Here is a 144,179-nt window from a genome sequence, read left to right on the forward strand (position 1 = left end):
GGGCAATTACCGGCCCATTCATCTGGTAATGGGCCGGTTATTGCCCAATCGCGGGAGGCGGTGCCGGTAGGGAGCATGGCGGTAGCCATGCCCGCCATACAGGCACGGCTCCCGCCATGCTCGTAATGATGCCCATTGTATTTGGAGGGAGGGGCGGGTGGCAGGCTGATTCACATCTTGTAGGATGAGCGTATTAACTGACTTATTGGAGAAAGTGTGCCTCTTGGGCTTGAGGGTGCCAGAAGCCCACAGTTATATTAGGCAGGTATTGCCTGAGGTCTGAGAGGCATAGAGGCCAGTTCAGGTAGAAGACAGGAGAAAGGGCTGACGCACCATGGTTTGCCAATGCCAAAGGAGGAGTAGGGGAGGAGGATTAGGATATGATATGATAGGTTATTTATAACGCGCTTAATACACAGAGGTTTCTAAGCATGGACCCGGGGATTGAACCTGTGTTGCTCCGTGTCGTCTTGCTTCCAAGGTGAGCACGTTGCCCCTGAGCTATCCTCCCGAGATTAGGAGGAGAGGGAACAGGCAGGATCTCTGCCGGGAGTCATGCTGGTGCAGATAGCCGTTGTGCCGAGAGTGTTGGAAGGAGCAGGTAAGGTCTGCGGGGAGGGCATGGAGCACCTAGCTGCCTTCATGGAGGATGAGGAGGAGGAGAAGAAGAAGGATAAAGTAGCTGTGAATACCCTGCGAGATTTGCTGGATAACCAGTGGTCGAGGTGAGCGGGAGCGGGTGGGAGCGGCGCTCCTCTACTTTTTTAAATTAAGTTTTACAGCTCCTATATTTTTATTTTTAAAAGAAACCGTTCCGGAACGGTTTCGATTTAAAATAACAGTGTAGGAAGAAGCTGAAAACTTGCACTTTCAGTGTACTGCACTGAACATTCCCTTAAACACGAGGCATATGTGTTTGGGGGTTTGTATTGTGTGTGGGAGAGGGCAGGGCAATGGGGTTTGTGAGGAGCGGGGCAGGCTAGCAGGGAACATAGTTCCACTACTTCATTTCTTACACTTCGACCACTGATAATGACATAACCCCCCTTGGACTTGGAGAGGTGGTGGAGTTAACTCAAAAGGTACAGGGTGCAAAAAAGCAGAGGGAGAGTGCAACACCCTGGAGAGGGACGAGGATGGGGTGTGGGTGCTAGAGATAAAATAGCAACAGGTGGGGAAGTAGAGGTGATTCCCAACAGATGACTCAATAGCAGGAAGATACTGGGAACTCCGCATATTCGACTGCCCTTGGGGAGTTTGGGGGGACAAGACAGGAACAGAAGTCCCTTGTGCAGTTTTAGGGGCAACAGGAGACATCCAGACCAATGAAAGTGTTCCTCATCATCCATTTCTGTCCTCCCTAAGATCCTCCCCTTTTATTTAGGGTTGCCTTCCTGGCAATCAAACAGTCCTTTCCTGGCTTCTGTTTGGTCAGTCTTATTGGTTACTGCACTGGTCAGCCTGTTTTCGATGCTCCTCAAGTACCTGAAATATTGCCTGCCACCACCTCCCCTAATGAACTGTATCATCGTGATTGGGTCAGGTGTCAGAATCCTTCAGCACTGTTGGACCCCAGTGTACTGTCACTTAATGACCTCTCGGCCCTGCCGTGCCATTAATATACACTTTGCACCTTTGGCACTACATCCTGGAGCCATTTTGTCATCAAGAACCTAATATGAAAACATGCACACATACCTTTCTATGTTACACAATTGGAGAACACAAGAGGTAACATCCTTGTGGAATTCATAATGTAGAGGAGTGCTTAGAAGCACTATATACTTTATATGGTTCGTTCTTCTACTGATTTGTCTCAGTAAAGAAACATAAAGTCCACATGTATACGATCACATGAACATATAACAATTAAAATCTCCACGTAGCATTAGAATTGTGTTAGGAAAATAGGATTACACTTCACCTTTCATGATCAAACACTTAATTTATGTTACAGTACAAATCCCAAATACTCGGATTTAAATAGAGCAAACATGTTTTCTAGCAGTCTCAGTGGGACAAGTTTACTCAAATGTCTATCCCTGACCCCCCAAGCTCTTTGTAAGGATTGGCTTGATGCCCATAACATAGATTTAATTTCGGTTGCAAAAACAAATGTAGTGACTGTCGAGCAGTGCTAGTACTTACGTTTCTATAGATCAGCAATAACCGATTTCTTTGTAGCTTTGAATGGTTTGTGGTTTAGTTATAATGGTTGAATCATTCAAAGACCAGTGGTGAACGTTTAAGTTTAATTTTGCATCTAACTCTAGAACATAAGTAACCCATGGGAGGTGTGTTGCCCCCTTTTGTGCAAACACATCTTCACGCACTCTCTGGATGAGTAATAGGCGGATGTCAGTCCATATGTTGCACCAATACAGGCTTGATTTTTGCTTCATACACCACACCCTCAATCCACAGTTCTAAATGTAGTGGTAATGACGAGGTACTCTTAGATAATGCAAGCATTCATTTTCAAATGCTCACCTCCTTTATCTCGAGATCTTTAAGATAAGTAGAACCCCAGGTCTCTGCTCCACACAGAGCAGAGGAGTTTGCACAAACTCTCAAGACCTACAGAGGTTGGGAAGTTGCGTTGCCTCCGTATGTTTTGGGGAAAGTTACTACAGCCCCTCCTTGCCTCACATATGCAAGTGTGGACTTATTTACTCACTTGTCCCCTGAGCCTTTTCCGGCCATTCTCACTTCAAATAATCATAATATTCTATTCTCCCTACTTTACACTCATTTAAAAAGAAGGGTGGTGTAGTCAATTTCCTTTTTGACCAAAGTAGGAATTCGTTTTTTGAAAGTTTATTTCTTTAATGATGCGTGCAAATGAGTTTGAAGCGTTTGCGGAGCCTGTCTGGGTTTTAGTGATCATGACTGTATCATCGGCAAATAGGAGTACACCTGTTTTTCTACCAGCTAGTAAGGCAGCGTCCATCTCAAGTCGTCCTATTATGATTGAAGAGGAAACACAAAGTCCACAACCAATAATGGGAATTTTCTTTGAACTGATTTATATATCATATTGTTAAAAGTCGCCCATAAACTACTAACACCACTTCATGGTTTGATGTTTATTATTGAGACACAAATACGTGAATAAGCACATTCGTGCTATAGAACCTGCTTTGTTTCTTTGTCACATTTTGTCATGTATTGGTATATATATGTTTTTTTTAGATAAAGGGACCGATGGTGCCCAATTTTTCTTATGTACTGTGGAATAAATTTCTATATATGTTCAGAATCCCGACCTTTTTTCATCTCTTGATATTTGTTTGACATAGGATGAAAGTTTGCATTCACCAATTGTGATGTTGAATCTCCAACCGAAAGTGTGACATTAATAGATAGCTCGCTGTGGACTTTTTGTTTTCTCTTACTGTTCTGACGACCTCTCCCAACGAGCCCCTAACAAAAAAGAGGACCCATTTTGCTCTTTAAGTATTTCCCTGTCCTATTATGATTGCCAACTTGTTAATATTAAAAAGCGTTGGAGGAAGGACGCAGCCCTATCTAACTTCTCTGTTTGTGTGGAAATGTTCTGGCAGTTCCCCTCCTAGTCCAAAAAGGACCTGCACACAGATTTCAGAGTACAGGTTTATGATAGCTGCCCACACATTCAATGGAACTCCTGTTTCTAAACAGCAAAATCCAGAGCTGTTCTCTAAGGACCAAATCATAAGCCTTACGTACATGTACAAAAACAGCAAAAAGATGTTGGCTTTGTAGTCTTGTATACTTCTGAAACAGGAGATTTTTTTTTTTTTTTTAAAGCGCTCACACAGCCCGTGGGCTTCAAGGCGCTGTTACAGGAATATGTCTCTTAGTTGCGTATCTATAATGCACTTAATACCCGGAGGTTTCTAAACGTGGACCCGGGGATCGAACCTGTGTTGCTTCGTGTCAACGCAGGCACCTTGCCGCTGAGGTATCCTCCCGGGACAGGAGATGTAACCTAAATACCTGACCTACGGTGCTAAAACTAATAATAACAAATTGATTTCCAACAAATTAATGTACACTGAAGATATTGAATCACTATTTTTAAGGATTATACGCATTATTTAGCGTATCCCCAGAGTGTGCAGGGGACGGGAGGACTCCAATCTTGGGTCCTCTTCTTTGTTCCTGTCTATTATAGGGTTTGTGTGCCAAAACCCTCTTTTCCTCCCCCGCACCTCATAAAATATTAAAAATAACACCCCCCTGGTGTTTTTCCTTAACATGATACCCTGAAAATATCCCTTTAAATAGGTGTGCTCCTACTTCCTTCCTTCTAAAACTAATAATATCCTTTATATTTTACAGGACGGACCATAGTGCCCAGTAGTACTATTCATGGTGCACTTTAAAGAGCTATAGCATCAAGAAGTGTATATTTGCTCACTCATGATACTGGCTTTAGAACAGAAAGCCTTAGGCCTACAAACTAGATTTGCTTTTGCTCCGCAAGAGATTGGCCCTCATTCCGAGTTTGGCGGTAGTCATGGCGCTATTTGCACCATGACTACCACCAATAATGGGACTGTGTCTGGTCCCGTTCATTGGAGATTTACCGGTCCAGTCCGACCTTGGTGGGACCGGTAAGTCCCCATTGTTAAAGCCATTCCCCATTCCCATTTCAGCCCCCATAGGGCTCAATGGGAAGGGGGAAGGCGCTAATAATGGTACCGCAAATTGCGGTACCGTTATTAGCTCTGAAGTCCCTTAACGGGCCCCGTCGATAGCGCCTGGTAAAACCAGGCGTTAAGGAAGGGACCCCGCTAAGGGACCTCTGAATAGGGCGCAAAGGGATTATCGGCACCGGTGTCCTTAACGGTGCCCAGTATTCCTTTGTGCCCCACCTCGTAATGAGGCCCATTGTTCTCAATTTCCAAAGGAGCACAACCTTAAGCAAAAGGAGCATCATCCAAACGTTAGCAGGGAATCACACCAATGCACACATAGTATCTACCAAATAATTCTTTATGGTTAACGTCGGAGATGGGGCACGTGAATAAAACATGCGGCCAAGCAAAATAGAGCATGTAGAAGATTAAGCCTGACCATTAGGGTAAATAATATATTGTTTATTTGAGAAAAAGGCAACTATATAAACATCTTGCTGAAAGATGGATAGCCAAAATAAGCATTTTTGCATATGAAAGATAGTTGTTTAAAATAATTAATTGAGATTGTTTTCTTTAGAACAGAGAAAGTTGGCAAGAGGGCAACATTTACAGAAACTCAAACTATCCCATATACCTCACACGATGAAGAAATATAAACAACTAGCAAAAAGTACGCGTTCTCCCAACGGGTTCTGTGGACAGACAATGACAACACTCTCATCAATTGTTGAACATCAATGATCCTGTAGGTCGCTGTTTCGATTAACTTCTCGCTTCATGTGCCTTGCACTCTGAAGTAAACTGCACTCAGAATGGGTGTGTATGGCTAGCTGACAAACCCTGGAGCAGACGTTGGAGGAAGGTGAGAGTTGGTGTGCTGCTGCACACTGGGAACTACTGTGTCCTCTCGAACACCCGTGGCCTCACGCTGGTGTGGTGCAGTTCGTTGTGGTGCATTGCAGTGCAAATGTTCCACAAACCGAGTTGAGGACCGGTCCTTTTATAACCTCATTGATGTATCGTTGTTTTCAGGCAACTGTCTCATGTGTGAAGGAGCTGAAATCCAGGGAAAGGGGTCGGGTGTCCAAATGTTATGTAGCCAGTCATGTTCAGAGGGTCCTAACAGGTAAGTATGCAAAATATGGTGCAGATTGGTTAAACGGCGTTGAACTGCGTAAGGAACAATTCTTTGCCAAGCCACAAATCCACAAAAAAGGGAGATTTGTGCTGGAATCCGGGGAAATGGTGGTGTGTGCAAATGTCATGTAGCCAGTAATGTCCAGAGGGTCCTAACAGGTAAGTATACAACATTTGGTTCAGATTGGTGAAACGGTGGGGAATTGGATAAGGAACAACGCTTTACGCCACAAACCCACACACAACTTTTGACTTTTATATATATAGATAGATAAATTAGTAGTGGAAGGGGATATTCCAAATGGAGGATTTAAAAGCCCCCAGACACAGACAGACACACAAATACACACACACACACACACACACAAACACACACACACACACACCTACACACACATTGACACAGAGAGCAGGGAATACAGATGCAGGTGGATTAGTCAAATGCTTCAAGCTACAGATGCAAGGGCAGGGATCCAGAACACAGCATTCCTATAAACAAGGAGGTGTGAGCGGTTATGCTGCTGGGCAGCTTAGATGAGCAATGAAAGACAGAAACCCACAAATCCATAGCATAATGTGTGAGAGGTTACATACATTGCGCACTCTTAAAACATGCAAAACTGAACACAGATGACAGCAACTTGCAGAGCGACTTTGCCATTGATGGTGGTAGTTAGCTGAACTATCCCGCTTATCGGGCACAAGCCTTTTTTAGATGATCAAGCTTATTTTATTTTCTGCTTTACAACTTTAACACACTGTGATTTCAAGAGACATAAGGCTAAAAAATAGAATACACACACAAGCCATTGCCTGAAGTCATACAACTGGTTTGTCAAAGTGACAGATGTCTTCTTTTAGAGTTGTAGATGAAATGAAGGTTAATTTTTAAATTGAACAATTCTACACCTATTTACATGTAAAAATGATTAAGTAAGGAAGTGGAGAGAAACATGCAGAACTTGTAGGTATTTTAGATTTTCTGAATTAAACTTAAAACGATATAGTGAGTGCTGGATGAGAATTTGCTGACTATATTTATTAACACTTCCTCTGCTGAACTGGGCCCTTTTCTCTCCTCCATCGCACTCTCCACCTGCGGCGTCCCACAGGGCTCTATCCTCTTGCAGTGGCTCTTCAACATCTACCTTGCCCCTCTAGCCCATTTGATCTCCACCTTCTCTCCTCACTTCCAGTGGTATGCGGACAGCACGCAGCTCTCCTTCAAGCTTCCCTTCACTGCCTCCTCTTTTTCTTCTCTCATTCCTGACTGTCTTACTGCTATTCAGACATGGTGTGCTGCTAAGGATCTCTGCCTTACTGCCAGTAAGACTGAGATCCTTCTCATTGAGACCCCAGCTCCATCCTTCCGTCCTACTCTCTGGCCGCCCTCCATGGGCCCCCTCCCCTCACTCTCTTGTGAGGCTAAAAACCTTTGTGTCATCTTCGACTCCTCTTTCTCCTTACATCACAGACCTCGCCAAGCAGGCCCACTTTCAGCTGCACCTCTTCAGAGGCAGTCTCCCTTTCCTCACCTTCCCCCAAAATCTCAATGTCTCCAGATCTCTGGTCCTCTCTAGGCTGGCTTCTAGCCTCTTCCTCAATCTGCATAAATCCTCCCTTCGCCCCCTTCAACTAATCCAGAATAGATCTGCAAAATGTATCCTTGGGCCCAAGCTCAGGGGTGGTACCTCCCCAGTCCTAAAATCTCTCCACTGGCTCCCGGTTACTATGAGGATCAAGTTCAAGACCCTCTGCATCATCCACAAGGCTTTCTGCAGCCAGTGACCCCGCTACGTCCAACTCTCTCTCGCTAAATCCCTCCCTGCTAAAGCCCAACTCTTCTAGCTCCAACCCTGCAGGTCAGATGCTTTTCCAAGCAGAGAGTGGGGTGTGGGGGGGGGGTAGATTTCTCTCTTCTGAAGAAGCCTCCCTCTGGAATTGCCTCCCTGCCCCTCTCAGACTTGCACCGGATCTCCTCCTCAAGACCCTCCTTTTCTCTTCTTCCTTCCCTCTGCTCCTCCCCTGCTAATGTCCCCCTCTGCCGCATTTGACTGACTATCTGGTTCTTTCTGATTTATACAGGGCACCGGGCACTCCTCGCCCCCAGTCTTTCCCAGCACCTCAGTCTACCCTTCCCCCCGACCTGCACTTGCCCTAGTGGGCTCCATACCCCTGCACTAGCCTAACCAGGCCTGCACTCCTACTGAGCCCATACAACCCTGTTCTCGCACTTATCCTGTGGACTTTCATTCCCCTGTATTCTCTGCATTTCCCTCACACTTGTCCACCTGGCCTCCCCTTAGTTCTCACGTAGCCCAAGGGCCCTCTTCCTCCCCTTCCTCCTCCCCCTCAGCACTTGCACGCTCTCCACTCCGACCTGCACTTCCTTTTCCTCCTCAGCATTAGAGCATTCCGCTCTGACTGGCACTCCACTACCTACACACTCCCCTGCACTTCTTGTTACTACACTTGCATGATCGGAATGACACAAGGCCTAGTAGAACCGTTTTTATTATTCTTCATCCCTGCCTCCCCCGACCCCCTTTTGCCATGTTGCGCCTTGAAACATCATTTGCTGTATAGGCGCTTTATAAATACCCAATACATAAATAAATGCATAAATAAAAGACATGTTCATAGGTCCAGGGAAATTAGTGCACAGCTGGCTACAATGACATGGTACATTTGAGTCGCCTTAAAGAAACAGGGGAACATGAAGGTCTGTAATATACAATGCATTGCTAAACACATTGAGGCACAGAGGGACTCACAAGAAAATTGTCAAAACTGCAATGCAGCCAGGGGCGACTGCAAGGGCAAGATAGCTGCTTTGCCTCTTGTTGCAGAATAGGACAATGACCCTGATAACCTAAGGCCGACACTGAGAACCCTGGTGGCAGTCAGCACAATTCTGCATTGTGGACGGTATCAAAGACAGACATTACTTGAAAGTAATTTACTTTGAATTGATTACTTCGATTCACTTCAAAATATATATATGTAGTTGTGGGTTAAGGGGTCAAAAGGGGGTGGGGAGGGCTTTGGGGTAAGGGTGGTAATGAAGGGGAAGCTGAAGCATGTCCAACTGTCCAATTCTTTGTGAAATGTGGAACCCCTCCAAATTCGTATAAAGAAAATTCGAAGTACGGTTTTTAAGTATTCACTTGGAAGTAAACTACAGCAAAGTCATTCTTTTTGGTGCAATAACATGGAACCGTGCTGGACTAGGCCAGCAACAAGGATGTGCATAAAAGGTACATGACTCTTAACCAAGTCAGGTCTCCGATAGGGGCATGGGTCTCCTTTTGACATTCTCTCTTCTGCTATTGACCTCCAACTTAACCTCTTGTCACTAGCTTGTCTCTTTCTCCTTGTCCTCCCCTCCTCCCGCGTTCTAACCCTTCTCCACACCTTTAACTCCTCCCAGGTATCTCTCTTCTCTTCCACCTGCTCTGTGCTCCCTTTCCTCTCCTCCTCCTCCTCTCTACTCTCTCTCCTCTTCGCCGCACACTAACCTGCTCCTGATGTGCTTTCTTGCACCTAACTTCCATGTATACCTTTTGCTATACTTCCACTTTATATCTCAGTGGACTTGGGATCGGGTCATACCATTTCCTGAGTGTGATATGAACGTGTTCTATGATTGGGTAGATCTACAGATTCTCCAGCTGACGTGGATGGGCTACGAGCTGGGGGTAAATGCGCTGGGAATTTGCCAATTTTCGGTGCAATTACAGCACGATAATACCACCGACGGTAATCGTGCCGAAAATTCCCCATTGGGTCCAATAGAGAATGGGGAATTCCCAATGGGTCAATTGGGGAATTCCCCAATGGGCCCAATGGGGAATTACTGTTCCGCCAAACCCGTGATCCAGCACTAACACCAGCGCTATTAGCCCTGGCAGTATCCCGCTGGTAATACCACCGGGATCACGCCCAGCTCGTGATGAGGCCCTTAATCTTTTTCATAGTGTACTCACAATAATTCGTATGCTTCTCATGTGGGAAATGTTGCAAGTAGACCTACTGATTTTTCCTTTTGGTCTAATCATTTTTGCCTGAATGTTTTTGCTTGAAATGTCCCCAAAAAATGTAGATGGGAGTTGAGGTTTGGCAACATTGGTGCAGTGAGAGGTGTGTAGGGGCATTGCAGGAGCTGTCCCCTGTTTTCTAAAAAATAATTCGAGCAAAGCAATTCGAAAAAAAAAGAATCGAGCAACAAAAATTCTCAATAGACATGTAGCCGTACAGGTTTTTAATTTAGTAAGACTGGACATACACACAAGGCTACGGATGGGTTGTAGAGCCCATTGGACCTACCATATAACTATAATTTCTATTGTGAAACGGTTTACATAAAACCTTACACAAATAAGGAAAATAAGAAGAAAGAAAAAGAACAACAACTTTGCATTCTAAAACAAATCCAAGAAAAGGAGAACACATACAATTAAAAAAACGTGAAATCATACAGTTAACGATAAGGCATCATTTAAAAAGCGACCAACGGCAATAATTAAAGACACGTTTTCGCCCCACCTTAGTGTTGTCATAACAGTTTCTTTGAATAGTCAGAATAAAAACTGTCCAATTCTTTGTGAAATGTGGAACGTCTAACGTTAACAAGTTGACATTCTAGCACTCCTTTGGGGATTGCATCAATTAGCAGGTGGTGGTCCATAATCCCTAGGGTCATCGCAGCCCCACCCCTTATCCACAACCATGGAACTTCATAACATGCCCCTACTTTCTGCAGAGCAACCGCTTGAGCCACCAAAGGGTGTTAGCTTAGGTCATCAACATTGGTCTGGGGGAGCCCCTGTCAATGTAAAAATGCTGGGTGTAAGGGTGTAGAGTCAGAAACCACAGCATAATACCTGGACTGGTTTCCTCACCATGGTCATGATCTGTGACTAGTTGGAAGAGCCTATTTAATGGCCAGAGACTCCAATTCAATTGCGGCCTCAGTTCTTGCTTGATGAAATAACTTCTGGCCATGTATAGAATGGGGTTTTCACTTCCCACTATTTCCCGTGTGAGAGCTGCACTTAACCCTACCCAAACAAAACTAAATCTGAAGGACAAAGAGCTAGTAGAGGTCTGGCACAATGAGATGTGGATAGCATAATGTACGCTTCGATTCCCCAAAGGTCTCATGTCTTTGACTTCTCCGCCATAGTTGATTAGGTTGCTATGCTTTCAGCTGGCTGGTCAGGAAAGCAGCGGTACATGAGAACCTAGGAATCAGCCTCTGGTAGACAGCGGAGGCTCCTTCCTGTTGGTGGGTAGTGGAAGCTTCTGCATGGCCTCGACTTTTTCTTCTATGCATGAGCAAGTTATTTTCCACCTGAAAGCCAAAATACTCAATGGGAGCATTAGTGGGTTGGCTCTTAATTCCACCTTCCGTAAAGACTAGATTACAAGGTGCAGTGTCTGATGTTTTCTCTCTAGGGGCCTCATTTCGACCCTGGCGGTATGGGGTTAACGGCACCGGTAGCGCTGCCGGCACCGTTAACCCCCTACCACCTCATTACGACGTCTGCTCGTGGGGTCCCACTAAGGACGCCTGGTAAAACGAGGCATCCTTATCGGGTCCCGCGAGCAGGCCAGGATGCTATTAACAGGCCCATCATTAACGGGCCCGTTGTTAGCATCCTCCCCATTCCCATTGAGCCCTATGGAGGCTAAAATGGTAATGGGGATGTACCGGGTCCGGGTTCCCTGAATGAGGAAATACATGCCCTCCAAGGTCGGAATGGCCCGGTATTTCCCCATTCAAGGAAACCGGACCCGAGTTTGGGGGTGGCCATGGCATGGCTACCTCCAAACTCGTAATGAGGCCCTAGGTATTACTATGGAATACAATATCACTCAGATATGCTCTTGCATAGTCCTGGTGAAGTCATATGACTAGATCCATTGCCATTGGAAGGTAGCTGGTGCACCATTCTTTCCAAATGGGAGCACCATCATTTGAAAATAAATATTGTCCTTACACCAGGGTGTCCTCACAATTATTGAGCGCAGCCAGCACAGCTGTTCCCACAGTGGCAAATATTGACCTTACTTGCCACAGGCAGCCGTAGTGTTCATATAGTGTATATATTTATGCTAAGTTGGAACACCGGAAATGACCTCCATATGAAGTCTGTGAGCTCGGTGTACAGCCACACCTGGGTTTATGGAGTGGGCAAGACTGGGGGTGTGCTCTCAACCTGTATCACTGAGTATGCCCAGGCACTGTACCAGAGGTAATTTAGAAATGTTTTCAGACAGTAATCTCCAGCATTCATTTGTGTCTGCATTTTCATTGTGTTTTATTGCTCTTACATATCACGGTGTATGCGCTGACTGTCTTTTTGCAAGCAGAAATGTGCCATAAGCGATGGCATTGCTCTTAAAAACAACAGTATTTCGAAAATACATCCATTTGAAATGCATTAAGGTACCTCATTGAGTTGAGCTCCAGCTGCAGAGATATCTGTGTATTCTGCAGGTGAAAGGGTCTGTGCTCTCGTTCTAATCTTATATTATGACTATAACACGTGTTGTTAAAGCCCCTTGTGACACATTGAATATCTGAGTGGAATGCGATTGGTGACAAAAAGTGAAGCCTGCAGACATCAGGTGCCCATTGTAAAGTCTGCTTTGCAGCAGCTGGAGGAGACAGACAAAAATGATGTCAGGAAAATGGTGCATGTGTGTGTTGTGTGCCTCTGTACACATGTGCATATGTGTGCATGAGCATGTGTGGGTAGAATCGTATTGTATGCAACTGGAATAATGAAACAGCTATACGTATTTAACACAGTGGGTTAATGCACTTGCTGCAAAGATCTGAGATTCACAGGTTTGAATCTTGGCAAGGATGAGTCTTTTTTGTGTCATTTAAAGCACTAGCTTCATTGCATTTGGAACCCTTGCACTGGTAAAAGTAACACTAAAATTGTTACTTGTGGTGGATGTGTCCCTGTAATTGTTCTGTGAACCTTCAAAATCATTCAGATGAACCCATCTTTTCTAGATGATCTCGGGGCCTTACCACCAGTGCGTGCTGCCTGCTCCTGGCTTCAATGGGGGGAAAAAGACACAGTCACAGAAAAATGAGTCTCCCACTTGGGTTCAATACAAAATATTTGTGCAATCCTTAGGTTTGAAGTAATATTTCAGACACTATAAAACAACGAGGTGGATTAAACAAATTAATTATATTATTGGGAAGGGGGCTCTGATTAAACCACTCTGGCCTAAAAGGGTACAAAGTCAGCTCAAAAGATGTACTGGCCCTGTCACATACATCCACCCCTTCTCTTAAGTTCTCTTCTTCTTTCAATTTCCATACTGCAAAATACTAGAACTATATATGCCAAATTGCCTTGAAAAAGCCAGAATGTAGAAACCTCTGGCCATGGAGTTGGCACATTAAGCAGAATTGGATAGTTAACAAGTCACTCATTTACTGACACACCCGAATTTCTATGACATAAAATGCAAATGACCCAATGTGCTTTTGAGATAAGCCTATAAAGGAAACCACTGCTGAATACAACAAACGTAAAAAGCAACTGATTTGTTTTATTTATGATACCCTTGAGAAGCGCTTATAATGGAAGAACTTGCTTTCAAACTGTTTATTAAGGCTTAGGTTGGGGGCTTTCCCTTAGGTGAGCTGCTCTCTGTACTTACCGAAAGGCAATACACATTTACAACAATCTAAAGTGTTTTGGTGAAGCCACTGTGAGAAGCTTGTGTTCGCGTAGCCATTGTAACACTGATTTAACATGTTCTTCATGCTTGAGAGGATCCTTAGAGAATATCAAAATATCGTCCAAGTAGACGATGACGAAAAGAAATAACATATCCGAAAACACCCGGTCCATGAAGCATTGGAAGATTGCCGGAGCATAAGAGAGTCCAAAGGGCATGACCAAGTATTCGTAATGACCAAAGGGTGTTCTGAAGGCTGTCTTCCATTCGTCACCTTCTCTAATACGAATCAAGTGATAAGCACCCCTAAGATCCAATTTGGTGAATATTACGGCTCCTCTTACGGCTTCCAGGATATCCGAGATCAAGGGTAATGGATAACGATCCTTAAGGGTGCACTGATTAAGACCTCAATAATCAAGACAAGGTCTGAGTTCCTTGGTGTCTTTTTTAGGAACAAAAAATAATGAAGCTTCAGCCGGAGACTTAGATGGGCGTATGGTGCCATTTTTAGGTTAGTATCTAGGTATTCACGAAGGGCCTTTTTCTCTGGTTCAGACAGGATGAACATCCTTCCAAAGGGAATCACGGCTGAAGGTTCAGTTTCAATAGCACAGTCCTCAGGCCTATGGGTTGGCAGGGCTTGGACAATAGCAGAAGAGAACACATCAGCGTATTCCTGGTAGGTTTTAGGAACCTGGATGATGTTGGAGACCATAAGAGGATCTTGCTGAGCTGTTGAATGTTCTTCTGATGTTGTCGGTGAAGGATCCCGGAGCAGACAATGGGACATGCAAAATTCGGACCCTAGGAACAGGGAACCAGCTGTCCAATTGATGTATGGGTTGTGTTTTTGTAGCCAGGGCATTCCCAAAACCATTGGGTAATGGGCAGATTTTATGATGTCAAACTTTATCCTTTCTAGTGATGGTTTATAGCAAGCTCAATTTCTTTAGTCTGAAGGGTTATGGGTCCAGAAGAAAGAGGTCTTCCATCAATTGCTTCTACAGGTTGCTAGACGTTCCGGGATACATAAGGAATATGGTGTTTAAGGACCCATTCCAGATCTATGAATATTCCCATGGACCCACAGTCCACTAGTGCCAGAATGGGGTAGGATTCCTTCTTAGATGACGATAGAAAAGCCTGTAAGACTACCAGGGAGTTTTGTCCAAGAGAGTTCAAGGATGGTATAGATGTGGAGCCTGCATCTCTCTCCCGAAACTGAGCTCCATCTAGGATCAGGAGCTGGCGTTTCCCGAACGCCGTGGAAGGGGCTAAGGGACATTCTCTGACTAAATGCTTGTCCGAGGCACAGTACATGCATAAGCCAGTATGGATCCTTCTCAGCCTTTCTTGGGGGGATAGGGGTCCACGGAAGGCCCCTGGCTGCATGGGTTTGGGTTCATTTGTAGGAGCAGGAGAATCTTTGGATTTTGAAGGGCTCACAAGAGGATTTTTTTGGATGGTTGACTTGGTTTTCCTTTTCTCTGCCTTTCTTTCCTGGATTCGGAAATCAATTTGTAGAGCAAGATCCATAAGTGCCCGGTAAGAACTAGGACGTGCTACCCTAACTAATTCATCCTTAACATCTTCATTTAGCCCTCTTTGAAAGAGGGTGAAGCAAGCTTCAGAAGGCCAACCTGCTTCTTTAGCCAATTGCTTGAATCGAGTTATGTAGGTGAGCATGTCCTGAGAGCCTTGCTGGAAATCGAGTAAACGTTCTTGAGCACTAAAGACCTGATCTGAGCGGTGAAACATAGTTTTTAGTGCTTCAATGAATCCATCATAATCATCCAAAAGAGAATCTCCGGTGTTTACTAATGGTGTGGCCCAGGCTAAGGCGTTCCGTGAGAGGTGAGAAATAATAAAACCCACTTTAGCCCTGGGGGTGTAAAAATAATAAGGTTTAAAGGTAAAGTGGACCAAACAAGAATCCAGGAATCCTCAGAGAGTTTTTGCACAGCCATCATATTTGTCAACAATGCCGCCCAATAGCACGCTGTCCTTTGAGGCAGAGTCGCGCGAGAGTACCAATTGTTTCAGCGCGGCGTTCTCCGCTTTCAAGTTCTGTACTTCGGTCGATAGTTCTTGCATGCCACGCATAAGATCCTGGATGGCCGCCTCCATGTCTGTATCGACTTCGGTGACATTCAAAAAGATACGGCATAGAATTCCTATCTGAACATTTGGTAGAGGCGGTTTGGCTAGTGCTCTTCTAAGCAAAGACAGATCATCCCAAAGGCAGTAGCACCTGTTGGCCAAATGCATTAATATTTGTCCCTTCTAAGTTACCAGTGGTGCTGTCATTCAATCTGCCAAACAACAGAGCCCTAAAGGAAGCATAGCAAGCAGTTGCTAATGGGAGACGATATATATGTACCAACCTAAACCTTTCTCACTGTGTTGTAGAAGGTGAGAACATACCCAAAAATTGGTTGTGTTTAGTATCGCATGAGTATCATTCATTATTCTTATGAGGGTGCTATTTAGATACCCGTCTCTGTGGTGCTCAAGATCAAGGGGACGAAGTGAGTAGGAGTGCACATGAAAAGGAGACATGGTAGTGGAGCTGACCGTAGGTAATAGTGAGCTAAGGGGGTGGAGCTCTCCAGAAACCATAACACAGGTATTAATATGAGCACAATACATGCCACAATAGTTACAATTACACATTTGTCCCTAGTTGACCATAATCTTTGGACCTGGTCAAGCCAGTGGCAATACATTCCATGTCCTCGCTCTTACATGCCCCAAACAGAGGCATAGGGCCTCATTACAACCATGGCGATCCGGGAACGATGGTACCAGTAAGCATGCCAGTACTGTAGTTCCCGGACCGCCATACTATGTGCTCTGCTTGCAGTGCCGATTCACCCACCAGGTTTTTCCTGGCGGGTGTAACGGCATCCGCAAGCAGAGCACATCAGATGCACCGGCACAACTCTGAATGTGCCGGTGCATCCGACGTCCCCATCCCCATTCAGCCCTATGGGGCAGAATGGGGATCAGGACGCCCTTGATTCCGGCACCCGCAAATGGGCAATTACCGGGTCCGCCGAGCTCAGCATGACCCGGTTCTTGCACATTCGCGGGTGACAGAAAAAAAGCAACTTCGGCGGCAGCCGTGCCGTTTTTAACGGCATGGCTACCGCCAGAGTTATAATGAGACCCATAGTCTTTCAGTGTCCGTTAAGAAGCCACACTGATACAGGCTCTATAAGTTCATCTGTGGGTGGCACCTGACCACGTGGCCAATCTTGCTTGTAGTCTTCCTTTCCCTTCCCGCCTCTACCCTGGGTGTCTTTGGGGGAGCGGGGGTTATGGAGGGAATGTTGTTGGTTTCCTGTTACAAAAATACTCTTTCCTAGCTATTTCCGTGGTCAAAGCTTATATTTGGATACTCTGGGCACAGAGTGATCCATGAACAAGGGGTCAGTATCCGGAGGAAGTGAAACATCTGGCTGCTCAGGATCAGTGTATTTGGCATCACTTAAAGGCACGCACTTGGGGACATACTCGTGTTCAGAATCTCCTACCTCCTCCTTTACCCATCTGTCATAGAGCAAAGGCAAGGGCACTCATTTTAGGTGTACAGAATGGATGCAGTGTTTCTTCCCATTCACTCAAACAGCCATTTGAGTGGCCAGTAGTACCAGATAGGGTCCTTTCCAGCAAGCTGCCTAATTGGATTTTCGCTTGAAGTCCTTAATTAACATATAATCCCCAGGTCGAATGCGGTGACCAGGGCCCACGTATTTATTGGGCAGTGTTGCACGAACCTGTTGGTGACTCAAATGCAAATTTTGAGTCAACTGGTCACAATAATCAACCAGTAAGGGGTATTCACCGTCGGACAGTTTCTTCGTTCTGAGTGCGTTGCATACATTACCAGGTCTCCCCATCACTATCTCATAGGGAGAAAGGCCTGTTTTTGCTTGTGTTTTTGTTCTCATGGACAACAGAGCTAGGGGTGGGTCATCGGGCCATTTCAGTTTACTGTGGGCACACACCTTCGCTAGCTTATTCTTAAGTATTCCATTGTGAAGTTCCACCAACCCCCCCAATTGGGGGTGTAAGGCAGAGTAGAATTTCTTTTTGATCTATAACCCATCACACACAGTATTGTGGCAATTAAATTAGGCCCGTTGTCAGACCAGATTACTCTGGGTAGCCCAAATCTAGGGAAGTACCCTTTGATCATAGGTTTGGCAGTCGACATAGCAGTATTATCTTTCAGAGGGAAGTCCTCGACCCATTTGCTAAATGCACATATTACTAATAGCACATATTTGTAGTTTTGGCATCATTCCATTTCAATGAAATCAAAATGTATTACTTCGAATGGCATGAATGTGGTCCAAAACTACCCTTTGGTGCTCACGTTCCCTTCCCAATGTTTTGCTGCAGACAGATCTACAGTTCTGAACTACTTGTTCCACAATTTTGGGGATGTTGTAATTTCTCCATACTGGGTCTAAGTGTTTACAAATGCCTTTTACACTAATGGGAGCCAGCCCATGTGCCATAGAAACTACAGCTAGTACATAAGCGTTGTTGTCATGATCAACCCAACATACTTCATCATCCAGTCCTGCTGGTCCAGAACCCCACTGTTTAATTTCCTCTGCTGTGGCCTCGGCCTGGATTTCTTTCACACTGCTAATGCATCATCCATCATCCAACTTTCAGAGACCCACCTGGCAGGTCCTAATACGTACATTCCTGATTGTGAATCTGTGGCAGTTTGTTTTGCTATTCTGTAAGCAAATGCATTCCCTTTCTCAATATCATCAGTAATTCTCTGTTGTACTACACATTTCATTATGGCCAGTTGTTAGGAAAAGCCAATGATGACAATAGTTGCACTATCAAGGGACCGCATAGAATCTTAGTGCCATAGGATGTTAAAAATCCCCTCTCAGCCCATAGTCTCCCAAAGTTGTGAGCTACTACAAAGGTGTACTGCCTGTCAGTATAAATATTCACTTTGAGCCCCTGGGATATCTCACAAGCTCGAGTTAAAGCGATTATTTCTGCATCCTGGGAAGAATTGTGGGGAATTCTCCTGCTTCCAACAATAGTGTCTAAGGTGGTGATTGCATAGGCAGCGGTAGAAGTGCTGTCTGGAAGTTTAAAACAAGAAATATCACAAAATATTAGCCCATCCGGGGATGGTAAAGGTGTGTCACACAAATCAATCCTTCCTTTTGTCTCTTACTCAGTGACATTGAGACAATCCTGATTGTTGTCATTAGTACAGTCCTCGTCTAGAGGAGATAAAAGTTCGGCCAGAGTCAAAGAATTGTTTCTCTTAATTTTGATGTGGGGTGCAAATAGAATGAGCTTGTATCTCGTTAGCCAGGCAGATGTGAGATGCTGAGTTTGCGTTCTATTAAGTAGTACACCTACTGAGTGAGGCACCTTCACGGTTAAGGAGTGACCCAAAACCATACCATTACTTTGTTTTACTGAGGTGGCAGCAGCAGCCGCAGCCTTGCGACATTTTGGCAAAGCACACGCAACAGGGTCCAACTTTTAGAAAAAATAGCCACATGGCCTGTTTTTTCCCCCATGTTCCTGTGTCAAAACAGCCAAAGCACAACCATCTCTTTCATGCACAAAGAACACAAATTCCTTAGCGTAATTTGGTGTGCCCAATACCTGTGGGGAACATAAAGCAGTTTTTAGCAGATCAACAGTGTCTTGACAAACTATATCCCAAGGTAAAGGTAGAGCTACATCTTTCTTTGTTGGTGCTAACAAAGACGTAATAAAAGGGAAACATATGGAATCAATTGCCTGCAATAGGAAGCCATCCAAATAAAAGCCTGAACCTCTTGCTGAGTGTTTGGTACCACCATGTCAGAGATAGTTTGTACCCTATCAGGTGTCAGGCGCCTTCCCTCCTTCGACTGAATGTAACCTAAATAGGCGACCTCCTGTTAACAATACTGGAATTTCTTTAACAATGCCTTATGCCTGTTGTCAGCTAGATATTTCAACAACAATATGGTGCCCTCCTTACAAGCGCTCTCTGAATCTGCAGCCATAAGCAAGTCATCTATGTATTGTATTAGCATGCAAGAGGAAGGTAGTTCAAGCGCATCTAGTTGTTCCTTGAGGGCCCTACTGTAAATGCTGGGGCTTTCTGTGTACCCCTGCGGCATTCTGGTTAAAGTAAAGGAACACCCCTCCCACCCCCCCAAGGGTAAAGGCAAACAAATATTTGCTATCCGGTGTATGAGTATGCTAAAAAAAATGCATTTTTCAGGTCTATTACCAAAAATGGGTAGCCTGTGCAGGGATCATGGTTAGAATGACAGTGATGTCAGGAACAATGGGAAACTGGGGCGAAACAACCTTATTAATAGCTCTCAAATCAATAAAACGGTAAGGTAATGTATTGTCCCCTTTCTTGTAAACAGGCAAAATCGGGCTATTACATGTGCTACCAGAAATTTCCTCTATCATACCCTGATGTACGAGGTCAGAGACAATACTTTTAAGTACTTGCTCTCCATCAACTGAAACTTTATATTGGGGAATGCAAGGCAATGTTGCACCAGTTTTTAAAACTATGCGCACTGGTTTGAAATCTAAAATTCCAACATCATAGTCATTAATTGCCCACAGATGTGTAGGTACTTGGTGCAGCTCACTGGGTAAAGACAAAGCCATAAATTGAGAGGTGGAATTCCGCTGTGGAGAAATGGTCAAGTAAATTCTGTCCGGAGAGCAGTAAATTACTGCGTGTAATTTTTTAAATAGGTTCAGCATCAACAGATTTCCACTGCAGTTGGGACACGAGTCAGTGAAAGGCTCTGGAAAAATGGCCAACGGTAGGGAGACCGGGCTTACCACCATTGTACCAGCGAACACTACTGATACATTCTGTTGCCCTGACAGGGTGATGTCTGGAACCTTTAAGTGGTCAATATAGCATTTATGAGCTCCTGTGTCCACTAGAAAGGTGTGCGCCATATCCCCAATTTTCATTTTTACGTAGGGTCCTTTCTGGTCTACGGGGATAGGGGTGGGTTCCAGATCCAGCTTCGGGCTGCCCTAGTGAAATAAAATATCGTCGGATGTGTAAGCATCAGAAAAGTATGTGGATAGTGCTGTCGAAAAATGTTTGTGCGCCTAGTATTCTGTTGCCCATCTTGATTGCCTGCATTATTGTCATGTTGCTTGTTCTGGGAGAACTGACTTCTGTTTGGCCCCTGCATGCCATTGTTACGTGCTCTCCACCTTCTATCGGACATCCAATTTGCTTTCTTCAGGAAGATTGGACACTGTGCCCTCCAATGGGCATCTTGTTTACAATAGGTACATTGGTTCACCTTCACAGTTCCCATGTGTGGGGTGAACTGTCTTCTGGGTTGGGCGTTCCCTCCTCTAGGTCCCCTTACTATTTGCTGCAAAAGCACCCTAGTCTTTAAATCAATGTTTTTCTTTTCAATCTTTTCCTTCTCACTGTTCACTCTATTCTCATAATACCGGGCCAAACATAGAATTTTGGAGGGTGTCTTAGTTGGCCAGGTACTCTCAGAAGCTGTTATTTGACACTGAATGTCGGGCAAAAGTCCACATACAAATGTATCAACATATAATCTCTTTCCTGATTCAGTGGCCACTATAGTCAGCAAATACTTGTTCAAATTTGTTAAAATATTCTGTTGCCCCTTCTGTTCTCCCCTGCACGCAGGTAGTCAATTTATCCTAGACAATCCTCTTCTCTGGTACTGGGGTTTTTAGATTGGTCATGATACGGTTGGGTAATTGTAAAACCGATTGGGGTGGTTTTTCGCCCTCCTCTAGGTCAGCATCTGCTCGCACTAGGGAAGCCCATGTATAGCCAAAGGTTGTGTCATCATTGACAGTTCTCATCTGTTTCTATAAATCTGGTGGTATTACAACAGAAAAGATCTATGTCTCCCAGGGTGAACACACAAGAATTTAAAAATGGCTGTATTTCTGGGTAAAACCCAGTGTTTTGTTTTTTCAAATACTGCTGATGGTTTGCTTGGAGTATTTATTTCTATCCTAGAAAAGGGGACATAGAAAAATTGTGCAAGATGATGAGCCTCTGTAATTCTGCCTTGGTTGTGGTCATTTGGATGGTCTGGATGGGGTTCCCTTTTACGGGGCACTAATGTCAGGGGTATTTCTCTCATAGGCAATTGTGAAGCGAGATCTTCGAATCCTTTATTTAACAGCAATGCCAAGTCAAGGGACTGGGAAGGTGGTGAAGTATCCTCAACAAATGAGCATTTATATATCTGCTTAACATCTGCTGCACAGCACAATTTTCTCTTAAGGAATTCGCTTTGTAAGTATTCAGCCATAATTTGTCACCTTTTTCTGAATGAACAGGGAATATTAGGTGAAAGTGTCATGGATCTCTATAGTGGAGATAGTATGGGGAGAAAGAGTCCTCAACTCTCATTCCACCTACTGTTTTCTTGCCTCTGGTCGCTGAGTCATCTGCCTCTATGGGCAACACGCTGGATTTGGGAAGGTTAATTTTCAGGCCCGAGAACTTGCCTGTCATGGGTATCAGGCAGGTAGTTGGGGCAAGCTGGGTGGAGGCTTGGCAGGCCTGGTATAGGCACACACAGAACCCATAGCAAATACTTCCTTTAATCCCTTCCTAGTGTTTGTAGCAACTTCCTGGTTACCACTTCCTGCTGCCATATAGGAAGTGCATGATGTTTCATGAGCTCTCTGGTGTTTGGGTGTGGCTGGCTATATAAGCCACACCCAAGATTCTTCCAGCACTTCGTGTAGCTTACTGTGAGCTGTTTCATCAACACACTTGCCGTGCTCTGGATCAGCCAGCATCTGCCTATCTGCTCCAGATCATCCTGTTTCTGCTTGCCTGCTCTGGATCATCCTGCTTCTGCTCACCTGCTCCGGATCATCCTACTTCTGCTTACCCACTCCGGATCATTCAGCTTCAGCTTACCTGGTTCTTACTCCACGCCGCAGCTATCACCAGTTAAGAGGGGACTTCTACACCGGCACCTGTAAGAACAAAGAAGAACAGCGTTAACATGTGCACATCAGTAACGCTGCGCATACTCACCGAATCTTCCCACGACGGTGCAATCCAGGTTAGTTGCACGAGCGCACAAGCCCCTGTCAGAAAGAAGAGACATTATTCATTGCGCTCGCTCCAATAACGTGGACACTTATTTCACTGCGCTCTCTCTCTCTCTCTCGCTCTATGTAGTGCGAAACCACCAAGTCTCCCGTAGCGCTGAACCCAGACTCGAGGCGCTAATACCACATAATTTCACCTGCAAGAGAAAGGGAGAGACATTACCAGGCACGCTCGAATTGAAGGCGGTGCGCAAACCTACCAGCAGCTAGCTTCTACACACAACGCTACCCACCCACAAAAATACCGGCAAACAAAGACAATATGGACAATTTTGGACACTCAACATTCTCTGCAAAACTTTCACTTGTTGGAAGGACTTTCTAGCCAGTGAAAAAACTGTCACCTTGAACTCTCGTCCTCGCTGAGAAGGCATAAAACAGCGTTTGGCATCTGAACTCAGCCTACAGACATTGGCACCAATCACATGAGTGAATCGCACCCCTGCAAATGCAGGATGGAGTGCACACCCTACTAAAGATCAAGGTAAGCCCACAGGGGGACATCTGAGCACACAGTAAAGAGAAGGGAAGGGCCCAGGGGAATCGGGTGAATTCAGGTCTGAGTGTACACCTTGTATTTGACAGGTATTCCTCTGGGTGAAACAGGGGAAGTGAAGACTCGGGGTCAATGGAGGCTTGTCCATCGCTCCTGCAAAGACACAGGTGATTGTGACAGAACACGAAGCCTTCCTCAATACCTCTGCCCGAGCAATGGAAACCTCTGAGGTAGACCAGCTTTCCCTATTGTTAGGTGAACTACGGGCCGAGGTGCATGCAGCCCGCTCTGAGACAAATGCCTTACGGCGCGAACTGGTAGTCAACAGGGAAAACAGACGACTTGGCAAGACAGCTGTTACAGACCCAAGCTGGTCTAGCATCCCTGTGGAGTTCCTCAGGGGCAGCCTACCGTGGCACCTGAAGCCACACCCGTTCAGGTATTGCTTCCAGGCAACATCCCTTTAGCACCCCTGGAACGCTTCTCTGGGGATCCCAAGAAATTTGGAGCGTTCATGAATCGATGCCGGCTACACTTCATATGCAAACCAGAAACTTTTCTGAACGACCAAGCTAAAGTAGCTTTCTTCCTCTCCTATTTAGGAGGGCACGCAGTGGACTGGTCTGTCCCGTTAGTGCTTAGGGATTTAGGGACAACCCTTTACTGAGAAATTACCCAGGTTTTCAGCGTGAACTGGAAAACTATTTGCCCATCGGGCTTGAGGTCAGGCCCTGGATGATGAGCTACTCTCTCTGCGACAGGGTGGTCAGGATCTTATCTCATATGTAGCCACATTCAATCGCTTAATAGCTGAATCAGGTTGGCCAGAGGAGAAACAAATAACGTTATTTTATCGAGGACTGAGAGGAGAATTAAAAGATGTCTTGGCGCAAGTAGTTAATCCTCCCGAAGATTGCAGTGAATACATCGACCTAAAAATTGCAACTAGACTACCGGTTCCATGATCGCAAGGCCGACCGAACCAGATCAGAGCATAGACCAGTGTATGTCCGACCAAAGGAAGCGTCCCATCGACAGGCTTCTGAAACACACTCAGAGCCCATGCAATTGGGTATTCTCAGGGGACCACCCACCAAGGCAGAGAGAGAACGCAGGCGTCAGGAAAAACTTTGCTTATATTGCGGCCAATCTGGTCACTTCCTCCGGAACTGCACGGTTAAACCCCCACGAAAGACAATGGGGGTACCAGAGAACACAGCGGAAGACACAAGTGCGGTAGCAGAAAACTTCAACGCCCGGCAGATGTAGAGGTCGGTCTGTCGAGTCAGGAACAGAGCACTCAGATCTCACATTTCAGTATTCCTGTCGTTTTGGTAGACCCTTCACAGCCCACCCGAATACATGCCCTCAAGGCTTTCATAGACAGTAGGGCTATTGGAAACTACCTGGACATAAACAACGCAAAGACTTTGGGATTGGTATTCCACCGTAAGGACACCGTAGAAAGCATGACAGCTGTGGATGGCACACAACACCTTTCGGGACCAGCAACACAGTGTACTTCCACCATCACCTTAATCTGCCAAGATGGCCACAGGTAAAGTATTAGATTCGACCTTATCGCTGCACCCCAATTCAAGCTGATTCTTGGGATATCGTGGCTAGAGATGGACAACCCAAAGATAGATTGGCGAGCTTGAACCTTACTCTTTTCCACGGAATGCACCTCTTGTTACGACCACAAAGGGATCGAAGGAAGCCCATTGTTAGCTTCACAGGAAAAGATAACAGGTTTACGCTTGGTGGGCACTTTACCAGAGGAATACCAGGAGTTCCAGGATGTGTTCGCAAAGGAGCAAGCTAATACACAACCACCACATCGAGTGTACGACTGCCAGATTAACCTGCAACCAGAGGCACAAGTACCATGCAGCCGCAGTTCTGCATTAACCGAGGAAGAAAACGCTCATCTACGGACCTACTTGGATCAATACATGGCCATTGGCTTCATTAGACCATCTAAGTCACCAGCCGCCTCCCCACTCTTCTTCGTACCGAAGAAATAGGGGGACTTAAGAACGTGTATTGATTACTGGGCCCTAAATCAGGTCACCATAAAAAATAAGTACCAGTTACCTCTGATACCAGTACTCATAGATCAGGTGAGACAAGCGAAGATTTTCACCAAACTAGACTTACGCAGCGCATATCACCTGGTACGCATGAAGAAAGGGGACGAGTGGAAGACTGCGTTCCGTAGCCGCTATGGCTTGTATGAATACCATGTCATGTCCTTTGGGCTTTGCAATGCCCAGGCTGCGTTCCAGCATTTTATGAATGATGTGTTACGGGAACTCCTCGATGTCTGCACAGTCTACATCAATGACATTCTGATCTACTCCACCAATCCCCAAGAACACGTAACTCACGTGTGAGCTGTACTCCGCAAACTGTGTGAAAACCAACTGTACGCAAAGCTAGAAAAATGCTCCTTCCACGTCACCGAGGTGGAGCTTCTGGGATATGTACTGACACCGCAGGGGATCAAGATGGACAATAGAAAAGTGGAGGCAATCCTCACTTGGTCCTTATCCACGTCTGTAAATGGAGTACAGAGTTTCCTAGGGTTTGCAAACTTTTATCAACGCTTCAGACCGGGATTCTCACATATTGTACATCCAAAAACGTCCTTGCTGTGCAAACACCGAAAGTTCGAATGGACACCAGTGGCGGAAGAAGCTTTCTGAGCTCTCAAGGAAAAAGTCACCTCAGCCCCGATACTGCAACACCCACAGACCGATTTACCGTACATCGGGAAGATGGATGCTTAAAGCATTGCCATGGGGACCATATTATCTCAACAAAATCCTGAAACCGGATGCCTTCATCTCATTGCCTTTTGGTCAAGGACATTTTCCCCAGTAGAATTAAACTATGCGATTTCTGAGAAAGAACTCCTAGCAATCAAAAGCGTACTGTGTGAATGGCGACATTACTTACTAGGAGCAAAACACACCATCACAATAATAACAGATCATCAGAGCTTGCAATACTTATGCTCAGCAAAAGCTCAGTCATCTAGGCAGCTCCGTTGGGCCCTATCCTTAATGGAATACGACTTTGTAATCACCTACTGACCCGGAGTTAAGATCGGGAAAGCGGATGCGTTATTCCGCATTGGCATAGGAGAGGAAGTCTTCAATGCCCCTAACCCGGTGGAGATCATACCCAGCCATAAAGTTCTCAGCCTCTGCATCGGCCCATCTCTGTTAAATACACTGCAGGAAGCAATGAAAGAAAATAGGTCTGAAGAAGACCTACTGGCTTGGGACACGAAGGGAGATGAGTTCACCATTCAAGACAAACTACCATACTACCAAAAACGCCTCTACATTCCAACTAAGGATATGCAACAAGTTCTCATATCAGACTACCATTACTCGCTGTTAGAAGCCCACCCGGTTATAGCCAAAACCATGAAGAAAGTGAGCAAATCTTATTGGTGGCCGACTTGGCGAGAGGATATTGCCACCTACATATGCACCTGTGAGGTATGTGCACAATACAAAACATCCAGGCAAAAACCAGCCGGCCTCCTTCAGCCAATCACAATTCCGCCAGCGCCCTGGCGCACAGTATCAATGGACTTCGTCACTGAACTACCTCCTAACTCAGATTATAATACCATCCTCGTAGTAGTGGACCTCGTCTCCAAAATGGCCCATTTCATAGCTCTAAAAGGTATTTCCTCAGCTCAGACCCTGGTGCAGGTTTTGCTAGACCGAATCGTCAAGTTACATGGATTCCCTACCGTAATCGTTTCTGACAGAGGCAGCCAATTTGTATCTTGTTTTTGGAAAAGATGTTGTGCCCTGGCAAGAGTAGAAGTCTGTCTGTCTTCTAGTCACCACCCTCAAACGGACAGCCAAACCGAGCGCACGAACCAGACCATGGAACAGTATTTGCGCTGTCTATTACACCAAACAAGCCAAAGCTGGACAGAAATTCTATGGATGGCAGAGTATGCCTACAACAACTCAACACATTCATCAACCCAAGCAACACCCTTCTTTACTATATATGGTGGAAACCCCAGAACGTCGGTCTACGATCCGCCAGAAAACATTGAAATGCCTGCAGTAAAGAATCTACATGCCAGCATCATGAAAGCAGCCAGAGAAGTCAGCAGGAACCTACAACAAGCCAAAGAAACACAGAAACGAAACACTGATCGCCATCGATGAAAAGCCCCAGATTATGAAGTGAGAGACTCGGTCTGGCTGGCAACTAGACACATTGCTTTAAAGGGTCCCAAAAAATGTCAGCCTAGATACATCGGCCTGTATACAATTGAAAAAGTAATTAATTCAGCAGCCATGAGACTGGCGTTACCTCAACATATGCATATACATCCCGTATTTCATGTGTCACTATTAAAACCAGCACATCCAGGAACCCGAACTTCCACACCTCCCGCACCCATATAAGTGGGTGAAGAAGCACCAGAGTATGAGGTCAAGAACATATTAGATTCCAAACAAGTACGAAAGACCCAGTATTATTTGATTGACTGAAAGGGGTAAGGACCCCAGGAAAGATCATGGGAACCCAGCACACACATGCATGCCCCCTGATTGGTGTGCGGAAATTCCATCGGGACCATCCTGAGAAACCAAAGCCCTCATACACACCATTGGGAGGGGTCTTGAGGGGGAAGACTGTCATGGGTATCAGGCAGGTAGTTGGGGCAAGCTAGGTGGAGGCTTGGCAAGCCTGGCATAGGCACACACAGAACCCATAGCAAATCCTTCCTTTAATCCCTTCCTAGTGTTTGTAGCAACTTCCTGGTTACCACTTCCTGTTGCCAAACAGGAAGTGCATGATGATTCATGAGCTCTCTAGTGTTTGGGTGTGGCTGGCTATATAAGCCACACCCAAGATTCTTCCACTGCTTCGTGCTGCTTACTGTGAGCTGTTTTAGCAACACACTTGCCGTGCTCTAGATCAGCCAGCATCTGCTTATCTGCTCCAGATCCCCTGTTTCGGTTTATCTGCTTCGGATCATCCTGCTTCTGCTCACCTGCTCCGGATCATTCAGCTTCAGCTTACCTGGTTCTTACTCCACGCCGCAGCTATCTCCAGTCAAGAGGAGATTTCTACTCCAGCACCTGTAAGAACAAAGAAGAACAGCGTTAATACGCGCACATCAGTAATGCTGCGCATACTCACCGAATCTTCCTGCGGCGCTGCAATCCAGGTTAGTTCCATGAGCGCACAAACCCCTGTAAGAAAGAAGAGGCATTATTCATTGCGCTCGCTCCAATAACGTGGACACTTATTTCACTGCGTTCTCTCTCTCTACGTGGTGCAAAACCACCAAGTCTCCCGTAGCGCTGAACCCGGACTCAAGGCACTAATACCACATAATTTCTCCTGCAAGGGAAAGGGAGAGATATTACCAGGCGCGCTCAAATTGAAGGCGCTGCGCAAACCTACCAGCAGCTAGCTTCTACACACAACACTACTCACCCACAAAAATATCGGCAAACAAAGACAATACGGATAATTTTGGACACTCAACATTCTCTGCGCAACTTTCACTTGTGGGAAGGACTCTCTAGCCAGTGAAGAAACTGGAACCTTGAACTCTCGGCCTCGCTGTGAAGGCATAAAACAGCGTTTGGCATCTGAACTCAGCCTACAGACATTGGCACCAATCACATGAGTGAATCGCGCCCCTGCAAATGCAGGATGGAGTGCACACCCTACTAAAGATCAAGGTAAGCCCACAGGGGGACGTCACAGCACACAGTAAAGAGAAGGGAAGGGCCCAGGGGAATCGGGTGAATTCAGGTCTGAGTGTACACTTTGTATTTGACAGGTATTCCACTGGGTGAAACAGGGGAAGTGAAGACTCGGGTCAAGGGAGGCTCGTCCATTGCTCCTGCAGAGACACAGGTGAGTGTGACACTGCCAAAGGACTCTATCAGGCTTAAGAGCTTGGGGAGGGATCCTGCAAGGTTTGTCAAATAACAGAGGATATCATCGGCAAACAAAGAGAGCTTAAAGTCTATGGGCCTCATTACACGTTAGGCGGTAGGGCTTTACCGGTACCGGTAAGGGCACTGGTACCGGTAAACCCCTACCGCCTTACTATGGGTTCCCTTTGCGGGATCCGACTTTAACGGCTGGTTTTACCAGCCGTTAAAGTAGGGGGCCGCAAAGGGACCTCGGAGCTAATTACGGTACCGCAATTTGCGGTACCGTAATTAGCACCTTCCCCATTCCCATTATGCCCTATGGGGCTCTACCGACAAATTGGCCCTATGGTGAGGAGCAGAGCGTAGAGACTACTTCGTCTCTACACCCTGGTGTCCAATCTTTACCCCCTAGTGGCCAATCTATACAAACAGTTTGAAACAAACTCACCTGATTCAAATCAAAAATCAATCCCCCATCAAGCGAACCCCATCGTGGCTGGTGGTCTTCTAACAAAGCAAAAACTCAATCACAGTTTACGGTTTGGGACTTTCGCTGTGATTAACTCTGGCTGAAGAGATGGACATGGATCCATGAGTAGCAGCTATGAGAAACTCTGTCTTAGAATAGCAGTGGCCCCCGGTACTCACTGGTCCCAGTGTCCGTTTACTCTGTCCCTGAAAAGCGACGGATCATCTTCGGAAGAGCCCCACCTCCCTGGCGCCAATTTTGAAGCCAAAATCTGGCACTGCAAGCAAGGTAAGAAGAGACCAACAGTCACAAGTCAAATATTAACAACAGTTTATTCGCTTCAAGCGGACCCAGGTTGATCTAGGACTGTGAACAGCCATAAGAAGAAGTGAGCAATTGACATTGTGGTTTGCTCGCATTATATACAGTTCTGGTCTGCTGAGATTGTCAATTTATAGACAGTTATGGCTTCCTGGAACGTATACATTTTCTGCGAAAAACATACATTTCTCATCAGTGTCATGTTTGCACAAGTTAACCTTTCACAAAGTTCAAGCTGTTCCCAGCACAAGGAGGCGTTCTCGTGCAACTAAAGTGTGTTTTGCCTGATTTAAGGTTGCTGTGCATCTGTGGCTCAGTGGTTTATTTAGAATACCCCCTTCCTGGAATGTACAGAGCGTCTCATGCTTTTGTTAATTATTGGTACATATATTTTCAGGCCTGTGCAATTAGTTTTGGGAGAGGAGAGACGGGAAGGCATATATTATCTCTTATCTTACTTGCACTGGGCTGTTCAAGGTCTGGCGCCTGCACAAACACTGAGCTAATATTCCTTGAAAAACATGTTTTTCTGAAGAGCTCAGCAACTTCCATGCTGCTGTTGGGACGAACTCCCAGGTTGGTCCGAGGGCAACTAGGAGTTTGCGGACCCAGAACTCATGGATGGCCCAACACCTTCCCTTCCAAAAGAGGAACTCAGGCCCAGACAGACAGCAAGTTCAAACTACGGTTTATTACAGCCAAAACCAAGAGGGATTAGTACAAGGATAGATGAGAATCCTGGAACGTCTTGGTGCTCCTGGCTCGCAGGCCAATTTTGTCCCTTCCTGATGTTACCATCAGCTCCCATCGGGTGATCTGTAATCATTTGGCATTCATGTATGTCTGTATTCCTGGTATCAGTGATGCGAAGAACATTTGTGTTCTGCTGAACAGCCTGTGCTCTGCTGGGGTCTCATCCAGTGCTGCTTCTGATTTGCCTGAGAAGTAATTCCCCCTCTTTTCACTCTTCTCACTCGAGCCGCCTTCTCTGCTTCCCTTGTCTCAGTTGATGGTGCTGTCTCAACTGACCTCTTCCTTCGTCTGCTATTCTACATCTTTGGGAATGCCTCGAGCTTCACATCCTTCTTGGGTACCACCAATGAAGGCATGTTGGTGTGTACCAGGGAGCATACCCCTCCCTAATCAGGTGGCAGTTTTTCATACGCTTTTGATCCACACGCCCAGCAGTGATGCATTAGTACTGCTGTTCCTACGTTCATTCCTGGAAGTTGTTCAATCGCCTTGCATCCTACGTTTTCACCAACTTCGGCATCACCATTGTTCTGGTAGCACTGGGCTGGTGTCTTCAGGGGAATTATTGGCATCGGTCCAGTTTCGGACTCTACCCATGTCAGTGGGTAAGCGCTTGTATCCCATTCCTTCAGAAATTTGTCATTTTCTTCCTGCACCTTGTTCACTGCTGATTGTGCCAGTGTCAGTGCTTTACTTCCCACTAATCCATCTTCCTAGCCATCATTAGTGTATACTCGTCTGTAGATCAAAATCTGTGGTCTTTCCCAGCAACCAGGATCTTCTCCTATCTCCTTCACTCAAGTTCAGGGACATGATAATTCCTTCAGTGTGATAGCTTTTGTCTCTGCATTCTCAGGTCTGACAGGTCTGTCAGTGATGTACTGCAGTCTTTCATGTAGCTGCCAATAGTGTTTCATCATGTCTAGTGTCTTTATGTAATTATCTTTATAAGGGAAAGTCCCTTTGGGCATCCATCTCAATGTTGCTGTCATCACGAGATACATCAGGCACTGTGCTCTTGCTGTGGGTATTTCAGTTGCAATTAACATTTGAGTAGCACTCTTGTTCTAGAGGATTAAGGAGCAAAAAGAATAGCTCTTCCCGGCCCACTTTGAGCATGTGCTTGTACCATGTTATTTGTGACCTGTGCTTTGTCTGTGAGATACATGTCAACTCCCTTCATGTCTGCATCAACACTGCGCTTATCTCTCCTTGCCTTATCAGCAGTGTCTTCTCTTCCACCTGACATGGTCGCCCTTTCTGCAAGGGTCATGGTAATGTTAGTAGAGGGTTCAGCAGTAGCACTCATAGCACTATAAAGCAACCAGAACACAATTGCTAGCATACCACTGGGAATCAATAAACCCACCATGATGATAATATTCTTTATTGACTCTGTCATACCCACTTACGCTGCTGGATCCTGGCAGCTGATGAGATGATAAAGTTGCCTGCATGAAAATTGCCAAAGAAAGGCGTTATTTTGTTTGTACTCGTCAGTACCCTCAATCTCTGTGAACTAAAAAGTCACTGAAGGCAAAGACAAAGACCTCCTCCCAAACTTGTCTTATTGAGGGATCTCTTAGTGTGGGCAGAACGGGGTACACGGTGTTCAAGTTGTGGGTATGCCTGGGCCAGATATTTTATGAATGCAAGGAAATACACTGTAGGGGATCGGGCTCGGAATCTTCTGGGTCTCCTTATGTAATGCACAAACTGGCTGGAGAACGTTTCAGGGTTATCAATGGAAGGTAACATCAGGAGAACAGCATATACAACCCTCGCTACATACACATAGACCTGCGTGTGAGAAAAGGAAAATAACAAACAAACAATGTTTTATTACTTTCTCGTGGACCTGCGTATGCAGAAAGGAGAACAACAGAAAGTATTTTTTTCTTTTAGCTGTCTATTTGGACCAGTATGCCAGTTGCAACTTCTGCTACTTGGGATAGTCAACCCATTGGGTGTCCTGCCCTCTCTAACTCTGTGGGATCCGCTTGTGCTTTTTGCTCATCGAGATCATGAATATTGGCCCTGTCGGTTACTGTTGCTTCATTGCCAGATGCGGCCACTGCTTTGTAGGGCTTGATGGTTCCAAAAAGTATTTCCTTTGAGCCTTACTGCTCGATCGTCACGCCCTCAACAACGTGAGGGCTTGTGAAGCGTGGCACGTTCCAGTCGTGAGGAAATTACAGAGGAGCACAAGGTCTCCCACCTTTACTGAGTGTTCGAGTTTGTTATTAGAGTCTGCATTATCGGAGTCACTCTCTTCGTTGTCTTCAAGCCCGCCCTGGATCCATTCTATCTGGCGAGAGTTAAAAGAAGCACTAGAAACCAAGGAAGTAATATATTGAAACATGTCTTACCCTAACACATCTGCACTGCTGTCCTAATCCTTCAAAGCCCTAGTGGGAGGAGCCAGGAGGAGATGCATGTGCCGTCCTGTCACCACCTCGTGGGGTGTTAAATGGTGGTCGGACCGTGGCTTGTTAAACAGGCTTGTTAAACAGTGAAGCCAGTTTTTCTGGTGCTCTGCTGAGTTTTGGCAATGCACTCCTTTAGGAGTTCATTCAAGCGTTCACACATTCCATTTGCTTGTGGGTGGTACGCACAGGCAAATTAGTGCTTGATGCCTCGCAGGGTTGTGTTGTGCTGAAACAGTTAATTGGTGAAGTGAGGCCCATTGTCAGACTGCATGACATCACATATGCCCCATCTTGGGAAAACTTCCATTACCAGAAATGTTGTTGCTCTGAGGGCATCGGCATGGGAGCATGGCCCAGCCTCTATCCATCTGGAGAATGGGCAAACCACCACTACCACGCAGCAGTATCCTTCACAGATTTGGATCATGTCCACGTAGTCCATGTGAAGATGCAGAAATGGGCCTACCGATCTTGGTATGGATCCTCTCACAACTCTCAAGGTATGCCCTGCGGTGAACTGCTGACAAGTCAAGCAGTTACTTATGAAATCAGCTACATGTTCATTTGGTGCCTTCCTGCTTGCCGCTCTTTTTCACCACTTAGCAAGCCCGCCCACCTGGTACCTTCCTGCTTCCCACTCTTTTTCAGGCAGATGGGAAGCAGGTGCAAGTGGATCTAGGTCACCTGACCTAAGCCCTGCCCACCTGGTGCCTTCCTGCCTGCCACTCTTTTTCACCACTTAGCAAGCCCCGCCCACCTGGTGCCTTCCTGCTTCCCACTCTTTTTCACCACTTAGCAAGCCATGCCCACCTGGTGCCTTCCTGCTTGCCGCTCTGTTTCCCTACTTAAGGAGCCCTCCAGCTTCTTTTCCTTTGCTGATGGGGAGCAGGTGCAAGTGGATCTAGGTCACCTGGCCTAACCCCCACCCACCTGGTACCTTCCTGCCTGTTGCTCTTTTTCACCACTTAGCAAGCCCCGCCCACCAGGTGCCTTCCTTCACCATCACTGTCTTGTGGCCAATGCTGGATTTCACTACTATGGACTTCATTCATCCACGGTGTGTCACTCTTTCTCAACTCTCATGCTGGACTTCCTTTGCATCTTGTACTCATGGTGGCCCTGAATCATGCTGTTCCCATCTTCATCTTGTATCCTGGCTTGCAACATTATGTGTTACTACTGACTTCTGCAATTTTATTCGCTCTCCACTCTTGCTTCTCCACTCTTTTTGACAGCTTACTCACTTTTCTCTCCTCCCTTCCCTTCTCCCTTTTCCTATCTCCTATCCTTACTTTCTTCTAGGCATTTACTCTATCAGAATTGTCCCTGGACCTAATATGATAGCAACCTCGTCTGTTTCCTCCACCCTCCCATTACTGTTTTTTTCCTCCACACCATCCCTCCAGCACTATCTGAAATGTTATCAGGCCTAGTATGATAGTCGCTTGTTTTGTTCCTCCCCTCTCTTTCTGCACCCCTCTCCCTCACCTTTTGTTTTTCTTCGGCTCTACCAGAAATGTCGTCAGGCCTAGTACGGTAGTCGCCTGTCTGTTTCCATTTCCTTCCCACTCTCCCCCTCCCTTCCTTATCAATGTCTTAGCTCTTGCACTATCTGAAATGTCGTCAGGCCGAGTACGATAGTTAATTTCACATCCTTACTGTTCATGGCCTGTAAGAATGTGGTTGTATTTTCCATTTTTCCCCTTCTTGCGTTGAAGTGCTTTGAAACACATTGTGTATAGGCGCTATATAAATAAACAATCATATCATATCATATCATTTAAATTTGGGCAAAACCACATTTCTCCAATGCGTGTAACAATGACTTCCTTCCCTGTGTGCGTTGGATGATGCAATTGTGCTAATGCTGTTTTCAGTAATGCCAGTGGCATGACCACCTTTCCTGTGTTGTTCTGCCGCCATAAGGCATCTGCTGGAGACATGGAACATCCTCTTTTTACCCATACCTCTTTTTCCTCCTGTGGTGCAGCGCCCTGAAATTCAATTATCTGTGTCTGTGGTAGAGCATTGTACCCTTGCTTCAATACCATGTTCCTCACCCCTCCTTGGGCCCTTGGTCTCTCTTCCAATTCCCACAGTTTCCCAAAATACGCTGCGCACTTTGCTTCATAGTATCATAGTCTGCTGCTTCATTCCCTCTTGAGAAAGGATCTTCCCCACTTGTATGGGCCTGACATTTCACGATTGCCAGCTACCTTGCGTATGCAATTACTTCAATCAATTTGCCTAACAAGAGCGTTTGCTGCACTGGTGTCCCATCTGCCCTTCTGAACACCCTCCTATGCCATCGCACCAGTCCTGAATGTAATGTTGATGTCACATAAGCACTGTCAGAATAAATCATCACACACTTCTCTACGCTGTGTTCTAGTGCTAAAATTAGAGCTACTAGTTCTGCTGCTTGTGCTGTATAATGGGATGGTAATCGTGCACTTACAACTACCTCACTTGTCCCGCCCTTCTTCAGTCTTACCACGGCAGTTCCTGTCCTCCTGATCCCATCAGTCTGGTCAATTGTCAATGAACCATCAATATACAGTAAGTCTCCCCCCTCAAGTGAGTCCTCCTCCACCTTGCGTGTCTCCGAACATCTCTATGTTATTTGTACAGTCATGTGAATAGTCTCCTGGTTGGTGGACATCTGCCAAAAATAGTCCTGGGTTAACTGTCCTGCCACTTACTTATCTTCAGTCCTGGTTTTGATAGTATTACCTTGTATCCTGATGCTCGCTGTGTGGTAAGTGTGCTCTTTGGCTTGTGTAGGATTGCAGCCAATGATTGTTTGCATGGGTATTGCCCTCTGATCACTGGGTCAATCTGTCCACTGTAGTAAGCAATTGACTTATGGCCCATGCTTGTCTTCTGGGTCAGTACCACTTTCATCACTACACCGTCTGTGTGTGAAAACAGGAAGAACTCCTTTTTGTAGTCTGGGGTCCCTAACACAGGAGATGTACGTATTGCTTGCTTCAGTTCCTCAAATGTGTCAATCATTTCTGTGGTTCATGTCAGTGTTTTTGTTCCCTTCTGGGCCTCCTTCAGTGCGGTCAACAGTGGCCTTGTGTATATGCTGTAGTCAAAAACCCATGCACTGATGTAATTGCACAACCCCAAGAATCGTTGCATCTCCCTCACTGTTTTGGGCTGAGGTGTGTTCTATATTGTCTCTGCTCTCTTTGGGGCAATGTGCCTGCCATCCTTAGATATCATATGTCGAATGTAAAGCACCTCCTTCTGACAGTACTGTTATTTGGTTTTGTCTACCTTGTACCCCTTGTCTGCTAGCACTGTCAGAATGTGCACTGAATCCCTTCTGCACTCATCCTCTGTCTCACTGCAAATCAAGATGTGGTCAACATACTGTAACACTGTGCTTTCTATGTCTATGCTGCCTAGATCCATCTGGATCACTCTGTTAAAGATAGATGGTGACTCGCAGTACCCCTGTGGCAAACAAGTGTGTTTCCACATCTGGTTGTGGTACATAAAACTGGTCAAGTCCTGCGAGTCTGGGTGTAGAGGTACTGAAAAGAATGCATTCTTTAGATCAATAACCGTGAAGCACATGGCTTCTGCTGGAATGCCACACAAAATTGTCACTGGATTTGCTGCTACTGGATACTCTGCTCCTACAATGTCATTCAAAGGTGTTAAATCCTGGATAAAATAGCATGACCCCCAGTTGGCCTTGCACATGGAGCACACTGCTGTGTTGCATGAATATTATGATGGTACCAGTATGCCTCTCTCAATGTGGGCATTGATTGTTTCATAGATGCCCTCATCTGCCTCTTTGGTTAGGGGATACTGTTTTACTCTTGTCAAAATTGCTCCTGGTTTCAATTTGATCTTTACTCCCCCTATGCTCTTTATGCACCCCATGTCATAAGGACTTGTGGTCCATAAACTGGCCGGTACCTTGGCATGTCCTCCTCCCAGAATGTGGGTGGCGCCTCAAGCGCCATCGCCATTCTCTGTGGCACCTCTCTGTAATGAATCTGTAACCAGAATGTTACACTCATTTCAAACATCATCAGCAGTTCCAGTCTTTCTTCTCTAAAAGGTTCTTCATCTGTCACTGTGGTGAGCCTGTACCCTTCTGCGCCTGGGATAATTGCTATCCATAAGATTCCAGAGTGATCTGTTGCATGCACTGCAATTCAATCTTCTCTAGCCAGCACTGCCTCAATGTTGATGGACACTATCGTTCCCTATTGTTCATCTGAGGGTGTCTCTGACCTCAATAGATACTCGTTTGGTACTTGCCATACCTTTCCTGTAATGCCTGGTATCCATGCAATGGCAATGCCTGTCCCATACTGAAACATCTCAGGGTCCACTGGCACCCCCCTCTGTACTGTGCGTCCTCAATATGCCTGAACGATCTGTCTCACATTCAACATGTGTATGCCTGGTGTTGAGCATATCATGCCTTTGGCTGTGATCAAACTGGTCATGTTTTGTCTGCTCGTGATGTCTTGTCGCAATATGTTAACAGATGTCTGTCGAGAGTAAGGTAAAGCTAGTGATAAGTCATGATCTCCTACAGATATGGAGATGTTAAATGAAAGGAACCACTTCCCGAGCCCTAGAGAATCCTTGCGTGTTCATGGCATCGCCAGACAACGTAAATGTTCCTTCCTTAATGCATGACCTAGTCCTCCCAGTGTCAACAAGAAAGGAAAAGGTTTTCTCACCTATTCCACCACAATGCAAGGTTTCTCCGCAGGGTTGGGTGTGATCGACAGAATGGGACACATCAAGTTTGTCTGTTGGCTGTCCTATTGAGGGTACATAGATAGCCTGTTCCCTGTAAAGGGGTTGTTCCCCACCATGGTAACCCCTCCCACTTGGCTGGCACTGTTGCCACTGTGTCCATGGCATCTTGTGTGTTGTCATCCTGTAGTTGTGCTAGCTGCTGTGTTGCTCCCGTTATCTGCAGTGATTGCAAGTATCATGGCAATGGTGCTGCCATTTGTGGTGCCTGCGTCTGTACCTGTGTATGTGCTGGTGTCTGTGTTTGTGCTTCTGACATTTGCTGGTAGGAGCCTTGCATCTGTCCTTGTTGCTCCTTGCCCTGAGCATAATAATCTTCCTGCCCCCCCTTGTTAATTCTGCTGCCCCTGAGCTCCCCAATTCTGTTGTGATCCTCTAAATCGGCACGCTCTAGAAATAAGTCCTAGAGACCTGCAGCTCCAGCACTGTGGTGGTTCCCTCCACTGTCCTGGGAAGCCCCCTGACATATCCCCTCTCCATAGCCCCAAAACCCACCTTGGTTGTGGTGCATCTGTGGCCTGAAGCCACGCCCCCTTTGAAATCCTCCCCTTTCTCGGAATCCCTACTGTGGGCCGCCCCACCCATGTATCCTCCTCCCATAGGCGGTGGAAACTGCTGTGGTTGTTGGTACTGCTGCTGAGGTGTTGGCCCTTGTGGGGTGGAGCTGGTTATGACCGCCCCTTCCATTGCGTACTTTGATCTCTTCCTTTGCACTAGCTTGGCCTCATCTGCCTTTCTCTCTTCCGCTTTTTGCTTAACCTTTTCCTGCCATAGTCACAAGTGGTGCACTATTGTGAGCTGTATTTCTGGCCATCCTTTTGCTTCCATCCCCACCAGTTTTTTACAACTCTTTTATACTGGCTCTGGTAATCCCTGCACTAAGATGTGATAGAATATAGCTATCATTTTGTCCCACTGCTCTCGAGTTTCGAGGCACCAAAGCTCTTGAATCTCCTGAATGTATCGAACGGGATCTTCGTCTTCCTGCATTTTGCTTGACGTGATCACCCCATGTCTGACATGTCTGGGTATTGTGTTCGTAATGCTTGCCACACTCCTGCTATGCAATTGGCGAATGGTGACATGTCATGTGCCCTGTTCTGTATTGTCACCCCTGGGAACCCTGCCCTCTTCCATATGTCATCAGCTGCATCACCCAGTATCAAATCTAATAATCCCTTTATGTCACCCACTGCCAAACTGTGGCCCGCTGTCAATTTCTCCTTCTCATTAATCAATTTCCCAGCTCCCACGCGTTAAGATGTTAACCTGCACTTCATGTTCTCCTTATCTGTGTGTTTCCAAGGCACATACTGAGGCCTCGCCCCTCCCCTCTCTAGTAATGGCATCTGTGAGTATGCTGCCCTCTCTTACGGTGTCCTTTAGTACTGTCTAATTTGTATGGGCCCTCTCTCATCTTCAATGTCTGTGCATATCTTGACTGGTTCTAGGGTAGGTACTAATTTGCCTTTGTCATAAGCCCTAGATAACCGTCCCCTTGAACAGGCTATCGCTGTTTCTTCCCTCATGCATCCAGGGAGATCCCCAAGTCTGTTGACATATGTGTTATGTGTGGTGCACCTGTCGATCGCTTGCCGTGCTTGCTCCTCTGCCTCCGCCCCTTCTTCTCCCTGTTTGTGAGACCTGCATTTCCATGATGTCCATTTGTCTGTCCCCATGGTGTGCATTCTACTTTGCTCCCCCCTCTGATCACTACTGTGTCTGTCGTCATTGTCAGATCTTGTGTCCAGGTTGATACAAGAGTCATTGGAAAAGGTTAATCTCCTCAATGTCAAATCTGTGTTGGGTTTCATGCTAAGATCAATGTCCACTTGATTGTACTTGCTGCCTTCTGCCCAGGTCCCTAGCCTTGCAACACGGTCTGTTGCAGGGGTCCTACCTCTTGGTTTGGTGCTATCTGGCTCTATTCCTCTCCTCCTCACGTTTATTTCTTTCCCAGTCCATTGCTGCTTGTCTCTTCACCGCACTTATTGCTTGCTCATCATCCTCCTTGCGTGCTCACTCTCTTGCCAGACTATCCAACTGCAACATCCTCTGTTCCCACTCTAACTTGCATTTTTCTTGCTCTGCTGTCTACCTCCGCCTCTCTGCCTTCTCCATCTCCCTCTCCTTTATCTCCCTCATTTCCCTTTATGCTCTCTTCCATTCCTTAAAATCCCTTTCTATTCTTTCTTCTCGCTCCCTTTCCAAGAGTTCTCTCTTTCTCTCTTTTTCGCTCCATGTCTTCCCACTCCAGTTTCTCCTCTCTCCTCCTCTATCTGTCCTCGTGCTCTAACCTTACTTCCTGATCCTTGTCCCTTCTATCCTCCTTGTCAATCAGTTCTGCCCAGCCTGTCATGTCACTGCCCCTCTTTATGCTTTCTATGGCCTCAGTCGCCCCTTTTGCCTCCCCAGGTGTCTTCCATTTGAGATTTAGGAGCACCAGTGCTGCTATTCATTCATTTGTGCTTATGCCCTTAAACTCTTCCTTTGCGTGCTGTAGTCCCTCCTCGCTCGCTCCTGAACCACTAGCTGACTGTCCTGCGCCTTTCGGCTTGTCTTCTTTAGTGTATGGTGGTGGCTTATATGTCGGTTTTGAGTACCCCTCTGCCCTCAGTTCCCTACTTGGGTACATCCCCTGCTCATCGTCTGTGTCATCAGATACTACACTTGGAGAGGCAGGGGGAGGTGCGGAAGGGTGAGACCCCTCTTCCTTCACCTCATGCTAGCTGAGCATCCACTGACGCCTCGCCGTTTCCCCTCTCCCTCCTGAAACATGCACCATAACTCAAATATAACCACATGTTTGGTCAATTTCTTCCCCTTATAAGTGCCCTGTATGTGTGTCAATAGTGATTGCTGCACGTCCTTGTAGAAACTGCCACAAGGCGGCCATGGTTTTGTTAATTTACCTTCTGTACCTTTGGACCATTCTATGCTATACTTACACATTTTATCTTTGAACGGTGGGCGCGTCTTACACAAATGCTGAAGGGGAGTGATCCCCCCACTGTTCCCTTGATACATGATAATAACTCTTTCACCTGACCTCAAGTCGAGGCTTTCAATAATCCACTGTTTGGGGTAACATAGTCAGAACACAATGATAATACATTCCAATTTCTACAACCCTCTCTGGCTCTGCACCTTACCAGGCCTGCTCCGCGCACCGCCCCTCCTGCACAATCGCTGCCTCCTCAGACACACAACCACAATCCTGTGCATGCGTCTTCCACACACCGCCACTGGTTCACCTCGTCTGCCAATCCCAAGGTCACAATGCTAGCTCCTCACCGTCAAAACTCTCCATCCTATGCACCAACCCAAGGGTGACGTCACCAAGCTAAAATCACAATACAGATGGATGGACGATCATGCACACACAACACTGACATGTTACTCCAACCCCATATAAACCCCACAGCTGTCTTCCTGCTTCTCCAGAACAGAGTATACCAATATTCTCTTGTGATCGAACTGCACCTGTTGCGTTGCCTAAAATATGAAATGCCTCTCTCCAGAAGACTTAACCAGCCGACTCACCTTCCGCAATCTAGGATAGCTCCAGCTAACCCTCACAGGAATACCATCATCTATGACCCAAGCTAAAACGCCCAACCCACAGGAATACCTTATTCATAAACTCTCGTCATCCAAGCCCTCTAAAACTGAATGCGACCTAAACATAGAAAAGGGTACTTCTACCTCGGCTCCAGTCCCTATTCGCTACAACAGTACTAAACAATACTATGACAAAACTAAACAATACTTCACCAGTACTTAACAATACCCAACGTTACCCCACAATACTCAACACCCTCACCCACAATTGCTGTTAGTCTGGAACAATACTTATGTTCTGGGCTGCACTGACGTTGCTTGGCTGCCGGCTCCCCATCAAGGCGCTCACCTGCCCGTCCTGGTCTGCCTGGACAACTCGCCGATCTCGGGCGGGATGATTTCAAAAACAGCTTCCAACAACCTCTAAAATAGGTAAGTATTTCCAGTTCTTCTCAAAATACATGCGAGGGTCCCACAGCCTCTCAGGTTCAGCTGCAAAGGGTTCGGCTTATTGCTGGGCTGGTGCAGGCAACCATCCTATGGCTACCACCTTGTTGGGACGAACTCCAAGGTTGGTCCGAGGGCAACTAGGAGTTTGTGGACTCAGAACTCATGGAAGGCCCAACACCTTCCCTTCCCAAAGAGGAACGCAGGTCCAGACAAACAGCAAGTTCAAACTGCAGTTTATTACAGCCAAAGCAAACAGGGATCAGTACAAGGATAGATGAAAATCCTGGAACATCTTGGTGCTCCCTGGCTGGCAGGCCAGTTTTGTCCCATCCTGACGTTCGAATGATGCTACAACCTGGGCCCTTCTCCAGAAAACCTATCATCACCTGGGATTGGGCGTTGAGTGGTAGTTCACCTATAGTGGACCCTATACATGTTAGTACACTGGGTCTCGAATGTCAGGTGGCTGGCCTGGCCCATCCCCAATTATCTAATACTATACAATGTTGCAGTGTGAGGGCCGTACCATTGGTTATTGGCCGTTGCTACCCACCCCTATGGTCCTGAACTGTGATCGGCTAGAGCTGATCTCCCCAGGCCTGGATCTGAAATGATTCTCAGCTCGAGGTGTACCTTTTCAAGGTAATAAATATAACTATGTGTCTGCATTGTAACTCATGTGCATCACCAAAGTCTACGCGAGTGCTCGTTCATATCATGCAACCCTTGGCACTTGCTGTAACAACTTTGTTGCCAGCTTCTGTCCGGTGGCGTGAGACCGATCCTCTTTCCCAGTGCCGGTTTTGATTCATTATCCAAGCTGGCGAGTCACGTTTTCAGAGACTGTGTTTTGGGCTTTTGGAGCTCCTAATTACTCTGATTTATGTGGATGTATTCGCATTTATTGCAGCTGGTGTTACTGCCGTTCAGGGAATGGAATGTCACTCGTATATTGGTGGTCTTGGCGGCCGGGCATTTGTCCCACACAGCTGCTCTCCTGTTCAGCCTAAATTCAGCTCAACTCAGCTCTTGCTGAGATGGTTGTGGTCTACTGTGATTTTCCTAAGTGATGGCATGGCTTCTACTTGTTTGTGTTATTCTATAGTTCTCCATATGTTAGTAACACATTGGTTCTGTCAGGTCCCATAGGTGCTCCTGTAGTTTCATTAGGTTAGTTGCGTGTAAGCATCTACAAGCTCGCTCAGGCTCTCTTGCTTCTTGCGGTTTCTCTGTTACTGCGGTTAAGCTAATGACTTAAATAATAAAGCAAAGGCAATATGTATATACCCTACCTTATAGAACTGTTCCGCATGTTTTCTTCATGCATTCGGGTGCATGTTTTGTGTCCCAATGTGCGGATGGCACGTGTGCTTCGTGTGTAATGCTGCTATCTCATGGCGTCTCTAACGACTTCAGTGGCGTAGCTTCTTGGTGCTTTAGTCGATACCGTCAATTGAAGTCTCCTTAGTTGCATCCTGAGGCTCCTCGTCCACTCTGGGTAGTGTTTGTACTGCTCCTGGGCAGTATAGTTGGCTGAGTGGGTACCTCTCAACATGCTTATCAATCATAAGAGCACTAGGAATCGTTCTGAAATGGGCGATCATGGTATTTGCTGTTCTTCTTCTGGGTCATGTATCGTGCGGGAGGGTGAGCAGGGGTAGGATTTGACCATCCCTCTTCAGTCCCCCCTCTGGTTGACTTGTCGACCAAATCTCGATAGGTCCACCCCTTATTGCTAGGCAGCCATATCTTTGTTACCCCTCCAAGGTGTCCATAATAGTTTGTGAGGTCATCAAAAGACCAATACATGTAACAGCACGTTCTTTCGGGATTGCACCAAACCCACTTCCAATGCATCCAATCGCCTCTTCTGCTGTTTTCTTGCACCTTCCAATGCATATCTTATCTTGCATACTGATGCTGCTCCCAGTATGAGCACTCCAGCTATCACCTTCAGTCCATCAGACGGCCATGATGGCATCCATGAGCATGGATATGCTAGCCAGCTCTTGTCCTTTCCTGTCACACTGTCACACGTGCTTCATCTTCCATCTTTGCATGCATTTGTGCCAATTTTGCAACTGCATCTGAGAGAGTTCCATTATCTTTGTAGTTAGCTGGTATAAATGTGCAACATTCAACTCCCAATTTTTGTGCATACTCCTTCCATCGCTGTGAGGAGATCCAGACCGTATCTATTCTGGAGCGCCACTTGTGCACCCGCTTCTCAAGAAACCCACAGCTGACCCTTCTTGCCTGGCTAACTATCCCCCAATGTCCATTACTCCTTTTCATGGCAAACTCCTGGAAAAGCTGTCCATCTCTCTGATTCTGTTGAATGTCTCCACCACCATCGGTCTGGCTTTAGAGCTGCCGGAAGCAAGGAAACTGCTCTCATGAACATCTGTGAAGACTTGCTCTCCAACCTTGACTGCAACATTCCTTCTGTCATCATCCTATTCAATCTTTCCTCTGCCTTCGACACGGTCAACCATACCCTCCTGCCCAACTGTCTCTGTGACAACCTGGGCATCATCGATCAGGCTATGGCCTGGCTGACCTCTTTCTTCTCCGATCGACCCACCCATGTCCAACTTGGGTCCTTCCTTTCCTCTATCTCCCTCTCTACCTGCAGTGTTCCCCAAGGGTCCAACCTCTCACCCTGGCTCTTTAACCAATAGCTGGCAACTATCGCCCACTGCATTGCCATTTTCTGCTCAAATTTCCAGTGCTCTGCTGATGACACTCAACTCATTTTCAGGCTTCACTCAGCCACCTCATCTTCAACTGCCTATCTCCCATTCATGATTGGTGCGCCGCCAACAATCTCTGCCTGAATGGCAGTAAGACTGAGATTCTCCTCATCGGCACACCCTAAACTTCCTTTCCTGTCACTCTCTGGCTGGCCACCCTTGGCCCTCCTCGTACCCCCACCTGTGAGGCCAAGAACCTCTGGGTAGTCTTTGACTCCACACTTTCCTTCTCTGCCCACATCCCTGATGTATCAAAAAAGTCAAATTTCCTACTTCACCTTTGCCTTTCCTCTCCTTCTGCCAGAAGCTCACTGTCTCTCGAGGCCTGGTTCTCTCAACGTTGGACTACTGCAACAGCCTCTTTCTAAATCTACCTGCTTCTACTCTCTGCTCTTTGCAACTTATCCAGAACAGGACTGCAAGACTTGTCCTTGGCCTCAAGCCCTGGGATCGTATCTCTCCAGCCCTGAAATCTCTTCACTTGCTCCCAGTGGATGCAAGGATTAATTTCAAGACCATTTGCATAGTCCACAAGGCTTTCTGGGGCCTGGGTCCAAAATACCTTCAGCTTTCCCTCTGTAAGTACCTTCCCTCCCGAGCCCTACGCTCCTCCAACTCTAACATCCTCAGGGTCAGTTGCTTTTCTAAGAAACATGCTGGGGGCAGATCTCTGCCTTCGGCTGCGTCCTCCCTCTAGAACAGCCTCCCTGCCACTCTGAAACTCAAGGAGAACCATCTCTGGTTCCGGAAGCACCTCAAGACCTTCCTCTTCGCTCCTGCCTTCTCCCCTCCTCTCCCCTGTTGATCTGCTCTGCCTCAGCATTGTGTATCTGGTCTCCCTCTGTCTTTAGGGCCCAGGTACCTGCTCACCCTGCCACCCACCCACATTGCCTCCAGGCAATCCCTTGCACCGGGGTCTGTATCTAACCCTACAGTCCCACCAACCCTTTTTCTTTTTCTTCACTTATTCAGACACACACTGTCTCTTGCCTTATTCCTAGCATTTGCCACTTGCTGACAGCACTACCACAGTTTGTTACCTGCTGTTATTTATGTACTTATTCATGTTTTATTTACTTCATATTTTTATCAGCACTTTCCACCTCTCCCCTCTCCCTTGCATTTATCCCTCTCCTTCTCCCATGCACTTGCACGTTCTCAATGTCACTAGGCCTAGTAAGATTATTGTTTTTGTTTCTGCCTTGTTCCCCCCTTTGCCTCATCATGCTCTGAAACAGATATGTACGAATGTGATATAAATAAAATATCAATATCACCAGCCTTATTGCTCTGAGCTCTTCCTTTATGGCATTGAACCCATTCACTGTTGAGTTAATCGTTAACATCAGCTCCCATCGAGTGATCTGTTACCATTTGGCATTTGTGTATGTCTGTATTCCTGGTATCAAGAACATTTGTGTTTTGCTGAACAGCCTGTGTTCTTCTGGGATCTCATCCAGTGTCACCTCTGATTTGTCTGAGAAGTAATTCCCCCCTCTTTTCACTCTTCTCACTCTGGCCGGCTTCAACTTACCTCTTCCTTCGCCTGTTATTCTCTATCTTTGGGAACTCCTCGAGCTTCACATCCTTCTTGGGTACCACCAATGAAGGCATGTTGATGTGTACCAGGGAGCATACCCCTCCCCAATCAGGTGGCAGATTTTCGTATGCCTTTGATCTGCATGCCCAGTAGTGATCCATTAGTACTGCCGCTCCTATATTCATTGCTGGAAGTTTTTCTATCACCTTGCATTCCTACGTTTTCGTCAACTTCGACGTCAGCATTGTTCTGGTAACACAGGGCTGGTGTCTTCAGGGGAAATATTGGCATCGGTCCAGCTTCGCTCTCTATCCCGTTTTCTTCCTGCACCTTGTTCACTGCTGATTGTGCCAGTGTCAGTGCTTTACTTCCCACCAGCCTGTCTTCCCAGCCATTATTAGTGTATACTTGTCCGTAGATCCAAATCTGTGGTCTTTCCCAGCGAGAACGCAGCTGATCAGTGAATACCGGGTCCTTCCAAAGGAGTTCATTACACCTCCAGCTATTATCTGGCCTGTATATTCTCTCTATGTTTGTTTGTTTGTTTGTTTGTTTGTTTGTTTATTCATTTGTTAAGCGCACCAGACTCGTGAGTAAAAGGGCACAGCAATATGGAAATACAAGACTTACATAGTTTCGTATACACCGGTTACAACATTTACATATTAGCAAGATATAGAGTTTTTTATATGAATACAGGGTATATACAGTGTACAAAATAGGACGAAGAAAAGAATAGCCAATGAAATTAAATAAATGAACAATAGGCACTATACAGAGGATGAATGTGCCACATGGGGCCCTTTGTGAGATACTAGGCTCCCGAATGGATCAAAATGCACAAGGTCTACAGAAATTAATGCAAAAGTCAAAATTAATACAGTAGTCCGCTGTTACTACAGGATGACCAAGTCGCTATGGAAGTGGGCAAGTCCTCTAAGGGTAATGGGAGACTAAGGATTCTTAGCAGTGATATGTTTTATTAAATTTTTCCTGAAATGTAAGTAGGGTTGGTCTGCTCTCAGCTCCTGAGGCAATGATTTCCAGCTTTTAGCTGCCTTAACAGTAAAGCTATTACCCCCAATGGTGGTGAGCTTATATTTGGGAATAGTCAGACAGTTAGTATTCCCAATTCTGGTAGGTCTGAGATAAGTTCTTCTCTGGAGTTTATCTATGAGGTAACTGGGGGCTGCGTTGTTAAGGGCTTTATGTGTCAAGAAGAGCGTTTTTAGTAGTATTTTGTTAGATGTGGATAGCCATTTATGTTGACGTCTCAAGGAGGAGATGTGAGTTTTTTCATGTATGCCTAAGGCTGCTCTTAGGGCATTATTCTGTAGTGTTTGGAGCTTTTGAATGGTAGATGTATTGGCACCACTGTAGAGGGCATTGCAGTAGTCGATTCTGGAGAGTATTAGAGCTCTAGCTAGGATCAGACAACTATTGTCAGAGAGGAACGGTTTACCAGCTCTGAGTAATTTGCAGGTGTAAGCCATGGCAGAGGTAAGGGATTTGACCAGTTTATCAAAGGACAGTGTGGAGTCCAAATAGAATCCAAGGGTTTTTACTTCCTTGGAGACTTTAATGGTGTTACCGTCAATATTGAATGATGGGAATTCTTGGCCTAGTTTTTTTACATTAGCCTGCAAACTCAGAATTATAAGTTCATTCTTATCATCATTCAAGCACAGGCCATGAGGGGCCATCCATGCTTGGATGATAAGGTAAACTTTGTTCACCAAACCCATGTCCGTACCATAATCCCCAGAAAGTGGGAGGAGAATCGGAGTATCATCTGCATAGTTAGTGCAGGTGATACCCAGCTGGTCCAGATCGTCGAACAGTGGCTTAGTGAAGATGTTGTAAAGGGTAGGCGAGACGCAGGACCCTTGGGGAACACCGCATAGGATGGGTGTAGGGTCGGCAGCTGCTGAAGGGGAGAATACTCTCGTAGTTCTCTCGCTCAGGAAGGACTCAATCCATTTGATGGTGCCCGTGGAGAAGTGGGCTGCAGAGTCAAGGTGCTGGCATAAGACCTTGTGGTTGACCAGATCGAATGCGGCAGAGAGGTCAAGTAGGAGCAAGAGTACTGTCCTTCCTTGGTCTCTCAGCTCGTCTATTTGGGACTTTAAGTCGATTAGGGCTGTCTCTGTTCCGTGTAGTGGACGGAAACTAGATTGCCTGTTGCCTAGAAGTTTATGCAATTCCAAGTGTTTTTGAATTTGAATGTAAGCGGCTTTATCCAATATTTTTAGTAGAAATGGGACTGTGGCAATGGGCCGGTAGTTAGTGTCTAATGTCAGCCGGACCACATCATGATCTGTCCACCCCACCAGTCTTATATCACAATCCAGCACTCTACCCCCCTGATCCACATTTACTAACAAATAGTCTATCCTCGTGTACGTTGAGTGCGGTGGGGGGAGAAGGTGTAACCCTGTTCACCTGGGTGCTTCAATCTCCACACATCTAACAAGCCTCTTACATCAATGACACGTCCGAGGTATCCCCGTCTCACTTCCTCTCCCCGGTCATCCCCATCTCTCAAAGATTTTCTTTCCAGCACCTCATTCACCCAGGAGTTGAAGTCCCCCCCCAATGACGCACACTTCAGCAGGCAAGGCCTGTATATGGTCCAGTGTGCTTTGTATGAACCCCACCTGGCCCTGATTGGGGTCTTACAGGGCCGTCATCACTATCCGCGCTCCCTCCAATGTGCCCTGCACCATGAGCAGCTGCCCATCTAGCAACCTGGTCACTTTTGAGTCCTGTAGCCTGCATTGTTTATGCACAATAATCCCAACCCTACCTTTCTTCCAAGTCCCAGAGGCCCAGTACATCTGTCCTATACCTGCCCCCTCAGTTTCAGCTCCTCTCCCATCACTTTCTGCATTTCTTGCAGAAACAATACGTCCAAGGCAGCCTCCCAGAATTCCTTTTCTACCAGGGATCTTTTTGTGGGCAAGTTCAGTCCTTTCACATTCAGGGTACCAACGACCAGACTCCTGCTGCCCTCATTTGTCCTCATTTCCTTGCATCACTCCCCTTTCCTTCCTCTCTCCCCCGTCTCTGTCTGCCTCCCACTGCTTCCAGTCACACCACTCATGGAGAAAGTGACATCCCGGACAGATATGCGCTACCTTTGCAATTGTCCCCTTAAATAAAACAACCTTTAACATTTCCATGAACAAAAAAACACTGTCCGCTGTGAAGATTAACAAGACGCCCTCCATCCTGTAGAGGGGATACCTAGGAAAAGAAGTTGCCCCCCCAGCATGCAATCCAGTACCTTGTCGGTCTGTCGGTTCAATTTTCGGTGTGTCCCACTGTGGGTCTGTGCCCATGTGGCATGGCTCGTCCGTGCCGTCCCTGGCATCCAGGGTGTTTTATGTGGGTACGGTCCATTCAAGCGCATATATTTCCGTCCTGCTTGCCCCTTCCGTCTTCTCTGTGAGACCAATGCTCGTGGCTGCTGTCCCTGTTTGTGTCATGTCTGTCCATCGGGTCTAACACCGCTTCGGCCTCTGATGTTAAATGACTGAGTGCTTGTTCCGCTTCCCCGCCGATGTAATGCGGTAAGTCATTGTGTCCGCCCCAAATTGCAATGAGAACAGGTATCCCCACCTGTCCCCTTCTCCGTTACCCATTTTGTGAGGGGTCTGCAATATCTTCTCCTTGAGAGCGTTAGGTTGGAAAGGTTCTGGTATATCACAATTTTGGATCCTTTGAAGTCTAGTTCCCTTCGCTCTTGAGCTTGGGCAAGCATTGTCCCTGTATCGCAGAAACTTAGCCACGACGGATCGTGGGCCTTCGCCATATGGCCTGCCGCCTTTGTTCACCCCCCTCCAGCTTTGCCACTCTACCTCCCTCCACGTCGAAGAGAAGGTTGACGATGGCTTGGACCTTCTCCACAACCTGTCTCAGGGTTTCCCAAGGCGTTTCTCTCAGGCCCAGCATCTGAACATTTTTCCTTCTCTCACTATTTTCTAAGTCATCTATTTTCAGTGTGACTTCTTCTTCACGCAGCTCCAATTCTGTCATCCTGGCATCAAGCTGCATTTCGATGAGATCTACATTGAGCTGGTTGTTCTCCAGGCCTTCCACCTTGCTTTCTATGGTGCTAACCCAGCTGGTGAGGTCTGCCGGGGAGGCTTGTATGTCACCTCCGAACATTTGAATTTCTGCCAGTATGTGCCCGGAGTCCTCCTTGGTGGAAAATCGGGACATATCCACCTCCATGAGCACTCTGCCTTCTGAGCCCTTTCCTGGTGTGCCCCCTGGCATTGCTGCTTACTTGTTTGCCTTCTCATACCTCAACTGTGGCAGGTTTAGCACAGCTCTTTTATGCTGCTCTTGTTCAGTGGGTATATTTTCCATCCTCCAACGAGGGAGACACCTCTTGTGGTGGTGTTTGCTCGCCCCGGCCCAGCCTAGTGGCACGGACTGTGCACAGCCTTCTTTTGCTTAATCATGTAGCTTTTCCCCAAATGGAATCCGCTGCAGCAGGCCCACATGGTCAGGCAGTCTTATCCTGGCGCCGCTGCTGCAAAGAACTACGCTAGTTTGCAGGGGTGGGGGGATGCCTCCCCAGCTCTCTGTGTTCAGGAGCCCTGAAACAGCATGATGCCTCACTCACCGCTGGGCTGCCGCTTGCAATGTCGGCTCCTCCTCTGCTCCGTTCTCAGGGGTCTTGTGCCTCACGCTGGATATCGCTCACTGGGCCAGGCACTTATTTACAAATAAAATAAATACAAATACAAATACAAATTAGACCACCAAGTTCGCTGGGTTCTGCTGGGCTACAATGCTTCACTCCTCACTTTAGTGGCAAAGTTTCCCTCCATTGGGCTACAGCAGGGATTCCCCTCGCATCTGTGGGCATGGTCTCCACCTACTCCCCACACACCAGTAGTCCATCTGTCGCACTCAGGCACTCCAGTGCACTGTGTGCCTGATACGGAGTGGCCTCTATTATGCCGTGTTCATCGGCTGGTTTCGGCACTGCACTTCTCTTCCAGATCTTGCCCAGGGGTGCTGCGGTGTGTTTGCCGCCCTTTTAGGGTAGAGTCAGGCGGCGGGTTGACTCGGGTATGCTTAAAATCCTCTCCTTATTGCTGGCTGGGGCGGGAGCCTGTGATTAGGCAGCCATGTTGTTCCGCACGGCCTGGTGGTCTCCTGCTTTCCGTTTTCGAACCGTAGTTTACACACGTGTCCTAGGGGCTTGTTTTCATTGGCCCATCCATAGCCATTTGGGTGGAAGTGCATTTTGCACCGCTTTCTGCCATCTTGGCTAGACCAGCTCTTGAAGGTTTCTCCCAAAGCAATTATGAGGTCTGTTCTGGAGTGTGCCATAATTCATATCAGCCATCCCGCCAATGCAAATGTCAATTACCAGTCACAGATTTTTCTTTAACATTCGGTCATCTCCTTTATGTCATAGCTGACAGTCATCTGATGGTTATTATTTGCAAGGTTCTAGTTTCATTTTCTGGCCTTTCTAACAGTATAACCCTGGCGGGAGGTTTTCTGCTTCTGTCATGAGCGCAGGCCTGCTGCACCGGTAGCGCCCTTTGGAGGTCTTGCCATCACCTGATATGGGTTGTGCTCATAGGGCATTTAATGCCTTTTTTGTTCCCTTACTGCAAGGCCCCCTTAGTGCTCTACATTCCGTTATTGTTGTGCAGTTAATTGCTTTTTGTATGCACATATGTAGGTCCTGCAACAATACAGATTACCTAGTGGGTCTACCTGAAATTCACCCTGATCGTTTCTTTGTGATGATCATGTAATAGGATCCTGGGGGATCAGGGCATAGCCAGACACCCCTTATTAAAGACTATCACTCTTTGACAACAATATTTGAATACTATGGGCCTCATTACAAATCCAGCGGTAGCCGTGCTGGTAAAAAAGGCAGGCTGCCACCAGAGTTGTGTATTTTTTCCGGCACCTGGTAATGGAGAATCACCAGGGTATTACAGCCCCGGCGTTCCCTGACGCCAGGCATTGGAAAAAGTTACACCCCATTCCCATTTCAGTCCCATAGGACTCAATGGGAATGGGGAAGATGGAAGCACCAGCACCATTGATAATGGTGCCGGCGCTGCCGTCAAAGTCTGCGAGCGGGTGCCTTTCCGTCCGCCAGGACAGACCTGACCCGCAAACTTGTACTCTGCCGGTCCGGTAACAACGGTGCTGGTAAGCCTACCAGTACTGTTGTTACCGGACCAGCAGGGTTGTAACGAGGCCCAATGTGCTATGAATGGCGGACATAAATCTAATGAATATGGGTATTTTTCTTGGCCCTTTAACTATATGACTTCAAGGATACGAAGTACACATTGACTGTGCTTCTAAAGAATGTTTAAATGTATTCACTAACTTAGTCCACCGGGAGCACCTTTTCTTCTGTTTGGATAAATGTATTTCCAGTTCCCGTGTGAGTTGGGATCACTTGTCCTGCAGTATACACGGCAATTCCGTTACTGCCACATTTTTTTTATGGTAACATAATTGCTGCCATTTTTAACGCACTGTCGAATTCCGAGTTTAGAGGACAAGTGGGGCATTTACCTCCAGCAAAAAGCTGATGGTAAAACCTACAGTTTTCCTCCAATAATTGGCGCAAGTACCACTCGCAGTAATTCCGCCAAAATCCCCATGTAGTCCAATGGACTCCAAAAATGGGGATTTGAACCGCCCTACCACCACTTATAATCCTATGCTGAATCGGCTGGACCAAGTGGCGGTAACGGTAATTGAGTTTGGTGGTATTTCATCAGATTTACGGCCAAAATACTGCCAAACTCGTAATGAGGCCCAATGCCTTAAGTGTGGCGTTCTTGCTTTGCATCAGCTTCTCTTGCATTTTCACTCCTTAAATCCCTGCCACCAGCAAGTCTCTTGTGATTTTGTCTGTAACATCTTAGAATTTGAAATGGAATTACCCACAGTCAGGAACTTGTCTACTGACTCAGTGGGTGTTTGTCTTCTACTATACAACCAAAGACTATGGGCCTCATTATAAGTTTGCTGGTCCGGAAACAACGGTTCCGGTAAGCTTGCCGGTACTGTTGTTTCCGGACCGGCTAACTACGAGTTCTGCGAGCAGGTGCCTTTCAGCCCGCCAGGTCTGACCTGCCGGGCGGAACGGCACCGGCGCGCAGACCTCGACGGAGGCACCGGCACCAATCACGAATGGTGCCGGTCCATCCGGCTTCCCCATTCCCATTGAGTCCAATGGGATTCAAATGGGGATGGGACTAATATTTTCCGGTGCCCGGGAATGGGCAATTATCGGGTCTGCCATAATTGGGCATTCCTGGGTGATGGAAAATTCATGACTCCGGCGGCAGCCATGCCGGTATTTACCGCACGGCTACCGCCAGAATCATCATGAGGCCCTATGCCCTAATCATGTCTGCTTAAGCCCGATCTTTTCCTTAGCCTGTTCCTGGTCTCATCATGACCAAACCCTGTGCGTATTTGAAATATACAGTAACTCCCCCATCCCAAGTGTATTTACCAGTAAGGTAACTTTTCTCTTCTCTGCAACATTCTGCTTCTCCTGTGTTTTTAGGGATGGCTGTCTTAAGGAATTTTGGGTCCGGGGGCACAGACACCTTTGGGGTTCCCCTTGAACTAAAGAAATTAAGGGATCCAGAATCTCTGGTCATCTGATTACACAATAAGCAAGAGCATTCCCTTGCAGTCCTCTTGCTCTCATCGTCCATGCTGGCATCAAAATAATAAACAAGTGGCATTTTAAGGGCAACATTAGCATGGGTACTTGTAGTCTAGCACAGGAACAGGACACTTTTTAACAATAGCAGGCACAACGAAGGTACACTGGCCGTAGTATAAATTCAGGACACGGATATATAAGAAAAAGTCACCCAAACTGCAGCATGAAGACAGAAATCAGATTAGCAGGCTCCGAGAATATAAAAATGCTGAAGCATGGATACAGGAGACAGATTGGAAACAACACGAACAGTACACCTACCATAGAACAGAAAGAGGGTACAGATTAGAAGCTGTCAGGAAGTTGCCCAAATCGGAATTTAGAATCAGATTAAAAGAAGGCCATGGTTTTCAAGTAGAATTGTTTAAGTGAGCAAAGAAACAAATAACTTTGGGGCTCATAACGAGTTGGGCGGTATTCCGGCGGTAAATCTGCCAGAATACCGCCCAATGCAATTACTGTTACCGCCACTTGGTCCGGCGGTATTACCGTCAGATTTCAAGTGGAGGTGGCAGTGTAAATCCCCATTTTTTAAAATTAGTCAATAGGACTCAATGGGGCATTTTTCGGCTCATAGCTGGAGGTGAATCCTCCAACTTTCTGGCAAACTCCCAGCTGGATCGGTGCAGTATTGCAGCAGTAACGGTATTACCGCTGCACTTTTACTGCACCGCCCAACTCATAATGAGGCCCTGATGTGCGCTATATCAATGGTCACCATTACATATGACACAACACTCCAGTTAAACTATGAGTGAGGATTTTTTAAGGGTACCCATATAACTAAATCACTCTTTGGGACTGACAATTTTGAAATATTTACGGACTGGCAAATGTGACAGGATCGCACACTTTAAGAGGTAAAGCTGGTATTAGAGTCCAATGTGCAATTTCTGCACTTTACCAAACAGTTTTCCATTTCTTGTCATATAGAACAATTTGGGAATGTTTCACTTTCATGAACTAAAATAATACACTGTTTTGCCGATTTGACTTGGAAAATACACAAATCACATAATAACCCATAATTTAAAAAAGTTATATAAGAATGTTATGCTAAAGAAAATATGATTTTAGATGAATTTTCTCCATCAAAGTACCAGAACATTAATTGATGTGATCCTCAAAAATCTCATCTGGCGTTTTCCATTGCATTGTATTTTAAAGCTTTAAATACGCCCAACACATAAGTCCTCATTACAAGCGAGCCGGTTTGGAAAAAAGGACTCCAGACCGGCTCACTCTGAGACCGGCATTAGCTGTGCCAGTAAAACCGGCACAGCTGCCGCCTGAATCATTTTTTTTCCAGCGCCCGGGAATGGGCAATTACCGGGGCATTACGGCCACAGCAGACCCGGTAATTGCCCATTCCAGGGCGCCGGAAAATATTGCTCTCCATTCCCATATGAGTCCCATTGGACTCAATGGGAATGGGGAGGCCGGATGCATCCGGCATGGTCTGCTCGCAGGTGCTGGTACGCCTGCCAGGTCAGACCTGGCGGGCGGAAAGGCACCCCGGGAGCAGACCTTGTAGTTTGCCGGTCCGGTAACAACGGTACCGGCAAGCTTACCGGTACCGTTGTTACCGGACCAGCAAGCTGATAATGAGGCCTGCTGGTAGAGGCTATGAACTGCGGGCAGGCCTTACCTGTTGGTAGTTCAGTCCCCTACCGGCAGATAAATCACTGAACACCTGCAATGTTACCAACAGTGCTGGTTCCTCAATGTTCCCATTCCCATGGAGTCCTAACACTCCATGGGAATGGGAACTTACTGTTGTACGCCCGTTATATCCTGGTATTACTGCGATATCGGGCAGCGAAATCTGTAAACCGAGGTTGCCGGTACCGGCAGCCTACTGGCAACCTCGTAATGAGGACCATAGACTTATATCATTATTTATAATCTGCAGAAGAACATTTTAAATTATACAAAAAAGCAAACTGTTTTTGCGACAAATAAGTAGACCTGAAAATAAGCTTGCCACGGGCCTGTGATATTGGGTCGGCCCTCTTCTGTCTAAGACTGCTTACAATCAAACAACCTGCATTAAAAAAAGAAAGAGCATGCCCTGGAATAAACAATTTCACCAGGATATGAGCGAGCACACATTTTCACAGAAGACAACAAAGTGATATACTGCAAGATAAGTTGATTTGCACAGGATCAATGTATCGTCTGCTTTGATAACATTCGGGACATTTTGAAGTGGACTCCCTTGGTGGAGAAGAGCGCAGACTGGTAAATTTGGTAAATGCGCTTCAGATTTCCATGCAGTGAATCATTGTGCATCCCCGCCAACATCACATGTTGATGCAGGCAGAGAGGCATGGATAGCCAGAGGATTCTGCCTGCTCTTTTGCAGGTGCACAGGGCAGTCAGGTAAAGGCAGCCATCTTTTATGTATGGGAGCAACCATTGATGATTACTGCAGGGCACGCATAGCAGAGATCCTGATGATTTGAGATTCTATTTTTTATAAACGAATAAATAACTAATGAATGAATTTATAACAAAAGAAAAAAAGTTAAATAATTATTTTTTTTAAAATTAACATTTGGGGGATCCCCTAAACCCCCATTTCCCCTTGATAAAAACACACCCCAAACCCCTCCCCACAAGATGTACCCTTTACCACACCACCACATATATTTTCTTTAAAAAATGAGGTCATTTTCGTTATTTTTGTTTCGTTATAAATGTAATTCGTTATTTATTTTTCACTATAAACACTGCATACCAGGAATTGAATGCATGGAAGGCCAGGGAATGGCAGGGAAAGACTGCAACATTCTGGCAATAATGCAAATCTCTTGTAACGAATGGAAGCACAGAAGCAGATACAGACCCGCTCCTTTCAACAGACGTATAAACAACAACGAGGATGTGCACGCACGCACTTCAATAATGTGAGTTATTCATCCCAATTTAATGGTCATTAACGTATCGAACTCCGAAGGATGAAGGACTGTGTCGCCTCTGCTAGAATATCAATCTGGGCCCTTTAGGTTTAACACATATGTCTGGTCTGAGCACTTAACTCGCAGAGCTAGTTGGGCTCATTACGAGTGTGCCAGTCAGGAAGGAATCCCGGTAATTCTGGCTCTGGCATTTTTTCCAGACTGGCACACTTCAAGTTTGCCGTGGGGGTCACGGATCCTCCGGCAGGCCCCTCCCGGCAAAGACATGCCTGAGTCACTGGCACCGTTACTAACGGTGCTGGTGATTCAGGAAATCCCATCCCATGGCATGGGAATGGGAACTTACCGGCACTCCGTCGCCTGTAATATCCTGGTAATACCGGGATATCGTACGGCAGAAACGGTAAGGGCAGTTTCCCAGTATCCCGCTGGAATTACCATTTAGTACAAACTGAGCATTATGATGCCCTGAGTCCCAAAATCTAAGGCGTTTCGTGAAAAAGGAAACGTTTCCATTATGACAAGTGAGATATAAACCAAGGAAATGTCCTGTGAGAAGGGCAGACATTTTCCTAGAAGCAATTTCAGTGATGCCAATAGGTGAAGTAGCTTATTATAGAGGTGAGGCCATGGGAAACACAGTACAGTGCCAGTCATGTGTAACGCAATTCATTAAAGGTTGTGATTCTCCCCACGCCCCCTTTTTTCCTTCATGCAGTTTATGTCAGAATGCCTTCTGGTGTTTGTTGCCCTGGCTCCCATTTATTGCTCATTCCGTGGGGCCGGTGGTTGACAAGCATTGCGCCAAAGCTCTCCATTTGCAGAATGCACAATATCGTTTCCCAGAGAAACTATTAAAAGCAGTGTGATACAGGAAAACTGGAAACACAAATCCACTCTGCGGGGAGCAGAACTTGAGACGTTGCAACTAAAGGGCTGACCGAGCAGACTGAACCTCTCAGAAATAATGTTTTTAAGTGATCTCTAAGTCCCGAGTGCAAAAATGCACGTGGCAGCATTGTTGTGTGCTTGTTTCACCAAGTGAGGAGATGAAAGGGCAACAGGGCTCGCTCAAGTCGAGGGTACACACACTTTATCCAGGACTCAGTCCCCCCCAGCTCAAATGAGAAACATGGAATTTCCTCTTTCAATTTATGAAATAAAGCGCAGTCGCTCAGGTTTGCAGGACTGACACTTCACCACTGCACTATATAACCTGATGAAAAATAACAAACAACTCAAGGTGAAATGTCTCATTTTGGTACTGCAAGTTCCAGGGAAAACATTTGTATTGGTTCTTGGAGTTTAAAACCTGCACACCTTTTAACGTTTTCAAAAACACTGTTAGAAGAAAATATCCACTCTTGGTTTTGTGTGTGTGCTGATTTTATGAAAGGCAAATGCGATTCGTCCTGTGCAATTTGGGTGGTTATGCAAAGCCAATTTAATCAAATGAGCATATTTCACCTTGATATGCTAATTTCTGGTGGCGCCACATTCCACTGCGTTTGTTGCTGATGAGTCCCCCGACTTTAATTTTTAGGACTTGACCCCTGAAGGGCATACACGTTATTGGGCATCTGTGAGAAAGGCTACGGCAGAAGGGGGGCCCCGGGGGGAACGCGAAGCGTTTCCCCCGGGGAGTTTTTGGCGCTGCACACGGCCAGCGAGTGGCTGTGGGAGGCAGAGCGCCTCCCTGGGTATTTAAGGGGCTCAGGGAAGGTTCGGGAGCCAGGCGACGGTTAGGACTTGAAGATTGTTGTCAGTCCGGGTCGCCTGCTCCCGAGCCTTCCCTGAGATAGCCAGGCCTAGTGTGTGGGCGAGTATAGTGCAGGTGAGGTCGGGTAGGGTTTAGTGGGATTAGGAGGTTAGGTTTTTAGGTATATAAAAAAAATTAAAAAAAATATAAAGGAGGAATAATTTTATTTACATTTAGGGGTGCCGTAAATAAGACACCCCTAGTTTCTTACCTGCGTGTTGGGGCGGGTCGCGGTCGGGAGCGTTTTCTGTGTGTTTCGGGGGCCGGGCGGGCGTCTCTGCACGGCTTGGGGGTGGGTGGAGGAGTTTGTATTTTTCTTTTCTTTGCGTTGGGGGGAGCGGGATTTCTCGCGGGCTTGTCTGGTCTTCGGGACCCCGCGTGCGGCTGTGGTGCGGGCCGTCGGCTTCTTCGCCTGGAGCGGCGCGCGTTGCGTTCTCCTGAGCGAGAGGCACGGGCTTTCTTAAAGGGACCGTGTCTTATTTTTAATGCGGGTGCGTTAAGGTTGTGTATCAGGCAGGGGGCAGTGTGAAAATTGTTGTATCTAAGTAGATTTTATCTGGGGGTTTTATTTTTGGTTTAAATATTTTATACGGTGGTTCTTTTTGCTAGTGGGTGCTATTTAAGGCAATTGTTATTAGGGGTTTATTAAAAAAAAATAATAATAATTTTAATTTGTTTTTTAGGGTAATAATTATTTATTATCCTTATATAGTATTATAAGGTATTTTTACTTCTTTATTAGAGTTCTTTATAGCAATTTATTTTATTGGGGTTGCCAGCTTACAAGGACATTCCAAGGGTAGGTTCTGGCTCGGGGGCTTAGCTAGTTAGCTTCATAGGGCGGAATATTAGTGCACTCTAAGAGGAGTAGTGCACTTTGGTGGGACAGGGAGCTGGTGAGAAGGGTACGGTTGATGCTAGGGCTTTGAGGGAGGCCCTTGAAATTATTAGCCGGGCGTCTAATGCCCAGCTGGAGGGGGCGGTGGGGGAGGTCACGGGTGAGAGGAAGGTAGGTGGGGGCAGGCCGCAGCGTAGAGCCGCGGCTGATGGGGCTCTCGCGGCAGTGGTGGCTTGCACCCCCGCGGCGGGGAGAGGGGAGGTATGGGAATCCAGGGGAAGGAGGTTGAGAAGGGAGATAGACAGGAGGGCGTCTGAGGGAGAGATGATTTCGGGTGGGGAGCCAGAGAGGGAGGGAGTGATTAATAGCCCTAGGGAAGATAGGAGTGCGCAGATGGAGAGGGCTCTTGGGAACCCGAGCGGGGCGAGTGAGGGGGTACAGAGGGGGATGGCAGGGCAGAGGGGAGGAGGGGGTAAATACTTGCAGAAGAGTACAGGAGGGAGAAGGAGGGAGAGGTCCCCATCAATTGAGGAGGTTAGAGTGGGGCGCGGAACGGCCCCCATGGGTAGGAGGATTGAGGGTGGAGGGCGCTGCGCAGCCCCCGCTGGTCAGAGGGAGGTTGAGGGTTTTAGTACGGCCCCGCCTCGATCAGCACAAGGACAGCCTAGAGGGAGCAGCACGGCCCCTAGCAATGAGGATTACAGGGTGGAGGACGGAACGCCTCGCCCGAGAGAAGAGGACCAGGCAGGGGTCCCCCCGGCCCAGCCGAGAAGACGTCAAAGGAGTGATGGGGCGTACGCCCCGGGCTCACAAGAAGAAGATCATCTCAACTCGGGCATGAGCTCGCATCAGCAGTGGTATATAAGGGATGATGAAGTTGGATTGGAGGAATATGTGGGGCAATGGGAGGTAGAAGGTTATAGATCGGCATGGGTAAGGGGGGAGGAGAAAAGAAGCTTGAGGTGGGATATGGAAAGGCAGGTGCAAGGGGGTAGAGGGTCGGGGAAACTATTGGCTGGGTGAGTCTGTTGACATGTTTTGTCCCCGCAGTAGGAGCCCTCTAAGAAAGGAGATGAGGAGCATCGGGGTGGACGCCAGACCACAGACGGCAGGCGTGGAAAGAGGTGAGCAGGAACGGGAATGGTCATCTGCATGGCAGAGAGGGATCACGAGAAGGGTGACGGGGAATGAAGGGGCGAATTTGCATGGGGTAAGGAAAGAAGCTGGTGTGCAGGCCATTGGAGCCGTGGGGGTTGAGAAGAGCATTTGCTCAGTGGAGGTCCAAACGGACAAGGTGATGGAGCCATTGGTGCTCGAAGTGCAAGCTGAAAATAAAAAAGAGGATGAAGTGAAAGGAAAGGAGAAAAAATTGCTGTACATGGGGATAACAAAACCATTGGGGGCACACTTGATGGCAACGACAAGGGAGAAGATTCAGGCTGGGGAATTTGTAGATGTGTTCAAATTGCTGCATAGGGAAGTGAGAGCAAAAGAGGGGTCTAAAGAAGAAGAAAGGGAACTGGCGTCGCGCCCAAGGGTCCCGGTGACTATTGAGAATTGGACGTCGGCATTTATCATTTATGCCAGTGTTTATTGTGAAAAATTTCCAGAGCGTTGCGTGGCCCTGCTCAAATATATGGATGTTATCAGGAAGGCTTTCACGTGTTTTGGGGGCTTTGCATGGGTAAGGTATGATGAGGAATTCAGAGCGAGATTGGCGGAGGACAGTCAGGTGGTCTGGGGGGAGATAGACATGGATCTCTGGTTGCAATGGATGGCTCCAACGAGGCCTGCCCCGACGCTGCACACGGCGAGCTGGCTGCCCGTACCTTTCCGGCCCTTTCTTGGTCGCCCCGCCCATGAGGGGGCGGGGGAGGAGGTAGGGGGCAGTCATCAGCAGCGTGCTGGGGGTATAATAAGGACGGCTGCGCAAGGACCCTGTGTAGGTTTAGGCACGAGTGTAGCAAGTGTGGTGGAAAACACCCTCTCACTCAGTGTTTCCAGCAGGGGGAGGGGGAGGGGGGCAGGTAGAGGGGTTGTGGGGAAAAGCTTTTACTCCAATTAAAGTAGGGGTGCTCGAAAAATGGTTGCAATTTTATCCAGACAGGGAAGGGGCGAATATTTTGAGTGAGGGTTTCTGTCAGGGGTTCAGATTAGGGTACCAGGGCCCAAGAGTGCGTAGGTGGGCTGAAAATTTGAAGTCGGCAAGAGAAAATGTTGACGTGGCGAGACATAAATTGACCAAAGAAATAGTGGCAGGAAGGATAGTGGGCCCATTTGATGACCTGCCGGGTGATTTAGTTATATCCCCATTGGGGGTGGTGCCGAAGAAAGCTCCGGGGGAGTTCAGACTGATACATCATTTGTCATGGCCGGAGGGTATGTCAGTTAATGATTTTATTGCCCCGGAAGAGTGTGGGGTTGTGTATGCCAGTGTTGACCAGGCGGTGGAGCTGATAAGGAAGGAAGGGCGAGGGGCCTTCATGGCCAAGTGTGATATCAAGGCGGCTTTCAGGTTATTGCCGGTGCACCCGGAGGATTTTTGGTTGTTGGGCTTGCAGTTTGAGGACGGCATATACATAGACAAAGCCTTGCCAATGGGGTGCGCAATTTCCTGTGCTTTGTTTGAGCGGTTCAGCTCTTTCTTACAGTGGGTCTTCTCATTCAGTTCGGGTTGGGAGAGTGTGCTGCACTATTTGGATGATTTTCTTTTCATTAGCGGGGCAGAAAGAGTGGAGGATTGTGAAAAAATGCTACAGTCGTTTCAGGAGCTGATGGAGGAGCTGGGGGTGCCCTTAGCAGAAGACAAAACAGAGGGGCCGGCAGTGGTATTGACATTTCTAGGAATTGAGCTGGATTCAGTGGCCATGACCTCACGCTTGCCGCACGACAAGGTGAGCAAATTGGTGGTTTTGTTGGAAAAAGCGGTGGCGGACAAGAAAATGATGCTGGTTGAAATGCAGTTTGGTAGGGCATCTGAATTTTGCATGCAAGGTGGTGGCCCCAGGGCGGACATTTTGCAGGAACATGGCGAGGGCTATGGCGGGAGCGAAGTGCCCACATCATCGGATAAGAGTGTCAGGGACAGTGAGGGAGGATTGCAGAATTTGGCTGCGCTTTTTGGAGAGTTTCAACGGAGTGTCGATGTGGTTGCAGGGAGACCCGGTGACTTGGGAAGTACAGATATTTTCTGATGCAGCAGGAGCGGGAGGTTTCGGAGTTTTCTGGGGAGGAAAGTGGTGTGCGGAGAAATGGCCATTGCGGTGGTTGAAGGAAGGAAGGAGTATAGCATTTCTTGAATTTTTTCCACTACTAGTGGCATTGCAGTTGTGAGGGAAAGATTTGCAAAACAAGAAGGTGAATTTCAATGTTGACAATGAATGCGTAGTTCATGTGGTGAACAGGCAGTCAGCTAAGGATCAGAGGGTGGTGAGACTGATGAGAGAATTTGTTCTGCGCTGCATGGAATGGAATGTGGTGTTTAAGGCAACACATGTGCCGGGGAAGGATAATGGCATCGCTGATGCATTATCTCGTTTTCAATGGCAGAAATTCCGTGGATTGGCTCCAGATGCAGAGCAGGAGGGGCAACAGATTCCGGAGGAGCTGTGGAAGATAGGAAGCTGAGAGCGCTTTCATTGGTGGAGGGTTCATTGGCCTCAGCATCTAAGGAGGCATATAGGTGGGCCTGGAAGGATTTTATTAGAGGGGGAGCTTGTAGTTGGAAGGGTTGATGGGACGCAGAAGAGAGGAGGAGAGATGATGTCATGAATTTTCTCCTGAGGTGTATGGACAGGGGCTGGTCAAAGGCAACGATTGCGGGGAAGTTAGCAGGGATTGCTTTCTATGGGAAATGGTTTTGAGGTTTTCAACCAAGTGGGGGGGAAATGGCAAATAGGATGTTGGAAGGATGGGCAAGGGAGAGTAAGAGGGACAAGGATAAGAGGAGGCCGATATCGGCGGAATTGTTGCAGAGGCTGATCGAGGTGGTGGGGGGAGTTTGCTGGTCGGTATGGGAAGGGGAATTGTTTGTGACTTGTTTTACTTGGTTATTCTTTGGGGCTTTCAGGGTTTCTGAGTTGATAGGGGGAAGAGGGGGGGTAGGAGGACTGCAATGGGAAGATGTTCGAATTACAGAAGAAGGTCTGGACATCAAGATCAGAAGATCCAAGACTGACCAGAAGGGGAGGGGTTCTTGGGTTCTACTGGGTAGGGGGAGTAAGGATTTATGCCCAGTACAGGTAGGAAGGGTGTGGAAGGAGCGTTGTGGGGGTAAGACAGGCTTGGTGTTTCAGCATGAGGATGGATCGCCGGTGGCAGCGGCACATGTGCTGGGGGTATTGAGGAAGGCGTTGGTGGCAGTGGGTGAAAAGGCAGAGGATTTTGGGACTCATTCTTTTAGGATGGGCGCAGCATCTGAAGGTAGTAGGTTGGGATTTTCCGAAGACAAAGTGAAAAGCTTGGGGCGTTGGAGGTCTGGGAAATACAAGGGGTACGTCAGGGAGTTTGATAAGGGGAATGTTTGAAGAAAGGAGGGAAAGGATTTTGGGACGACTGCTTTTATTGTAATGTTTTTGACTTGTCAGTGATTTTTAATTTCTTTTTCAGATGCTGCGCGAAAGGAAGGGGAGTTGGCGCAAGTGTGGATTGTTGGCCATTCAATTGTTAAGTGGGCTGGGAAAGAGGCGGCGAAAAGGGTGCTTGGGAGGCAGCTGGGATGCAGCTATAAGGAGGTGGTGGTGAGGTGGCACGGTTTGGGGGGTCTGCGTTGGGATCAGCTGCTTCCTATATTAGCAGGGATGAGGGAACGCTATGGGGTTCCAGAGGTGGTGATTATTCACGCAGGAGAGAATGACCTGGTGAAGGATACGGGGGTTTCTCTGCGAAGGAAAATGAAGAGGGATTTAGTTTGGATGAGGGAAATGTGGCCTCAAGCAAAGGTGGTTTGGACCAAGTTGTTGCCGCGGAGAGTTTGGAGGGGGGCGAGAAATGAGGGAGCAATAGAGAGGACTAGGAAAGGGATAAACAGGGAAATTTTTAAGTTTTGTGCATCGGTGGCGGTACAAGTGATGGACCATAAAGAAATAACGTATGAAGGGCTCCTTATTTTTAGAGAGGATGGAGTACACTTGTCCATGTATGGGAATAATCATTACCTGGCGGACTTGAGTTCCTGGCTGGGAGACTGGGTAAGAAGTTGGAGGTAGGAAAGAGGAGGGGGGGGGGGCAGAAAGAACTCCTCAGGGGAGGGTTTTTCTGGTGCCGGGGGCATGGCCCCTTTTGATGTGGGAGGAGGGAAGCACAATGGGGAATGACACGGGAAAGGATGGGGTGGCGCTGTTTGCACAAGCAGGTCATCCCGGGGGAACAGGTATTGAGCCTGGAGGGGCATGGCCCCTAGGAGAAAGCGGGACGCCTGGGAAAAGGGCAAGGAGACAGGTAGGCTCCAAGGGGTAAGTAGGGAGGAAATAGCTAAGTTATTTATTTAATTGTTGGAAAAAATGAAAATGAAAAAGGAGAATGTTTAATTATTTAATTGTTTGTTGAAATATTTATTTAGTTTGTTAGGCCATTGGAGCCAGTTAAGCATTTTGAATTGTAAGCTTTGGCCTGTCACATTAAAGCGACCTTTTCCACTTTTAAATGAGTCTGGGTTTTTGTGCAGTAAGCCAAAAGAGGGGCACCGGGGGGAACGCGAAGCGTTTCCCCCCGAGGAGTTTTTGGCGCTGCACACGGCCAGCGAGTGGCCGTGGGAGGCAGAGCGCCTCCCTGGGTATTTAAGGGGCTCAGGGAAGGTTCGGGAGCCAGGCGACAGTTAGGACTTGAAGATTGTCCCGCCCTCCCACCCCTTCATTTTGGGTTTTAGGACATAGGTCTGTTTCAAGCATGGGAGAGGGTCCAGGGTACATTTTGTGGGGGTTCTGTTAGAGGTAGGGGTGGTAGTTTTTTGTGACAGGTCGGGGCATTGTGAATATGTGATGTAAATTTCTGTTGCTGATGTGGCAGGTCAGGCTGGCTGCAGATCAGAGGAAGGGGGAGATTGATGTAGAGGGGAGTATAATGGGGTTGAAGTGGTTCTGGGCGCCGGGGGCATGGCCCCTTTTGATGTGGGGGGAGGGAAGCACAATGGGGAATGACACGGGAAAGGATGGGGTGGCGCTGTTTGCACAAGCAGGTCACCCCGGGGGAACAGGTATTGAGCCTGGAGGGGCATGGCCCCTGGGAGAAAGCGGGACGCCTGGGAAAAGGGCAAGGAGACGGTAGGCTCCAAGGGGTAAGTAGGGAGGAAATAGCTGAGTTATTTATTTAATTGTTGGAAAAAATGAAAATGAAAAAGGAGAATGTTTCATTATTTAATTGTTTGTTGAAATATTTATTTAGTTTGTTAGGCCATTGGAGTCTGTTAAGCATTTTGAATTGTAAGCTTTGGCCTGTCACATTAAAGCGACCTTTTCCACTTTTAAATGAGTCTGGGTTTTTGTGCAGTAAGCCAAAAACTCTACCAATGTATGGGTTCGGTAATGAGTTTTAGGAACATTTGAGAATTCAAAAGTGTACAGGCGCAATGGTAAGTGTGTGCAGCATGCTTGTCAGCACACTGGTGTACACATGAAATGTATATGAGCACAATACAAATAAAATATCAATATCAAAGAGGTTTTTAAATGTTTTAACATAGTGGAGTTGCAGAAAACGACATGTGTGCCACCAGATCACAATTGTACGCCAACGTGTGTCAACATCCCAAATAGTTGCGACTGTGTGATTTGGAGATGAGAATAAATAGAAAAAACAGCTCACAGCGGAGGGGTTGTACCATGGCCCCCCAGACCCCCAATACCTACTTTAAGACGTGGGCATTTCTATCGTTATCTGCCGGATTCAGGCAAAACAAATCAGTCCCCATTGCCAAGATTAGCTCCTTCAAGGAATCAACGAGGAGAACATTCAGATGCGTCTCGGGAACGGAGAAAAGGTCAACAGTGAACAGCCGATTCCCCTGTGAACAGGGCCTTTTCTCTGGGTCAGCCTGCCCTTTGCTCTCTGCATAATGCTCCTATTATACGCAGGTGTGCTTATCGCCTTTTATCTGCAAATTGCTGTGCGAGTGCCCTACCCCCGAGCAAAGATCAAAGTCTATATCGAGCCCTGTGACCTTGTGGGTGGCGGGGAAATCTTACCAAGATGTCGGTGCTAGCACCACACTCGAAGGTCAACCCATGGTGGGCGGGCGGGGACAGCTGTTTAGCCTTAAAACAGTGTGGTTTACATGATTACATCGTTGCACTTCATTGATCATTCCATGCACAACATTAAAAAAAAAGAACTGCACGTTGCCTGAGGGAAACATTTCTACATATCGCTGAATCAGCGTCATTGCCCACAGAACTCAATGCTCGTTTAGTCTGATGTGTGTTCCATACTGGTCCTGCACAGCCTTCAAGACGCAGTTTCTCGTTTCACCACTAGGTGGCTTCAAGTCATTCATTGGCAGTGAAAGCATCCACCCCTCCATGAGCTGGCTTCTGCCACGAGGATGCTGTGAGAGGCAGGAGTCCAGCACAGACGTCCATAGCTCTCAGTAGCAGCGTTAGCTGCAGAGCTGAAAGCCTACCTGGTGCACCTGTGGCAGACTGGGGGCCAGGGTTCGAAATTGGTGTGAGCCTCATCAACTGTGTGAATCCAAAACCATCTGGGTGCCAAGATTCAATCCGCCCCATCATTGTTGCTTTTAATGCATTTAGTGAATCAGATATTTTATACCAGTGGCATTTATTTAGTATTTATCATTTTGCTTGTGGTTTATTCCCTGTTTTCTAGCGTGTGTTTTGGTTTACGTTTTTGGAAGCAAGAAATAAGCGCCAAGAGATGTGTGCAGTATTACATGCTTATTATATTTTCTTTTTATGTATATACCCTCCTGTTTTTACAGTGCATATTGAATGCATGGGACATACGGCATTACTATGGCATAGATGCCCACTCAGGAGGGCGGACATCCACGGTAAAGGCCCACCAGCCCAAGTTAAGGCAGGCCCAAGCGAAGCGAGGACCTCAGCTCGGGCTATGGGCCGTTACCGGCCATGTCCACCCTTCTGAGGGGGCATGACAGTCATTTGCACACCGGGGTTCATCCGGGGGGTGCATGGCTGTCATTATTTTTCCTCTGGAGAATCTTTACAACATTTGTAGTGCGCTCCGTGGACCCTCGGGCATAAAGGTAGTGACAAGAGAGACAAACATATAACACACAATTGAACAAAGAAAGGACCGGGTAGGTGAGGCATTTGTGTAAAAAGACGGGTTTTTAGCGCTTTCTTAAAGGCCGTTAAGGTACCAAGATGTCTTAACTGTTTTGGTAGGTTGTTCCAAAATATAGGAGCTGCAGAGAAGGCGACCCCCTTTTCGGCTTTTATAGTTCTGCATCTGGGTTGAATGAGCAGATGTTGGCCATTGGATCTGAGGCCCCTACCAATCGGTTTATCGATGAGACCTCTGCAAGTAGGCAGGCATGTTACCCAGCCTGCACTTGAAAGTTATGGCAAGGAGCCTGAAAGCTACACACGCCTCAACTGGAAGCCAGTGTAGAGAACGCCTGGCACTTGTCACATGGTCTCTTCTAGAGATACCCATAACTGCTCTAACTGCTCTGTTCTGTATTATTTTGAGCCTGTGCAGATCATGTTTACTGATTCCCGTTAGTAAGATACCGCAATAATCTATTTTAGTGCAATCATGGCTCTAGCTATGATCTCTGCGCTTTCTTGGGTGATGTGGTTTGAGATGGTGTAAGAGTTTAATGTAATATGTCGAGGAGGCTGTTATACTCGAAACTTGAGATTCCATTGTTAGTGATTGGTCCAGAATAACCCCCAAGATTTTGAGTTTAGGAACAGGGGCAATTCTGTCGGTTCCTAGTCTGAACAGGTCATAGTTGCTGTCTAGTTTTTTTTTTATAGCTGCAGAACTCCCCACTATCATGAGCTCTGTTGTGCTTTTGTTAAGGGCTAAATTGTTATTGAGCATCCAGTTCTCAATGATTGTGAAGATGCTGTTAAGTTCCTGTTCGTCCTGCGTGTGGTTGCCTGAAAGTGGAACGCCACGTTGAGTGTCGTCAGCATAGTTACAAAACATTATACCCTCAGCTTCCAGTTCCGAGAAAAACGGTTTCATAAACAGGTTGCAAATGCACAGTGACGTACTGGCGCCCTGAGGTACTCCAAAGTGTACTGGTCATTTTAATGATATCTTACTTCAGTGGTACATAAAATTGCTGTATTGTTGCTAATTGTATGTCTTGGATACAAAAAACTTCTGGTGACATTAAAAATATGAGTACAACATTGCTAATCAAATGAGGTTGTTCTACTCCAGACTCAAACTCTGCTAGTCAATTTTGGAAAACTAATTTATGCCTTGAGTTAAGAAATGTGTTGTTCTGGGTTGGAACAACATATTTCTATTTTTACAGGGACCGCTGAATCAGGCCCAGTAACTAATCCCATATACAAACCACTGAGATATAGATAGTGTTAATGTTGTGTACACTGCTAAGCCATCTTCTACCAGCTAATTAGTCTCTATTTGCCTTTGCTCTTGCTAGAGTTATTGTTCAAATGTATTTTTTGTGTGACAAAAGACAAGACCAAAATGTTCATACGTTATGTCATTTTACAAAGCTTTTAAATTGTGCAAAATCACCACAGTGGTGGTCTCAGAGTGCTTAGTCTTCGTCTGGAGGTTTGCATATTATACCTCCACAAAGGTTGCCAGATTTTAGACTGCGAAGGATTAGATGAAGTGCAATATGCGAAGATAAAGAGGCTGCTGAGGCCATGAGCAAACCGAGAAGTATATAGTGGGGGAAGGCATGTTTTGTGATAGCATGGGTGCATCTATGTCCAGTTAAACTTAACAATTTTATCAGTATCACAGAAAAAAGGAGAATATTTGAACTTATCTAAATTTAACTGGATTCCTAAATGAGGCAATTTCGGAGAGCAATAGGTAATTAATAACACATAATATTTGGCTAAGGGATTGGATCAATATGTGCTCACATGAACTAATGAAGTTTGGTGGTTAATGTGCAGGAATACATTTACTTAATGCCAAGTAATTTTGGGACTGCCAAGCGTGACCGAGTCAAGTTTGGACTCTATGAAAAGGTGAATGAAAGTGGATAACAAGAGGCTAAGTGGGTCGGTACCGTCTAATTGACAAATTTCAGAGTATGCCGCAAACCTGGCCTCCTTGTATGTAAAGAGGTTCTTGTAAAAATCTTCTATAAGCGTTCATGCCAATAATAACTCGGCTCAGTGCTGAATGCCCAAAATTGTGACCTTTCTCAGTACCCGTTGGAGCTGATGGATGGCCACAGTTTAATTGCTATGAATGCTCACCTAAAAATCAAAAGCCAAAAGATATTCAGTTAGGGAACAAGCCTTGTTTGTTTGGTACTAAAATAATAAGTGGTGTTGATAGTGGATACAAATTTGCTGTCGACTTGCAGGTTTGCAATAACCTTATCCAAACATTAGGAACTGGGTCCAATAAACTGATAAACCGCACATAATTATACAATAGACATTCTATACAGTCACCTACACATTGGGGCTTATTTAGAGTGAAAATATGCTGTTTTGACACCGAACGGAAAGGATTGCAGTTAAAGTTTGCACAGCACTGGTGTGCACCTTGAATCCACAGGTAAAAAAAGCGGGCAAAAAATCCCTCCACGGGCATTGGTAGATTTTCTGCCAACTTTTTCCCACTGGAAAACAGCCAGAATTTCACCACTAAATGAGGCCGCATGAATTGCTGTCCTTTATCTTTGTTTGTCCCTCCATTCTTCTCATTCTCTGACTCTGTTCCCCCATTCGACTTTCAAATTCTAAACTTTGTTTCCTTAATTTTAGTAACAAGAAATCCATGTATGAATCAACATTTTCTCAATCTTGCTAACACCAATTCTCACTCCTCCTCCCACAGATGTAACTACATTTCCCAAACATATTCCCTCAGTATCTCAGTCATGGCCAGCCAGACTATGATGAGGATCGCACTTTAAAACATGATCTTTTCTAGTTTATTTAACTTACAGCACATGTGTTTTTCTGTGATGGCCATGGGTTCTTGGTAAGTCGTCCAGAAGTCAGCACTACTAAAAGGAAACAAAGTGCATAAAAAACTACTCCCCAACAGTCAGTATATACGGGGCATTCATGTTTCTTCCATAGACGCGCAGCCAAAAGACCTTGCATGATTAGGCTGGCCTGGCCATCTGCTTGTCAAGCAGTTCAATTTAACTTGTCCTAGACAAAACCTCAAGCATTTATGACATGCATAAGACATCCACAATCAATCATCTAATGTGAAACATGATACAAGGAGCTTATTATTGAATAATCAGAATACACGGAATAGGATTCTAGGGACTGGCTTTAGCAAAAAGTAACTGAAATGTTTTACAAAACGTGAGTTCTACCTCAACATGTAGGGTTATCATTAGATGGCTTTATGTAGATCATTCGAGCTGTGCAAAGTTGGGTTAACACTGATGAAGAAATTCATAAAAGACATTACACACATCATCAATATCATTGCGAATATACCTTATCAACCTGGGCAGCCTTTATTTTTGACTTTGGATATTGAATCCCTGTACACTCGGAATCCTCCGACTGCAGCACTTGACATTGTATGCAGTCATCTAGAATGCTACTATAGCACTAAGACGGAATCACTGCAATCTTTTATATCCTATGGTGTAGTGAGGTGTACTTAACAAGTTTTGTTAGCAAATTTCATGAAACGTTTTACAATCAGATTGAGGGAACAGCAATGGGTGCTACAGTAGCTCCAACATAGTTAATTTATATGTTGAATGTTTCAGAGAAAAGCATACACATTGCATTGAAAATCAGTTAATTCATAACTTTACGCTGTGGGGTTGATATATCAATGACATTATTATTATCTGGAAAGGTACTGAGACACAGGCACTTAACATTGTTGACTGGTTAAACACTCTGATTCTCCCCTCTGATTTTTTGGACTAAACCATCTATTGTAACAATGATGCACTTCACGTAATCCTTCTACTACACCAACTGCCAGCAGTTCCTTACTGAAATATGACAGAGTCCACCCTCATTCAATTTGTATCAATCTACCATAAAGGCAGTTCCTACATCTCCATCGCAACAGTACAAGCAAGGATGATTTTGAGAGGGAATCATGTCTTCTCTCATCTAAGCTCCCTCTAAAATGGTACTCTAAAAAAGTCCTTAGGCAATCAGCGTTGTGCCTGCAACAATAACCTTGCTAGTCTTCTGGAAAAACACAAGGATTAAGATGAAATGGACTGCATAGTCTGTGTCAATAAGTACTCAAATGTATCCTATAAACTGAAACTCATCATTGTCAAACATTGGCATGTTTTAAAAATATTTACCTTTAAAACTGAACACGCCCGTTTGCTTTCAAAAGAAGTAAAACATTGAAAGATATTTTGGTACATTCTGATACCACTATTAGAAAGAGTTCTTCCAGAACATGCTTTATTCACTGGGGTTTACTGCTGATCACAGGGCACCATCCAGGTGGATCTTGTGTAATGTGGTGGAGTTACAGCAAAGAGCGCAAGTGTGGCTTTAGGACTAGGTAAGCCATGGATTCAAAATAAATTCACAAATTGTAATACGACCACAATTATTTTTCTTGTCAAATGTCCATGTAACATAATAGGCATGCAAGGACGGGACTCGCTGAACTTTGTAGTTGCATCCAGACAAATAACACTAATAAACCAATGAACATTTTCTGATGCATGGATAGATACACAGAAGGCGACATCAGATGGACCTTCCTCACCACCATTCCAACAGATTGAAGAGTTGAAGAATGACCGTTTACTCTAGAGCAACTTTATTTTGAAAACCGTGAATGACATTTTGGGACTAAAAGATAAGTTTACTCCTAGGTACGCTCTCTGGAATGATCCCTCTTTTGCTATAATTCTATTTTTCTACAACTGAATGTGTCATAATTTCTCATTTTCTCTGGTAACCAACTATATTTGTATGCTAAATATGGTGGTTTGTGATTTTAGAAATGCAGAACGTTTGTATCCCCTTGGCTGGTTCTCATTCTAATTCCTTTACCTATCAATGGGCCACAAATATGTACACACAAATATTGACATCCTTTTGTTGCCGAAAAAAATTGAAGTAGGACTATTCTTTTTCCTCACTTCCCTTGCATACAAATGCAAAGCATCCTTATTTTGCATTTTCATTTCCGTTCCACGCAAAAATGGAACAGTTTCTTTTTCTTCAATTGTTCAAGTCTCTTAATTTAAAAAAAACACTGCAAAAACAAAGATGATGGTTTCAGTTGCTTTTTTCGATTATGTTTACATATGGCCGCCAGTAACTTTCCCATTTTCCCCATCATCTTACCTGAATGAGACACTGAAATATGAATATTTGCAGCCTGGTTCTCTTTAGTTCTTTACATGCTATAATTACTGGCAGGACCACATGCCATCCACACATTTGTGGCCGCGAGAACAAGCTGCATAGATTGGCATTTGCAATCTATGTGTTTTCTATCAAACTTTTGTGTAGCTCACCAGATTAACATCTAGAAGACTACCATGGTCTTGGCTTTTGGGTGAGTATATTTTCTCATTTCTCTTATGTATCCCCCATTTCTACATCACGCATGCATTTAAATCAACACTTTTTTACCCATTGTTGTTTTTCTTTCCTCTAGCTCTGCCTTCCTGTATTTATCCTCCAAGGCCTTAGTAGAAAACAATATGTTAAGTTAAGTTTTGTTGAATGGAGGATTGGTTCCTCAAGGTAATGCTAACATTCTTTCTTAACCTTTTTTTAAAAATATTATTTTGTTCGCCTACATAACAATTGGTTAGCTTACACATTAAAAATGTTCTTTCAGCTATCCTTGTTATCACCCTCAATGTTCTCTTCTGGCAAAAATCCCACACCAAAAAGGGGGATTGAAACATTGTAAAGCCATTTTCTTATTTAATTGAAAGTTATGTTTCTATTATTTGGATGAGTTTTGTAAACATATGTTGTCTGAACACATTGGGTTAACAAATGTGTTCACATTCACAGACATGATACTTAGGTATTGAAATATTTGTTTGATGGGGCGATTCTTTTCTGTTTTAATCTTAATTAAAAATTCTATTTTTTGCAAGTTGCTTACTATAAAATTACTTATTCTACAAGATGCATACGTTTCTTCACTATAAATAATAATTTACAGGTAGAGTTGGATAGTGAGAGTTTCTTTGCTTGTATAGAAAGTTGAGTTGCATTCACTCCAAAGTGCATTCTCTGCAAAATGACAGTGTTAGCGGGTCTGACGGATAGCTTGGAAAAGGTTGCAATTTCTACCTTGCTCAGTGCTTAAAAGAAGCCTGTGAACATTTCCAAGATGCCACAATAAATCTCACATTTAAAATGTCAATTCTAGCAGCCAACAGTTTCATGCTTGAAGACCGCATTTCACCCTTATTATAAGCAACATAGTGTTTGAAAATCAGTGCCATCACCCATCACTTATTCTGACCACGGTTAAGATATCCTGCTCCTATCAATGCCCAATTCTGCACTCTGCATTGAGCCTGGGCATGAAACATTGCACAAATAAGTACCAGAGGGAGATGACAGAAGGATAGGAAGGACAGCTAAGGGGCAATGCGTTTGTCGTGCAAGCAAGGCAACACAGCGCAACAAATGTTCGAATCTTGATCCTGTGCTTAGAAACCACTTGCTGGTATTAAACGTGTTATAAATAAACAATAAAATAAATAAATAAACAGAACCATATCCAGCTTGATTACAATGAAAACAAGCAGGTGACATGGCTGCTGAAGCTTTGTTTGCTTGGTTCACTGGATGGTACTTTCCAGTTACCTAATCGAGTAAATTAAAAACAGAGAGTGTTATATTGGTCCAAAATAGCGAATGATTTATCATTTGGTAGGCTGAAAACATAGAAATTTGACAAATTAAGCATTGAAGCCTAATTAATCTGTGTGTACAGAAAATATGCAAAATAGCCTGTTCTCAAAGAGTAAAGAAGTGATCTTCTACTAAAAACCAAAAATCCTCAGCTGTTGTGTCAATCCCAAGCAAGAACAGCTGGCCCAGAAAAGTGACCAAGTGATCTGCGCCACAATAAAGGACACACTTTTGTCCAGTCAGGACACAAAATACAGCACAAAAGGCCATCACAATCCTGCAAATAAACATCTCCAAAATTGCTGATCCTGTGGGCACCATGCTGCTCTGCCAAACCATGAGCAACAGTAGGTAATAATATGCAGGAGGGGAATGTCAATCTTTGATCTAGAAGATTAAGTACTTGAAGTACTGCTTTCCCCTGCAGGCAATATTAGACATGTTCACACAGTGAGGGGGTGCTGACTGAATCTACCATGTGAGGGCAGGCCATACCAACCCTAGTGAAGCGTGCAGCAGTCTAGAAGGTGTTTGACATCACAGGGTGGATTATCACAGTGCTAAGCTCTACATCTACCAGGCAACACATATCCATTCCCCTGTAGCAGGTGTGAGATATATGATTTGAATTAAAAGAAAATGAAAGTCCCCTCCAAACAAAGGTGGTCTCCATCTTAATGCCGGGGCGGCCCCCACAATATTACTCAATCCCAGACAGCTGATACACAAAAACGAAACAGACTTCCCTGCATGAACCTCAACCACATGCAGCTTATATACATAAACAAAATTTACCTGCCTGCTTAAATCTCACTATTGTCAATAAACACATACACTGTCATTCCTATGAATGTTTCTATCAAAGCAACACAATGCATTGCTGCTAATCAGCCGGTGTGTTGACATGTATTTATACAGCAATCACAATGACCATTTTTATCAACCATTGCAAAATTCTTCAAAACACTTGATATTCTCCAATATCAAAACAAGTATGGTATCATAGAAAGGTTATTTGGACTAATGACATGTATATGCACATATTCACCCCCCCTCCCCGCCTTTATATGGGCATGAGGTTGTGAATGCACAAGTTATATGCAGGTGATTTAAATCTAGGCAAGAACAAATTGCATCAGACTCCTATATGTTTGGATTAGGAAGTGTACACAACCTTGGTTTAGCCACCCAATGCAAGAGCATGTTTCCTCATGTGATTGAATAGATATAGTTACCCCTCCCTTTTCACTTCCCATACGAGATTCCCTTGTGCAGCTTCAAGATAAAAAATAGATGCCTTTTTTTACACATTTCATATGGGCTGGGAAATAACACATCTAATGCCCCTTCGCATTTTCAAATCTTTTTAAATTACCTATGGCTCCCACCGGCAGCAAATTATGCCTTAGTCCTCTATCAGACTATGCACCTTTATGACTGATCCATAGTCTGCATTGACTTATAGGTCTGGGGAAGCACATGGGTAGATTTTAACTGAGTTTATTTTTACAAAAACGACCCTTTATCTATGCAGGAATGCAGCCAGTGTTACATTATACACCACCCACAAATGCAATTAGTTTTTCGAGGACAATGTCTCACTTTGCATTTAATTACAATGAGATGCACTGTGTATATTATCTTACAATGCTCCTTTGACTATTGGAAATAGTTTCCCCCGTTTCTTCCCAACACTCCAGGGACTTACTGTGGATAAAACTATATGGCAATCTGGATTTGCATTGAGGCTTAGTACTTACTCTAGAATGTTGCTTTCTATTTTTGGGAATCAACCTGGACCCACTCAGTTTGGATTTCCTTAATCAGTAAGGTTAACAAAATCTTCTATCCATGTTCCAAAATGGACTGCTCATCTCCTCCTGAAAAAGGGCCATCCGTTCAGCATTCTCTATGGAAATCCAGTCCTTCTCTTGGTATCACTCCTCCAGCCAGCCATCTCCTTTTGTTAATGTTAATAAACATAATATCTCCCTATCTGTTTGCAGCCTATTTTTTAATCAAAATGCCTCCCCATATCTTGTGACCTGCGGTGGGGGTGATTCAGTCCTAGTCTTGTGACTTGAAAAAGGTGGAGGAAATCTAATCCTATTCTTCTAGACCGCAATTTGTTTTTACCCCATAACTTTGGACATTTATGTGGTAATTTAATAAAACAAAAACTCAAAATTGAGCACACATGAAATGAGCACAGATAATGCACTGGTTTCTTTTGTGCTCATTTCTGTAATGCTCAGGTCACCTTATTTATTCAAGAACCTCTCACCAGCCCCTTGCCCGCTCTCCCCTGCCCCTCCCCTGAGCTAATGTATGATTGCTGGGAGTACATTTCACTGAGACTGGCCGTTAAAAAGGCCTCTTCTCTGATAATTGCTTGAGTAAATAAATAAGCATTCCCATCAACGCTTGGAAATGGTAGAGTGAAAGCCATTGTTTAAACAGGAGCTGACACATTTAAAAACCAAAACATAAATGGCCCTGCCATGACTTGCGCCTCCGCCTGTACCTGTTCCCAACAGGCGCAGAGGGTAGACTCTAATTTAGGCGCATTTAAAAGTGCTTCCCATTCGTGAATTCGGGATGCACTTCAAAATGCACAGAAAAGCCCCCTCATTTGCACAAACGGGGGAAAAGGGGCATCTAAATGCACACATCGCTCACTTGCACCAAAAAATTTTTTGATAATCTGGTGGTATGTGCAACCCTGCACAAAAAGGCATTTAAAAAAACTCTGTGGCATATTTAGTTTGGGAGTTATTGATGTTTCATAACATTTATAACTGCAAACAACATGAATATTACATTTGCTAAACAATTATTTTCTTACATACTAATTACAATTGGTTTCAGGTTCATAGCACATTCCACTACAACGTTATATATTTTTAATTGATTAAATGCTTACATTTTGTACATTTTTGCTAATTTGGACGCGAAATGTGGCTGCCAAGTGTTGTTGCAGTCTGCTGTTGGCCCGCCGCTATCTTGCTGTGTTTGGTCTTTCTTTGCTGCTACTGAGCTCCCAGCTCCTCCCACTATCGAGCTCCACCACAAATTGGGAGAAACGTTGCAAAGCAGGCCGCAAAGTGTGGCTGCCAAGCGTTGTTGCAGTCTGCACTCCGTGGTACGAGGGACTTGGAGGGGGGAGACTCGTTCGATCTCTGCCAATCAAAAGGTGGGTGTGCAACATTTGAAGCTAATTATATAGGTTGATCTCTTTCGGCAGGTACCATTCAACCTTAAGCTCCAATTCCTTTCAATGAAAGGCCCAAAGAAACATAATTTACGAAGCAAACAGATGGGGCCAAGGGCGTCTACTACTCCCACAAATGAAGCATGTCCAAGGGAAAAGCCTCCAGCCCTTCATAAAACCAAGTTCCACAAATGTTTTGCCCCGCATCTGACTAAATCCTTCAGTGAAGCAGTCCAGCTAAGCAGCTGGGATACAGAAATGGAGGCAGGACAGGAGCCACTGACTTCGCCGCAAAACACAGTTTGTCAGACTTGGGACCAGTTTTAGGTGAAATCGAGCACAGGCTAAGCATCTCGCCACCCCATGATGGGGTCAGCTTGGCAAGAGAGCCTATAGCCTGTGACTCCTTAGCTGAAAGGCTAAGCATGTCTCTGGGACTGTCTGAATCCTAGGAACAAACTCGATTGCAGGAGTCGAGCACGCTGGAGCAGGAGGGGGAATCCGATGGAGATTCTGAAGGCGCAGAGAGAGCTGATCACTCCTTACAGGCACCCTTCGGTGAAACCACTGGTGGTCCAGAACAAAATGATCCCAATTCTAGCCCCCAGACTGCTCTAAACCTCGTGCTGCAGTCATTTCATCTGACTGTATGATACACTAGTGCACAAAGTTAGAGCAAACTCGATGTGGCTGAAGGAAAGTCACTCTGTACTCGTAGTTTGGAGTAAGGTTCACAACGAAACTGCTAGATTGAGCCTAGACTATGGTATTTCTAACAAAGCACTGGGGATGAACAAACTCAAAACCCAGCATAACCCACGCAGACTCAGAAGTGACCGCAAGTTCATCCAACAACATAACCCATCCTGCTAATGCCGATTTCAGTGCACACTCTGCTCGGGTGGCACAGGAGTCAAAGAAAAAGTAAAAAAATAAACGAATGCCTCCCCAGCAGAAGCATACTGGGTCTCAGAAATTCTGAAGAACTTTGTTCCGTGCAAATAATCATCTAAATTGCACCAAGCTAAGAGACAACAGGGGCGGAGAGCCTGCAACTTTAACAAAGCTGGTTAGTGCATCTGGGGCTGATGACAAACAGAGAGTCTGCAACAGAGACATGACTAACAAGCAGGGTCAAATTGGTTGTAAGGAGCAGGAATGGCAAGTGGTGGAAAGGAAGAAAGCAAAAATAAAATAAAGGGGGGCACTCTCCCCCCTCAAGCTGACGCTGTAAGCGTAGGTTGCACCGGTAACGCCAACTTGGGTTTGAGAGGTCCTGCTACTGGCACGGTGGACAGTCAAGTTCCTGGCTTAGACCCTTTGCCACTCGGTATCCTCCGCTTTCCTCAGGGGAGTTGTGTGCCTCTGAAAGACCAAGAAGGCCAGTCACTGGTGGTAGACTTAACATGTGTGACCACAGGTATCCTCTTCCTCATCCTGTTAAGCCTTTAATATTTGAATCTGTTTTTGTGGCGGAACACTCTGCTCTGTTGAATAGGGCTAGAATGTTGGCCCTGCTTTCTTCAATCCCACAACTTTCATAAATTACATCGCACAACATAGCATTTGTCCACCTATTTGACAGATCCCATTTGGGTAAATGTACTGTTCACTTTGCCTCCAAATTGATTGAAAATCAAGAGGATATTCTGCTTCAAGGGTTTGAGTGTTACTAGATTAACAAGTGTCTGAAGTACTTTGAACAACCTGAGCAGAACCTTACAGTGATCTGCCACTTCGATCATGATCTTCGGTGGCCCACTTACAGACACCAATCTGACGCAGAATGGGAGTGGCTCCCTAGCACCTTTTCACCAATCCCAAACAAAGGACCAGGTTTCTAAAGTAGAAATTCTTTGTTGGAACACTCAAGGTTTTAATTCCTTCATCCACGAGGCCCAGGCCAAGCAACTGTCTATCTATGACATTATTCTATTTAAAAAAACCTGGCTAGTCGAGAGCCCTGTGATTGATGGTTGCATTATAAATCACAAACCAGTTGTTAAAGGTGAACGAGTTCACCCACAGGGAGGTTTGTTAACGGCGTCCAAGAACCGTCAAGGCAGAACCCTAAAGAATTGGCACTGCAGACCTGAAACCCTAATGGCAACAGCCGTGTGTGACAAATCGGCTTCGTCCTCTCTGTACATACTGATAGTGGATGTATACTTCAACTCACTTTGCTCTCCAATTGAAGAAGTGATGTTCGTAATGGAAAATGTGCTGATAAAATGGAAAGATATGCATCCCCTGACACCGATTGTTATAGGGGGTATTTTAATTGTGAGTGTACTGTGTCCGAGGGGGAAGATGGGCTTGAGGAAAATGAGGTCTGCATATCAAACGTTCAGTCATTCAGTATAGGGAAGATGGGAACACACGGAAGTCGCAGTTGCTTTCTAGACGGGGATTTGCCCAATCAAATCTACTTTTTGGGGAGACATGGGCAACTACGCCCACTTGGCAGAATGTGGGAGCAAAATCCACAAGTGACTATTTGTTCTTGGGCAATATTGAACGGAGCAACATTTGTTCATTTGGGGTACTGAAGACGTCCATTAGCGACCATTCGATGTTTCGCTTAATTATAAATGTGGGTGCCCATAGGGCCATGAGTACACACGAACCGATCAATCTAGCAATCACTGAGAAAAACAACCGAATATGGAATAGTAGGAAGGTTGCCCAAGCTAATCTCAACCTGAACCACTGGTGGGTGTCATTTCCTGAGGACTCTAAGAATAAGATTACCCACCCAAAAGCTTTTGCATGTATATTAGCTAAATTGCAGCCTATGGGTACTGAGCAACAGTTGCCCCACATAGCACCTTTTGTAACGAGTCCCAAGAATGATTTTGATCAATTAATCAATGAAAAAAAAATAATTAAACTGCGCTGTTAAGTCTTTGAAGATGACTTTGCAAAAAATGGTGGACTTTGTGCAGGGGAAAAAAACTCTTAGAAGGGAATACAATAATTAGCTAAAACTGAACAAACTCCAGTCATATATTACAAAAAATCAATTCGTATTTAGGAAATTGATCGACAAAGACATCCGGTCCATATGGCGGACACTGAATAGGACGGATGATCATCAATCATCTTTGCAATCATGCTGCGTATCGGAGGAATCATGATGTGAGCATTACTTCAAGAAATGTAACTCTGGTAAGGCACACCCCACCTCTGGGTATATAACAAGCTGATAGAGCAAGAGATCTGGGAATTTGACTTTGACGTGACAGATATTGATACAGCAATCAAGTCCCTGAAAAACTCTAGAGCCAGTGGACCCGATGGAGTGTCCAACCAGTTCTATAAAGCGGACTCAGTCCTATGGTCTGACATTCTATTCAGGCTATTCACCCACATTGCCTCCGGCGTGGATTGCCCTTCCCCCTGGCAATCAGCAACCATTGTCCCAATTTTCAAAATCGGTGACAGATCAAATCCGGCTAACTACCACCCGTTTGCACTGATAGATACGGCAGCAAAAATCTTCACCAAACTAGTCTTAAGAAACCTTACTAAATGGGCTGAAGGATTACAAATATTTAGCCCCCTTCAAACTGGCTTTAGGAAGGGAGTTTGGACCTTGATGAGTGCCCTGGCCCAATATGTCTGCACTCCGAACATAGGTGGTAAGTTTGGCAAAACTCTTTATGCGGCAGTACTGGACCTGAGTGCAGCATTTGATAACATCGACACCGTGGCCCGATGGGAGAAATTGAAGTGCTATGGCATAAGTGAGGGCCGGTTCAGAATGATCCAGGTCCACTACAAAAAATTATTCTATAGAAATTAGACTTAACACTCTTGGGGACCTGTCTCGCTCCATACCAGTCACGAAAGGGGTAAGGCAGGGGTGTGTACTGGCCCCCATCATATTTAACCTACACCTGGCCGATTTGTGGAAAAAAAAGTCTAGAAAGGGGAAGTTATGCCCCGAAATGGTGTGATCTTAAGGTGAATATTATTGCCTACGCCGATGACCTTCTATTAATTGATTACACACCGGCTGGTCTACAAAGACTCTTAGACGGCGTTCAAGCCTTTTCAGAGAAGAATCAGCTAATGATTAATCCACACAAATCTAATTCTATGACCTTCTCTACAAAACGTAAAGGCGCTTGTATACATGGAAAGTAAACCATACAGTGATCAAGCAGGTAACATCTATAACCTATCTTGGCTTTCCGATATCGTCCAAAAACGACCTCTGTATACAAAAGGAGAAAATGGAATCGAAAATCATTCCTTGTATGTCACTGATGAAAGTATTGCAACGCAAGCTGTGTGAGATTTCTTTATTGCCCCTAATTGAGTTATATAAACAAAAATCATGGCGATGATACTATATGGCTGTGAGTTGATACCCTTTCATAGCAGGGGGTTTCTCGACAGATTGGAAGGAAACATCTGGAAAGTGGTTCTAGGTCTCCCCAAGTCAACTCCAATAAGTGCAATTAGGCTCGAACTTGGGATCACTTATTGGTGGGCCCAATACATAAAAATATCCTTATCACTGCTAACTAAAATCAGGGAGGGGAGGATCTTAAGTTGAGCTCTTACTTGCAGGATCGTTTACTGCATGGATTGGACCGTAAATCCTTTTTGTGTAAGTTGCACTGCAACTGTGAGAACTATTTGAGTATGATACAAGTGGAAAAGACAGATAGTGCCTTTGTTGTAAAGAACAAGATAACAAATTGGGACAGGAATACTGACTATGAAGACCTAAATAGTTTAAAATTGTACAGAACTAACCAACATCTACACATTCCCTCGGTTAGATAGAGATCTTACATACAAAAATTCCCATCAAAAAGGTACTGAGATCTATACTTTAAATTTCGCCTGAACGCTTTTCCCACCTTGGAAGCTCTGAGACCTTAAATTGTATTAGTGAAAGAACTGCAAGGCTGTTGTGCATGTGCTTTGGTCTTGACTGAATCTTTGTTTAATCTTGTATTAGAATGTCCCACCTACACAACAGAGAATCTGCCTTTTGGCCGGGTTTATTCACTCAACCTCCCTGGTGCTGACAAGTATCTCTGGTCTAGGCTAATGACAACCTCCAATGAGGCCATGATAATAGCTCTGGCAAAATTGCTTGTGGAGATCTTTGAGGATGTGAATGAGCGAATGAGACAAGGAGAATTGGAATGGAGAGCGATCAAAGAATTATAATTATTCTGGACACTAACAGGCTGGTAAGGGAAACTCTTTATCAATCCGTTACGCTGATTTATGGGTAAGAATGGATTACACCCAATCCTAAATGGGGTTGTGTACACGAACATTATTTTTTTTTAAATAGTCCTCCACTTGTTCTGTGAAAAAGAAAATCTGATAGTATGATATCATTAAGTTTGGATTGTCGTATTTTTCTTTTTTTTCTTTTTTACTTTTATTTCCTCTTCTTTTCCTTCATATGCAGCTTGGTCTTTATTTTAGTTGTTTATGAAATTGTTTAGTGTAAACATTTAATGTAATCTGGTATACACGTTTAAATAAAAATATTATATATAATTTGGACTTGAATGCATTTAAATAAAATATCATTTCCATCAACAAGATGGGCCTCATTCCGAGTACGGCGCTAACCAATGGCGCTATTAACGCCTTGGTTGACGCCGTACCCGGACCGGCAGCGCCTTGGTGGTTGGCGGAATTACCGCCCCATTCCAAGGTTGGCGGGGCGGTAATTCCCCAATCCCCATTTACCCTTCCCCATTCCCATTCTTGCCCCATAGGGCATAATGGGAGTGGGGAAGGCGTCAATTACGCCACCGTAAATTACGGTGGCGTAATTAACATCAAGGTCCCTTAGCGCCATGGTATTTAACGCCTGCTAAAAGCAGGTGTTAAAAGCACCATGGCGCTAAGGGAACTCGGAGTATGGCGGTAAGGGATTACCGCCACCGCTCTCGTTAGCGGTGGCCGCTATCCCTTACCGCCATACTCGGAATGAGGCCCGATGTCATTGGCGCTACATTACCAACAAACTCTTTTCCATAATACCGCTACAGGGAAGCTCAGACATGCAATTTACTATTGAAAACGTGTGATTTGGAGTCTTAATGACTGGTGATACTTACTGTGGTCAAAACAGCATCTCATCATATGAAGTTTTAAGAAACACATTCCTGGGGTTAGCGCTTAAACGGCTGCAAACTGAATCCAATAGTATATATATTCAGAACCATTTAAAACTGAACAGAATGCAGGGCAACACAAACTAATATAATGAATGGCTCTGATTATTCTTTTAAGATTATCTCATCTGTATTGAATGAAAAACATTCCAAGATGAAATCAAATAGAATATTATTTTAGAATTCACAAGTGGATTTTTCGCAGGAAACGACATCAAGACCATGATTAAAAGAAATCTTAACACAGCTTTTATATTCAGATCCCAATTGTGTTGGATTTGACCATAGGTCAGCAAGTCCAGTGTTAGTAAGCATTTTTTCGCACATGCTTAAACCACGGCAGCGATCTGCCTTCAGCCATGGAGAGCAACTCTTCCAGCCCTTCCCTATATGGTGCAAGCCTCAAAGTTTCAAATCCTCCGCGAGTACAACACAGGCAAGAGCATTATGATATATTTTATCTGGACACTTCACAGGCAGCTGGTACAGAGGGTGCATTAATAGACAAAACTAATAGCCTTTTGAAAAATAAATTCTCGGTCACTTGAATAGGCGCACAGTCAGCCCATCCCCAGAACTCGGCTCAATAGGAGTTTGCCGGAACCACTTGGTTTGAGTATAATTTTAGGGGTATCACAATTACCCCCCTCAAACAGGAGACCATGCTAGTAATAAGGCCACAGTGTTGTGTGCCCGTCAGGACGCTCCTCGCAGACTGGGATGTCAATTTTAATTTGTGAGAAAAGGCCAAACCCAGATAATTAAAAGAATCCACCAACTCCATTATGGGGTCATTTAAATAAATTGTGGTTACTAAGCAAGCATAATGCCCACAGGGAGCACAAACCATTGTCTTAATTTTTTACTGATTAATACGAAGGCCTTTGCAGTACATAATTTCCCAAAGTGATTGAGCTGATTTTGAAGCCCCACCAGTGTTTTTCCTAGAAGAACAGCGTCGCCTGTGAAGAGAAGGAGGCTCCATTTGTGAGAACCCAAACCTGGAGCATCCTTGGCCACAGCCACTTCGTGCAAATCAGAGGCAATATCATTAATACATAGCAAAAATAAAAGGGGAGCTAGCACACATCCCTGCCTGACTCCAATGCCAATTGGCACTGGCTCTGTCATTTCAGCATCTGGCCCCCAACGAATATGAGCACTGTTCCCAGAATACAATGACCTAATGGCACGTCCTAGCCTCGATTGAATTTGCAACCTCTCCAAGGACGCCCACAGGAGGTCTCTAGGAACAGTGTCAAATGCCATTTGCAGGGCAAAAAATGCTAAGTACACTGATTGCAAATTTAAGCACACATATTTGCGGGATAAAAGATCCAAACTCATGGCCTGGTGAAGCGTAGAGACCCCTGGGTGAAAGCCTGCTTGTACATGCGAAAGGATGTAGCCAAGGATGCAATCAGAGAAATGGGGCTGAAATGTGATGGTAACTTTGGGTCTCCCTTCTTAAAAATAACAGCTTCTCTCCAACTATTAGGAGGAATATTTGTAGAGAAGACACCATTGAACAATTTAGTAAGAAAGGGCACCCAAACACCGGGTTCACTCCTAAACATGTCTGATGGGAGAAAATCAGCACCTGGTGCTCTGCCACTTTTCTGCTCAAGCACCGCTCGTTCCACTTCCTTGGGAGTAATACCATCTAGCGTGGGCACCATGTATTGAGCACCTATCCATGGTTTCCTTGCAGCTATACCCATAACCTCCCTGCTTGATAAGGACGTGGGTCCGAGCAAATATACAGAGCCGAAGTGACTTACCATTCCCCTGGGTCAATATTATACAATGTTGACTCCTGCTCTGGCTTAACATTAGACTTGGATAAACTCCAACACATTTTACAGTTTTTTTACCCCCTCTGCTGACGCCAGAGCCGGCCAAATTCTCTCACCATGTTCCCTCTTTTTCCTAATCAAGAGGGGCTTGTAGGCAGATCTTAAACATTTACCCTCACTATTTTTGAGTGCTTTTAGAAGAGCAGGCTTAGCGGATCTGCACTCCCCATTAAACAATCGGCACAGTTTAGCACCAGAGATGGGAGTCACTCTAACCCTTCTTGTCATCAAAGGAGCAACCATAGCAACCACTGTATTCTAAAATTCAATATGGGTAAATAAAGAATTATGCTGCGACAAAGCCACCAGCACAGGGTGCAAAGCCTTATAAATACATAGTGTACTTAGAAACAATGCTATGTGATACCACTTCCTGTTTTGTCAAGGGGTGAAAGGTTGTGTCCCATTTCTTCCTGTGATGTCACTTCGGGATGGGGTCAGATGACATCGCTTCCTGTGATGTCATCAGAGGTCAAGGGCCGTGTGGTGTCACTTCCCATACCCCTGGCATTTTGGTGAAATGACCTTCCTATTTGCTTGACAGTGAAATGGGTCGCAGGCCTTAAAAGAAGGCCTTTAATGGGGCCAGCGTCGCCTGCTAGCCCCGGGCGGGGTGTTGAAGAAAAGGCAAAGCCGCCCAATGAATGGCGGGCAGAGGGGTGTCGACGAGGGGGATGAGGCCAAGTGTGTTGGTCGTCTTGATGCCAGCGGCCATATTAGCAGGGCAAATGTTCTTAAAATGCTGTAGCCCAAGGGGCTTACCCGTGGCTTCCAGGCAAAATAGGACATCTCTTGCAGGTGCTCCAGTGCCAGGATGGAACATATACCGGGCCAGATAGGAAAATGCGCAGCAGACCTTAAACAAAGGCCTTTAACAAGCCGGCATTGCATGAATCACTATACTTGCCAGGAAGTCCTGTGAAGAGGCTGCAAGGCAGCAAACAAATGTAGTTTGATGGTTGCACGCCCACGCATGTCAGATGCCGCTATGCATTTGATCATTTACGAATTACGTTGTGACAAATACATTTTGTTTCACTTGCAAAAACATGGCAAGCAAACAAAATAATCCATTACGAAAACATAGAAACACCGTATATATTTTCCGAATGCATTAGTTTATATGGCTCCCCGTATTGTTTATGGGGGAACCACACCAAAACTGATTTGTTCCCTGTATTCGTACTCCCTACCACTGCCTTTCATTCAAAGCAATCAAGTCCAATTGATGTTTGGGGAGTTGAGTGTCGCAGGGGGAGTGCTTAACCTTCATGCAATTATATTGAGTTGAATTGTTTTTTTCTTGCTTTGTTATTAAAAAAAGGAAGTAGTATCACAATATATCTTAACCTGGTTGCCTTCTAAAGGTCTTTGTATTTGTATTGCCGCAACCTGGGTGGCTGTTGTAATTGGTTGATTGTCCTTTGACATTAAATAATAAATTAATAAATATCTTATTGATACACACCGGCCTGGTTCCTAGTCCATTGTGACACAGGGTGGTTGTGGAGGTTGGGGGCGAGACGGGTTGGAGGCCTACTAAAAAGAAATCTGTAGTATACTAAAAAAATAAGCGTTTTATTGTGCACCACATTCATTGCAGAGGAAGGAGTTCCCTGGCTTGCGAGTGCTGTGTAATAAACCGTGTCAATGCAGTTTAAAGGATTCTACAACTCTGGACATCTGTGTCCCAGCAAGTGCACAAACAATGGACAAGACTCTGGCAGACTCGTGGAGGCCTGCAAAGATGGCCACTATGGAGTCCGTGGCAGATTACAGCCACCTGCTTTGCGCAGGAGGGCCTGGCTCTAAGCTGCGAGCTGATGGTGCATGGATTCACCAAATGAGCTGCCCCACATATCCAGGAGGTGAAGCCGGCCCGTCTCAAAGGCCGACTTCAAGGCAGACATTCCTGTCTTTGCCTGTCCTTGCCGGGCCTACAATGACCATCCCCCTACCTTCCGTGGAGATCTGCGCCCAACCCGCCACAAGTACAGAGCTGCCCTTTCAAGTGCCTACATTCCATTCCAGCTCACATCCGACTACCAGTGACGCGCCTGGCATACCAGCTAGACAAGGTAAGAAGAGACACCTCTCTTCATCACCCACTCCATATATGACTGACGCCTTGCACTTTCTAGATTGTGCCCCATACTTGGGTGTCACCCCCATGTTGCCTCACACACTATAAACCCATGCCCAATCTGTTCCTAACATCCACAGCACCTATCTGGTAGGCGCTCATACCGGCCCTCCCCCCGCTGCCATGCCTTGCCGCATTGTGACCCTACCAACTCCTATCCCTCTGTGCCCGCTCCGACCACTTTCCTTCCTCCTCTTCACTCATGCGCTTCCCAAATAGTCACCACGCAGATGCCATTCATGATGTATCATTGCCCCCGCACCTCGTCTCAGTATGCAGACCTCTGGCACCGCCCACCAATTGTCTACCCCCAAACTTGCAGTCCTCATAGTACAGCTACCCCTGCAGAGACAGCGACTACTCGCCGTTCCAACCTCCTTCCACCAATCAGCTCCACAGAGACCAGTTACCACAGCACACCCTTCACTAGGCATGGCCCGCTAACCAATACCAACCAGGACACTCCTATTATTTATCACGCCATCCCATCCGTGTACAGTGGCCTCATGACAGTACCCATGCATCTATGCACACCAGCACCTTGACAAGCTAGCAAGTGCCGCCACCTACACACGCAAGCTCACCAGTGCCGCCACCCATGCGCCCAAGCTTACAAGTGCCACTCCCCATGCGCCCAAGCTCTCCAGTGCCACCGCCCAACTCACCAGTGTTGCCACCCATGCACCAATGCACCGTACCCATATACGTTACTGTCCCCCTAAGCCTACAACATTGTCTAATACACATGCCCCTGAAGACACCATGGAAAAGAAAAAGCCCCAACCATCTCCCCCCTGACATGCACCTTGATCAATGCCAGATCAGTCATGGCTCATGCACTCGACATTCACAACCTAATAGCCTCCAACAATATCGACATCTTGGCCATCACTGAAACATGGCCGCCGGCCCAGCACTTTCCAACGCAATCCCCCGAGGCTATGCCCAGAGAGGACAGAATAGACAGCAAAGGTGGGGGGGTCACATTCATATACAGGGACTCTATAATACTCCACCAGATCTCCATCACCCCTTCTCCCACCTGAAAAACCTTAGCCATTAAGCTCACTACCTCTCCCAACCACTACACATTACTGCAACTTTTGTACCGGCACCAAGTCCCCCATCCACCTTTGAAGAGAACATTCTCCAAGCCGTAAGCACCACCCTCAAACCTAATACCTAGCTCTTAATCCTGGGAAAGGTAAATCTCAGTTACAACAATCCTTCAGATATGCATGCCTCATCCTTGGCCAAAGCCTGCTCCGCCCTAGGCTGCGTCCAATGAATCACAGACCCCACACACATCCAAGGCCGTACTCTTGATTGGCTACTTGACCACAACTGAAACACATCCATCACCTCCAACATCACCCTCCTGTGGACAGACCACCACGCTGCAACCTTCCTCCTACCCATTCCACTGAGGCACATCGACCAAGCCCCCCCGCCTGCCCCCATTTTCAAACAGAACCTTACATATGAACGACTATTCCTGCTACTCACGACCACTGCACCGATAGACCACAATGTTGACTCCTTAGTGAACCAGTACAATTCTCCACTCTCAAATGCAGTGGAATCCTTAGCCCCCATCAAGCGGCGCAAAGAAAAGAACATCAACCACAAAAACACATGGTTCACCATGCAGTTCCACTCCTTACGATCAAAATAAAAGAGCTGCCAAAGCCACACGTCAGACCACATGTCAGAAGAACCCAAGTGCATCCAATAAAGCACTATTTTTCAAACAGTCTAACATATGCAAACAATCCGCCCGCACCATCAAGGGAACCTCCAACCTACAACTGTAGAATAGCAGAAGCCACCTCGAGCACATGTGAATTGTTCATTTTGCGCTAACTCGAAACACCCACCTCACCTCCTTTGACCATCACCAAGGATGACACTTGGTGCAGCAACATCCAGGACACCCTAACATGAAAAATGTCACAATTACAAATTAAAATTGATTCCAAAAGTACACAACCTGGCCAGCAGCTCACCGCACAACCCACCAAATGCACCTCCTACACAGCTTCCAGTTCTCTCCCATCACCAAACCCAACCTCGCCAACTTAGAGAAAGGCCTCAATCCCTCACGATGCAAAGGAGATACCTGCCCCGCCACCTTGGTCAAACAATGTCTCACACCGCTCACACCCCTCATCACTGCCATTGTCAACACCTCTTTCTTCTCCAATATCGTCCCTTCCTGCCTTAATGAATCTTGGATCACTCCCTTACTAAAAAAACAGCACCTGACGCCAACATACCTATCAAGTACCGACCCATTATCACTGTCCTATTCCGACTGAATTTCCTAGAGAGAATCGCCTACACCCAAATACAGGTCTTCCTGGAAATTCACTCGATCCTTAGCCCCGGCCAATCCGGCTTTCACCCCGGTCATGGAACAAAATCGGCTCTCCTCAACCTCAAGAATCAATTGGATGATGCCAGCGATGCTGAAAAACTCTCCCTCCTCTACTACTCGACCTCTCTGCAGTATTTGATCTGTTGGACCACAAGACCCTCTGCCACCACCTGATATGAATGGCACACTTTGCTCTAGAAGCAGCCAGTTCAGTCGCCACCTTTCTCGAAAACAGAACCTCACGAGCATTCAATGGCAAAGCCGCAGCACCACCTACCCCTATGCCATGTGATGTCCTGCAAGGCTCATGCCTCTCCGCTACCATTCACAATATTTATACAAAACCTCAGTTCGACTGCCTAGGTTCCCTAGGCATCTCCTTCACAAATAACATGGACGATACACAAATACTTATCCCCTTGACAGTTTCTTATGACCAGGAGGGCATCACCGTAAACACCATCTACGAGACCATCCAAACCTGGATGGCCCAACACAGCCTGTGTCTCAAACGATGAAAAGACTGAGCTGCTCCTGATCGGCCCCTCAGCCAGTCTCACTAACCTTGATCCAGCATATTGGCTGTTCCCGATAGATGGTCATAACATCCCTGTCTCCTTATCCGTAAAAACACTGGACATCTCCCGCGATGCCTCCCTCAAAATTATCTGCCAAAATCAGCATGGCCTCTGCAACAGCCTATACAACTAAACTCATTCGGGCAAGCAGGCAGTTTTTATCCACCACAAACCGCCTTTCTGTTGACCGTGCCTAGGTGCTATCCAAGCTAGACTATTGCAACGCCTTACTCTGTGGGACCTCTGAAAAAAACCTGAGCAGGCTCCAGATCATCCAAAACAATGCCCTTAGAGCAGCACATGACCTGACCAAATCTGAGCACATTTCTGAGTTAAGGCGCACTGTTCAATGGATCCCCATCCGGGAAGGAATACAATTCAAAATCCTCATAATTGCACACCAGTGACAGGCAAACAAAGCCCTGACTTACCTTGCCCAGAGGATTAAGAAATACTCACAGCCAAACCACTCAGATCCTCCAACAGGCAGCGCCTACTCACCGCCAGATTCAGACGGAAATGAGCAGGTGGCTCAAGTTTCCCCATTGTTGGAACAATCCCCTGCTCTACCTTCGCTTGGAATAGTCCTACCAATTCTTCAGAAAAAAACGAAAGACTCACCTGTTTAACTAATAGATCCCGCCACCGGGTTGAACTATTCCTACCATGCAACTGTACGTACCTATTTAACTAGCGCCCAAATGCCCAAGGGCTGGGTCCACGGCTATAAATGTTAAAATAAAATAAATCTTTAGAAAAATAACCATTGGACAGGTTTGTGGCTTCGTATTACATCAAATGCTGTACACAGAACGCTACACACCGCTTTAAAAACATCATTTAGTGCATCCTTCTACTACAACAGAAGAGCCGCCTCTAGAAAACATTTAAAGGATTCCGAACACAGATGTGTGGGTACATAAACAAAACAGAAAGGAGGCGACACACGCCGGGAAAGATTGATGACTGGTGGGAAAGGCGCGCGCTCCACGGTTACGCGGGACACATGACAAAATGTCAAAACATGCATCTTTTCTTGTTGCACAGCAGAACAACCTGTGCTGTTGCATCTCCGGGGTTTCAATTTGAAAGGAACTCCAGGCTCCATTAACACCTTCCATAGCTGTAAAATACTTCACAAGCGTTTCTTAATCGACAGCTGCGTCTACTCGACGTCACCGGGATGGCTGTCGAGCCCACGTCTGTAGGAGATGACCAACTGAAGGGACTATAGAAAACAGTCCCACTGAAAAACGTCCTGGGTGCTGCCCAGTCACATGATTACCTTCCAGAGAAGAAGTGCCAGCGCGTGAATTAATAACTGACTGCTGAAAAAGGGCCAGACATTACAGAGTAAACAGGTATGTCTTTGAACATCGAAGGTTAAAAAAAAGGGAAATAAAGGGCAGCTTTCACCTCTGAAATGATCTAGTTGATTTGTTGTGTGTCAGCTGTCACAATATTTATTCCGGGAGCAGGAAAAAAGGGCGACAATGCCTGAGCAAGCATAGTCCTGTCTTCATTTATTTAAAACTAATCACAGCTCAAAGATGGAAAAGCACACATTTTATTTTATTTTTATTAGTATCATGTAATAAAAAATATCATGTAAAATTAAAACAAAGAACAAAGAATCTCATACTTTAATTACATCTCAGAATCATATAATACAAGAATCTAATACCATATAAAAATACTATATAAAAATACTTCATAAAGCTGAAAAAACCACACTTGTTTCAACCTATTACTAAAATCTTACAGCAAGACATTCAATTCGCATCACGTAGCTAAAATCACATGCAGAATGTCATTTCCTCGTTCTGCTACACATTCTAATTCATATTGGTTTTTATAAGCAATCTAACCAAAGCCAATAGTAGGGAAACTTGGTTCCATTTATTAATCTAGTCCACAAACTTGTTGTTATTACCACAGAAGTTGAATGTATGAATGGAGCAAAACATGTCATCCTGTGTGTGGACAGTCCGTTACCACGTGATTTAGCAACTCAATAGAGTTAGTATCACACAATCTCAACTCCTGGGGATATTTAATTAATGACTTCAAGGGTCAGTAGGTAGTTCAATCTGAACTTCAAACACCAGGCACAAAACATACTGGAGGACCTTTCATTAGATACGATCTTGCTTCACACATTGGTTCATACACAAGTCCACTGTCTCAGTATAAGTTCCATCTGCCAAGATCCCTAATGTCCGTTATTTGATGCCCTCTTGTGATCTTTTTTTCGTCTCATTGCAGTTATGGTCCGCTACTTTCATAAAGTCTGCAAAGCTTTTCCTGAAATTTGAGGTGTGCATTTGACTTCTTACTCAACGTGTCTCCTAAGTGAAAGCCCACACACAGACTTTCCATGTTGGAGATCTTTTATGTAAGGAGGTACATGTGTTCATGTGTAATGCCCACCACGACTGTACCCCTAGCTCTAATCTTCTAATACTAATAGGCACTGATTTCAGCGGCCCAAGAACTTCTTTCAAAATTCTTCCTTCTAGGATGTCGAAGTACTTTGTTACTAAAGGGCACCAGATCAATACCATTGCTGATACTTTCACTCGGTAGAATTCAATCAGGGCACAAGTGAGAACGCACAAAGCTTGTGTTTGATTACTTTCATCAAGGAAGTACAAGACCATAATTTAGCATCCATTTTTTCTTTCGTCTAATGAGAGATTTCTTCATTGAGCAGATAATTCCGGGGTAGCACAATAATTCCACCTCAGTAATTCTGACGTTGTTAAGAACCCACATGTAATGTTTTTTTTCTTTTTGCCAACATATAGAATTGGGCCTCATTACGAGTGTGGCGATCTGGAAACAAGGGTGCCAGTATGCTTACCGGCACCCTTGTTTCCAGACCGCCACACTACGAGTCTGCCTGCAGGGGCCATTGCGCCCGGCAGGTCTGACCCTGATGGGCGAATGGCCCCTGCAGGCAGACTCGTCATGGAAGCACCGGCACCGCTAGTGATGGTGCCGGGGCTTCCGAGTGCCCATTCCGGTGGCGTCCTATTGGACTCTTGAGCACAGCACACTCCTGGGCTTCTTCAGCACGAGGTTACCGTTCCTTTCAGCGATATCAGGGCCTTCGGTGGTCAAGTCTCTTTTCTACAAAGTCTCTTGCCACTGAGAGCCTGAAGTGCCAAAAAATAGCAAAAACAAAAGTTCCTTTCCGTATTCTTTTACGTTGGGTGATGACTCTTCACCCCTGGATCCTCCTACCGGGTTCCGATCCTCTCGAATGTCAGCCTCCCTCCGTCGGGTTCACTACGGCCTTTGACTCAGAACTTTTTCACCTGTCGTATTCACAAGTCTCAATGTCTTTTTAAACAACCTTTCACTGTGGACATACCTCAGCCGGGTTCACTCTTGTCAACACAATTTGCACAGGGTTATCGTGCTTCACCCCGCTTTGCAGTTCACATTGGCCAGCTACACAGTTCACTTTGCTTTATCACGATGCAGGATTCATTTAGCTTTCTTCTTGGTTACGATAGCCTCCCTCGGCCATCAATTCACTGTAGACATCCCTCAGTCGGGTTCATGCTTGTCATTCTAACACAGTTCATAATTCTGTCATCTCATTAGAAGAGCAGGGTTCCCTTCCCCTAGCTTTCTTTCGGCATCCCTCCATCAGGTTTACACTTGCCACAGTTCACTAGACCCCTTTGGTTCTTTTCTTACCCAAGTCCGGGTCTCAGCCCCCAATCAGGCTTCACATACTTCTATTCACACAAAGTTCTAGGAGTGTTGCTGACCACCCTAATTCACAGGCATCCCTCACTCGGGTTCACATTTGCCTCAGTAGCACAGTCACTCTGTTTCCTCAGCGTGTCAAAGACATTCGATTGTACAAGGGGTTTTACTCCACCATTGTATGGCCACTTTGACCTCCTATGTCGGGCTCTTCTAGGGCCTCCTGGTATCTGTAGTTTTAAAAAAAACTTACCAATCAGAATCTTTCGCATAAGTGCACACATGGTGCCAGACCACTCTGCAGCTGGTATTTCCTTGGGTTTTTAAAAGTTCTGTAACACACAAGGTCTTTGTTCTTCAATTCATATCAGGTTGCCATTGGCAACGTTAGCTCAACACAGCCCGGTCTTCTATCGCTCCCCCGTCCGACTCATCCACTGTGCTGAGCTCCTTGGCGCTTCCTGTATCTGGAATCAAAGATGGTACCATGGTAGCTAGCGCCTCTCTCCACCTTGGTCATCAGTGTGGAAGGGCCCCGTGTACCGTTGACTTCTGTTATACCACGTGCTAGCTGTAATTTTGGTCTTGTAATTCCTTTCACGCAGGCTTTGCAGGTCTGGGTTGAAAAGGGAAAGGGCACTTCCCTCCTTGTCGTCCTTTCCAGTCTCACCACCTTTCTTCTCCTCTTGAACTGCCGTCCTGGAACAGCCGCCTCCTTTTGTGTTTTGTCTTGCTCAAAGTGTGCTCTCGTGCTCCACCTTTTATCCCTGTGCGAAAGGGAAAGGTCCATCGGGTGTGTGTAGTTATTGTCAAATGCCTCACTCTATCCGACCCTTGTGTTTAGACAAGTCAGGTAAATGGTCCTGGTTTTAGTCTGTTGTCTTTCATGGTGTAAGAAAGTGTTTGTGTCGGAAAGGGGGGGCCGGAGGGTTAAATTCCTGAATATCCTATGGGGTAGAATGGGGGAAAAGTTGTTATAAGGAAGGGGGTACCGCATCTCACTTGTCAATGTTCCACTTCCACTCCCAGAGGACCCATCATCCAGGTGATCCTCCCTCACCAGTCCACCCCCAGGAACTGGATCCAATAGTGATGGCCGTGTCCTGGCCACCTGGATGACAGATCCCCGGGGACTAATCAGTAAGACACATTCAGGTTTCTCACACTAGACAGAAAGGGTGGTGCAATGTCTAGACGTCAGGAGGGCCCTTAAATTCTACCTAGAGAGGACTAGGGGCTTCCGCAAGTCAGAGGCGCTATTCATCACCTTCGGCGGTTCTAGACCAGGCGGTCAAGCTTCTAAAGCCTCCATAGCCAGGTGGATGGTTGCAGCCATTCAGAAAGCATACAAGTGTCAGCAGAACGAAATTCCAGCAAATCTCCATGCTCATGCAGTGAGGGCCAAAGCAACAGCAATCGCATTACAGAGGCACGTGCCCTGGCAAACAAACAGCAGAGAAGCTACCGGGGCTACCCTCTCAGCATTCTGCAAGAACTATTGCCTAGACGGAAGCGCAAGATCAGATGCAGCCTTCAGGCAGGCGGTCCTGAGGAATCTGTTCTCTTGGAGTATAAGTCATCTCACCTCCCAGGAGCGTAAATCAGTGGTAATCACCCATGCAGTATGGAGGAAAGGGGTGGGACATAGGACTAATTATAAGTTACTCACCGTAGTGACGGACATACTCCTAGTGCATAGTCCCCTTTCCTCCATACACCCCACCATCCTCCCCATTAAAAAGGTACGGTTAAGCAGTTTAATCTGACTGATGACAAAGGAGACTGATGTGTGGCACCGGAGGCCGGAGTCAATGGAGCCCATGTGCCCTTATTAATGCCTCCTTTGCTACCTGGGAAGTCCCTACCAACCTTAAGAATGCATGGGTCCTCGACCTGCTAAAAAAAAAAAACTCATTAGATCCTGACATCCCCACCAACTATTGCCCCATCATCACAGTTCCATTCCTACTCAAAATACTGGACAAAGTAGCATATACCCAAATCCAGTCCTTTCTGGAAGCCAGCAATCTCCTGGGCCTAAGGCAATCAGGATTTAGACCAGGACACATCACAGAATCATCAGTCTTGGATCTAAAAAAAACAGATGGACGGGGCCAAAGATTCTGGCAAGGTTTCACTCCTACTCCCATTACACCTGTCACCAGCCTTTTACCTGGTTGACCATCGCATCCTCTGCCAGCACCTTGCCTCAGCAGCACATTTCTCAGAACAAGCCACTACCTGGATCTCGTCCTTCCTGTCCAACAGATCGTTCAGAGTCTTTTCTGACCTAGCCTCTGCCCCCACCCACCCTGATCTCCAGCGGAGTCCCCCCAAGGCTTCTGCGTCTCACCAAAACTGTATGAAATATATTCACAAACCCCCTATTTGACATCCTAGACAGTCTAGGAATCTCATACACAAACTACACGGATGACACGGAAATACTTACACCCATTTCAGGCAACTATGCTACCGAATCCACTGACCTAAACTCCATCTATCATACGATCCAAGCATGGATGAACATGCTGTGCCTAAATGATGAGAAAACCGAGATCTCCCTGATAGGCTCACAGACCACCCTCAACAAACTTGACCTGAACTACAAAACCTTAACCATCGACAGATTTACTATACCAATATCCAGCATCGTAAAAACCCAGGGCGTATACCTGGATGCCAACCTGTCCCTAAACAGACAGGTCAGTGCCATTGCCTCCTCAGTGGTATACACGACAAAACATATTCACGTCTGCAGGCCGTTTCTATCGCAAGACAGCTGTATCGCGATTGCAAGGGTAATCATAGGGTCCAGGCTGGACTACTGTAAACGCACTATTTGCAAGCACCTCAATTCAAAATCTTAAACTACAGGTAATTCAAAACAACGCCCTCAAAGCCAAGACGCAACCACATCTCAGTGGCCAGGAAAAAGACCCACTGGCTACCCATTAGGCAGCACATCCTATTCAAAACACTAGCTATCACACATAAATGTATAACCAAGATACCTCTTGCAAAAAATACTAAAAATGCAATCCTCCAAACCACCCGATCGTTCCACTCCAACCGCGTAACCATCCCACCCTACAGACTGAAATTCACTGGGGGAACAAGCTTACCAGGCATTGGAACGCTTTCCTACACATGGAACCTTCACATGTGGTCTTCATCAAGCAGCTCAAAACCCTCCTGAGCCTAGCCCAGGGTAACAACCATACCACACTGACACTGGCCCACGTCCTCTAGACCTAATTGTCCTCTGTTGTAGCGGTATGACCATACTCCTTTCTCTGCTCCTGTATTTCTGTTATGTACCTGTATCGATGTACTCGGGTTCTCTCTCCATCCTACTCATATAACCAGTGCCCTGATGCCTCATGATTTGGCGCGCTCTACAAATGTTAAATAAAAATAAATAAATAGAAAAAACACATGGAGGCGCTATATTTTCAATGCTCTCCCTCTGTCCCCTCCACTTTCTAGTGTCTTCACTTCCTCTTAAAGCATCACACAACATAAAGATAGGACACTGTACTCTGATGCTGTGTCTTACGTTTGCTTATACATGTTTATTGTATAAGACAAAATCTCCATATTTGCTACAATACAATTTCGTCTTTGGATTTAAAGTTTGTGCACCTGTTTGACGGTTCTTGGTTGGGAAAATGTGCTGTATATTTGTATTCAAAAAGTATAAAAAATGTGCTATGCGAAAGTTATGATAACATCTTGAAAAGAGGTTTTGAAAGTTACTCTTCTCGGATTGTGAAGGACAGGCATGATGTTTCATTAGAATCATTGACACCAGGGAATGACAAAAGGAACATAAAATGCACACTTGATAACCAGGGTCAGAGGCAGGTCACCTTTGACAAAGATTTAGCGAGTTGGGCTTGGTTGGCAACCTCACACTTAACCACTGTTGGGACAGGACCCGGTTTTGGGACAAAAGGCATGTAAAAGGTTAAGGTGGAATTCACATGGCCACAATAGCTTCCTAAACACCAAAATGAGAAAGGTGTTGATGGGTTATGACATGGTGCTGATTCAAGAGACATGGCTGAATGTTACACCAGTGTTAGAAGGGTTCATTGTTGACATCAAGCATGCACAGGAAGGGACTAAGGGTAAACCCTTCAGAGGAATGCTCAGGGTAGTTAAAAACTTCCAGGGAAGGGTCCTTTAAAAAAAATCAGGACGTCCTCAGGGTTGGCAACAGTCGTTGCCGACCACACAGGTAGAAAATAATTTAGTAATGAACATCTATTTTAATCCTGTGCATGTCGAAATAGAGGAGGTCATAGACGAGGTCATCAACGAACTTGAGAACTTAATGGTAGATTGGTCCCGCAGAGAAGATCATAGACCAAGAATCATTGCAGGGGATTTTAACAGCATATGCCCAAACATTGATGTATCGTTTGAGGAGACGAAGATTCAGGAGAAGCTTGCGTAAGGCTAACACAGGTGCAGGGGAAAAAGAGCAGGATGGATTGATCTGGGCTAGATTTCTCGCCAGATGGGATCTCTTCCAATTGAATTGCCATTTCACCATGGGGTCATATCCGTTGCCAACTTGGTTTGGAATCTCTTCATCCTCTGTCATTGATTACATATTCTTGGCCAGTGTTAATCACAGTGATATATGTAGTTTTCAGGTGGCAAAATCCTGTGTTATTGACCACGTTATGTTAACAGTGATCTTCCTGGTGCCAGGAGGAAGTAGGCAAGTAATGAAGTCACTGCGTGCAGACTTGGTGACAGATACAGCTGGCAACAGGGTAGTGCAGTTTAGTAAAAACAATGAGAAAGTGAATAGTCATGCAGCAACATGGTGGGTTATGTTAACAAAAGAATCGAAATCCTATCAGTTCGCACCCATAGAATTCTCTAACACATTGACGTTGTTGAAAGCCAGGGTTATTTCACTAGGAATTTGGAAGCAAAAGATATTTACAGCCGACAAAGGGGTTAATTTCGATAAGAGTGGTACATCCAAAGAAACGCACCATGAGAACAAACGTAATTGAATCCACCAGTACTGACTGGATTGAGAAGAAAGGGAAAATATGCACACTGAGGCAGAACCATAAAAACTGGCTAAAAAAAACAATAGATTTTATAATTACTTCAAAGAGAACCACAATTTCCTGCCAAACAACAGAGACTCGGTTCAAACTAAATTGTTATCCTCATCTGTTGCAGAAGAAGACTGGGTTAAACAGTTCTCCCTAATTTTCTATAATAAAGAATCAGAGTCTGTCAGGCGTTCAAATTAAGGAAGTAACACAGGAGTCAGATGGTTGTACAAGTTTGATAAAGATGATATAAAGAACATCATTGATAAGCTGAAGGGTTCTAGAGCCAGTGGTCCTGACGGAATCGCACATGGTTTACTTAAAAACAACACAGAGGTATTGTCTGATGTATGAGTCAACCTGTTGACACAGGTCAATAGTTCCCAAACTGTTCCAGAGTCATGGAACCATGCAATAAATGTTCCTATTTTTAAAAAGGGTAAGACGGAAGATCCCTCAAGTTATAGACCTAGTTCCCTGATAGACATCTCCTCTAAAACACTGGAAACTCTTGTATTGAAAGATCCTACGAAGTGTGCAGAAAGTAAACATAGATTTTCTACATTACAAACCGGATACAGGAAGGAAATAGGAACTGCATTGAGTGGTTTCGCACTTTCCTCCTGTAAGGCGGAGGCTGGAGGAGACATGGAGAGAACACTATACGTTGCACGCCTGGATCTTTCCTCAGCCTTCGACAATGTACATAGAATAAGATTATGGGGAAAGTTGGTTGGGTTGGACATAGACGCAAGCTTGTTAAATATTGGGCAGTTATTATACACAAACAACCATGCAAGGGTCAGACTGAACCACAAGGGAGATTTGCAACTACTGTGGTGAACAGAGTTTGACTGGGTTGTGTTATTGCACCGACCTTGTTCAATATACATGTAGCTGACTTATGGGAGGCAAGTATTGGTTGGGGTGGATTAGCCCCTAAACTTGGAGGACTGAGAGAAAATTGCATAGCATACGCTGACTACTTACATTTGTTGTGCTTCACGCCATCAGGACTACAACGTTCACTGAACGAGGTGATGTCTCACTTAAGAGAGAATAAATTAGTACTCAACCCTGAGAAATACCATATAATGGGCCTCATTACGAGGTTGGCGGTAACCCACCAGTGCTACCGGCGGGTTGCTGCCAACTTTGTGGGCCTCATTACGACCCAGGCGGTAAGGGGTTAACGGCAGCGTTAACAGCGCCGACCCTTACCGCCTGAGTACGAGGTCCCTTAGCGCCATGGCGCTTTTAACACCTGCTTTTAGCAGGTGTTAAAATCCATGGCGCTAAGGGACCATGGAGTTAATTACGCCACCGTAATTTACGGTGGCGTAATTAACGCCTTCCCCACTCCCATTATGCCCTATGGGGCAAAAATGGGAATGGGGAAGGGTAAATGGGGATTGGGGACTTACCGCCCCGCCAAGGTCGGAATGGGGCGGTAAGTCCGCCAACCACCATGGCGTAAACGTAGTTTACGCCATGGTGGTAAAGTCACGGCCCAGGCGGTAACTTACCGCCTGGGTCGTAATGAGGCCCACATTGAATCCGCCGCCTGACTTCCCGGTGCCACCGGGACATAGGTCCCGGCAGAGCGGGAAGTCAGGCGGCAGATTTTGTAAGTCCTGCCTTGTTCCATGCTTAAAATGTGGGTAAGGGAGACCCGGCCATAACATCCTGACTTAGAATTTTGTGAACACTTCTTTCTTTTCTTTTGAAACATTATCCCACTCTATTGTGTAGCATAACTGTAAGGATTGGATTAATAAACACCCTTAAACTGTGATCACTTGTGTCTGTATTTACTGTTGCCACCATGAGTTCCTTGCACTAGTCCTTTGGGCTAGGAAAAAAAGTTGGTAGCACTATATCCTTATTGAGATGAAACTACAACACCACTTTGGGAAGAAACGCAGGGTTATTGCGGAGAACCTCCTTGTCTCTATGGAACATGGTATAGGGTTCCGATGCCACAAGGTCCTGAACTTCCCTCACTCTTCGTGCTGAAGCGAGGCCCACCAGTACAGCTGTCTTGATCGTGACCAGTCTTATGTCCACGGAAACCATGGGCTCAATTGGTTTATGCGCCAATGCGTCCAGCACCACGTTCAGATCCCATGGTGGGGCGATCTTTTGATGGGGGGTGCAGCCTTGTCAGCACTGTCAGATGCCTTTTAACCACCGGGTTGGAGGTGGAGAATGATTAGTTGTCTGAGCTTCTATATGCACCTATCATGGATGGATGACGGCATGTTTCCACCTGAAACCTTGACCTTGCCACATGTGTTGAGAACGATAGTACCAGATACAATGTGTAGCTTAACAGGTCTATGCCCTTTTCCAAGGCCCAGAAGCAAAACCTGGTCAATTTACTCTTGTATTGTTTCCTGGTGGAGTTGCTTCTTACCGACTAAATTATTTTCAGGTTGTCCTGCAACAGATAAAGATGTTGCAGGGTTACATGCTCAGGGACTAGGGCGCATAGGGCTAACCTCTCAGGGGAGAGGTGAACTACTTTCCCCACCCCACTTGCTGTGAGGGGAGCAGCTTTCCCTGCACCGGGAGTCGTATGAGGTCTGAAAACCACGGATTAGCCGGCCACTGTGGAGCCATCAGGATTAGTTTCAGGTGCAAAGCCTCTATGATCGTGCCTAGGACCCTGTGTATCGGAGGGTCAGGGGGCTGGGCAGGCGCGTTGGAAATGCATAGGCTCACATCCCGTTCCATTGGAGATGTAAGGCATCCCTCAGAGAGCCCTCTCCCCAGCCCAGCCATGAAGCATACTGATGACATCTCCAGTTCTACTGCATGGTGAAGAGTTCGATCTGAGGCTGGCCCTATCTCCTGAATATGTCCGATAGGACCTGTTCGTCCAGTTGCCACTCGTAGTTGTTGACTCTCAATCTGCTGAGTCCGGCTGCCTCCAGGTTGAATTCTCCCAGAAGGTATAAAGCTGATACCCATGTGTTGTGGGCGATGGCCAATTCCCATAACTCCATTGTGAGTATGCACAGGGGCAGTGAGCCCCCCACACCCGTTTGTTGATGTGGAACATGCAGGTGGAGCTGTCTGTCTGAACACAGACTACTTCGCCCCTCATTACAGGTAACAAGGCCCTGAGTGCCAATTGAATGGCCTTCAGTTCAAAGAAGCTGATGCGACTTTTCTGCTCCTCCCTTGTCCATGTGCCATGCATGCTGCGGTTGCCCAGCGTGGCTCCCCACCGTTCCAGGGAGGAGTCTGTTGTGATAGTACAAGTAATGAGGGGGGTGCCTGAACAGTCTCCCCCCACAAGGTTGCTGTCCTGCCTCCACCATACCAGATCTTGGTGGAGATCCGCTGGAATGGAGATGGAAGCTGCCTGGGAGCCCGTTGTCTGGTTCCAGGAGGCCAAGAGGTGCAATTGCACTCCCCTCATTTTGAGTCCGGTATGCGGAGCAGCTAGCAACCGGGCTGCCATAATTCCCAACATATGTTGGTACCACTAGGCTGAAGTCATTGCCGTGCTAAAAAAGTGATCAGTAGCCGCCTTGCTAGCCATCACCTTTTCTGCGGTGGCGAAAACCATTTGCACTTTTGTATCTCACAACAGACCCAGGAAGACTAAAGTCTGGGTAGGCTGAAACTGTTTTCTCTTGCTGATGGAGAACCCTAATTTGTATAGGGTATTCATGAGTCTGGAGGCCGAATTCCAAACCTCCTGTGGGGATTCCACTGGGACTAGCCAGTCATCGAGGTATGGGTATAGATGGTGATCCTCTGACCTGAGCAATGCCGCCACTGGGTTCATAAGCCTTGTGAATACCAGTTGGGCTGAGTTGAGCCCAAATAGGAGTACCTTGCATGGAAATGCAGGCCCATCACCCGGAACCTTACGAAGGAGTGGGGGGGGGGGCTGCCAAATGGGGACGTGAGGGTATGCATCTTTCAAGTCTTCAAGTTCAGGGAGCACACCCGATCTCCCCCACACAGAGCTGGCGTAACCATCTTGGACTTTTGGAGGGATAAGGATAGGTTCATGAAGGACAGATAAAAGACCACTCGCAGCTCTGCCTGGTTCTTTTTCTGTATTGCGAAAATCCGTTAGTTGAACCACTCCTCTGCCGCACTTTGTACAAGTAGCCGGATCTGTGCGAGTAGTGCTGTTGTCCCAATTTGAGGGAGGGGAGGAGAAGGTGGTGGTTCCTGAGGACGAGGTAGAAGAAAACCATGGGAAACCACTGATAGGATCCACGGATCCACAAAGAGAGTCCGTCAGGACCTGGTGTCCCCCACCATCCCCCCACCAGAGAACTGTGGACCTTGATGGGGTCATCATTGCTTCATTGCCTCTGAGGCAGGTGCCTGAGAGGGGGACTGGAAGAAGCCTTTGCTTGATGTGTGTTGTTGTTTGCGTCTGTGATGGCTGGGAGACCTATCGCCTTTGCGATCCTGGAAGCTCCTGAATCCGCAGAAGGTCCTTCCCCTATCGGAACAGGCATGCCCCTGCCTGAACGTCCTGGATGCTGGCTTTGCCAGAATAGTCAAGAATTTGGCAGTTTGGGAACTGTTTTTCTTCTTATCCAGTTCCTCGTCAGTGGATGAATGGAAAATATCCCACCCTTTAAATGGGAGATCCAGGATCCTGTCTTGGAGGTTGTGATTAAACATGGTGGCCCTAAGCCAAGCCGTCCACCTCATATCCGTGGCCACACAGATTGCCCTGCCAGCCATGTAGATATGTCCCACCGTTGTCTCCATATTGTCCTGCACGACTATCTTGGCCTCAGTCAATCCTGCCTTGAAGGAGGTTTGCTTGTGAACTGGGAGAAAATCTGCGATCTCCCTCTGCAGCCTCTGATTTGCCGCAGCCAGAAGAGCGTCTGTGTTGGATTGACGCAGGTGGAGACCGGCATAGGATCAGACCTTCCCGTAGGCCCCTTGCAACTTCTCCTCCTTGCCTAATAAGGCAGAGGAAGAGGAGGAAGATGTGGATCTTTGGGGCTTGGCGTACATGGACGATACCACTATCACAGATGAATGCGGCTGCGGGTGTACCGATAAGAGTAGGGTACCCCCTTCCACCTGCCTGTATTTTGCGTCAAGCCTTTTGTTGGTGGGTTGCGTTGAGGGAGGCTTTGCCCATCCCTTCTTTGCCAGGGCTTCCACATCTTTTTGAAACGGTATGCCAGATCTGGTGGCCGACCTTACTGTGAAACCTCCGCCAGGACCCCCCTTCTGGTTGTTCCTTCTGGGGCTGAGAGATGCGCAGATACTCTGTCAACCCAGCCAGTCTGTCATGGAATGACCTCACCGTAGATGACGTGTCAGGGTCTTCCTCTTCATCTGTGTCCGCCTGATCCGTGATGCCTGGAGGGTCCACAGGATCCGCGGGTGGTGTAGCTGGTGGCATTTTGGCCTGGGGGTTAGTGGGTGGTGGAGACAGCGCTGTGATGTTAGATTGTGCAGGCAACTGTATTGGCACAGGAGGGGGCTCCACCGCTACTATAGGAGCAACCGCCTGCAGCTGTTACTCACAGGCTGCTGTCGTGGCGGAGTGCACTCTACTCGTGCCCTGCCTGCCTGTGTGTAAAATGATATGATATGATAGGTTATTTATAACGCACTTAAAACCCAGAGGTTTCTAAGTGCAGGTCAGAGGATCAAACCTGTGGTGTTCTGTGTCATCTTGCTTCCAAGGCGAGCACATTGCCCCAGAGCTATCCTCTCGAGACCTAGGGCTCACAGGCCACAGGGCACCTGGTATGCTGTGCACAAAGTTGCCTGAGGGGCGGTCATGAGAGACCACTGCACCCTTGGAATGAAGTTCAGTCTCTGCTGCTCTTCAGAATAGCACGTGTCCACACGTGCCGTCATTTGGTTGTGCTGCACCGCCCTTTTGTCTTGGCTCGACACGTCCATGCCCGATGCCGTACTGGATCTGGCCTCCACCTGTTTACTACTCTGTGCAGGTCCGTGCCTCTTGTGCACCTCAGGCCCTTGCCTGGTAAGCTGATCACCCTCGGACATCGATCCGGTAGTGCTGCAGTGTGAAGGTGCCCCCTCGGACATAGGCCCGCTAGCATGGCAGAGCCCCGTGGGAGATTTTGTGGTATTAGAGCCGACTGGCCCCTCAGCCCTGGGACCGGGAGGATCCATGGACCCCTTCATCCATGAGGCCAGTAGCTCGCTGAGCCTTCATGCCCAGGCAGGTGACAGGGCCTGGTCGACCCCTCCCGCTTGGCTGATTCCCGGGGAAGGAATCACCATTGCTGGGTGCTTTGGAGAACAGAATACCAACCTTGGCCTATGTTTTTCTGCACACGTACTCCACGATCTGCTCTGGGGGAGACCTGGGAAACATCTCCCTCCACCTAGCGAGCCGTGGAGTAAGGCTGTTGCACGCTTAACAGCCATCCCATTGCACGCGCGAGCCAGAGAGTAAGGGTGTTGCATGCTTAACAGACGTCCCATTGCACGCTGAACGGACGTCCCAGCCGTGGTCTACTAGGCAGCGGAGGCAGAGTGCGTGCGGGTCCGACATCGGAAAGGATACATCGCAGGAACGGCACCCACTAGAGCCCACCTGAGCCGACAGGCACCGGAGGCTGGTGGAAATTAAAATGTTTGAATGGGTTAGAGAAAGGATTGGGACCAATATCCCTGGGGAAGACTGAAGAAAATGCATGGAATTATGAGGAGAAAAAGGGCCTCAACAACTGCGCAGGTGAAGTAGGTCCTCATTTCGTCAACGCAGAAAAGAGGACTGAAGTGTGGAGCCGGAGGGCGGAGTGAAGGAAGCCCAAGCTACTGGGGCCACGCTCCCGAGTGTGACTACATTTTAAGGGGGTAAACATGATTTTTCGGGTGAAAAAGGTTCAGTTCCCGTCCGTATCAAGGGACGCCCATGCAGTATGGAGGAAGGGGACGGGACGCAGGAGAAGGAGCTTTTCTTTGTAGGCTTAATGTGGATGAGTCTGTGGTGGCGTGTGAGCACAAAATTAATGATTTGGAAATTCATATTTCCGTGACCTCCTCGGTTCCTCAATTTGTTGAAGCTACAGCGAGGTAATGGCAGGTGGCATAACTTCCCGCTTAGAGTGAACTGACTGGTGGAGCGTGACAGGGCCAGGAGGCTCCGGCTCCCACTCGGGTCAGTTTCCTCTGTCGAAAGCAAGGAGACAGAGAGACGCAGAAGTTGCCGGCAAAGTGCGACAGGACACCCTGAGTTCCGGCGCTCGCAGGGCCAGTGATGACTATTGTGGAAGAATGTGGTGTACGCCTAAAACCTACACCTATTCTTTACCCTCACTCTCTTCACCCCTACCATCCTATCCCATATACTTGGATAACATGCAAGAAGTAAAAAGGACTGAGACAAGGAAGAATAGGGGTAGCTATCATGAAGACCCAAGCCAAGAAAGTTTGATGAGGAAGAAGTGCAGATCTGCAGTGATCAATCAGAAGAACTTCAATGAAGTCTATTCTCCAACTACAGACCGCAGTGGAAACCAACATAAAATTTGACAACAGGCTTACCAAACAGGCAAATCCTCCCTGGAAGAACTGAGAGCATGGCAGATTCTTGCCGCGTAGACCTAAAGGGGGACAAGCAAGGTATCCAGGGGACACGCTAAGAGACAGAGAACAGAGAGGCTGGCTGTGGAGAACGCCAGCAGCACAGCACTTCAGGACCACACGGTCTGGCAGAGAGAGAGATGCCAAATAGGGACAGAAGCCGCAGAGCCACTGCAGCATGCTAGAAAGTGCCCCAGAGTGCCAGCAAGCAGGGGAGAGACACAACAGTCAAGACCCTAAAGGTATTTGGGTGGCTGAGCCTATGGTTGGGGGATTTCCCAGAGGGAACAAGAATCCCTAAAGACAACAGTGCATGAAAACCTGGGCAAAGGAGAGTAACACCCTACGGGACATTAACATAAATATCCTAAGGACATTATAAAGAGAAAGGGGACTGGGACCCTTATAACGGAAGAGCATACCATGTAACAAAGTTACCTACTCTTCTTTGTGACAATACTTGGAGAGACAGTGACCCAGGGATGTCAAATATCAGAAAAGGGTGTTATTGATATTTAAATTTTTTTGCTCAAAGTTAAATATTCCATTATTCGTAAAAATGTTTTTTTTCCTATGGCATTCTTGCCATGGATTAATACAATTGCTTAATAAAAACTATTAAACAAAAAAACAAAAATAAAAGAAGAGGGTGTGAAGAAAGCTGTGAGAGTGATTCCTGTGAATGCAGTACTTTGCAGGAAAGTAAACCAAGTCTGCCTAAGGAAATAAGCGACTGTGAAAAGAACTGTGAAAGCAATACATATAAACAAAGAACAAATAAACTAAGTCTGTGTTTGATAAGAAGTACCTGGTAGAGAGGAAAACCAGGTCTGCTGACCAGGGTCAGGGCCCCACCACAGTTTGAAGAAGCATCCAAACTACTCTTTGTCGTCGCAGTGCCTTGCAGAACAGGGGCTGAAAGGCAACACAGAATGACATAGAGAAGTATATAATAGCAACCCGTTGCTCTGCCTTCCCTTTGCTCTGGACACCCAGGTGAATGGATACCCAAAGGACAGTGCTTATATACCCAAAGTAACCTGGCAGTAACTTTGCCAGAGGTCACAGGGGCAGTCCCTAGATCATTCGGTTCCATGTCATTTCACTGTGGGATGTTTTTTCACTGTGTTTTTTACCGCAGATTTCTTTTTTTTAAACTCATCGAATTTTTTATTTTTGGGGGGTTACCCCCCAAACTCCCATCCCCTTTATTTATTTTTATATTCCCGTACACCCACACCCAATTTATATAATTTTTTTATCCCCCCTCAAAAGATTCAATGAGTTTTTTCAGCAAAGAAATTGTGTTAAAATACCCCGCGAAAAAAACATCCCGCGATGAAAGGACGTCGTACCGCTCATTCCTGGGTGCTTCTTTTGTATCTCCTGACCACAGCCTCAGACAGATGGAAATGGATCGTCTGGTGGTCTTGGTGTGAGCTCTGTGTTGCTCCCAACCCAGTTGAAGCCCCTTTTGGAGGAGAAACACCTTCCAAAGATGGCAGTTGTGGGGTCAGAGGTCACAAGGGCAGTCCCTAGATCGATCCTGGATGCTTCTTGTGGGTCTTCTGACCTCTGCAGGCAGCCTCATGCAGATGGAAAGAGGACTTCTTGTGTGAACGAGGACATTATGGTGAGCTCCATGTTGCTACCAGCCCAGTTGAAGCCCCTTCATGGCATACTTGCATAATACCTTGAGTTTCAGGATGTATTTTCAGAAAAAGACATGGAACAAATACCCCCATGTAGGCAATGGGATTATCAGATTGGGTTAATTCCGGAGTGTAAAATCCCTCATTTTTGGATTTAGGCCTTAACTTCCAGGAAGGCAATGATTTGAGGAAATAGCGAGAGGAATATTTAAAACAAATGTTTCATCAGACATTCCAGTTCACCATCAAGTGCCCCCATTCTTTTGTATCCCTGCGTCAGACTGATCAAGCTATGTGTGGTGTGAGAAAGCTGAAGGCGTCTCCCTGACTCATCCGGGATCTGTCACCCAGGTGGCCAGGACACGGCCATCTCTATTGGATCAAGTTCCTGAGGGTGGACCAGTGAGGGAAGATCACCTGGGTGGGGGGCTCCTGGGGAGTGGAAGTGGGACACCGACGGGTAAGATGCGGTATCACCCTTCTTATAACACCCTTTCCCCATCCATCCACGTAGGATACTCAGACACTCTAAACCCCCTTTTCCAACACGAACACTTTCGTACACTACGAAAGATAGCGGACTAACACTAGAGCTGTTTACCTGACGTGTCCCAACACAAGGGTTAGGTAAAGTCAGGCAATTGACCAGAATCATACACACCTGAAGGACCTTTCCCTTCCCCACAGGGATAAAAAGTGGAGCACGAGAGCACAATACGAGCAAAGCAGACGCACAACTACACAGCTACCAAAGTACGGCAGTTCAAGAGGAGAAGAAATCGGCGAGAATCGAAGGGGCGACAAGGAGAGAAGCGACCTTACCCTTTCCGACTCAGACCCGCAAAGCCTCAGAGAAAGGAATCCTAAGACCGCGAACAATATCAAGCGTGTGTTGCAGCAGATGTCAACAGTAAACAGGGCCCTCATCAGCTGATAAACAAGCCAGGGAGGGAAACCTGCTCCAGTGGACCCTCCTTGACTCCAGAGACAAGAAAAGCCAAGCGGTTCATCACAGCTGGTGAGTCGAGGGGAGAGCCGAGAAGAAACAGAACTGTGTTGAACAAAAGTTGCAAATGGCTAATTCAGGAAAATACAAAGAACTGTTAATACAATAGGTGAAAACCAGCTACAGAGGGGTCTGGCACCAAGTGGGGGCTCACTCAAGAAACTCTAGGTGATTACCGATAGTTGAAACTACTGTTACCAGAAGGTCTTGGGAAAGGTGTGGGGAAAAGGTAAAACTGGTCACACAGGGGTCTAGGAATATTCTCTGTACAGTTGAAAGTCTTTGACCGGCAGATGATTGAAAAACTAAGGCAAGTGAATCCTGCATTGTAAGAAAGTAGAACAAACTGTGTGGTTGGCAAAAGTGAACCCAACAAGGGGATGCCGACAAAAGGGGGCGAAGCATGATGGCCTGATAATTATTGTGTTGACAAGAGTGAACCCGACGGAGGGATGTCCACAGTGAACTGTTTAAAAAGACATTAAGACTTGTGAATGCAACAGGTGAAACTGTTTTTGAGGAAAGCCGTATTGAACCCGACAGAGGGAGGCTAACATTTGAGAACGGTCTGAACCAGGAAGAGGGGGACCCAGGGCTGGAAAAGCATCACCCAAAGCCCTAGTGAATCTGACGGAGGGAGGCAAATAATCGAGAAGGGTCTGAACCCAGAAGAAGGGGATCCAGGGTTGAAAAGGCATCACCCAGCGTGCAAACGGAAAGGAACATTTTGTTTATCATTTTGAACCCATCAGGTCCTTGGAGGCAAGCAACTTTTTGCAGAAGAGAGAGTTAACCACCCAAGGTCCTGATATGTGAGAAACAGAACTGTCATCTCGTGCTTGGAAAGCGCAAGTGTGTGCTGTGCTCAGGAGTCACACCTTTTCAGGTGCTGAAAGCGTGGGGAAGGGAGACCCTCGGCTACCACATCCTGACTAATCATTTGCGAACACTTCTTTCTTTCTTGTGAACCCTATCACACACTCTTTTTGTATTTAGTTGTAAAGATTGGTAATAGGTTTATTTTAGTATATACCTTTTTATTTGACAAGACGCCACTAGGACTGCCTTATTATTATTTGATGGTCGTATCTTGCTCCCATTTTAGATGTTAGGTTTAGATTAAGCGTTTTTCCAACCTACCTATACACTTTAATAAACACTCTTGGAACGGTGATCACTTGTGTTTGTCTTTACTGTTGCCACCATGAGTTCCTTACAGTGGATTACTATGAATTTAACCCGATTGCTGTGCAAAATCGCTACTGTTGCCACTTATTTCAGTGTTACTGTATCAAATATGAACAGCAAAATGTGTTTCAAGCTGGACTTGCAGTGTGCAAAAATTCAGTTAGAATAAAACCAGGAAATAACTGGAAAATGTCATTCATTACTAGGTACCTCCACTTTCAGCATTTTGTAATACCATTTGGGCTATGTAATGCCACGTCAACATTTAAACATCTCATTATGTATTTCGAGACCTGCTGAATTCCTTCATGTCTGTATGCATGTATGACATTTCGTTTTTTGTAAGAAACTCTGGAAGCACTTAGGGTGCATGTAAGAGAAGTCTTGCAAAGACTTTGCAAACATTCTCCTTTTGCAAAGTTGGACACATGCCAATGTGAAGTAGATGCAGCCTAGATTTGAGATCTCAGCAAAGGAGATCTGCTATAAATTGAATCTGTACTGAAATGGATGGTGCCCATATCCGTGATGGAAGTGCAGAAGCTTTGGGGATTTGCACTTTTGTCTAGAAAGTTGATTCAGATTTTTCAGCCACTGTAGAGCTCATTAACATTTTGATGTAGAAGACTTTACATTTTGAATGTGACTGGTCCAGGAACACACATTCACATGACAGTCATCAAAGAGGTTCTGATCAAAGTGATGCTGTCAGGTGATCAGAGTTGAACTGTATTATTTGCATTATTATAATGGGTGATTTTAAAGACCTTTACCTCAGCACCCATCCTTTGGCATCCATACATACTTCTATTTACAGAAAAAACAATGCCTTGGCCACATTCATTGGTGTTCTACTGTTCCAAAGGGACAAGGGCTCCAATTAGATGCATTTGGTTTCTTTTTTTTTTCTATAACTCTCTCAAGCCCTGACCAGCATCCATGATCTATGATCGAGAATTATTGCCCATTAAGGATGTGTTTGTACAGTGGCAGCATTATATAGAATGGTCAGCAGCCTCAGTGCAGGTTTGGGCAGACTACAATATACTAGGATTCCTCAGGACTCTGAAATGTTCCAGCCACAGGCATGATCAATGGATGCTCTTCTTTTCTGGGTTCCAATTCAGAATATATGATCATTCGGGAAACAGATGACACTGTCTAGACAGGAAGTAGAGGGGAATACAGTCATACATTCGAAACCAATGAGCTTGCCAGAGTCCATCCTTGCAGAAGGGGGTTTGAGATAATGTACCAATTTTAATACAGTTTAAAAAGAAGAATTGAACACAATAGAAGTGTAACAATGAGGAGGCAAGGAGCCAGAGAAGCAAAGGCTGGAGTGTAGTTGACTCTTCAGGAAACGGGGCATATTTTTGGCAAGTGTCATTTCATTGTAAGGCTTCTCTCAACACTTAGATGTTGCTATGATGCCTTTTAGCTGGACACACAGGGATCACGCATAATGCAGACCTGTTGGCGCCGTCGTTCTGGTGTCCTATGATGTGGAGAAAGGCAATGAGTTATGTGCAGTCTTGTATGACATACACCTTAGTACAGACATCTTAATCAGGAATGGTGTGATGGGTAAGCCCGTACATACTTTAAGCAGGCCGTGGCAAGAGATTTCATATTGTAGTAGCATTGCCAAAGTGTCAGGGGTTCACTGAGGTCTAAATGGTTGTGGACATTATAACTAAATTGGCACATTTAATTGCCTTGGAGAAAATACTGACTGCTATAGCCTTAGCGAACATGTTTGTGAGAAAGAAGAACAATAATACACAATTGTATGGATTGCCTGATATTATCTCTGATAGGGGCCCCACATTCATATCAAGATTCTAGCCATGTCTGCAAAACTCAGTATCACACGCAACAAATCAAACTTATTACCCACAATCAGACAGGCTAATTGAGTGATGAATCAGTTTGTTTGATTTTTATTTGATTTTCAATATTTATAATGCGCTAGTGACAGACTTAACTGCATAGCGGTGCAGCTGATAATAAAGATCACAAAAGCAGTCAATAGGCCAAAAACTATTTTAGCAGCCAGGCTGGCCTCCATAACATCCCATTGCCCCTTTACTTAAACAGGAACGTCTTGAATGCTCTACAAAACTGTTGTCGCGTCTGAAGCACCCTAATCTCCCTTGGAATGTTATTCCACAGCTTTGGGACAAAGACTGCAAATCTTCTGTTTCCGCTTAATACACACACCGATGGAGGAACAGTAACGAGCAATACATCGCCTGCTCATAAACACCTCGATGGTTGGTAGCGACAAATCTTATCACTCAAATAAGCCAGTGGCAATCCATTTAGGCATTTAAAGGCAAGGCATGCCACCTTAAATGTAATACATTCCTCCACGACCAACCAGTGCAATGCTTGACGGGAAGGCGATATGTTGGCCAATTTGCCCAACCGGCAGACCAATCTAACGCCCGTGTTCTGAGATCTTTGGAGCCTGTACAGTTGTTTGGTCGGAATGCCCATCAGCAGACTACTACAATAGTCCAGCTGGGCATTCGTTAATGCACCCATCACTGTTGCATGATCTTCATCTGGAACACATGGTAGGACCTGCCGTAACAGTCTCAGTGAGTAGAAAATACAGAGAGGATCTCTGCAGTACTCCACATCCCATCATCATGGGATCTGAGATGAAACCTCCCAATTTGACCTGCTTTTGTTGGTCAGTCAGGAACGATTCAAACCACTTCATGGCATGCCCAAAAACTCTTCCCACCACTCTAAGCGGATCAAGCAGTATGTGATGGTTGACCGTGTCAAAGTCCCTGGTCAGGTCAGAATCACTAACAGTGATAGCTCTCCCTGATCCGTGACCCCTAAAAGGTCACACTGAACAGACAACAAAGCCGTCTGCGTTTCAAACTTGGGAAGAAAACCCTGTTGAAAGGGGTCCAGCAGTGACTCTTTTTCCACAAAGTCCCTGAACTGGCAGGTAACCACCTACTCCAGAACCTTCCCAGGCCATGGACGTCCAGCAATTGGCTGGCAGTTCTGGAGAATTACAGGAGCCAGATTATTTTTTGTTTAATAGTGGCGTCAAAATAGTATTCTTTTTTACTCTGAGGCACTATGCCCTGATTCAAAGATTTATTAATAAAATCAGTCATAAATGGTGAAATCTCCTGAGCCAACCACTTGGCTGCATAAGCAGGTATGGGAAATAAAGAGTCATTAGTAGGTTTCAGAGCTTTGATTAGAGAATGCACATAGTCCTCAAATACCAGCTTGAAATTAAAACGGATGTTTGAACTTGCCATCCCCACTTGTGTTAATCCCAATAGGGACTGACCAGTCGCCTGTCGTGAAGAATTCAGTGCTACAGTCTGAACTTTAGCTGCAAAATCTATCTTGAAAAGTTAAATGTTCTCTTTAAAGAACTTATTAGAAATATTGGCCTGTACCGAAGATGGTTCAATAGTAGCGACCTTGCAACTGGCTGGCAAAACAGATACAATAGCTAACAGTTCTCTAGATTGATTACTTGCTGCCGCTATTTCCATATGTAGGAAACCTCTCTTGGACTTAAGAAGGGCTAGTTTAAAGCTACTCAGGGCCATTCTTGCCCTACAAGCTCCCTCTGGGATTTTCCGCTCTGTCCATTTTCGACCCGTTAAACGGACCAGTTGATGCAGAGGTATCAGATTTTGAGAGTGAACCAAGGTTTAGAAATCTTCTTCTTCTTGGGTTTCAAAGGTGCAGCATTAGAACATGCATGCATGATGCTTGCCCCAGTAGTGAGGCATCTATGGAGGCTAACGATTCCTACATTTCAACTCCTGAAATCATATCCAAGTCTTTAAATTTCCAGGCTAATATAGAGGATCTATCTTAAGTATCTGATTTATTCCCCATTGAGGGAGTAAAGGTGAAGAATTGCACAAAGTGATCAGATCAATAAATCGGTAGCGTCTCCGTCAAATAAATGTAATTGCCTCTCATTAACAGCCCATCCAAACAGTGACCCTTTATGTGGGATGGTGAGGTTTCTAGTGACCACAACCTGTGATTTTCTAAAGTTTACCAGAGTGCTTTTGAGTCTGGCCTTGTAGGATCATCTACCCAGATATTCCAATCACCTATAGGTAGTATCTCTCTGCCTTTGCTTCCTGTATTTGTTAAAGAAAAAAAAAAGTCCAGGTTTTACACAAATGTTCTACTTGGTCCTGGGGGTCTATATCCAACCCAACAGTCATCTGCCCTACCTGCGAATCATCATCCCATTCAAGGGTATTTAAATGGGAGACTTGTATTGAAGTCCTGTAAATGACTGTAAAGCCCCACCCCCTCTCTTTCCCACATGGTTTATAGATTGTATAAGATACTCTTCTGGTGGGTCCAAATTGTAATCGGAGGCCTGAGAGACATCCAACAACCACATTTCGGTGATCATAAGCATATCTAAGTTGTGCTCCTCAATAAACTCAGCCACATCTGTGGCGTGAGCACAAGCAGACCTAGCCTTAACTAAGGCTCCCTTAATTCCTGTGTTACTAGTCTGACCAAATGTCTTTTGTACTTCCATTGTGGGTCTAAAAATACCCAAGTCCCTAGTTTTATTTAACATTCTAAGTGTAAAGTCACCCTGATTATTATTCAATCCCTTCAAGGGGAATACATCATATTCATAGCCCCCCCATAGATTCGGTTTTGCCTATAACCACCTTAGCGGTAATACAGTAACAATAAAAAAAGAACCCGCCTGGTTCAGCAATATATATATAATGGAACACTGCAGGGCGAGGAACCAGAACCGCCAGCACACTTTTCTGAATGCCGTCCAGGCCTAAACAGGCTTTGCTGGTGCCACCCAATGTCGTCACACAGGTGCGCGCTGCAGGTGTCACCGGTAAATGCAGTCCAGAACTCCAACAAAAGGGCTTTGTGCAAGCTAAAAACGCTGCCGTTTGCAAAAAGAGTTAGCAATTCATCTGGACTTAATGGGCACATTCAATTACAAATTGTCAAGTTCATTTTCAGTCACCCTAGGATTAACATTTAAAATAACAATATAAAATTCCCCAATGCTCTAAAAATGTTATAAATTCAAATGAGCTTTTTTCAAGCGCTCAGAGCTCAGAACTCCTCAGGAGATGAAAAGAGTATGTTTGTGAAGCAATATTCAAAGATGTTTTATGACCATTTCAAGATGACCGGGCTTTGTGGCTACCAATAGAATTTACATACCACAACCTCACACGCCACCACTACATTTCCACCTTCTTTTCCATGTTTCAGGTTCATCCTAGAATGTTCCCCTATCATAAATGAAGGCTTAAATCTCTTCTAACATCCATAAAGATTGCACTGACCTTATATGATACAACAGCATGTGGCATGAGAGAAGGCCCCCCGCCCCCCAACGCACCCCCAGAACCCCAAAGTCCCTATAGTGGAACAACCTGGGGAAAACAAAGATTCCAGGGAAAGGCTCTGGGGGAAAAAACCCTGCCGTGCAGGTCGCTGTTACATTGGGGTAGACGGGACAGTCTTGTAGTTCGGAAGCATGATCGTGCTGGAAATCAGAAGAATCAGTTGTTCCAGTTGCAGTGCTGGTTGAAAGTAAGAAGGATAGGGGAGAATGTGTTCCATGGATGGTTGCGGAATTGACAAAGGGAAAAAAAGAACATACCAGGAAGAATCTCAGGTAACAGGGTGGCACGGTCTGATATCCGGAAGTGGAGGGTGTATGAAAAGTTTGTGGTTTGAAAGGCTCTGGGAAATGTACCAACAGGGAAAGGCTACGTACCAGTGTGAATCGAATTCTGCAAGAGTACGGGTTGATCCCGCTGAGAATAGTGAATAGCGTCTTCTGTTGATACTAAGTAATGAGGGATGGATCAGAGTCAGTAAGAACGGGGGGTTTGTCTCGAGTGAGGTTTTAGAAGGAAGCGTGTATACTCACGAAGCGCCTGAACTTTAGAGAATAGGGATGCACAGGTATCCTGACTGCTGCTGCATATATCTGCTGCTTGAATCCGATGGGGGCGGCAGTAGGATTGAGACCGGAGACTAGACTGTTGCATGCAACACCAGGGGCCATCTTGGCAGAAAACCGAAGGATCGGGCTGATCCTTCTCCATCTGTTCCAGATAGACTGCTGGAGGAATCTGGATGTGACATACCCACCATTATTTCAGGTACTGCACGACACAGAGCAAAACAGGATTGTGGAAATCAGAAGAGCTAGACCTAATTACAGGAAATATTTATGAATATTTAATTCAGGAAGGAGAAGTCACTTTCCTTTTTGATATAGGTCCAAGCTCCTGTCCTGAATTTCGGGTCACCTCTTTTGTTTTTCTTTATGCGTGCCAATCTGTACTGACCGGCAACAGAGTTAGAGTACATGGGAGTGAGGAATTTTGTGGCGGGTGATGCAAGTGAGCTTAGGTGGTCTGAGTAAAAAGGAACTGGAAGGAGTGTGGGTGGAGCACCCACTGCATCTACCGCTCTGTGCCGTATTGCTGCCATGTTGGTGTCCATTTGAGGCAACCCTTCCCCTCTTAACCTTTTAAACCTCTAACACTTTTCAAATATTGTAACCCTCTGATTTCAACATTACCTCTAATAATAATCAAGATTTAATCTTGACCTCTGTGATTGCAAAAGCCATGGTTGAGGGGGGTCTGAGGAGTAAGCCACAACAAAAGCATACTGCTAAGTAAAGATTCTTAACTTGATTGTGGAGCCCATTATTTGCCTGGTTGAAAGGCAGATCTGCAGTGCAGCATGGGTAAGGTGTAATGACAAATGGCTGCAATGAAGTTTCCCATGGTGCCTCTGGGGAAAAAAACAAAATGTGCTTCTGACAACACTAGATGCAAAAGGAGGAAACCCTGGATGGGGAAGGGAAGATCAAATTGAGCCAAAGTGCTCCCTGGATGTCCCTTCAGAAGGTGTAATCCTAAAGGACAATGTAGCCAATTGCAAGGCCAGTCCTGGATCATGGAAGTTGTGTAGGGGGCACTAGTGCTACAGTTGATTACTCATCAAGCAACAACAGGTTCGATCCCCGGGTCCGCGCTTAGAAACCTCTGGGTGTTTAAGCGCGTTATAAATACGTAACTAAGACAAAAAAAAAAAAAAACAACACAATTACACAACTACGAAAAACAAACAATTCCTGTAACAGCGCCTCGATGCCTGTGGGCTGTGTGAGCGCTTTATAAATGTTAAATAAATAAATAAATAAATGCTTGTAGCTGTGCCAGTGAGGTGGCATTGGATGTTTCTCCAATCATCTTCCATGTAATTCAGCAGTTTTCTGATAGACCTCTGGAGTGTGCAAGCCTTAAACTCCCTTCCCACACACATGAATGTGCTTGTACAAACAAAAACAGTGACAGAATACTGTGTCCTGTAGAATTACCTAGACTGGCGCATCAAGAAGCAGGATGCAACTTATTTATGGTTCAGACCCATGACCACTGACCACCATAGAGCTACCCCAATGCTAAATATCTTAACCTAATGGAAAAGTGAAGTATTATACTTTGAAAATGGGATTCCTGGTGGCGTCACAGAAGGCTATCTCTCCGGCACACCAGAGGCTCTGACGTTAGTCCCACTGCATACAGTGGTCATGGAATTTCATCCCCTTGAATCAAGATTGGGCGATGATAATGACGATGCATATATTACAATTCCTAGCAATACATCAAGTCTATACGAGTCCATGGCACTTGGTAAGGAGCCTGCTGAGGCATCTGCCCTCGTGGCCACATTAAACCATCTCAGGACGGAGGTCAGTGAAAGGGTAAGATTTTATAGAAAAGTCCAGGAGGTGTCAGAGGTTTTAGCTTTCATCAGCCATGGAAAATGTTTGGAAAGGTAAGGACTCTGTGCATGAGAACCAGCTCCCGATCCAGAGATCTTTTATGAATGTATTTAAGTAGGCATTTGACAAGGTCATATCCAGAATAGACTCTTCAGGAAGATGTGGTTTCCGTGAAAAGCTATTGTGAAATAGTGGAGGAAATATTATTCACCAGGCCCTGTTTTCTAAGTCGGCCTTTTGTATGCAAGGTAGTAGCTGTTTCGACCACACTAGGTATCAGGTTTGGCAGACCGAGGTGGGGAGTGACATGAGGAGGTCTGGTATGTGTTCCATTTTCATGCCAGAGAATCCTCACGTTGAACTGGCTAGTAGATCAGGAACTGAAAGTGTTCGAACTGAATTTTAGAATGATTTATCAAGAGATTTGGCTAACAAACCTATACTAGTTAATATGAGAAATGACCCTGTCGAAGCATCTGATAATATCTGAAGTTTAAATTTGTCTTATTGAAAAAATGAACGAATTACAGTGGATCAACTTTTGACGCTGGTATAAGTTTACATTTACCAGCAGAAGATGAACCAGTAATAATGTGTTTAGTAAATGTTACTATAACAATTAACCAATATATGGAAGATGCATTGTTGTTGATGGGCAAGTTACCATTTTGCTTAAATAGTAATGTAAAATTCTGCTATGTTGGTCTCAGTAAAATTCTTTTCCAAATATATTTTTGTTAGAATGTTAAAGTGCATAACATAACAAGAGCCACGCCCTTGTAAGGGTGTCCCTAATTGTAAGTGTGTCCCTAATTACACTCACACCAGAATAAATACAGCCCTCTAGGGAAATAAGGCCAAGAGTCTATCCTGTAAGGATAACTAGTTTATTCTTACAAAAATGAGGATAGTAGCAAAGGACTCTGCTGCCTGAATGGTCTTCTCCTGTCCCTCTATCGTTCCTTTCTGTTGCCACAATGGTCCCAGGCAGGAGTTATAGTCCGGTCTTGCTGTAGTAGTGTCACTTGATACGGGCTATGGCTTCATCCCAATCCATCCTTCTTCCATAGAAGGGATGCTCCAAAGCCTTCCTTTCTTCATTGTCAGCAGTTTCTGTCAGAACATGTGGCTGTACATTTTTCTACCTTACATAGAAACACACTGCAGCTCTGCAGACTTTTACAAACCTTGAGGCCTAGCCCAAGGACAACCTAAATTCCACTCAATCTACTCATGTTATCTGAGCCCTGCAGGTTCCCCCCACCCTTAAAACTCATATGTCTCATTTCTTCATTTTGCGCACCAAGCATGTAAATCCCATTTTTAGCCTGCATGGACTCTTGATGGACAGTAGACAGCGGGTGAGTCACTTTGTGTGCTCTGCCAGTGCTAGCCTTAATGGTGAACAGCGCGGAAGCCTGTAGTTCATTTTTAGCACAATCCACATTCTTGGGAAGGTTCGGGAGTTTTGCATCTACCGTACTAAGATTTTACAATGCATAGGATCTTGGCATTACAAATGTATCCAGCTAAAAGTTAATTGTACTTTATATTTAAACAATAACTGCCTCCTTCAGTGCCTGCCCATGTATGTGTATGTGATTATATCTCCATGAGAGAGCCTTCCCTGTGCTCCTCCCCCCATGTCCCTTATAGCGCCTAAAAGTGGCCTTGCCTAATTCTAAAGCGTTTGGGGTGCGGGAGGCCTCTTGTTCCTTCCCAACACCCTTAACATGGGGTGCAGGTGGTCAGAGCTATCCCAGGCCTTATCCATACAATGGAGAAAATAATCCCCGAAATAACATTCAGTGGAGCTTCTCTATATTTCCAGCATGTTGCAACATAGTATATCAACCCAACACAGACCCACAGCATAGTATTCCCAACAGATCTGGTACTTACCAGAGCGAGTCCTCCCTGAACACCTGAATCCAATCGGCCCCCCTGAAGATTGCTGAGGCATGAAAGCGCGCTAGAATGAGAACATCTTGACTGTTTGAGCTTACTGCAGCTCGAACGCAGAGTAGCACCCCTGCCACCCTTCCTTTTTCTTTGCATATCTAACTGGAGACTGGAGCGCCAGAGGGGCTGCACCGGGGCTACACATCCCTGACTTTGGAGTGCCATACTTATGGTAACTCTCCCCGCTCCCCACTGAGGACTAATATTGAAATATGGTGGGAGAGTTGGATCCTGCTGGCTCTACACTCCAGTTACCAGAATTCCCTGCCACCACATTCTGATACTTACCAGAGGGAGTCAACCATGAATGCCTGAATCCAATCAGCCTCTCTGAAGACTGCTGAGGCATAAAACCTTGCTCGACGGAGAACATCTTTGGACTGTTTGAGCTTACTGCAGCTGGGACCCAGAGTAGCACCCCTGCCACCCTTCCTTTTTATTTGCATATCTAACGGCTCCAGACGTCTCCACCGAGGCTACACTTGCCTGACATTGGAGTGACATAATGATGGTAACTTTCCCCCACTCCTCGCCACTGAGGGCTAATATTGAAATATGAGGGAGAGTTGGATCCTGGCTGGCTCTACACTACAGTTAACAGAATTCCCTGCTGCTATATTCTGTTACTTACCAGAGGGAGTCAACCCTGAAAACCTGAATCCAATCAGCCTGCCTGAAGATTGCTGAGGCAAGAAAGTGCGCTAGGAGGAGAAGATTTTTGGACTGTTTGAGCTTACTGCAGCTGGAACCTAGAGTACCGCCCCCGCCACCCTTCCTTTTTCTTTGCTTAATAATTAACCAATATAGGGAACATGCATCGATGTTGATACGCAAGTTATTGTTTTGCTTAAATAGTAATGTAAAATTCTGCCATGTTGGTCTCAGTAATATTCTTTTCCGAATATCTTTTTATTAGAATTTTAAGGTGCATAAAATAACAAGAGCCAAGCCCTTAACATGAGGTCCAGGTGGTCGGAGCTATCCCAGCCCTTATCCATTGAATGGAGAATACAATACCCCAAAATAACATTCAGTGGAGCTTCCCTATATTTCCAGCATGTTGCAACATAGTATATCAACCCAACACCGACCCGCATAAAAGTATTCCCCACTGATCATACCGTCACTTCACATAGCTCCTGACCCAATCTCCAGGCACCACTCAGTAATATTCTCATGGCATGGGGGGTTAAGCTGGTTTGGCCTATTAGTAAGGACTGTCTGGGAGATAATATTGTACTACAGTTGAGATCAAAAAGAGCGACGTAGAATATTTTAATATCGGCTCTTCATAATGTGGCCCGTATCGAGATTTTACTATAACTCCGTGACCTTATTACATGTATATGGGGGAAAGAGGACTAGGAATGAGCAGAACTTAAGTGAGGTAGCTAATGCACTGATGGGTGCAACCACAGTACAAGTAACTAGGAAGTTGGTTGCATCTCAAGAAGCTGGAGGCTTGCTTATGGCCAGCGGAATGAGTGTTTGGTTCCTGCATCAGATATCTATGAGAGATCCTGACCATGATTTAGGATGTAGACAATCTTAGTCCTGAGACATTTATAACAAAGCAAATGGGTAGCAAAAGTGATGTGGAAAAGCCACCCAAATCAAAACAGAAAATGTATTTCTTGAGCCACTATATGTAATCATGAAACTTGCAGGGTTGGGGAAAAAATTACAAGATCAGTTAGTTGTTTACTATTTGGCAAAGCATGAAATTCTACTACTTCAGGAAACCTGGCAATTTGTTTCACCCAACTTTGATTGTTACTGCACCTATTACAAACCAACAGTGGAAAACAGTAGGGATCAGAATTTGGATGTGCTCTATTTTTGGGTGTCTGTTATATTAGACATCAGAATAAATGACCTTAATGGTTTATCTCAGCATACCCAAGCATTTAGGCTTTATTTCAGTTGGGGGTCAGTGCATATTTGTGGTGAATTTCTACAGATCAGTTAATAAAAGTAAATGTTTGTCTGATGAAGGCCCTCAAAGAATGTCTGATCAAAGTGATATTGTCAAGTGATTGGGTGTTGAATTCTTTTAATTGCACTGTTATAGGAGGTGAGTTTAATTGTAAAATGGGGACAGGATTGCACAAAGATGGTTGATGGTCACTTTGATGATGAGGGCTTACACCTTAATTTAGTTATCTATGAATGGGAGCTTTATGCAGTGAAAAGTTGCATTATATCAGATTGCCCAGGAAGGTACACTTTTAAGAACAATAGGTCAGCGTTTACAGTAGATTATTTTATGATTATGGGGAGTGGTTGGAGTATTATTGACAATCTGGAGGTGAGTGATCATGCTGAGAGTGATCATAGCACACTTGTTTTAGACTTAAAAATAGATAAGACTAAGTGATTTTGAACTTCTGTAGAGTATGTTGTTAATAATAATGAGAATAGCAAATGGGTCCAATTAATATTTAAAGATGTACTTCCAACAGCAAACAGGGAAGTGGATTTGTGTCTCATGGAGGTGGTTGATGAGGATTTGGTTTTAGAAGCATTTCTGCAATTTTTTATCCAAATGAAATCCATTTTGTGGGAAGAACAGCAGTTGTAAAAAAAAAAAAAGAAATGTTGGGTTCTGGTTTACTGTATCACACACAAACAGGTATAGAGCACAAATCGGTACAAACATGAGTGTTTCAAGACAATGAATGAGTCCACTAACACTATCCCTAGTCAGAAGCACACCCTATGTCTGTAGGATGATGCTGTCCTTAGGTCAATGCTGGTGCGTCACCTATCTGACAGAATAGAAAAACCGAGGGATTATCCCTATCTCTACAATGTGTCTATCACAAACTATTTAAAAGGAGTTGAACCTGATCCCTCCCTATTGATAGTCTGGACATTTAATTTGGATAAATAATTGCCTCTCTAAGAACACCGAGCAAGGGGTCCACGTCTGGATTCCTCAGGTAATTTAGGGTGAGACCCAAAGTTACTTAATATGCAAAACAAAGGGGGGCCTTAGAGAGGAACAGCTCCACCTCACTAATGAGGCCGACTAGGCCATAACACGTGTCTTGGGTTGCTGTTGGTACTCTTTTTCAGAGGAGAATTGCCTAGCATTTTGGTGCTGGACTGCCTCTGGGCAGGACAAAGACTAATATGCAGGGATATTTCTCCTCTCTGAAAGGGACAGTGAACTAAAGACTTGGGGCCTCATTACACGGTAGGCGCTAAGGGATTACCGGCACAGGTAAGGTCACCGGTGCCGGTAATCCCTTAGCGCCCTACTACGAGGTCCCTCAGCGGGTCCTGTCCTTAACACCTGGTCTGACCAGGCGTTAAGGACGGGACCTGCTGAGGAACTTCAGAGCTAATAACGGTACCGCAAATCGTGGTACCATTATTAGCTCCTTCCCCATTGCCATTGAGCCCTATGGGGGCTCAAATGGGAATGGGGAATGGTATTTGGAATTGGAACTTACTGGGTCCTCCAGGGTTGGAATGACCCGGTAAATCCCCATACCGCCTACCCGGACCCGGTATGCGGTAAGGGAGTAGCCATGCCGCTAATAGCGGCATGGTTACCTCCTACTGTGTAATGAGGCCTTTGGTTGAGACTCTCCCAGGGGCCATCCACCCAAGAACAGGTCAATGGGCCATGTTCGTGCTGGTAGACAGACACAATAGAAATTGTTTAATAATAACACTTTTATGAATACTGTGACGGAACCAAGTAACACTTCCCCTCTCCCAAAGGGGGATCCACGTCCCCTTTGGGGCTAGGGAGTTGCCAGCTAAGTCTACACCTTAAGGGACAGGGAAAGCGGGATCCCATCGGGGTAACCGATCTTGATAGAGATGTGGGTCACCCTCCCTTGTCTCAGGAAACATGTGCATTTATTGACTATGTGGGACTTGTACCACAAAATCGTGTGAATGTTCATAGTAAGGTAGCTGCTATGGTTTCTGACCCTTCACTGTTACCATCACGGTATGATGCGCAAGATGAATGGAGTGTTCTGTCGCCTTCCAGGGAGGGAGGAAAAGGACCTGTGAGACTTGCTCACAGGGAAAGAGCAGGAGGAGGAGATGCAAGCATGCAGAGCAAAGATGCATAGGAGGGCCCGTCCCCCTTCGAGGCGAGTCAGGAAGCAGTCCCACGCAAACAACGTGGAGTGCGGAGGAGTGAGAAAGCTTGCAGAATGCTGCTACCTGCAAGCTGGAGAAACACGACCCGGCCGACATGAGAAGAGATGCAACCGCAGGAAACGTAGTTGGCAAGCACCTGCTGGAAGGGACTCTGAAGTCCTGTCACAAACCAACGGGAGGCATCAAGGCCCACACACCGACGGGGAAGACCAAGCAGAAGTTGGAACTGTGCTTCTGCCTTACCAGAGATATGCCACCATAGCAAACCAGGTAAGGGTGAGTTCAGAGAACCCGGAGCAGCGTGGAAAGGCCTGGATACATGCAAGGCCAGGGTGAGAAATCCTGCAGCCTGAGAGGGGCGGAGACACCAGATAGCTCAAGACGAGGCGAGAAGCTATATACCCCGAGCTGGAGTGGGAAGAGGAAAAGACCAAGAGGGAATGAGACACCAGATAGCCCGAGATGGGGCGGGAACCTATATACCCCAATCCGGGAAGACGAGCTAAAAAGCCAGAAAGGGGCTGAGAGCCCAAAAGAGGCATAGACACCAAATAGCCCAAAAGGGCCTGAGGCCCCAAATAGCCAACGCAGGGTTGAGAGTTCAGCCACCCCAAGAGAGGGTTTGAAACCCAAGACCCCAGGGTGGCCAACGAGTCCATTAGGGCCAGAGTGAGCCACCATCAGACCAACCCCAAAATGGGGCGTGAAATATGAGACCAGATGGAAGGCAGGAACCAAAGCAGTTCCGAACCAAGCCAGAAGAACCCCTGCTATCTGATGATGTTGTTTTGTATAGGACTGGGACTGAATGAGGTATTCACTATTTCCTTGTATAATGGGCAGGAAGACCTAAAGAGACTTCTAGAACATTTGTGCTGTACTTGGGAGTTTGGACGAATGGTCCAGAGCCAAATTCTGCTGATAATATTTGAATCCTGTGCAGGGCAAGAAGCTCTTGTCCAATCCTGAAACAGTGCAGCGCATGGCAGAAACCAGCCAGGAGTATACTATTTAGGAAAAAGGCCCTTAAGTGATTTTGTGTTCTTTTTTAGTAGTAGAGCTAGGGATAAGGTTAGTTTAGGTTTCTAGGAGCCAGACAGACTATTTTGTACGACATCCTGACCTGCACCCTTTTGAACTAATGTTTTCTTCTAGCACAGGGACCAGAGCCGTAGAACTAATACATCGTTTTTGGCACAAAAATAAAACTATTGAGTATAAACCACAATGAGTCTGTCTTCTGATTCTGATTTACCACAAGCCACAAGTGGTGTCAAAGTAGGATCAGCATGATACGATAGTCAGACCCCGACAGACTCCTGTATGCCCAAACCTATCAAGATATGTTCTCCCATAGGGCAGTGGGGCATCATACCATACTTGGGTGCAATCCAGAAACAGCCTTCCCTTGTTACGAGAAGCCCCTCCACAACCCAACCAGCCACTGCCCTCATTACGGAACTCCCCAAGAAATTCCGAGGAATAACTTGGGTCCCCAGACTCTGAACTGTTTTCAACTACCAGTGATATGGTAGTTGGCGATTTAGCTCAAGAACTCTTTGGGTTGCACATGGCCTCTCCCCCATCATTAGAGTCTCTCCTGAACAGAATTATCGAGAGTCGGGTATGAACAGACCAGCGCCATCAGAAAAAGTCTCGAACAACTAGATGGGGCCCAAGTAACCAGGCACTTCGCCCAGGGGTGTTACAGACGTATAGAGAAGCGGATGACTTCAGTATCTTCTTTGTAAGCTTTGGGAAGCTAACTACCCAATTTCACTGGGATGATGCCCTTAAAACTTGTTACTTAGCACCATTAATTATGGAGAGTCACAACTATCCTACCAAGTAATCAATGCAAGTAAGGCTACCCCTTTTAATGAAATCTGGAAAGCCCTCTTGGGAAAAGTGAGACAGCAAAAATCCTTCTTTTTTTGTTTATTTATTGTGCGTTAGTTTTACAAGGAAACTTTTTACACAAAAAACCAAACAGCCAAAAGCATCTACTTCAATTTTTGAGATGCTCTTTCAGTCTATCTCCTTCATGCTTTGCCACTGTTGTTCTAGTTTTAGCTTGCGTTCCATTATTTCTTTGCCGTTTTCACTGCCTCTATTTTCCGAGGCATCCAGTTTCCACTGTTCCAGCCTGTTCTTGTCTCAGACGTTGCTCACTCATTATTTTCTGTAGAAAGTTTATACCAGCACATGCGAAGCATGGATTTGTCCCTTGAATGATGTCGCTCCACCAGTCATCTAGCAATTTGACTCCAAAGGCTGACAGATAGGAACTTAAACGTCTCTATCTTTCTTGTGTAAGGTCAAGACATTCCAATGGCAGATGCTTGGTTGATTCCATGACATCCAATTTTTCACTGAATCTACAGGAGCCGTACATTACTCCTCGTTTTCCAGTAATGTGCATAAATTCATTAGTTGGATACACCCCAGTGTTATTTTCATCAAACATTTGCGGAAAGCTTTCCCTGGAAATTTCTTGAGATCGTTCGGGATAGTGTCTCTCTGCCGAAGTTCTATTGTGGCATATTCTTGTGTTCTGAGTGCAAGTCGCGCTTCTATTGTTTTTATCCAATCATGGCATTTTAATTTTTCTTTGACTTTATTAGGATTGGTAATTAGTTCATCAAGGGATGAATCTAACTCCCTTTGATGCTTAGTCCAGAAATGTTTCTATTTATTTAGTATCGCTGCACAACCATCAGCAGGCAGGATTTTATAGCCATCTGGTGAGTATTTTACTAGTATCTTCCCTAATAGCGATAATGATTTCCATCTTACTACCCTATACATGGATTGAAGCCACAACTCTGCTCTTATTGCCGCAATTGGTGTACATCTTGGGAGTTTTAATATTGGCTTCCAAAAGAGGCTTTCTAATTTGGTCCATAATGTCTGGGCTAGATTTAGGCCTGCTTCGCTCCCATACGTCAATATTGGAATCACTTTTTGGCTGTAGAAAGCATGTACCGCTCCGATTGTAAATTTGCCAAACCTTCCATTTATACTGATTCCTTAGTAGGAAAGTTTTTTGGCCTTGCCGATTAACTTGTTTTCCCATTGTTTTTCTACTATCGATTGGTTGAATAGAATGCCCAGGTACTTTATGCTGTTTACCTTAGCAAGGCACTGATCACCTATCTTCCAGGCAAATCTTTTTTCAATTGCTTTATTGGTTCCTTCAATCGTTAGAATCTTGGCTTTAGTTATATTTATTTCAAGTGTGTTTAGATCCTGCAGTTGGTTGAGCTGATGTTGTAAGCCAATTGGGGTTCTGTCGACTACAACTATATTGTCTGCATAGCATATCATGGCAATTTTGATGTTGTTAATTTTGGGCGGGAAACGTTGAGTATATTTCAAGATTAGATGAAGGTCTGCAATATACAATTTAAATAAGGTTGCCACTAATGGGCATCCTTGTTTCACAGTTGTGTTGTTTATTTCCTTATTTGATATCCCTTCATTGGTTCTTATTCACGTCGAGGTGCTTACATACAGTGCTTTTATCGGATGCAAGATTTTTTCTGGGCATCCCCAGCGTTCCAATTTTATCCACAGGGTGTCCCTGTCCACAACATAGAACGCTTGTTTTAAGTCTATAAACGCCACATGTATCTTCTCTTTGGCTTTGATGGCGTTGAGTTTGAGTATGGACAAAATGAATAGTTTCAGTTCTGTGCCGATGCCTTTTGCAAATCCTGTTTGTCGGGTTCTATGATGGAGTTTTTAGCCACCCACTCAGTCAAGTTTCTTTGCAGTTCTCCAGCAAAGATGTTCCCAATGGTGTCAAGCAGGGCAATGGGCCTGTAATTTACAGGATCTTTTCCCTTTCTTGAAAATTGGTAGTGTGATGCTTTTGGTCCATGAGTCTGGCAGTTTCTTTTGCATTTGGATGTTCATGTTGCATGTTGGATGTTCATGCTGCCCATTTAGTTGGTTCTTTTTTCAGATGTAGATTCGGTACCCCGTCTGGGCCGGCTGTTGACGAGGCCTTTAGTGTTTGGATTTTCTGCTTAATTTGCTCTACATCCATCGGAGAGTACCAGGCATGGGTCTTCGTTGACTTCGCGAGTTTGTTTGAAATCGTCTGACTTCCAAACACATTTGAGTAATGGTTTACCCATTCAACTTCAGTTACACCACTTATAAGCCGACTTTGCTGGCACAAGGTTTGACTGTTAATTATTGACCATAGGTCTCTTGAGTTTGTTTATGTTAAGATTGTTAGCATTTGTTCTCCTTGCTCCTGGTCACGCTGCTGGCGGAATCCAATTAACCAATTCTTATAGTATTGGGTCCACTGTTTGATCTTTGTCACTTGTGGTACGCCTGTATAGGCTTTTATTTATTTGATTTATGTCTTGCCGTAGTTGTTTCTTCTTGGCAACTACGGTATGGCTGTACAGATGTTTTGGTTTGAGCAGGGGTAACTATATCCCCGTCCACTTAGTTTCGAAGACTTTTAGTAGTCCATCATACGAAGTTTCAGGATCATCGTTCCTCAACTTTGTGAGTACTTCTCGGTTAAGATTCTAATGTCACTTCCTTTTAGTCTTAATTGATTGCCCCCGTTGTTTAATTCTAACAGGGTTATAGTCATTTGAGAAAGTTCCATTTTCTTTGCACCTGTCCATTGTAGTCGCAAGATGTTATGTCATTGCCATTTTGCGATACTACCTTGAAGCTTTTCACCTGATCTATACAATTGTTGAGGATCCAAATATAATCGATTGTCGAGCGTGCTGTGCCGTTCGTCCAAGTTGCCTTACTCGGGATGTCTCCCTTTGTCTGCCCATTCAGCATTGTCAGTTTGTTTGCTTCAGCCATCTGTATCCATTTTGCTTCATTTGTTTCACCAAGTTTCAGATCTTCTAGGATCGAAACGCCTTGATTGTTTATGCATTTAATGTTCACTTCACTATATATGACTAAGGTAAGGTTTGGGCCTTCGTCCGTTATGATTTTTTCAATACTGCTCAGCAGCTTCTGTGCTTTTATTCTTACCAGATTTCAGTAAATGTTCATTATTAGTATTTTTCTTTTGTTTCTAGGAATCTCCTCACTTACGTTGATTGTTGCCCATTGTACGAATGGATTTGGGTTCTCGTTTTTTGTGATGGTAAGCCCAGGCTTGTGTTTATTAAAATCAATAGCCCAGCATATTTTTCACAATCGCTTGTCTTTCAATTTGCTTTGGACATGACTTTGTTTTTCGTTAGTTTGAGGGTCCAGGGATTTCACCATGTCATTGATCTTTTGCTCCTTTTCGTTTCTTTCCCCCGTCACTACGGAGGTTTGTGATGCCAGGTGTGTAACCAGCATTGGGCTCACCTCAGAAGACGATGTCGTTAGTTTTGATGGTACTTTATTTTTTTGTTGTTGCTTGACTCTTGTGTTAGTGTCTGGAACGGTTTCATTTTGCGATGAAGGCAGTTGGACGCCCCTTTCCACTTTGGGTACTAAGTAGAGCAGCCTAACAGAATGCTCTGAGCAGTCACTGGGTTTGGGTTTTTCCTTTGTCGCACTTGTTTCCGTCATACTGATCTCTCTATCTTTTCTTTAAGCTGATTTTCTCATCCACTTTAGAGAGTCTAGTAGAGCCTGCGTCATAGTATGTTTTTCACTTTGCTCTCCAACCGCTAAATCAAAGAGCGGTCTCTGCCAAACACACAAGGTCTCTGCTTCCAGATTTAGGAGCTCTTCCACTTTTTTCACAAAGGATTCCAGAGAGGTAATTTAAGAATGCAGTAGTGCAAGCAGTCTAGTGTTGTCCTTCACGTTTTCATTTATGGATTCATATAATTCAATGTATTTCGCTAAGGAAATCCTCAGCGCTGCCATTACGTTGTTGTGAATCTGCATACTGGCCACAGATGAAAGCTGATTTTTATCCATCATGACTGTGTTTCACCCCTTGTTGGCTTTTTTTTAACTTCTATGAATGATGTTTTAACTTGTGTTTTTTCTGTAATTCTCTGACTTCATCTGGCTCATTATCTGTCTCAGTATGTCCTTGAGATCTGTATCTTTTGCCTAATTCTCTCAATAGTCACAGTTCCTTTACTAACATGTCAGTGTCGACATCTGTATAGTCTCCTTGCAGACCGTAATTCGTCATATCGCCTCTAGTGCGTGGACTGTGATATAAAATGCCATCAGATCTTTGTGATTTGGAGATAGACCCATTGTCTCTTTGTTGGACTTCTCTGATGGTAGTCCCAATCTTCGTAGGTGTCTTTTCATTTCTCATTCCAGCCTCCGTATTTCTATCATTGCATCGATTACTATGCTGATATCCAGCCATGTTGGCTAGTGTGGCACTGTCTTCATTCGTTAGGTCATTGGTCCAATGCGCGCTCTTTTGACAGAGCTTATTTTGGTTTTGGTTCTTCATTTTTTAAATGAAACTTTGTCGCCATTTGTGCGTCATTATTTTGTCGACGATCGAGGTTGCGTTTAAGCTTAGATTTATTTTGTTCCGTTTCCCAACAAGTGATGTGGACAATTGATTTTGTGTCAAGTTTTTATTTATCTTTCTCTGCGTTGGCAACCTCGCTTGTGCTGCCAGGTTGCCTAGGTTTTCTATACACAATGGCAGTGTATTTTTGTTGTCTCGGGCTGGCAAGCTCGAGCATATCCATGTTGCACCTTCCTCTTGGATGTTTACCGGATCTTCACGTAATCTGTCGAGTCGTTACATCAACTGTATCAACTTTGTTAATATCTGGTGACCGTCCGTTCATCCTTGTTTCACCACTTGCTTTACCGCTCCAAATGTACTCATTGACGAGCACATGTTCCTGGTTGTTCTCTGGTCTTTGAGTCCTTATGTCGCGTCATTCCTTGGGTCATTTCAGTCTGCGTTGGAGAAATTGCAGACCTTACTATTTATCGGTGGAATATCTGGCGGAAGTAGCTTTTATTCACCTTCTCGTGTTTTGAGATGTTTTGCATTTGCATGGTAGGTTAGTTGCCTAGAAGTGTATTTCATCTGCAAATACCGGCATTTCTTCCTCTGGCGAGCTCATCAAGTCTAGAAGGTTTATCGGGGAATTCAGTTCCACGTCATCAGGCTGTCTCAGTTTTACTGGCGTGGAGTATTCAGCCCTCTCCTCGGTGGTGTCATATTCTCTGCTGCCCCACCCCTTGTTGATGTTTGCTAGTTGAAGTGATGGCAGGAGTGTTGACGTGGAGGGCTTGGCTATTTCTATGATTAAATTTGTTGAGTCGGGTTGAGTAGCCTGATTCACGTTTTGTACCTTCTGCGTTTCCATATGTTTGTTAGAAAGCAAGTCAATGTCTGGACACGTGCTTCCATTCTCCATTAAAACATTGTGTTTACCAGCTATCCTTTCAACGATACACATCGCAGGGGGGAGTGGGAGCTCCTTCCCCCTGTGTGTCAGTGAAGGAGCCAATTTAATTTAATTCAGCGTCAGTGATGTAAAAGTTGTCAGACATACCATTTTCATCTTGGTCGCCAGGTGCCCCGAGTGTTACGCTGGACCATGCCCCCACTCCCATCACGCGCTCAGCAAGCACACCACCCACACGGCTAGTTGCCGGTCTGCCGATGATTGTTTCACTTACAGAGCGCCACTCGCTCCCGCTGGGTTGCCGATAAAGATGAGGGCAGGGTGCGCTGTGGGATGGAATGTGGGTTGAGGCGCTGCTTCACTCTGGTGTTCGGCCGCAATGCGTGCTCACATGGGAGTTCCTCCTCCGTGACTCCTCCTGGAGTCAGACTGGAGTGTGACTGGACTCAACCATGGACCCACGCGCCAGAAACAAGTCTTTATAGGCAGTCCTTACAATTAAAGTGACAGGATTGGATATTTGTCCACAGGTAGGAAAGCCAGTTAAATGGTCCTCTCTCGCTGTATGCTGGAGTGTGACTGGAATCAACCACGGACTCACTTCTTTCAGAGAAAACTTTGGATTGCCCAACTACTCACAAATTAGATCGCAGGGAGAATCCAGAAGCTAATTAGTCAGCGGCTAGGGGAACAAAAGCTTACCCAAGGTCCCAGAAATATTAAACCTAGGGCGATTTGTTAACGCCTTGCCTTCCCCTTTCCAGGTAGCAGTCTACAACCTCAAACTTCGCTGGAGACAGCTATTCAAATTGACCAGAACCATTCCTAGTCTTTCCATTTTTTTAAACACCACCACATGGGAAGCCCCCTGAACCCAGGAGAGATAATAAAACTTATTTCAAACACATTCATGCTGGCTAAGATGGCGGAGTAGCAGTGCGCTCCTTAGAGACCCGCTCCATATCCCAACCTCTGAAATGAAATGACGGAATTACATGCACCCACCAGCATTACCAATGAACAGTAATCCTCGTGCACCATTTGTAGACTAGGGATGTAACGGTATTACGGTATACCGTTAAAGATACCGTGAACCACTTAATTGAACAATAATAACCGTCACATTGTTTATAACGGTATACCATTCATACCGTTAAGTGTGCTTTTCAATCTGATTTGGAAAGGCTGCAGTAAGCAAGTGCTGCGCAGTCTTGGTCTTGCACCGTTGGATGTGCCGTCTGCCGAGTAGTTTCAGTTGGAGCAGTTTTTAATGCCATTCCATAAACCACACGTGTCTGACACAAAATCAATATGTTAGCAATAGGAAGAATAAATACAGTGCCAAGAAGGAAAAGGGTTTACTTTGGGTTGGCGGCTTTGGGGTTTATATATTTATAATGGATAATGTTTTCTAAACATATGACAATGGGGGATTTCCCTGATTCTATCATTGAATTTACATATAATAAGTCACACTGCAAAATTTACTCATCTCTGAGGGTATTCCCTGCTGCCATACCAAAGGATAACATGTCCATGATTACTGAACACCTTTTGGCCCGCAAGTAAACTAAAGGCTGTAACGTAAAGAGAGAGTGCGTGTGTGTGTGTGTGTGTGTGTATGCGCACAAGCGTATACTAGCATCAGGCTCCAATGATCTCTGGCATGCAGGTTATCAAGATGGCAACATGTTCATCTTCACCAGTAGCCAGTGGGGGAGCTAAAAGCCTAAAGGACCACTTAAGAAAAGCTATTCAGTTTGGTTTGCCAGTCGCAGCAGGGCTGCCCCCCCCCCTCCTCCTCTCCACATGTGTGTTTGTGCTTGGTGGAAGCAAGGGGTGGCATTTCAGTGGAAAGTATGTTGAAAAGCCCAATTCTGACCCTGGGTGCCTGGTTTTGTTTGTGATGATAAATCTGACAATTTATGACTTTTAAGAAAATATTTGTTAAGATTAGTTAACTCCACCTGCTATACCGCGATAACCATGATATACCGTCATTTGGCAATAAGGTTATTGTACCATCATAAAACTAATACCGTGACACCCCTAGTGTAGACGTCCCAGGCTGACCTGGGTAGCACTCACAGCAGAAAAAAAAACAGCCGCTGAAGTAGCGACCAGGGACAGAAACAGCAAAATGGCGCCAGTCATGGTGAGTGCGCAGAGAAGCAGCTGCGTGGGACCTCAGTGAACCGCTGGTCCCGGAGAGGGAGGGAACACGCCGAAGGAGGAGAGGGGCACGCCGATGGAGGAGAGGGGAAGGGAACCCATTTCTCCATCGACGATCGGGCATGATCGGATGTTGGAGCCTGGCCGATGCTGAGGTTACCGGAGGGGAGCAGGGATCGACGTCGGCTCCCTCCTCCCAGCCAACCGCTAGAAGACATCTCTATAAAGATGTAATTGCCTTTCCAGGCTGGATTAAAGACAAGGCATAGCGCCCTAACAAGGCCTTACCCGGGGAGAAGAGTACATATGAGCACCAGATTGGCCAGTACAGAACAGGAGAGAGCAGCTGGAAGAGCGCAGCGAGGATCGAGGCAGATCATTTTTTTAAAAACTCAAAGGGGTTAAGAAAAATCAAAGCACTGCCATAGAAATGAAGGAAATCTCACAGGTGGAAATTAAGACCCCAGATGGCTGCACCTGACCGCTACGGGACGATATAGATGCGGGGCTAGAGCAGAGGACGCTAGTTGCTTGAACCTGTAAATACAGAGGCAAGCCACTGGGGTGATTTGACTGACACTGGCGCTAAGGGGAAAGAAGAGACAAGCAGCCCTTCTGGCTCGTTCCAGGGCACGCAGAATGGGGAAGGGATGGCTCGAGGTGGGCGGCAGAGCTTTAACAACACCTAAGGGAAAGGGGGCTAAGTGGTTCAGCACGACAAAGGAGGATCTCTGTCTCCAGATTAAGCAAAGGGACCATGGGCGTCATGCCCAAGCCTGCCCTTACAGCAAAAGAATACAGGGCTATTTTGGCAGCTAGGTCTAAACAATCAGCAATGCACAAGGGGCTCACTGAAGGGTCTGCCGCTGCAGCTGGCGCCCCTACGGGAGCAGACTCACTCACCACAGACTTCTTGGTGCAATCCCTGGAATCGCTCAAACAAGACATGGAGCAATCGTTACATTCAGAGATGTCAATACTACGAAAGGAAATGCTGGAGTCCATTGGTGAAAATAAAAAGGAGATAGCAGACCTGGGCAAGCGAGTTGATCATAATGAGAGAGTGCTCATCCAACTTGAAACGCAGTGGACCTCAGTGAATGATACCATTTTAGAGAAACGAACAAATGTTTCAAAACAAAATGCGATGACTTGCAAAACAGAATCAGAAGGGACCATCTTTGCATATGCTATTTGAAAGAAGGGAGGAAGAAGATCATGTCTAAGAATTCATACACCAGCTCTTCACAGAATTATTGGCGAATCATCCAAAAACTACTATTAGGATAGACAGAGTGCAGAGAGTGGGTTCTGCAACGAAAAACAAAGTTAGGCCGCCCTGGGACATTGTTGCGAAACTCCATGATTTCAAACACAAACTCCAGATTTTGGGCGATGCCAGGGGAAACAACCGGATAACGTTGCGCAACTCGGTTACCAGACATTTCGTTGAAAAAAAATGGTCGACAGGACATTTAGTCGAAACCATTTGGTCGAAAACCAAATGGTCGAATTTGTTTATTTTTTTATTTTCACCTTTTTTTTTGGGGGGGGGTCCCCCCAACCCCCTTTTTTTTCTAAAAAAAACCTTTTTTTCCCTAAACTAAAACCTACAAAATATATATATATATATATATATATATATATATATATAAAAATCGACCATTTGGTTTTCGACCAAATTCCGTCGACCAAATGTCTTTCGACGAAATGTCCAGACACCGCGCACCTCTACAGTGCAGATATATACAGATGTCTCTGAGACCACGTTTCTGATGAGGAGGATGATGAAACCTAATACGGAGGAGCTGAGGACAATGGACGTAAAATACAGGTGAACCTACCCCTTTGGTTTACAATTCACGCTAGATGACAGGGTGCAAACTCTGTTCACACTTGAAGCGGGTCTCAGGCTACTGAGCATCACGGCTAACAACCCTGATCTGCCCCAGAAAGCAGCAGTCAGAGTCCCTTGGAGAGTCATGTTCTTCTTGGGAGGATAATTCGGGGAAACACACAATTTGCACACCGATTTCATACATGGTGGAACAAGCAATCAGTAAATGGTAGCTGGCACAGGGAAATAATCAGGTTGGGTATCGTGTTAGATACATTTATAACTGGGCTGCCACATGATGGATATGAGAAAGATGAAGTAACTACCCGTGGGGACATGGGAATCACCTAATTATGGTTAGCATTATAGGCTCACTGTATATCTTGAATTTATTAATGGGTGGGACACTAGATCGGTACAGAACATGTATGCTATGATTGGGACAGCCAGACACAAGTTGAAACAGTCTCTAACAGACCTGAATTTAGTTGATGAATGGCGGATACAACACCCGACTGATAAAGCCTACACCCACTGCTCACATGTACACAAATCTCTGTCGAGGATAGACTGTGGGCCCGATTCATAGAATCTGGCGCAGAAAAAGCACAAGCGCCATGCGCACGGAAGTAGATTGCGCCAGCCGTGGCACAGAGAAATGATTGCGCGGCACGTGTATTCATGGATTTCCAGAGGCATCAGTAGATGTGGTGCAAGGGAAAGCAAGCTGCACCAGTAACGCCCCCAACACGCACCACATGCAGAAAAAAGCAAGTGAAATGCCGAACACGGCGCAAGCCTCCGTGCCATCCCTGGACCAGCACACAGCCCCCCTAGAGAAATTGCGTGAAAACACTGCGCGATCCCTGACCGCACCCCAGTGTGATCGCACAAAAACACCTTGCAATCCTCGGCCGCACCCCAGCTAAATCGTGTGAAACCTCTGCGCGATCCCTGGCTGCACCTCAGGGCAATCGTGCGAAAACACCTCGCAATCCCGGGCCGTACCCCAGCCAAATCGCGTGTAAACTCAACTCGATCCCCAGGCGCATCCCAGCGTAACCGCGCAAAAGACCTCATGATCCCCGGACGCACCCAAGCCAAATTGTGCATCTGCAACTCGCAATCTGCGGCAAGCAGACCCCTCCTGATGGGACACCCACACCCCAGCCCCCATCCCCCATGACAACACCCTGCAGGCAGCCCCCTCCACATGGGACAACCCCAGCCCAGCCCGCATCACCCGTGACGCCACCCTGCAGGCAGCCCTCTGCACATGGGGCACCCTCAGCACAGTGTCAATCACCCGTCACTCCACCCTGCAGGCAGCCTCCCTCCACATGGGACACCCCAGTCCAGCCCCCATCGCCCATCATCCCACCCTGCTGGCAGCCCACTCCACATGGGACAGCCCCCATCACCCATGATGCCACCCTGCAGGCAGCCCCCTCCACATGAGACACGCCAGCCCCCATCACCCGTGACGCCATCCTGCAGGCAGCCTCCTCCACATGGGACACCCCAGGCCCCATTACCTGTGACGCCACCATGCAGGCAGCCCCTTCCACATGGGACACCCCAGCCCCATCACCCTACCCTGCAGGCAGCCCCCTCCACATGGGACACCCCAGCCCCCATGCAGGCAGGCCCCTCCACATGGGACACCCCAGCCCCCATGCAGGCAGCCCCCTCCACATGGGACACCTCCTGTCCCCATCATCCCACCCTGCAGGCAGTCCCCTTCACATGGGACACCCCTAGTCACCATCACCCATGACGCCACCCTGCAGGCAGCCCCCTCCACATAGGACACCCCCATCACCCCACCCTACAGGCAGCCCCCTCTACATGGGACACCCCAGCCCCCATCACCCATGACGCCACCCTGACGGCAGCACCCTCCACATGGTACAGCCCCAGGCCCCATCACCCATCACCCCACCCTGCAGGCAGCCCCCTCCACATTGGACACCCCAGCCCCATCACCCATGATGCCACCCTGCAGGCAGCCCCCTCCAAACGGGACACCCCCACCCCAGCCCCTATCAACCGTGACGCCAACCTGCAGGCAGCCCCGTCCACATGGGACACCCCCAGCCCCCATCACCCCACCCTGCAGGCATCCCCCTCCACATGGGACACCACAGCCCCCATTACCCGTGATGCCACCTTGCAGGCAGCGCCCTCTACATGGGATACCCCCAGCCCCAATCACCCCACCATGCAGGCAGCCCCCTCCACATGGGACACCCTAGCCCCATCACCCGTCACCCCACCCTGAAGGCAGCCCCCTCCACATGGGACACCCCAGCCCTCATATCCCTACCCTACAGACAGCCCCCTCCACATGGGGCACCCCAGACCCCATCACCCATGATGCCACCCTGCAGGCAGTCCCCTCCACATGAGACACCCCCAGCCCCAATCACCCCACCCTGCAGGCTGTCCCCTCCACATAGGACACCCCCAGCCCCCATCACCCATGTCGCCACCCTGCAGACAGCCCCCTCCACATGGGACACTCCCACCCCAGCCCCATCACCTGTGACACCACCCTACAGACAGCCCCCTTAACATGGGACACTCCCAGCCCCCATCACCCAGCATCCCACACTGCAGGCAGCCCCCTCCACATGGGACACCCCCAGATCCCCTCACACTTGATGCCACCCTGCAGGCAGCCCCCTCCACATGGGACACCCCCATCACCCCACCCTACAGGCAGCCCCCTCCACATGGGACACCCCAGCCCCCATCACCCATGACACCACCCTGAAGGCAGCCCCCTCCACATGGTACACCCCCAGGCCCCATCACCTATCACCCCACCCTGCAGGCAGCCCCCTCCACATTGGACACCCCAGCCCCATCACCCATGATGCCACCCTGCAGGCAGCCCCCTCCAAACGGGACACCCCCACCCCAGCCCCCATCAACCGTGACGCCAACCTGCAGGCAGCCCCCTCCACATGGGACACCACCAGCCCCCATTACCCCACCCTGCAGGCAGCCCCCTCCACATGGGACACCACAGCCCCCATCACCCGTGATGCCACCTTGCAGGCAGCCCCCTCCACATGGGACACCACAGCCCCCATCACCCGTGATGCCACCTTGCAGGCAGCCCCCTCCACATGGGATACCCCCAGCCCCAATCACCCCACCATGCAGGCAGCCCCCTCCACATGGGACACCCCCCAGCCTTCATCACCCATGATGCCACCCTGCAGACAGCCCCCTCCACATGGGACACCCAGCGCCATCACCCATGATGCCACCCTGCAGACAGCCCCCTCCACATGGGACACCCCCAGCCCCACTCACCCCACCCTGCAGGCAGTCCCCTCCACATGGGATCCCCTAGCCCCCATCACATGTGACACCACCCTGCAGGAAGCCCCCTCAACATGGGACACCCCCAGCCCCATCACCCATCACCCCCACCCTGCAGGCAGCCCCCTCCACATGGGACACTCCCAAACCCGATCATCCGTGACACCACCCTGCAGGCAGCCCCCTCCACATGGGACACCCCCAGCCCCCATCACCCGTCACCCCACCCTGCAGGCAGCCCCCTCCACATGGGACACCCTCCTCCACATGGGACGCCCCATCACCTGTGATGCCACCCTGCTGACCCCCTTCCACATGGGACACCCCAGCCCCCATCACCCATGCCACCACCCTGCAGGCAGTCCAATCCACATGGGACACCACCAGCCCCCATCACCTATCACCCCACCCTGCAGGCAGCCCCCTGCACATGGGACACCCCCATCGCCCGTGACGCCACCCTGCAGGCAGCCCCCTCCAGACAGGACATCACCTGCATGCTCGATGCTGACATAGTGACACATCATCACTTCAACGATGGTGTGTCGTGCACCTCGACTGCCGTGTTGTGACACCACCCTGAATATCCACTGGAAAATGTATCCTGCAAACCAAAATAAATGCATACACCTGGTCCACATCCATGAGTGAGACAGCTGCTCAAACACAATTGCTGTCTATCTCCCAACATACACATGTAACAAGTTAATGTTAAAGTGAGGCCCTGCTGGCCATGTGACAATGTCATGTCACAAATCCCCGGGGACAAATAGTCCTACAATGACAGAATAAAAAGCAGCCTCAATGTGTGCCACATGAACATCCACTGACCATGCGTCTCACAGCCTGAGCCTCAATGAGCTACAATTTCTAGAATATATTTCCTAATTAACACATCACTGTTCCTCCCATGTGTGAAGGATATGATATGAAGTCATGAAATTATATAGCAATTATAACGCGCCTATGCACAAGTGTTTGGAGGCGCAACGAGGCAAGGGAGGGGGAACAGAGGGAAGACAGACAAGGATCTTACTAGGCCAGCTGACATTGAGATGGCATAAGTGCAGGGGAAGTGGGGAAGGGGAAAAGTGCGGGGGGAGGAGACAGTGCAGGTCATGGGAAGGACATTAAAATAAATACAATAAAGCAATCAATTAAGGTGCGGCCAGCTGGTGGCAAGTGCAAGTGCAGACGTCAGGTGTTAATTGCTGGTAGGGGGCTGGAATACAGGGGGCAGGAATACAGAAAAACTGTCCAAGTGCGGGGGATGCCAGGAAGCCAGTGCAGGGGTCCAAGTGGTGGGCAAGGGGACCTGGTACGAGGTCAGAGGGTAGCCAGGTGACCAGTGCAGATTCAGTCAGGAGTTCACCAGAGGAGAGGAGGAGAGAAAGCACAAGCAAAGAGGAATGTTTTGAGGTCTTATTGAATACATGACAATCAGGCTGTGCGTCATGCATCAAGACAGCTGCATTGGTCTGCCGATGTGCAAATACAAAGCAATGCCAATATTGCATGCCAGTGCAAGAGGTTAACCAACACCAGAGAAAATGATAACTACACAAACACATGCTGGCGAAGGGGAAGGCACTACATGTGTGTTACACAGAATCAAGCAAATCATGTGTCAATATCCTGAACATGTAACACTCCCACAGTTACACCTCCCTCACAAACACAGTGAGGGCTAATACACAGTGATGCTGTACATGTGAAAGCAAATTCCATTTTACCGTGCACACCCAAACTCCCACTTCACACTCCACCACCGATCAGCCACATGTGTATACTCACCCCACAAATGGACCCCAAACATGACACATGCATGCAAGTAACCACACACATGACCGATGATGGTCAGAACCAGGGCCCCTAAATGGACTACTAAACCAGCACACTGCAAAAATAACTGTGAGAAACAATGACTGTGATATAAGAAAATACATTTTATTAAACAGTTGTATTATGTTCAGACTGTAAATAAAAGTTTAAAATCTGTCCATGAAAAAAAACAATGTAAAAATGTCCATTAAAATTATTTACAATACCACCAAAAAGAAGGAAAAAAAAACATTACCGCATGGTGAACACTAAAACACGCACTAATAAAATAAACATGGAGTAATGTCCAAAGTCCACTCCAAATAATAAATTAAATAAAAGGAAAACCACACATTAAGAACTATGTACAAAAAAACAAGAGTAATGTTCAAAAGCCCTAAATAATAAATAAAATCAATAGAAACGTACATCTAAAAAACTAAGTACAAAGGCAGCAGGCTAGTCCTCCTCACCAATGTCGCTCAATGTCCAGGCCAGGGCATCATTGAGCACTGCATCCACTTCCACAATGCGTGCCTCTGTTGCCTCCTCGAGGGCTTGCAGGTCCACCAGCATGGCCCTCTCCCTCGCCTCCCAGTCCCTACAAGCCTCCGCGAGGATGAGGCGATGTCGCTTTGCTTGACGAAGTGCAATCTCCGCCCTGGCCATGGTGAGTCTCGCCTCTAGAGCCGGCTGCCTCTCTGCCCCGATTTGCTGCCCATATTGCTCCCACACAGAACACATCCTCGATCAGAGTTCCACATTTGCGTCCTGCCTGACGCTGGATACCTGCCCCCTTTGGATTGTATGCCCTGTGTTATGAAGCCTCTTACTCAGAGCCTGCTGCTACTATATTCGTGGTGCCTGCTTCGCATGGACACCCTTCGGGCTGATGAAATTACCCGGGGGTGTCTAGCAAGTGCCCTACTCCTGGGTGCCTGCTCTTCCTCCATTGCCATTGCTCCCGTCATAGCATGGATCGGCGTGATCACTTCGACTGATACAACGTTGACTCCCAACTCAGGCAGGGATGTTATCTCCACCAGACGGGCTGGCGTGGGTGGGACAGGTACACAGGGGGCCCTGGTGGTATCTGGGCCGGAAGGCGCCCGGGAGGACGACTGGCGCACAGAGGAGCAAGACCAAGAGGGGGTCGCATAAATGGCCAGCCCACCCATCCAATTCGATACCAGGAATGCTGCTGGCTAGTTCAGGAGGCGCCAGACCTCATGGTGATGATGTGCAAGCCCACAAGTGTAAGCCTGCACATCATCACGAATGACTGCTGTACGCCTCGCGATACCAGTTAGCAGGGGTTCCACTCTGTCTCGAATGGCCAGATCCACAGGCATTGGGGTGTCGGTTTGGGTAGAACCATCCCACACCTGCGGATGGATCCGGCCTGGGGCATGCTGGCAGATGCATACTGGTGCAGGCGCTGGCCCAGGGAGAGGATTTGGCACAGGCACCTCCACAGCAACCTGCACTGCCTCCTACCCCTGAGTGAGGACTGCACCAGTCACACCCACCTCACCACACCCGCTGGGCCCAATGGACTGGGCTAATTCGGCCTCCTCGTTCCCCACCAACCTGGATGCCTCCCCACCATCTTCTGCGGTGGATTGCCAGTGTGTGAGCTCACCTGTCCTCCCCACTGCCGAGGAGTACATGTCCACCTTCGCCCTCTTGGACCTCCCCTCAGCAGCTATGGCCGATGGTTGAGACGCAGCACCAGTCTCCTCGCTCCCCGATGTTGTTGTTTCCAGGGGCGTGACTGGGCTTTGCGTCTCTGCCCGGTGGAGGCATCGCTGCTGCCTTGCTCCACAGAACTTTCTCCACCCTTTCTTCCAACGCCGTTGTGGATAAGGAGACATAGAACACAAACCTCAGGGTACTGTACCAATGTGTGTTTGGCACAAAACATATGCACATGAAGTGCACTGCCAAAGGTCACAACCATCATCACCCTCCACAACACACATGTACTTGCAATGTACATACATGCACAAACATGTCTGTCCTTCACAACAGACAATCACATCCTTGGATATGGCACTGGCACTACCTACAAATTATGCATGCTACACACACGTGTCATGGGACATACACATGTTATGCACACACAACATCTGACAGTCCTGAAGTAGTGCACTGAGCTTTCACATCAGAGTCCCCTCAACATCAATCAGTCAACACGACTAGGGCACACATTGAAATGCACCAGTTACATCCATCCAGGAGTGATGGCCAGTCACAAAGTCACATCTCAGACACATACACATGTACACCATGCCTGTTCATGATGTTGACGACACCACCCATGTGTCACACCTCTCCCATGGGCATGCCTCAGACACATGTAAGGAACCACGTGCATGTTGTGTTATACTGCAGTACAACACACATTGCAAAAGTGAGACCGTTGAAATTACGCATGGTTCATAGAACACGTGAAGCAATGCCTCAGACATTAGCACAGAGATCCGTACAAGAGGCATACTTGCTGTAAGTCCAAGGTGCACCCTCTCACCATACATCAACATGCACATGCACAGTGGAGGACAGCAACACATGGACACTCACCTGACGACTCCAGACGGTGCTGCAAATCACTGACTTGGTTGTGCAGCGCTGGGTAAAGCCTCTCCAGGACCCACATGTTGGTGGTGTTCAACCGGCCCCGGTGCCCCCTTTGGTTGGCACCAGCCTGGAGGAAGCGGCGAGCCTTGTTGTGGGTCCTGGATTTCAGGTCCTCCCAGCGCTTGCGCACATGGTGGTAGTCATGGGGTGCCACCCCCTCTGCGTTGATGACACCCACGATCTGGTCC

Source organism: Ambystoma mexicanum, chromosome 9, assembly GCF_040938575.1.
Source record: "Ambystoma mexicanum isolate Mex_15411 chromosome 9, UKY_AmexF1_1, whole genome shotgun sequence".
Classification (NCBI taxonomy): Eukaryota; Metazoa; Chordata; class Amphibia; order Caudata; family Ambystomatidae; genus Ambystoma; species Ambystoma mexicanum.